At 45.4% G+C, this 144,179-nt stretch overlaps 1 protein-coding gene across 1 annotated transcript; it reads left to right on the top strand.

Moving 5' to 3' along the window:
* Positions 1 to 737: 737 nt before the first annotated feature.
* Positions 738 to 103,120, top strand: AIRIM (AFG2 interacting ribosome maturation factor). Its single transcript, XM_069622649.1, has 5 exons — positions 738 to 960; positions 49,802 to 50,083; positions 51,893 to 52,072; positions 65,233 to 65,348; positions 102,942 to 103,120. The coding sequence occupies exons 2-5, from the start codon at positions 49,812 to 49,814 to the stop codon at positions 102,980 to 102,982; spliced, it is 609 nt and encodes a 202-aa protein (XP_069478750.1). The 5' UTR covers positions 738 to 960; positions 49,802 to 49,811; the 3' UTR covers positions 102,983 to 103,120.
* The last annotated feature ends 41,059 nt before the right edge of the window (positions 103,121 to 144,179 follow it).

The following is a 144,179-nucleotide window of genomic DNA, read 5'->3' on the forward strand; positions in this document are numbered from 1 at the left end:
TACTTCAGGCACAAATAGTGTTCAAATTCTTGTAATGTATCTTATGTCTCAGGAGAAGGCGGTGACTGCACATGTCGGAGTGCAGAGCAACGTGTGTAAACACTGAGCTCATTTACCACCGCCAACGTGCCCTCTGTTCCTGCATCCACGTCGCCACTTGTAGGAGACGAAAGAATGGCCATAGATGCGTTAGGTTTAAAAAGGAGCAGAGGGGGCAGAGGCGGCAGGCGGCTGAACGGAGCCTCTCCAGTCAACAACTGTCATCAATAGAATATTTTGTGGCTTGCACTGGTCACGCGGGCAAGACCAGCGAGAGCCAGAGATGTGACAAGTGTGCCCCACAGTTTGAATACCTCTGCTCTACAGTGTGATTGGAGGAGGTAGGAAACTGAGTATGCTAAATATGATTTGAAATGAAGTCTGAGAAGTGTGTACATTCATCAAAATGTAGTTGCATGGCTCTATGACTATTCAGTATTCTAATGCAAGCAGGAACTCTGGGGGATAGAACACTGATGATGTCGCTGTTGCAGCTCTGTGATGTCATGAGGCTTAGTGGACATGAACACATCAGAGTGTGCACAGGGGAGGCCTAGCCTGTAGCAGAGGGAAAATGAGCATTCATAAGGCAGGATCTTATTAAGCAGACAACCTTCTGATCGAGTTCAGTGAGAGCATGGTTATGTTATGTAGATTTGTAAGGGGTAGATCCACTTCTAATTTTGCTCTTCTCCCCTTTTAGCCATAAGAAGCATGGTATCTTCTTCACTATTGTGGTGTCATGATGATGTGATAAGTTCTCCATTGTGACAAGTCACTGAGAAGCAGGTCATCAGGAAGCTACAGCATTGGAGGCAGGGTTTTGGATTATGAAGATCACTGTTGGAGCAATGGGAACTAAGTGACCAGACCAGAACCAATGAACTGAATAGGGCAAGGAGTAGGCTGCAAGCAAAGAAGGTATGTAAATAAACCAATCTGAAAAATGAACTGAACTGAATACCAACTTGAATCCTCCACTTTGACCCCTAACTCTGACAGTTCACCAACCCAAACAGTTATCAAAATCATCTATCTTTCTAATCCAACTTTCATGCTTCAAATTCTTACGCTTGAACCGTTTTTAAACTCTCCCGAATGTGTCTTTTTCCATCCTCACTCCAAGCCTATCCAAATCATACTCCAATCCTGCCTCATCTCCACTTCATCAACCCCAAAACCCATCAATCCTCTTATTCCCACCCCTCCCTCCTCTGATCCATCACCCTCTATTTCCTGCGAATCTGTCTTAATCCATCCAAGCTCTTGCTCCAGCTCATCACCAACCCGCCAAACTCTTCCCACACCCACCTGCCCACCACACTCTCGCCAACTATCCACTCTGCCTCATCCACTATCTATACTACCCAGCTTTATCTCACACCCAACTTCCACTTCTTCACCACACAATGCCTTTTTGTATCCACTACTCACACCTATAACATTCGTCCTAGCCCAAAATGACCCTCTATCCACTAACCTCCCTCTAGCATCAGTTCTTCTCTATCCCACCACTCTTTACCCACATACTCTGACTCCCTTTCCCACACACCCTTACTCTACATCATAAACTCTTCAGTCCTTCCCTTACTTCCCACCCTCCTTCCCAAATTCAACACATTTGCCCCCACCAATCTCTTTTCTCTCCTACCTACCCAAGTAGCAACATGGCTGTCTGAGCTCTCGTCCCCTCTCATTGCCCTCTTCACCTTATTGTACTCCCTCCTCTTCCTGTCTTCCCACTTGTAACCACTCCTCATCCCCCCACCATTCATCTCTTCCCCATCTTTGCAGCTCTCTTCCTCTCTTCCTACCCTGCCCTTCCGTCTCTCCTTCTTTGTCTCCTCACAGCCTTCATATCATTCCGCTTTTCCCTATTTACTCCCTGAAATAAACTTCCCTGACTCGACAGCTAGCCCCTTCCACACCTTCCCCTCTCCATCTTCCTTTCTCCCGCCACTCTCCTAAAGCTTTCCAGCACTCCCTTCCTCACTGCTTGTCTATGCTCTCTATCCTCTCCCTAACTGCCCCTTCCTCCTAATTCCCTCTCTACCCCCTCTCCTCAAGTTTCCCTTCCACCTTACTTGCTCCACTCTCCTGTCCCTATCCTCCCTTCTCCTTCATTTCCCCGTCTCCCCATGCCCCCTTCACAATTCTCCACTCACTACCTCGCTACGTGCCTCCTGCTCTTCTCCTGGCCCTTTTCCCCCTACTTCCCTGCCTGCCTCTTCCTCCCTTCTCCCCCTCTTTGCACTCTGGTCACCCAGCCCTCTAAACTGGTTCCCTCTCTCACCCTTTCCCTCTCTGCCTTGCTCTGTCTCCCCCTTTGTCTTCTCTACTCCCTATGCCTCTTCCATTACCTCTCACCCCTATCTACCTATCTCTCAACTTTGCCTCTATGGCTACATCTCCAGTTTACCCCTACCCTTCCCCCCTCATCCCCTGCCTCCCCAAACACCTTCGCTCAAACCCCTTTCCTCCCTCTTAACACTGCTCACCCTCATTCTCCTCTCATACCCAGCCATCTCATCCCTCACTCCCCTTCCCTTGACACTTTCCCTTTTTTCCCCTTTCCGATCCACCTTCCCCTATTCCACTCCCCTCTACTTCTGAACACTTCTCACCCCCCTCCCTCAATACCCCCCAACTCCTTTGCCTCGTCATACTCACCTACCTTACCTCACACCTGGCTAATTTCCCTCTTTTCTTTCTCACCCCTCTCACCCATACCATTCTCTTGCCTGCCTTACAGTCTCTCCATTTCACTCAATCTACCACTTTCTCACCCCTGCACCTGTTTAGCGCACTATATCCTGGCCTCTCGCCCCTTCTCCTCTACCCCTTTTGGTCCTTCCCCCCTTCCCCTGGTTCCCTTCAACATTCAACCTCAACCCTCTGTTTCCTCAACCCATCATTTGTGCCCCTTTTCCCATCTCCCCTCTTTTTTACCCCTTCTTCTTCCTCCTTTGCCTCCTACCTTCTATCTCCCCATCTCCTCCTTTCCTTCTCTCATCCCTCAAGCTTATCACTTTTTTCCTTTTTCATTTCCTCATCCCCCAGCACTCTCATCCTTTCCTCTGCTCCACCCTCTCTTACTCCTGCCCCCTTTCCACTCTTCCCCTTCCACCTTACCCCCTTTAACTTTACCCTCTCTCCTTGTGTTCCTCCCATGCCCTTCCCCCCCATGTTGCATCCCCTTCTCTTCACATCTATCCCTCTCCATCCTACCCCTACTTCCTTCTTCTCTCCACCCTCCTCTGCTTCCCTCTTTCATATTCCAATAGTTTGAACTCTCGGGGTGTCACGATCTTTCAACACCTACAAGCTAAAACTAATCCATGACAACTACAAAGTTGTGCTATATTCTCTTACCCATCTAAATCCACTGTGGATCCCTGGCCAATTGTGCTGTGCAATTGCACATTATGCAACACTTGCTTTTGTGTAAAGTCTTCGTAAATTTGTGTGGTTCTTTTTTTACATTTTAGAAGATTTTTAATGCCCTAATGCAGAATAGCATCTTGGAAGCCCTTTGGGGTAAGAATAGGGAATTGGGATGAGAGGAAGGGAAAGTCTGACAGTTAAATAAGAAGGGCAAGTTCTATAATGGTTTCATGTAGCCAATTACATTGCACATTACTTACCATGTATTAGTATAGTACAAGGCAGGGACGTGGCTTCGACCTCCCGGCCTATGAGGAGGCTTAGAATTTCCCCCACCGGATACCAGGTAAGTGAGCGCTCTGCAACCTCTGCGACACCCTCTCTCTCTCTTTCCATTCTGCACTCTGGCCCGAAACACTCTGCCCGACATACTTTAGATGTTCTCATCACCACAGACATCCCTCACCTTAACCGCTCTTGGACTGACCACTTTCTACGGTCTTCTCATCTGAAGCTCTTTATCCTTCAGGCAAGGACCCCCCTCCCCACCGCAGCCCTGTCACCTTCCTTCTCGGTCATTCGGCCCATGAAGCGTGTGTCAATAGATGCCTTTGCCTCTACTTTCTCCGCTCCTCCTACTCCTGCGGCTGACTCACACACTGATACAGCCCTTTCTAATCTGCATCTTTCTATTTCCAACACCCTGGACATCCTTGCCCCTGTCATGAGAATCTGGCTGAAGCCTACCTTCAAGTGCGACTCTTGGTATGATTCTGACCTTGCCGCCCTGAAATGCAAGTGCAGGGTGACTGAGAGGGAGTGGAGGGCTTTGGGTGCATCCTCTGACAAATTGGCCTGCTTCCTGCTCCAAAGGCAACACAGTCTCTCTGTCTTGTCCAAGAAAAGAGTACACATTCAAGCCTGCGTCTCTGCGGCCTCTAACAAAAGGGCCAAACTCTTTAAAATCTGCAAGGAACTGGCCAATTCTGTTGCAGTCTCTACCTCTCCTGTTCCCTCCCAGACCTTCTGTACGGCTCTGGTCTCTCACTTCTCTGCTAAAACTCAGGACATCCTGTCCGCTATCTCTGCTTCCTCTCCCTCTTCCTCTCTCTGACCCCCTTTGGCTATCTCTCCCTCGCCTCCTCCTTTCTCCTCTTTCTCTCTGACAACACCTGACAAGGTTTCTAGACAAGTCCCATCTATGAAAGTGTCGTTCAAACAGGTGCTCCCCTGCTCTTCCAGAACCATCAAGGACCACATTGACACCCTCGCTCCAGCCTTGGCCGATTTCTGTAATCACTCTTTCACCACTGGAACTTTTCCTTCTGCCTTTAAGCACTCCCTTGTGCACCCCCTCCTCAAGAAGCAGTCTACTGATCCGACCTTCCCAGCAAACTATCGCCCAATCTCCATCACCCCTTTCATGTGCAAACTCTTGGAAAAGCTGCCCCTCTCCCAACTTACTCTCCACAGATGCACAGCAACTGCTCTCCTGAACACCCGTGAAGATCTGCTCTCAAACCTTGATTCCAGCATTTCTTCTGTCCTCATCCTCCTTAATCTTTCTTCTGCTTTCGACACGGTCAACTAAGGCATGCTGATCAATCTACTCCATGTAATCTGGGCATCACGGATCAGGCGCTGGAGTGGCTGACCTTCTTCCACTTGGACCTCCCAGGTCCAACTAGATCCCTTTTATTTATTTCAATTTTTATAACGCGTGGCATGCCCGTGGGCCTCAGAGCGCACAAAGAAACAAGAACAGGCAATAAACCAGTATGGATCTCGCGGGGTCAGCTCGGGGGAGCCAAGAGGATACAGACACTAAGTTCATTCAGGGTTCTGGTTGAAAAGGAGTGATTTTATTTATTTTTAAAAAGAGTCAGGCTTTCAGATAGGTGTGTATGTCCTGGAAGAGGATTCCATTGCAAAGGTGCTTGAACATTGAAGGTGGTAACACCAAAGTGTACCAATTCATTCTTGGGCTGGACAAGTGTAGGACAAGCGGAGGAGCGAAGCTTCCTACCTTCTAACTTGGTTTCTATTCTGTCAATAAGATAGATAGGACACACTTTTTTTGGCTTTTAAAGGACAAGGTCAAAATCTTATGGGTAATCCTATGGCTAACAGGTAACCAATGAAGGGACCTTCTGGCCTCTGAGATGTGGGCACATTTGGGTAGTCCCTGTATAGCTCGGACCGCATTGTTTTGTGTGACCTGCAGGGCTTGAATATTGGCTTGCAACGTGCCTGCTAGGAAACTATTACAGTAGTCTAACCTGGAGTTGACTAATGCGGTGGCGAGCAAGGCACAATTGTTGGTTGCAAGATGGGGGGGGGAATATAATTCTCTTTGTGATCAGGCTGCAGGATGATAGGATAAAGGTGACATGGGTTCGCATAGATAGCTCATCATCTAGGATGACTCCCAACGTCTTTACTTTCTTCAATACAGGGATAATGTTTGAAGCTATAATGTGTGAAAGTGGCATAGGGAAGGTCAAGTATGCTCACGTGAACTTTTGATGCCACAATTAAAAGAAGTTTTTTTGCAATTAAGGGCAAGCAAATTGGCGGCCATCCAGGCTTGGATGGCTTTATAGATGGCATTAATGGCAGCCGAGTCCTGTTCATATTTCCCACTCAACTGGATGACGACCTGGGTATCATAGGTGTTGTTGGTATACCGAGCCCCCAGTGCATCCAGCATGTCAAGAAGTGGGTGAATATAAATGTTAAACAATGTTGGGGCCAGAACAGACCCCTGTGGGACACTGCAAGTTTGAGAGCAGGGGTCTGAACTTTCTTCCCCCACAGCCACTCGGACAGTACGGGGACCAAGAGATGATGAGATCCAGTGAGAGACGAGTGGGGAGCTGCTGGTGACCTCCCTCAAGTGTGTTACCAGGAGCGAGTGATGTCAGTTGTGTACCATCCACTGCCCTCACTTGCTCAGGAACTACTTTTCTAACTATAGGCACGCCCAGTTTCTTTGCTAAGGTAAGATCCATAGAATTCCCAGTTGCTCCCGAATCAATCACACATGGACCTCCACATCTAAGCTTACCTTCCCAAATCAAGGATACATTGAGAGTGATATGTGGCACCGCAGGCTGAATGGTATTTGCCACCATCTGTCCTCTTCCTGCAAATGGTGGAAATCTCTTAGTTGTGTGCGTACACCTTCCCACGAAGTGAGTTCCATCCCTGCAGTACAAACTCAATTTTTCTTTACGCCTCCTGTCTTGCTCTTCTTTGGGCAAGGGTCCCCTGACCTGACTTTTGCTCATAGGGCCCCTTACTTCCTTCACAATCTGATCTACTTCGGGACGTTCACTCCTACTCCATACTCTGCCTTCATAAAAATGTCTTCTCTTTTCTGTCCTCCTTTCAGTTAATCTAACTGGATAACTGAAGAGATTAAATCTTCTCTAGCGGTTGGTCTCTCTACTACTGTTGCCAAGACGTCCTTCAAATCATCTCGTAAACCTCAGTAAAATAGGGATGCTCTCTTCTCCTCAGGCCATCCACTCTCCTGCACTAAGGCCCGGAACTGTGTTATATAAGCTACCAGCTCCCTATTCCCTTGACATAATTCCAATAACTCCCCGTCTACACTCTGTGATGATGTTCTCCTGTCAAACATTTTACTAAACTCACACTTAAACTCTGTCCAACTGTGTAACTCAGTTGCTCCCCTTTCCACCAAAAGAACCGACCAAGCAGCCGCCTCTCCTGTAAGATATGAAATCAGGAGTGCTACTTTGGAGGTTCTTGTGGATAAAGACTCTGGCCTGCACAAAAAGTGTAATTCACACTGCATTAGAAAAGATTGAAATTTCCTAAACTCCTGTCAGGTCTTGTCCAATATCCAATGCAGGAGCTGCTGAAACCCACAGACCCACCAAAGTGTAGCGTCATCAACTAACTATTTAACCAGTTGAGTTTGTGACACCCCAGAAGGAAGGGGGTAGTGGAGAAAATAACAAACTCAGACACTGGAACTGCTACTTCCTTCTGACAGTGGTACCTGCATAGGTGAGAGATTCACAGAATTTTAGTTCATACATAACATTTCTATTGACTACTAAATTATCAGTAATATAACAGAAAATACCTGAGAGTTCTTCTGCATAAGCTTAGAGGAAAGGTCTTTTGATTAAATAAGAGTTTTGTAATCAATTGTTGCTTGCCTTTGAATTAAAATGTGCACCCTTTAATTCAAAAGGAGTATAAGTTCTGGGCAAAGAATTCAAGAGTTTATTCTCAGTCTTGACTAATCTCTTCTACTTGAGTTCCTTGATCCAAGACTCAGTTTTTCAGATTATTGAGTTCACTATTGAGTGATAACCTCTTTAGTATTGACTTTCAGAACATGTCTTTTCACACATTGACTCCCTTATTGCTGCTTAAGGATGTAGTAAGCATTTCAAAACAATTTCTTTACTCTCTTAAGGGTTGATATTCATGCTCTCTTTCCAAAACTTGCATAAGAAAATATTTGTTTATCTCTTTAGGGTTCTTAGGCAAGTTTCAATGCTTGTGTCAGTCACTGCGAACTCTGCGCAACAAAACAAATGAAAAAAAAACCTACGTGTGCTGAATTAAACTTTAAATTAAGTCTTTCGCTCCGGAACTAGAGTACTATAGCACAACGTAAGAAATAACAATATCGCGCGTACCGCTTACCTTCTTTTCCTGAAGAAACAGCCCGTAAGGAAAAAGCTCCTCTCTCACCTCGAATCACTGTTGGCGCCGAAAATCTCTGCGATCCACACCAACTTCTTCACAGGATTCACACAAACGCGACGCCACAGCTGCTGTCAGACGGAAACGACAAAAGGATCAAACAAGGCTCCTGAAGAGGTAAGCGGAATACGTGAGAGAAAGGCAGAACACGATTCCCTCACAAGTCAAAACATTAACTCTTCCCCAACCGGATCCTTTTACAGTTTTCAAAGTCTCTGGTTTATTATTCCTACTATAGGGGAAACAATATTTACAAGCAAGAGAACCTTCATTAGAAGAGATTGAAATGTACTTAGCTCAGATTTGAATATTAAAGCTTGAAATGAATCTTTTAACTTCCATCAGATGAGTCTTCTTTCTTGAAAGTTTCTTATTGACCAAAATCAGATTTCTTCAGAAAACAAATCTCTTCACAAGATTTCCTAGGCCCAAAGTCTCAGGAGAAAACAAATAACATGACTTGCTCACAGGATTAACTCAAATGAAAGGCAGTTTAGAATGTTCTAAGCAATCCTTTGTTCAGCCTTCACCCAATCACGGTTCCTTCTCCTTTCCTCCATTTTGGCTTGGGCTCTCACCAGCGTTCTGAGAACAAAGGTTAAGGCCTAACCAACTCCTAAAGGAAATTCATTTAAATAATAAATAATAAATATAATGAAGCTCTAAATGAATAAATAAAATACGGCACAGCCAGAGGATAAATAAAAAATAAAAACATATTAGTAACTAAACCAGAAATCAGAGTTTTATTTTTTCAGGGACCTAACAACTTCCCACCATATCTTTCTGGAGGTGCCAATGGGGTGGGAACTAAAGATATTCCGGGAGATACATTTATTCTTTTAGTTTCCTCAGATGCTCCCCTCTGCCACTCAACTCCTCCCTCCGGATACAGAACGGGTGGGTCACTATCCAACTCTTTACTCATCTTTCTAGAACCTGGGACCTCGGATTTATGCACAAATTGCGTAATTCCTCCATCTTAACTCCCAATGATACAGTCTCCTTCCTGGCTGCCTTTAAATCATTTATCTCCATCAACATCTTCCCTAATTCACTCAAACTTAACTCTGACTCTGGGTCCATCTTTACTCAGGCAGGATTAGATACGTGGGCCTTTCATTCTGTCGGGTCCAGTCTGAGATTTCCTGCAGGAGTGATGCTGGCCCACCAGACCCCCCAAGTCTGCCTGCCCAAAAGTCTCTGTACAGATATAACTACCAAGCTGGCAAACCCAAGGGGAAAGGGGAAGTGGAAATGAAAATAAAAAATGCTGATCTTCTCTTGCACCCTCTGCCACCTTCTAGGACTGGACTGGATGGTTCTGCGAAGATCTAAAAGGTAATGACAACAAGTTATTATCTGTTCTGCCTCTTGTTCCAAAAGAATTTCAATAGACCGGCCACCCACTTCCCTGAAATACCTGCTGCCTATGCTATTTAGCTGATACGCTCTTAATTAAAGCTGCTGCTGAATTCTTGAAAGTCTCTTGTTTTTTCCCTTGTTTAAATTGAATTCTATTTACTTTAATGTCCTTACTTGGGTCTTGAGGATTGGCTCGTGATACCCTCTGCCTCACTTTGATAGCTTCTGTATATTTCATGTAGAAGGCTGCGCGCGTAACCTTGGCTCTGTTATGACGTCAATTCGAATGCGCGAGTCTCTACACACTTGTGCACCTGCATGCACTGAAACTTACCAGCTGTAAATGTTCTATCTGCTCAGATGCGAGTCTGTGAAGCGGCGCAGACAATATAAACCTTCACGGTTTGACTTCTTCACTGCAGCGTAGTTTTTATACTAAACTGGGCAACCTTCATTTCTTCTGCCGGCTCGCCGCGACTCTAGAACAGCTGTTGGTCTCTGATTTGAATATTTTTCCTCAGAATGATACGCTCGTAGGTCCTTTCCTCGAACGCGAACCGACGGGGTCCGCTTCTCTTTCTGAATGAAAGGCGAACAAAAGATTACTGATAGTTAGTAATTACGTTGTTATTCACTTGGATTAGTGTCACACTACCGTCTATGACCGCGCGCCTTGTTAGTGCATTACTCGCGGTATGAAGCACAACTTGGTACTCATTCACACGCGCGCAGTCCGCCAGCAGTCAGTACTTTCTCAACATTAAACATTTCCGTATTTACAAATATAACGTGTTCTCATGCACGCACGTTTGAAAGAGTTCAGTAAAACTTTTTCTTAAAACATTGAAACTTATATTAACTTTAAAAAATAACTCGAGTTGTTTGAACTGTTTGAATTTAGCTTTCTTCATCTGTTTTCTGCTTCCCGCAGTGGCACTTGCTTCTCTAAAGGTTTCTGTAGTTCTTCCACTGAGGAGGTTTATTTACTTATTTAATGAACTATGGCAACTGCAACCTGCCCCTTAGGAAAGTAGAAAGAAAGGCAGTTTAGAATTATTGAAAGAATTCCAAACTACCTCACCTCCTGCTCCAGCCAATCAATTCTGCTGAACTATGCCTCCTTCTTGCCCTGGGGAAACAAAGGCTTTCTGACAGCAACATTAAGGAAGAATATCTGAATATCACATACCCAAAAACTAACCCCCAGAACAAGACTCATTCCAGCCGCCCTCCTTACTCTAACACAGATCACAACTCCAACACCTCCAACCTAAATGTTTCATTCATGAACTGTAATATGAGTGTTTCAGTTGTGAACTGTAATATGGAAACCTGACAGTGTAAAGTGGGAGCCTGATAGTCCTGACACAGAAGCATAAGCAGAGCGGGATGACCATTATCGACCATGCTTGCCAAGGTGGACTTGAGGTCCAGCTTGGCGGTGTCCGTCCCATGCTGAGCACTGAACCCCGGTTGGTGTGTGCCGAGCATCCCATGGTCTTCAATATGTTTTTGCAGCTGAAGCTATGCCAGTTTATCCATAGTGTTAAGGATAAAAGGCACATTCGTGATGGGCCGATAGTTATCTGGAACCTGTGGATCAAGACTAGGTTTTTTCAGCAACAGCGTGATCCATGCCTCCTTAAGGGAGGAGGGGACCACACCTTTGTCAAAAGAGAGGTTCATGAGTCTGGCCAACCAGGGTAGAAGAACCTCAATGGAGTCTTTAAAGACAACCACATGGCAAATATCCACTGGACAGGTGGTGGGTTTTAGGTCCTGAATAATTTTAGTAACTTGCTCTTCAGTGTAATGCGAGAAACGGAAGCATGGTATATTGCTAATGTCAGTGGGTGGGGCCTCAAAGCTAGTGGAGTCCTGCGTGGTAACAATGTTTTAATGGTTTACCTATGTGTAGAAATTTTTGCCAGGAAGCCGTCATGGATTGTATGACACCATGCAGCATCCTTGGTAACAACATTAGAAGGGGGTGGATCGTGAACGTCCTTCCATACTTTGAAGAGCCCACTGACATTAGATCGAGCATTGTTAATCCGGTTATTATAATAGGATGACTTAGAGGAAATAATTTCAGTCTTGTATTTCTTTACAGCCAGTTTATACTGCAGTAGCGAATCAGGGTTAGGGTTTTTTCGCCAGGGCTTTCGGATGCCCTTTTAGCTTGTCTAGCAGAGATGATATTGTCAGAAACCAGGTGTTGTGATGCACCTCATGCTTGATATTTTTTTTGTTTCAACGGGGCCAGATCAGAAATGGCTTGTTTTAAGGAAGAGTTACGGTGGTCTACAAGCATGGGGGGCTGGGAGAAACTGGTCAGAGGTTTAAGATTCGAGACCAGATGTGTCGAAAGACTGTCGGGTGTAAGGGTTTTGAAGTTACGAACAAGCTCGGTGATCCGAGGTAAAGCTTTCTTTTTGGCTATAAGTTAAGTGAGGCTTGGATCAACAAATGGTCAGACCATACACAGGGTAATACCTGCAGATGAGGGATCGAGAGATTTTGGGAGACCAACCAATCCAGGGTGTACCCACCTAGATGGGTTGCAACATCCACCCACTGTTCTAATGAGGAAAACGAGTCAGAGGGCAAGGCCCTGTTTTTCCAAGATGTCATTGGCCCAGTAGTTAAAATCACCCAGAATGATTAACGGGTTTCTAGATTTGGTAATGTGGGTGGTTAGCTCCATAATGTGTTCCTCAAAGTGTTGCCTGATTTTAGTGGGTCTGTATAAAACAAGCACATTTAACGAGGAGTTCTCTGAAGTTTTAAGTTTCACCCATAGAGATTCACATCCCTCAGGACTGTCATGTGGGATGACATGAACGTCAAGGGTCGCCTTACATATAAGTGCCACCCCTCCCCCTTTACTGCCTTCATAGTCAGCACAAAAAATGGTGTAGTTAGAGGGAGAGGATGGGGTAGCGTTGTTAGGGATAGTGTGATTGAGCCACGTTTCAGTGAGGGCAAACAAATCGGGCTCTTTCCAGCAGGTGGCCGGCTACCTCAATACCATGCTTAAGGAGCAACTTTGTATTGAGGAGGCTGAGTGTTGGACAAAAGGTGAGTGCATTGTTTTTCTTGTGTGGAGCACAAGTCTTGTGGTTATTTAGATACGCAGTAGTCTGTAGGATGTTAGGAATACAAGGACCATTGGACGCACCAGAGGGGCTAAGAGACACATATTGCAGGGAACGCCGTGGGCAAATGCCTACCTCATTTAGCTAGTCACACCAACATACCCAACAACCGGCAGACTTACTGAGAAGGCAACAAGGTTCCAGATGGCGATGGGGCGATGACCGGTGAAGACCGGCACGACGCATAAGCGCCGGCGCTGAAGCGCCTGAATGTCAAATAAATACCCAAGGGAGCTTGGGAAATGTAGGTTCCAGGCACGGACTTCACGCATTCACAAGAGTGCTTTTTCTCTGCCACGCAGTCCTGCACACACAATGTTGCAACAAGTCACAGCAATCACACGTGTACCAGAGGAGAAATACACTGGGTATGCTATATATACTTAAAGATGCACACAGCACTGCCTCTTGCTAATGATGGTATATAGCAGGAAATGTGAAACCAGAAAGCCGTGGATCGGCAAGTTAGCAGTATAAATGCATAGTGAGTGCGAGGCGCACAGCAGATCTCAGCCACATACCTAAAAAGGAAGGATGAGGTGCTGGAAGGAGGCAATCAATATAAAAGCTTTGCGGCGATGTGGGGCTAGGACCAGTGAAGACCGGCATGACGCAGAAGTGCCGGCGCTGAAGCTCCTGAATGTCAAATACCCAAGGGAGCTTGGGAAATTTAGTTTCCAGGCGCGGACTGCACACAGATTCACAAGAGTGCTTTTCTCTCCGCCACGCAGTCCTGCACACACAATGTTCCAACAAGTCACAGCAATTTCACGTGTACCAGAGGAGAAATACACTGGGAAATACACTGGGAATGCTATATATACTTAAAGATGCACAAAGCACTGCCCCTTGCTTTCTTTCTGCTACCTCTCTCCCTCTACCTGGGGCATTCCTCAGAGCTCTATCCTCTCCCCCTGGTTTTTCAACCTCTACTTGGCTCCTTTGACCCACCTGATCTCTACCTTTGTCTCTAACTTTCAGTGTTATCCGGATGACACTCAGCTTTCCTTCAGGCTCCCCTCAGCCTCATTCCTCTCTCGCTCATTCCTGAATGACTTTCTGTGGTTCAGGATTGGTGCGCCTCCAACAATCTCTCCCTTACTGCCAGCAAGACGGAGAGCCTTCTCATTGGGACCTCTGCCCCTGCTTTCCCTCTATCACTCTGGCTGCCTGCCTTGGGCCCTCTTCTTTCATCTTCCTGCGTGGCAAAAAACCTTGGTGTCATCTTCGACTCCACTCTCTCTTTCTCTCATCACATCTCGGACGCCACCAAGAAGTACCACTACCAGCTGGACCTCTTCAACGGGACTCATCCCTTTCTCACTTTCCCCCTTAGAAGATCACTGTCTCCAGAGCACTGGTTCTCTCTAGGTTGCAATACTGCAACAGTAGTTTGCAGCAGAATCTGCCTTCCACTACTTTCTGGCCTCTGCGACTAATCCAGAACAGGACTGCAAGACTTATACTTGGCCTCAAGCCCAGGAACTGTATCTCTCCAGCCACTGGCTCCCGGTGGCTGCAAGGATCAAGTTCAAGACCCTTTGCATTGTCCACAAGGCTTTCTGGAGCCGGGGCCTGCACTACATCCAACGCTCTCTTCCAAAATATCTTCCTTCTCGTGCCCTTCACACGGCAGCTACCTCCAACTCTCTAAGGGTTAGACGCTTCTCCAGGCAGAGAGTAGCGGGTAGATCTCTCTCTTAAGCAGGTGCCTCTCTCTGGAATGGCCTCCCTACCCTTTTCAAACTTGAGCCGGACTACCTGAAGGACCAGAAGCTTTCCTCTTCCCTTCTGCTTTCTCTCTCTTCCTCCCCTGTTGACCTACCTGACCTACGTGGCTGCTGTACCGGCTGGTTGCTTGGCTACCCTCAGAGTCTCACTGGGTACCAGGCCCTTTCTTGATCAGTCACCCTTGCACTGCATCCGGGCCTACCATGCACTTAGGGGCTGTAACTTTAACCCTATAGTCCCTTGTTCTCCTTGCACTACCCAGTGCCGCGCTGCCCTGGCTGCACTTACTCCGGGCATTGCTGCCCTGTTTTCCCCTCCCCTCTCCATTGCACGTCCGCCCCTCCCTTTCCCCTCACACTTCTCGTTCACGCATTTGCACCATCTGAATGACGCAAGGCCTAGTAAGATAGTTTGTCTTGTCCTCCCACTGTCTTCCCCCCCTTGTCTTGTCCCGCCTAGAAACACTTGTGTACAGGTGCATTATAAATGACTTATCATATCCCTTGCATCCCCTTCCCTTTTCTCCCACCTCCAACCCCCTTTTTGGTCTCATTCCCTCCACACCCTACCCCACTTACCTGGCGCTGCTTTGTCCCTCACCAGCACCGGGAACACCAGTGCTCACGGTGCGTCACCGATCTGACAATGGCTGCCATAGAAAGGGAGAAGGGACTACGAGTCGTTTCGCAAGAAAGTACAATGTGTCTGGGTACTAATAGCAATCTAAACCTCCCAGGTAATGGCCCGGGCTATCGTTAAAGCCCTCGCTTCGCTCCAGCTTCTAACTAACCCGGGGCATTACCTGGCCCGCTAATGCACCCCCTGCTTTGGTTATATTGCTTAAGTAACGTACTTTAATGTTTCCTGAATAGTTCCGTCTTCAGCTCTTTCCAGTACTTGGGGTGATTTCTTCCTTTTCGGGTATGATTGGTGCAAATCGAGGGCCTGAGTGGCGTCTCTGAGTTCTTGTGTTCTCCTGCAGATCTCATGTTCCATTGTGGTCAGTATTTATTAATCTCATGTGGAATTTGTATGGGTCTCTATTCCACAAAATTTGGTGAACGATACATAAAGCTTTGAAAGGATACTGCGCTTCACCAGATTCCGGTGACTAGCTCTGTTGTGATCTCATGCCTTAAGACCTATTATTAGACTGGTTGCTTTGTTCTGATTCAGTTGATGAGTATAGTTTTTGGTCAAGCCTAAATACTTTACATCAGTCGGTAGTAAAGGTGCTGATACAGTGCTGTCCTGGGAGGCGTACCTACCAGCTGCGGGAATAATGGGAACAGGTGGAGGAATCCCACACACGGGACAGGATTTAATTGATGGCTGTAATAAGGGTACCTACGGCACACATGCAGCTTGAGAAGCCAGGGGTCCAGAGTGGGCGAGGTGCCCAAGGGGGGACATGAGGAGCTCTGGGTTGTGTGGGGGTGGCATTACACGTGCGATGTTGCTGAGCGTTAGTGTTGGGTAAAAACCCAGGTAAGTAGATCACATGTGGGTAACACAGACCTGTCCTACTTGGTGAGCCACAGGGGAAAAATTGCGCGGACGGTCTAAGGCAATGGTGTGCTGGGAGATCGATTCAAGCAGGCCGCTCTCAGGAGACAGCAGTTATGGCGAACGGAACCAGCTGATATATACGGTGGCTTGCTGAGACCATGGGACATTCAATTCACAAGAATATGTTCAGGGAGGCACACTCTCAGCACGATCATCGGTTTCAAATTGCCCTTTGGCTGGTGGGCCTGGGAAGAAGGATGTGGGGTAAAGGGACGATCCATAAAGAGCCAATCAGAAGGGGCGTTTTGGTGTTCCCGAAAGGCAACAAGTATATTGTGTCCTCGATGAGGCTTACGCGGCCACTCATTGGTCGGATGCCATGTGAATGTCTCCTTTCCAACCAGCTTAGGATGTCTCATGTTTTTCCTATGTGTGCTGACCAATGGCAGACAAATAAAGTTCAGGCGGTCAGCACAATAACGTATTGCACATTAAAATTAACTCATGGGTGGATTGGGAAGGAATGTGGCACCCCATGGGAGGTGATGAACAAGGGGAGAGTTTTACTCCAATCATTTTTAACTAACATATGTCCAGCTATATGGGACTGAGGTGGTCCCGCCAATCAGCTTAGTAGGATGTACAATAACTTGAAACATTAATGGCAATTGTTTCTCACTATGCAAATAATGTTCTAACTGTATAAAAGATTCGACTGCAGTGGGCAGTTTTGTCAGCTCTCATCACTCCGTTCATTGTGCTGTTTAGTTTGTGCTTTCCCAGTTGTAATAAACAGCGTTACCTCTTGCCTGGTGTATGCTCCTTTTTGGATTACTTTTGGTACAACAATGTCTACGAGCTTGTGGAGGACCCCTCATAGATTTTTGGAGGCCCCAGCGAGATCCCCAGTTCCCTGAGCCAACAGAGTGTATTTCGGCCTCCCTCCTGGCTGGTGTGGGTCTGGCGATTGCAGACCAGTCCAACGCGCACCACCGAGGAGGCCCTGCAGATGCAGAGTTCACGAAGTTCTGTCTGGTCCCCAGGGCCACCCAAGCTCAGGAGGAGGAGTGAGCCAACTAAGGAAGGCTTGGTGCTGAGAGGGCTCGAGGATCTCCAGGACACATCAGTGTACGCGCGTGCATGAATGCGCTGTATCATGGTTGCATTCCCACGCGGGTCGAATTATTTTCTTTTACAGTGTCTAGGACACATCCTCAAGGTGGGAGGGTGATCAGCCGTAGTAGTCGTATATTTCAGTTCCATCCACCCGTGTGGCGGGAAAACCTGCGTTAAAGCAGGGAGGTGCATAGTAAGAGGCAAACCCCGTTAGACCCGAGATGCGCATACTGCAGGCGATTGTATAGTTGCGTCATTTGGGGAAAGGGTGTTATTTTTCATTCATTTGTTGAAGCGGTGTTCGTTAGTTGGTGTGGCGAAGGAAGAGCGCTTTAGACTAGTACAAGTCAGAAAGTCTGTGGTTATTCATGTTGTCAAGTAATGTTTGTTCGTATTGTTGCCCAGGCCGAGGTGGAAGGGTTTATGCCAAAGGTACCAGGTGTATATTACTGCACTTAGCATAGTAATAGTGGACATCAGCCTGGAGGAAGGGCATGGCCTGGCATCTGTTCACACTAATATAGGTGAAGGTGGGCCTGTGGAGAGGGCCGGTGATATACTAACACAAAGTGAGTGTACGGCCCTGTGGAGAGGGCCTGCGTGCATGGTGGGTATGCGTGGGTAGGCCTGTGGAGATGGCCAGTGAGAGTGTGAATATGGTGTAAATAGGAAGAGAGGTAAGTATGTGTGTTTGAGAGGTGAATGAGTGCAAAGGTCTGACAATAAACAAGAGTGTAAAAGGGGATGGGAGAGAAAAGAGAAAGGTGGGATCAGTAGGACACAACAGGGGAGAGAAAAGATATGGTTGGACAATGGCTTTTCTGGATATGTCCCTCAACCACATGTGTGAAAAATTGCCCCAATATCGGTATAAAATAATAAAATATAGTTTTCAATGCGCTCGGGACACTGCGGGACAGTGTTTCCACGCATGGCCAGGGGAAGGAACGCTTGATAGCAAGATAATACAGCATATATTCTCGTATCTACTAACCAAGTAAAAAGGCTCTAAATTAGAGTAGACAAAATATATTGGGCCTCTGGAAACTGAAGACCCAATCTTCAGTTTCCAGAGGAAATATGAAGAGAAAAAGGATGAGCCCGCGGAGCCAGACATTAAAACAGATGATACTATGGAACAACCAAGTGCCCCGCCTCCACCGTACGGAGCATATCCAGCATTAAGACCTACAGCAGGGTATACAAACTCACAACGGTTGTCCCCAGAGCGCGAGGAGGGGGGAAAGGGGAAGAAGAAAAGCAGGGAGAACCTAAGAGGGGAGACCCATGACAGGGGAGAGAAGAAGTACTTAGCAGACATAGAAAAAAGAAAACGTCAACAAGTGGACACACTGTTCAATGAAGCAGAGAGAGTTGTAGAGAATGAGGAAAGCCAAGTGAGAGTAGAGGGTTCCATGTAATAATGTCCCCACAAGAATATCGCCATGCAAAAATCTCCCAGAAAAATGGACGTTTTTTGTGGGGACATTATTGCATGGAACATGCGGGGGACACCCCCGCAACCCCCTGGCTGCCCCTATCCCCATATATATGGTCACCCATATAATATCGCCACAACCTTTTCCCGGCGATATTATGTACGGCAACCACATATATGGGGATAATATTACCTGATACCAAGTAGAGACACAGAGGACAGACAATGGTGGACATCAGGGAAGATTAAATTGAAACTGGACAATGAGGAGTATGACATGGGGAGGAGGGGACAGAAATATGTGACAAGGACAGTATTATGCCAGGTGAAAACGAAGAGGAAGAGATAAGTGAAGGGAAGGATTAACAGTGGACGCCGGACAAAGAGAGGAGAAGGGGACAACAGCAAAGGCAGAGGGGAGACCAGGGGGAGCTAAGTAGAAACTGGTCAACTATTCTCCGCAACCGGGGGGAGAAAGTTAAGATAGGACTGGCACAGGCGACAGGGGGCGGACCAGAGACAGGGCCCTGGGCAAAGCAGATGGCGCCGCTACAGAAGCGGAGAGGAGATGGACACTACGCCATGGCAGACAATGGACAAAGATGATCTAATTAGTAGTTTGCCTTCCTCTATTCCAGGGGCTAGCAAATGGATATACGCACTAAAAAAATAAACAGCAGAAGTGACCTTAGCAATAGGGGACATGACACATTTTTGCGTCAATAATAGGGGAGCGAGGGGATAGGATATGGGAACAAGCAGGATACAAGGGGGGTGAAATTAAGTACCAACGCACATGATGGAGCCCCGTTTAACAACTGGCGAGCCCACATGTGGAAAGTGTTAAGGAGCTCCCGCTAGCTCAGATTTAGGGACTGTCATGGCCCGAAAGATGAAACCAGACGAGGATCCAGCAGAATATATACAACAGGTCCAGGAGCTCTGGACCCTGGAAAGGTGAACACTGTGGGACAAATACATATTTTTATTTGACCATATATTGGTTAAAGGACTCCCTTTAGATGACCAGGCTTCCTTAGATAAAATAGTAGGAACGGAAGCAAAAGGATGGCCAGAAATACAGACCACAATAGTACACTATTGTAAGAGGAAGCAGGCGAGTGAGAGATAGCCAGCAGAAAACACTGCAAAGGCGGAGAACAAGCTGGTACTGAAAAAGCTTGCAAAATTTGCAATGGAAGGGACCATGCTCCTACCTGATGCCACTACAGTGGGCCCCTGCCCAAAAGGGAGGATTTCACAGTAGGGAACGTGCCCCCACACGGGGGATAAGCGCCATTGCAGTATATACAACAGTGGGGGATGCAACCACAGGGTGGTTATCCGCGAGGGGGGGATGTACCCACTCAGGGGATCAAGGGAGAGGAGACACACAGCGGGGGAGAAGGGGGAGATATAGAGGTATGGGGTACTGGTTCCCCAGATCATTTCATATGTGGGAACCAAGAGGGATTTTGCACTTACCTGTCCCTTTGGGCAGCAAGAACAGGCATATCAAATAGCGCAACAGCAGGGCTCATTCATACATGAAGTACAGGCACAGCCCCCACAAACACAAACAAAACAGGAGTCACCACAGCCCCCACATGCACAGCCACAAACACCAGCAGGGCAGTTTGGGGGCCAGGGAACACCCCCCGGTATGCAGTCAGCATCCATGCCGGCGCAAGAAGACACAGTGGTGCTCGGACAGAATGTAGTACCCCACGGGTTCAGTGTTGTGGGGGAAATCCCTTCCTGCTGGACAAGCTACCGCAATAGGAAAGCCCACAGGGAGTGCATGTGTGTCCAATCCTAGCAGTAACTAAGTCCGAAATTCACTGCTACCTTGGGTTCCTCTTCTGGGTCTTCAGAGAGTGCTCTTTCCTGATAGAGATGGGGGCCACCAAGTCATGTAAAAAGGAGGGTGAATTTCCACTGTCAAGAAAAGGGATGGACGCGCAAGGCTATCTGAGCCAATTGTCACGGTTCCAATAGCAAAAGAGTTACTTTTAACGATAGGGTCACAACATGTTGTAGCACCCCTATTGTACTCAAAAGACACCCCCATAAACACACTAGGGAGGGACTTATTGAGGAAGCTGAACACAACAATATCTTTCACGGAAAAAGTCATGGTGTTGTATTAAAGGTGCTGATTGAGTCCCAGATAGCGGGCTCGCCTACTACCTTCGAAAGTAAGCCAGGGCGACAGGGTATATTCTATAGGGGGGAGAAACATAACCAAATTGCAGTTACACCCTGAACAAAGACTCTGCGAGGAAACAGATGGGTAGGAATGCATTATGTGTACTATTGGCCCACAGGACCTTTTCTATCATTAGCACTAGGTAGGAAAAAATAATCCCGGCAAACACATTCAACAGGGATGCCCCATGGAGGGGCCCTGCCTGGGGAGCCCTGCTCTGGACACATGATCGCCACTGCACGGGCCAGGGAGGAGGAAGGCAGAGCCCAAGCTGCACGTCATGGGCAGACGGAAGCAGCCAAGACAACACTGGGTGATGTAACAGCAAGGCAGCAAGCCAATCCTGCAGGTACTTGGGGGTAGAGGGGAAGTGGACATAAGCCAGTGAACTGTTCACATGGCCACGAGTACCTATCGCCAGGTGGTTATGGGAATGGGAAGCTGAACAAAGTGGCGTTCCATGAAGGACCAATTAAATGGTAAGTTTATCTGTCCCTGGGAGGTGGCCAGCCTTCAGAGTATCCACTACAGGGTTTGTGAAGGCAGATATCTAGCATGTACCATCTGAATGTCTCATGTTCTTTTCTCAATGGTGCTGACCAATGTCAGTATATTAAAGTTCCAGCGGTCAGCACAAATGTTATTTTACCAATTGCAAAGTGTTCCTGGGAGGCGATGAGTTGGGATACTGTTGATCTCTTAGCTCCAATCATGTTCTACTAACATACGCTATCTAAGGATATGACGTAGCATAGCCAGTGCATTTCTTGGGAGCGGTAGAAAAAACAAACCTTCAAGCTGTAACTGTGTCTAATGCCTTGACCATTGTATTCAGAGTATAAAACTAAGTTTGTTTGTATGATCAGATGTCAGCGCTCATTAATCAGTTCCAGTCCACTGTTCTGTTTGGTTTGTGCTCGTCCATTTGTAATAAACAGTGGACCCCTGAGTACATTTTTGGAGGCCCCAGCGAGATCATCAGTCCTCCTGGTTAGCTGGGGGTATCCAAGCCGCCCTCCCTGGAGGTGCAGGTCTGGCGACCGTAGACCTGACCAACGCGCATCACTGAGGAGGCCCTGCAGATGCCGAGTTCACAAAGGTCTGCCTGGTCCCGGGCTCAGCCCGTGCTCAGTGGGAGGAGTGAGCTTGTGCTGGAGGCTCGGTGCAGAGAGGACTCAAGGGTCTCTAGGACTTGAGTATAAACGTGCAAGAATGCGATGCATAGTGGTTGCATGCCCACGGCGGGGGAGGGATATATTTTATGGTGTTTAGGACTCATCCTCAAGGAGGGAGGATGATCGGCCGTAGTAGTATTAGAAATGAGTGTGGGCCACCCAATAGGGAGTGGACACAAGAGTGGGCACGCCTGCATTGGAGCAGGAGAGTTGCGTAGTGTGTGGCAAACCCCGTCAGATAGGAGTTGCGCATAGTACTGGCGATTGTATGGTTAGTTGCATCATTGGGGTAAGAGTTGTGTTATTGAGTTTTTCTTGTTCTGGGGGTATAGAGAGGGACACGCGTGTGGTAGTTGGTATTGTTTTATGGTGTGGGCTCGTGGTGGAAGAGTCAACACCAGGAGGTACCTCATGTAAAGTACTTCACTTTGCATTATAGCGGCGGGTGTGGGCAGACGGTGCAGCAGCGGCGCGGCGCATACTCGCCCTAACATGGGGTACGGTGAGCCTGTGGAGAGGGTCAGTATATACTAATACTAAGTGCCTGGTCGGGCCTGTGGAGAGAGTAGAGTGAACACTGAGATCGGAGTGATTGGGATTGAGCACAGGTGACGGGAGAAGGGGTACCCAGAGTAGCTGGGATCAAAAAGAACAGGCGAGGTAGGAGAATAATGGCTTATCTAGACAGCCCCCTGGACCATGTGTGCTGAAAATTGCCCCAGTGCTGTGATAAACTAATAGAATACAATGTTCAATGGGCCCAGGAGACTGCAGGTCAGTGCTATCAAGCATGCCCCGGGGAAGGTACTTTTGACAGCAAAATAATAGAAAATACGTTCTCATATCTGTTAACAAAATACAAGGGCTCCAAGCTGAAAAGCAGGCAGAACATATTTGGGCTCTGGAAGCTATACAATGAAACAAAAGTGGGGAAAAGTGAATAGGCAGGAAGAGGAGACTGCGGGAGGGGGCGGACCGAGCTCTCCACCAACACCCTATGGGTAATATCCAAAATTACGACCCGCAGTGGGGTACACCAACCCCAGCGAGAAACGTGGGAGGGGACCACGAAAAACGACATGGGAAAAAGACCGAGACGCACAAAGGGAAGACATACACACAAGGGGCGAGAGGAAATACCTAGCAGACGTAGAAAAGAATACTCGCCAACAGATAGATGCATTATTCAGTGAGGCCGAGCGAGTGATAGAGGAGCAGGTGTGGAGGAAGAGTAGGGGAGACAAGGGGGAAAGGCTATCGGCGAGAATAAAATTCAAATTAGATGAAGAGGAGGAAGAGGGGAAGAAAAAAGAAGCGGAAGGAAGGGACCCGGACGATGCAGCCTCAGACGAAGGACTGATAGGAGATGACTGGAGTGATGGGGACAGTGACGAATGGACACCATATAAAACAAGGAGGGTGGGGAAAGAGCGAAAGCAACAGGAGAGTGACAGAAGTAACATGGACTGGTCAACCTCCCTCTGCATCCGGGTAGGGAAGGTGAAAATAGGATTGACTCAGACCACTAGAGGCAGTGGGATAGGTCCAAAGACACGAGTAATGCCATTACTACAGAAGGGGAGAGAGGGCGCACACTATGTGCAATGCCAAACAATGGACAGAGACAATCTAAATGCAGTCTGCCCTCCCTCGTGGCAGGGGCCAGTAAATGGATACAGACACTCGAGAAGAAGATAGCAGGTGTGACAACAGTAGGGGACATGAAAAGTTTGTTCACAGCCATCATAGGTGAACAGGTAGACAAATAGGGAACCAGACATGGTACAAAGGGGTGAAACTAAGCCCAAATGGGCTTGAGGGAGCCCCCTTTAACAATTTCTGGGCACACATTTGGGAAGTTCTGAGAAGTATGTATCCTGACAGTTACAACCTAGGGACGGTAATGTCTCATAAAATGAAAAGCACCGATGATCCAGCAGATTATATAAAACAAGTACAGGACCTATGGATGCAAGAGACTGGCGATGGGGGTCCTGGGATGAATGCATACCCTTTTTATATCATATACTGATAAAAGGACTTCAGTCAGAAGTGCAGACATCATTAGAAAAGATGGTGGGCATCGAAGCTAAAGGGTGGCCAGAAATAGAGGCAACGATAGTTCATTTTTGCAAACGAAAACAAGAAAACGAGAGACAGGCAGCATAAAATGTTGCCAAGACATAAAAACTTGTGCAAAAGAAACTGGCAAAGTACACAATGGAAGGGCCAATGCTCGTGCCAGATGCCGTAGAAGTGGCACCCGCACCACAGGGAGGGTTTCCTGCGGGGAACATGCCACCACAAGGGGGTTACGTCTAGCCGCAGAACACGCCACAATGGGAAACCCCACCACAAGGGAATTACATTCACTGGGGATTTCCTCCTCTGGGAGAGGTTAGGCACAGCAAGGAAGAGGGGGGATATAGAGGGTCAGGTTACAGGGTCTTCGGGCCGTTTTATATATGCCAGAACATGGGTCACCTAGCCCGCACTTGCCCTTTTGTGCAGCAGCACAGACGATCCAAGTGTTGCAGCAACAGGGGTACAGCACATTACCGCCGCAGTGGCAGCAGATGGAACTGCTTCCGGCAAAACCACAACAAACACAGATGCCTGTTCAGCAGGGTGGGACGCAGATACATGGAGGGACAGCAGATGGTGGGATAACAGCACCAGCGGCGACACAACCATCAGCAGAGGCTGCAGGGACAGCAGTGGTGCTAGGCCAAAACGTGGGACCCCATAATTCCAAACTTGGAGTTGTCCCTTTTCCACCAAGTAACACGTAACAATCCGGGGGCCCACAGAGAGCCTGAGTGAGTTCAGTCCAGCAGTAACTGACGACCCCGATGAGAAACCCAAGGTAGCAGTGAAAATAGGACCAAGAGAATGTTCCTTTCTTATAGACACAGGAGCAACCAAATCCTGCATTAGGGAGGGGGAATTCCCATTTATCAAACAAAGTAATGGATATGCAGGGCTTCTCTGGGGCGGTGGTCACAGTTCCAGTTACAAGAGATTTACCACTAACCATAGGGGCGCAACACATTGTAGCATGACTACTATACTCCAAAGACACTCCTATTAAAATACTACGGAGAGATTTGCTCAGTAAGTTAAATGCAACAATATCATTCACAGAGAAAGGGACGGTGTGCACGAAGGCAGGTATTTATTACACACGTGTGGCCGCACGCCTCATGGCGGCACATGCACAGAGATTCTGTTAGGATGGGTCCCATTGATACAAGGGAAGGTGTTCAGATTGGCCGCAGAATTTCTGTTCAGATCACAATGCCAGAAAGATGACACGAAGAGAACAACAGTTGCATTACAAATAGAGGGAGTAGTGATACGCAAAGACATGGTGATCTTGTATGGGACTGATGACAACATGAAGTAGAGTACGTTGCTATGCATCGACCGTACACTGACAATCACAGGAGTATCGTACGCACAATTCTTCTTTAATGAAGAAGAAGAGGCAGAGATGGTGTTTCAGATCACTTGCCCAGTTCAAGTAATGGAAAAGCTGGTACCAATATTAACACAGCTAGTGAAACAAGGGAACAAACGCACAGAAGAGGATCTCAGAAAAGTGCCAAAGCAGTTATGGACCAAGGGGCCCCATGATGTAAGGGTACTAAAAGGAGTGGGGCAGTTAAGATAAAGCTGAAGCAAGAAGTGCTACTGCCCCGTGCAAAAGAATATCCATTGTCCAGAGAAGCAGATGAGTGAATTCACTCGACCCTAGACACACTATGGCAGCAGGGCATCCTCCAGCCATCCACATCACCCTGCAACACAGCGATATACCTGATAATTAAATCAAAGGGTGGGTCATGGCATCTTATTCAGGATTTATGCCCTCTAAACGATGTGGTTAAAGCTGACTTTCTCTTGGTCCCAAACCTTGCCACAATATTATGCAACATCTCAACAAAGGCAAAGTACTTCACAGTCATTGACTAGAAGAACGCTTTCTTCTCTGTTACCTTGTACCCAGACTGAAGATACTTGACTTTGTTCACGTATTGCAGAATCAGATTCAAGCACACTCGTTTGCCTCAGGGGTATTGTGAATCGCCTAGCTTTTATAACAGGGTGATCCAGATGGACATGTGCAATGTACAAATGCCAAGCATGATGATCCAGTATGTTGACGATCTGTTCATATGCAGTGAGATGGAGGAAGAGTGTAGAGCAGACTCAGTGAACCTCTTGGCATTGCTAACAGAAAAAGGATAGAAGGTGGACAAAGCGAAATTACAATATTTTCATGAAGAGGGTGTGTATTTGGGTTAAATAATCTCAATTTAAGGGTGCAGGATAACACCAGAGAGGATACAGGCAGTCCACTCCACAGCTCGCCCACGTACAGTAAAGGAAATGCTGACGTTCTTGGGACTATGCAATTATTGCAGGGCCTGGGTGGTTCATTATTCTACATCCACAAAACCCCATTTTCAGGGCCTTAAAGAGGTGCAAAAAAAGAAGAGGGAAATAAAATGGACATCAGAAATGAATGAGAGCTTCAGAGTTAAAAGAAGCACTGGCCCATGCGCCAGTATTTGCCACCCCAAACAACAGAGAAATATTCTATTTGTTCTCACATTTAGATGGCTCCGTGATGACGGTGGCCCTCACACAAAAGAAACCCCAGGCATACAAGCCTGTGTCATACTACAGAAGAATTCTAGACCCAGTGATTTATTTGAATTGTAGTTTATTGTCCATTTATAACACGCTTAATACCAGCAAATGGTTTCTAAGCGCGGGATCTGGATTCAAACCTGTGTTGTGCTACTTTGCTTTGCTTCCAAGACAAACTCATTACCCCAGAGCTATCCTTCCTCCCAGTCAGTGATACAGGGACACTTCCCCTGTGAACAAGCGCTTGTGGCTGCAGCGCTTGCAATAGAAAAGGCAGCAACGATCACTATGGGGTGTCCCCTAGTACTGTACATGGAACAATCGCTATTTGCCATCCTCGCAAAATCCATAAAGTACATTAACAACAAAGAGGGCAACAGATTACGAGGTAATCCTGACAAACCCAGCTATTGAGGTGGTGATGTATTATGCGGTCAATCAAGCTACCTGCATAGCAGAACCTGTAGAGACAGGGGACTACGTTACATGATTGTGCAGGACACATAGACTGAATGGAATAGAACATACAGATAAAGGACGAAGAAATAGCAGGGGCAGACATGGTTTATATTGACGGGTCATCAAGTATAGACCCGGAGACAGGAAGGAGACACACTGGCGTGGCAGTGATGTGCAGCATAAATGGGGAAAATGTAATGGCATCCCAACGACGACTACCCTCCCATTATTCGGCACAGGCCGCAGAACTAGTAGCAATGATCAATGCATTAAACATGATGGATGGACATGCAGCAAACCTTTTTTCCGATTCTGTTACATAAACGATACATCCAGGATTAACACAATGGAAAAGAAGAGGGTTCCCAAGGAGTGACGGGTCCCTGGTACAACATGCAGAACTGCTCAAACAGTGAGACCCTAAAAGTACCAGTAGAAGTGGCAATAATAAAATGCGCCATCCACACAGATAAAGAAGATAAAATAAGACAGAATATCAATAGCAAATGAAATGGCTGACAGAGCAGCGAAAGAAGCAGCCTATCTTCCTGAAGGCAGTATAAGACGGTACCCAGGAGCAAAAGAAACACCCCCACTCTTGGCTGCAGAAAGGATGGTGGGTGGGGATGAAGGGAGAGTGGAAAGCTTCAACATAATACCCATTGTCCGAATTATAGCGTTGCAAGGAGAAGCACCGAAAGAAGAAAAAGAATCATGGATTTCTCAATGGGTGCTCACTCTCGCCGAATGACTTAATTTGGCAACAGAATAGCACAGAGAAGCCTGTAATGCCCAAGAAATTGCTAAGTGTAGCTCTAGAACAGCTGCACTTCCCCACCCATGCATCCAAAGAAAGTATAGCCCTTCCCCCCTTCCTCTTCAGTGGAGCAGGAGCTCCCGGGACCCTGCAGGAGCAGTGGTCTACCAAAGGGAAGGCACCCCGAATTTTATAACCTTTTCCGGTAAGCGCACCCCCAAATTGTACAAAACGGATTCTCCGCATCACAATATCCCAGCTACGATGCCCAGATGCCCTTGCTGTCCCTGCAACTGAAATCTGCTTTGGCGCTCTGTTTCCGGCCGAAATTGCGACCGTGTGCATGCTTCCACCATTGCTCACCATGTGGAGCCCAGCACACTCAAAGATGGCCGCCCGCCACCCATTTGAGGCATCCACTGCCTAATCCACCCAGCAGACGCTGCTGAGTCCCGATTGGCTGGTGACCCTTCTTCAGCTACCTATCGGGAGCCGGCAGGCGAAGCCAGCCCACTCTCACCAAGGCCCAGTGAAACAAGGCTGACTCCTGTCCTAGCCTGTCCCAGCCTTACTCGCCGTTCGCCTGGAGACTATGCCCTTTTTCACCTCGCACTAATCCCTGCATATAGTTACACAGCTGACTCTCCTCCTCGTGAACCTATGGACTAGCGCTCTTCTCATCCTGAAAGTAAGACTGGTAACGTTATCAACTATTCCAGCACTTCCAAATGCTATGCTCATTCCCACAAGCTTGATACCTAGTATAGCTATATAAGCTGTCCACTCTGTGCCTACTGCCCTACAAGCTTTTATCTTGCCTGTTGAACTTGCTGACATACTATCTATCCTGATGTTGGTAATGCCTTTACTATGCTAATATAATCACATACGCCACTTGACAAGCTGTAGCAATGTAGCAACCTGCTCCATGCACACCTCTGTACTAAGTCTGCACATCTATTACGAGCGTCCTGACTTTAATCAACTGAGCCGACTACATATTTGAGCCCTAGTCGCTACCTATTCGCGGTTGCTTACCACCAAGTGATCGCACCATTTCAGCGCCTTATTTGCTTGCATTGCCTATGTCTGTTCTCATTGCCGCCCAGCCCATACCTTCCCATTGCATGACCACGGCACCGCTTTCATTTGCGGCTCTGTTCGCCTGTGCTGGCCTTGAAACTACTATGCTGTCAACCCCATGCTCGCTTTTGAAATAATTGAGCTCTTGCTCAGAACCGCAACTTGGACCCACTTGTTAGCTCCATGATAAATGCTACTCTGCCTGCCTGATACGCTCATTGTGTATTCCCAATTTTGCTGCGCCACACTTTGATCTATGCCTGCATATGTTGCACCGTTCCGCGTAAGACATGTCCACATGATCTAAGCTAATTCCAGGGTACCTGCCTTACTCTGCCGTGCCTTTCAACTTGACATTTACCTGATCTGCCAATACTTGCTGCCAACACTAGAATGTCTTCTCTGCCTGAATTGTTGCACCGTTACAATTAGATCACGCCTCTTGCATTCTGCATTGTTCCCTGCCTAACATGCTAATGTATATGCAAGCTTTGGTATTTGCTTTGCCTGTGTACCCTGATCTGATGCACCCCCATTGTTTGACCATGAATAAGTAGACTTAACCTGTCTTAAACTCATTAGCCTGCATTGCTCGTACAGAGCACGCACTGCCTAGCCAAATAGTGCCTGTAACGCTTACCTATAACTGCCTCACAGACCCAGCAGCCCTTCCTCTCTAACCTCGGTAACATGCTACCACGCTGGTCCTCCCTAAGGTCACTGCTCTCCTCATTACAAGTACTACTCTCAGTGTGGTCCATTACCAGGTCATCACACCTACCACCTCCCGATTTAGCTGCACCTAGCTCCTTGCACACCTCATCCATGGCCACCTCTCACAGATCTCCTGATACCTACCAAAGTACTGCACCTCAATACCACAACATCTACCTCAATGATCCGGCCCTATGGCTCGACCATTTCGCCAAAAAACCCTCACCTAACCAACCATGTCCTATCACTCTTAGAAACCTAAGATTAGGATCTAGACTTATGGGTAAGAAGGGACACCGCATGTACCTGAGTTCATACCTCAAAACTCATACGCACAGCCCGCCTCCACAAACGGCCACCTCACCCATGCCCCATCACACTCAAACCATCACAGCTTCATCAAGCAACGTTGGTTTAATTAAAGCTGCCCTGATTAACGCAAGATCCCTAGCTGCGCACGCTCTGGACATTGCTGATCTTATCAAAACTCAGGAACTCGACTTCATCGCCATCACCGAGACCTGGCTGCACGCGGCTTCCGGCCCGGCACTCTCATTGGCCATCCCCACTAATTACTCCATCATCAAATGTGATCGCACCTCGAGAGGTGGAGGAATTGCTTTCATCGCTAGAAACTCATTAGGACTTAGAACCACCCCAAGCACTAAGGTGGAAACTGCAGAATTACTCTCTGTCAAGCTTGGACTCTCAGCTAACCAAACGGCTACCATCCACCTAATATACAGACCCCCTGGTCCACCCACATCCTTTGTGGATGATATCTCTACGTTAGTACTCAACAATGCTAAATCCAACTCCCAAACCATCATTCTTGGCGACCTCAATCTAGGACGCCCTCGACATAGCTAATACCTTAACAGATTTAGGTTTAGGTTTCACTCACTACATACAGGAACCCACCCACATTAAAGGGCGATCCCTTGACTGGCTTAGTGACACCAATTGCAATATTAGCGTAATCTCCAACGCCCCTTGCTTGTGGTCTGACCTCCATGTCATCACTTTCAGCATTGAAGCAGCCCCACCACCCAGGCCTTTGGTCGCCCCAGCCACCCTCACTAGAAATAAAAAGAACATTACGACAGAAAAATACTCCCCCTTATCCTTCCCACACTAAATAACGCTCCTGACACTTGCTCAGACCCCACCAACCTAGCCGACATGTATAACCAGTCACTGCTTGCAGCCATCAACTCTATCGCCGCGCTCAAACTGAGGAAACCCAAACAACGAGCACACCTTAACTCATGGTTTACTCCCCAGCTTAGAGTGTTACGCAAAGAGAAATGCTCAGCAGAGTCACGCTGGAGAAGTCACCACTCTGACGCCCACAAGGACAGTCTTCTGATAGCCACCCTTAACTATAAAGAAGCTGTACTCCAGGCAAAAAAAGATTCTTATAATAACCGCATTATGTCAGCCCAGTCCAATACTAAGGAACTCTTTAATATCCTTAAGGAACTCGAGACACCTGCATCCCCCCCTGACTCTTGCTCCAAAGACAACACTTGGTGCACCAATATTCAGTCAGCACTCCTGGGTAAAATTGCTACCCTCCAATCTAAAATCAGGGACAAACAGAAATCCCTACAGCTTGACCAACCACCGACCACACCTACACTTAATACACATTTAACCTATCCGCATAAACCTTTCTCCTTCTCCCCACTCACTACTCTCGAAGTAGAAAACATCATAAACAATTTAAAACCTTCCAATTGCCAAGGCGACCCCTGCCCAGCACCTATTATCAAAGAAGCATCTCATGAGCTAGCCCCGTTCATTACAGCATTCATAAATGCCTCTTTCAAGACGGGTATTGTCCCCGACAACCTAAAGGATGCCTGGGTTATCCCACTCCTCAAAAAACCCTCCCTTGACCCTAATATCCCAACTAACTTCAGACCTATCACTACGGTCCCATTCCTGCTCAAGATCCTGGACCGCGCAGCCTACCTGCAGATTCAGGATTACCTCGAACTAAACAATCTCCTGGGCTTAAGACAATCAGGGTTCCGCCCTAAACATGGCACGGAGTCAGCTCTGATCGACTTGAAAACTCAGATGGAGTCACTGAAAGACAATGGGAAGCTAGCTCTTCTCCTTCTCCTTGATCTCTCTGCGGCTTTTGATCTGGTCAACCACCAAATACTCTGCCAGCATCTCAAATCCGCAGTTCACTTCTCCGACTCTGCCAATGCCTGGATCCACTCATTCCTGAGCAATAGATCCATGAGGGTCTTCTCACCGCTGGCAACAGCGGATCCCCCCCCCATTCACTGTGGCGTTCTTCAAGGCTCGTGTGTATCCCCTACGTTGTAGAACGTATTCACCAAGCCCCTCTTCGATGTGCTTGACTATCTGGGTGTCTCCTACACTAACTACGCGGACGACACCCAGATACTCATCCCTATCACAGGAGACTACACAGCTGACACCAAAGCCCTTAACAATGTTTACTCGGTCATCCAGGCCTGGATGGCACAGCACGAACTCTGCCTTAACGATGATAAGACTGAGCTCTTACTTTTAGGATCAAATCATCGGCTCAACAAACTAGACCAAACCTACAAATCCTTCATTATTGACGGCAATGACATTAAAGTCTCCAAAGATACTAAGACGCTAGGGGTCTATCTTGACTCCTCGCTTTCTCTGAACAGACAAATAAATGCAGTTTGGTTAGCTTCGGCCTATACCTGCAAACTTATCACTGCCTGTAGACCCTTCCTAAACTCCACCAACTGTATCACACTACTCTTGTTATGGCCAAAATCGACTACTGTAGTGCTCTCTACCTAGGGACCAGTCAGTCTAACCTTAATAAATTGCAAACTGTACAAAATAATGCCTTAAGGGCAGCCTTAAACATCCCGAGACGCTCTCATATCTCCTCCGTCAGATTGGACTTACGCTGGCTCCCGGTAAAACAGAGAATTGCCCTGAAAACCCTAGCTTTGACTCACAAATGTCTGAACAACAACGCCCCACCTTACCTGTCCACTCGCTTCTCACGCCACACCTCCACTCGACCTACCAGAGCAGCCCAAACTCACAGCCTCATCGTGCCTAGATGCAAACTCCAAAAAGCTGGTGGGGTGAGCTTCCCCGTCCTGGCCTCCAAACTCTGGAACACCTTGCCCACACCTATCAGAATTGAACCATCATTCCACTCCTTCAAGAACAATGCTAAAACATGGTTGCTTTCCCAAGTCTCATGAGACCTTGACACAGTCCAGACTCCATGTGGGGTACAGAACTGAATATACATTTTCTCTCTGTTCTGTCCCTGTATTATACACTGTTAATGGTACCCTTCGGTACATGTATATATGCTGTATATTTTTGTAACTCACTGTAACTACTGCTTTTTGTAACATGTTTAAGAGTATGCGCCCGGTTGCCCCAGGGCCTGGTTTTTTGTGCTTTATAAATAAAATAAAATCAAATCAAATCAAATAGCAGCAGAAAATACTGAAGGATGGTATGTGCCAAACTAGCATGAGGGAGTGGCAGAGTTCATGGGGAAGGAACTGTGTGACGTGTCAACAGATTTTGTCTGGTCGTACATTAATGACAATCCGAGGAAAAATCCCACGTCCGGAAGGGCCCTTCCGGCACTTGAATATTGACTTTGTTTACATGAAAGAAAGATGTGTCTCCTATAGGTACATGTTAGTTGTTGTTTGTCCGTTCTCACATTGGCTTGAGGTGGGATCCTATGCAAAAAAACTATGTAAAAGGGTGGCTAAGTTCTTGGTGAGGGAGGTGTTCCCAAGATGGGGAGTGTGTGAGAAGAGGTTGGATAATTGCCAGCACTTCGTCAACAATCTTTTTGATGTGTTTACGTGTCAATTGGGGTAAAACATAATCTTTGCACATTGTGATGGCCACAGGCCAAAGGGCTTGTTGAACACCTCAATGGCTTACTAAAAGAACGCTTGGCAAAGCTAACCTCTGCTCTTCTTGCCTCCCCCTTGCCCTCTTTGTTCTGCGTAACTTACCCAGTGCGGATCATCACTTGTCTCCGCATGAAATTGTAACGGGCAGGAGGATGCATGCGCCTGTCCCTCCTACACGCTCAATTTCGGACGTTAACCCTAGCTCAGAAATACTGGGAGATGAAATGAAAGCATATCTGGCTGAGATGACAAATGTTCTCTGCTACATCTCCCGCCAAGTTCAGCCAGGTTGTACATGCCGGCCGACTAGCATTGAAAAGCACACAAGTGCCCTTCAGGAGGAGGACTTTCCACAAGCACAGCCTTTTCATCCGGGCAACCAAATTCTCATCCGCAATGTGGTCAGAAGGTGGAAGGAGCCGAGGTTTTGCGGTCCTTTCAAAGTTGTCTGTGCAACCCCAGCAGCGGTGAAAATGAAGGAAAGAAGAGCGTGAATTCATATGTCCGACGTTCGCAAAGACAACAGCAGCGCAACTAAAGGAGAAAGATTGACCTAATGGGGAGTATGAATCAATTAACATTGACTTTGTGTACTGCAATAGGATTGTACCGCAGGCCCACAGATGAAAGAGAATGGGCAAGAGTATACTAGGGGAAATGTGAAAGAACAAAAGTTGATGCAAATATAATAGGGATTGGATTGTTCTGTGTTTGTCTTCTCCTCCTCTTCTGGTTCCGACTGCATAGAGGTAGTATGAGCAAGCCAGCCGATGGTGAAAGGGAGACGCGTGCTAAGAGGAGTATATCTAGTGTTGAAGGATTTTACAATGTTATTGGGGAGGGAGGGGACATCCCCTCTGAAAATGTGTGGTACAGAGAGATGAAGAGGGTGGGGCGAGGGAGCACTAATGGCTTCTGCTCTGTGAGCTCACTCATCACACACCTCGCAAGGACACTGAAACAATTCCTGCCACAAGAAGAATTGGTAGAGGATGGGGCATGTCTAATATATGATATGAATTTTCATTTATAACGCGCCTATGCACAAATATTTCTAGGTGCGATAATGCAAGGGAGGGAAGACAAGACAATCAATCTTACTAGGCCATGTGTCATTCAGATTGTGCAAGTGTGATGATGTAAAGTGCAGGGGAAAGGGAGGAGGGGGAAGTGCCAGGGAGAGGGAAGGGTTAAGTGCAGCCAGGGCAGCGTGGCTCTGGGTAAGTACAAGGAGGCAGGGAACTGTGGGATTACAGATACAGCCCCTAGGTGCGCGGTAGGCCTGGAGGCAGTGCAGGGGATACACATAATGAAGGAGTCTGGTACCCAGTAAGACTCTGAGGGTAGTCGAGCAGCCAGGAATCTTTTTCTTTTTAATTTTCCATCTGGGAGATTGGATGGGCTAGCAGCGCAGAACCCCCATGAAAAACTGTGAAAGCCATTTGCACCCTGAACGAACCCTTCGGTGCAAATGGCTTTCATACCCTGCCAGGAGGGCGGACATGGCCTTTAATCACCCACAGCCCAAGCTGAGACCCGAGCCTGCCTTGGCACGGGCTAGCGGGCTATTGAAGACCATGTCCGCCCTCCTGGCAGGCATGAAAGCCATCATTTTGTATTACTGCAATATGGTGGTTACGGATATTTTGTCATTACGTTTCTCAAGGCTGCAGGCAATCTGAAGGTTTTCTGAATAGAGTTCAATGTGGTCGTGGAAGACCCAATAGGCGAGTCCAGAGAGTTCATGTATGCATTAAACAACCACTGTGATCGATTTGATTAATTAAGGCATTCTATAGTGTGGTACAATCCATATAGGGGTATTTGATCGCCGGTCATAAAGTTGAGTAGTGAAACAGGAGAGCTTTCAGACATGCTCTGAAGGGAAGCAAGAAAGACAAATGTTTAAGCTTAAGGGCAATTTATTGCAGATGTTCACTGCTGGACCACAACTCAGACTCCCCTTCGAAATGTATTTTTAAATGACAGAGAAGAACAAAAAAAGTCAAACGTCTGAGGACACGAGATGGTGTACATGGGACTGTTTTACTTAGGTATCCTAGTACAATAAGATTTAAGCACTTACAGTCTAGACATGCTAGTTTAAAGTGAACTGTCTTCCACTGCAAGCCCATGCTGTGATTTGTGAACATCAGCAGCATGAATATATTTTTGAAGACTGAATACCAATTGAAATTAGTCTTTCTGCATGCTTTGCATTCTTCCAATTATAATCATGTGAAGACCAGGATATAACGCGTAAGCGTAGTATAGCCTTGTATTGACAGTGGCAACTTTTTTGAGGGTCGGATGGTCTGCAAGTATTCTTCCTGAGTATTTTGAATTGATAGTGGCAGCTGCTGAGTACAGCTTTGTAAAAAAGCCACGGCTGCTGCCGGAGTCGTTTTATTTACGGCGCCCGGCAATGGTAAATTACCGGTGCATTACAGCCCTGGCGGTCCCGGTAATTTCCCATTGCAGGGCGCCGGAAAAAATGACTTCCCATTCCAGTATCATTGCAGTCAATGGGAATGGGGAGGACGTTAGCAGCGGCACCATTCTGAATGGTGCCGGTGCTACCGTCAAAGTCTGCGGGTGGGTGCCGTTCCGCTCGCCAGGTCAGACTTGGAGGGCCGGAGGGCGCCCGCCCGCAGAACTCGGAGTATGCCTGTCCGGTAACAACGGTGCTGGTAGCTTACCGCCACCGTTTTTACCCGACTGACATACTCCTAATGAGGCCCAATGTCAAGGTTATCAAATATGACCACTGCTTTTTAACTACTGGGCTAAGAGGAAGGGACATAACAATGCAGTGAGAATTGAAGCTAGATTATGGCAGATCTTTCTTAAAAACAGAAAAGGTTTATCCGGTCCTGCATGGTCTCCAGACAAAGCTGTACTCTTCCCGAGATTCAGATACCGTAATGTAAACCAGAGTATTGTTGGCATAAAATAGAATTTTCACCGAAGAAGCTTACTTAACAGCTGAAACAAAGGAACCAGGTAGAGGTTGATCAGTCCTGGGAGACGGTTGAGCCCTATGGCCTGCCACGCTGCACTAGACAGATAGAGGAACTTAAGGTGCCTACCCAAAAAGACTGTTATATGGAAGAACACAAAAGGACTCCAGTCTCATGAATGGGAAGAGGGTATGTACTGGGCTACTCAGACTTGCATGAAATGGTCTGTCACAAGAGATAAGTTACGATAACCGGGCCAAATCAGATAAAGTGATATATATATATATATACTACAGCTGTTAATATTTTGGAAAATATCACAGGATGGGCAAAGCAACAGATTGAAGACTGTAAGCTAAATAAGTAGTCTTTTGACTTGGGAAAGCACAATGGAAAACACACACATATATTAGGAATTGTTACACAAGTGGTTCAACTATAAAAAATAGAACCTAGCAACAGGAATATCATTTCCATGAGTTTCAAACGACCAAAACATTCTCTGGGTGTGACAAGTTGACATCTGCACTGCAGGAGTACTGGGGTGAGTAGTATTAAGACCACTTACTCACACTTCTACAAACCAACAGTGATCCCAATAATAAAGGTAAAACCGGCACAGCTACGTTATATGCCTTGTTCCATCTGCGATAATGACTAAATAGAAAAACACTACACAAAAGATAGAAAGATGCAGCACTCTGGGTAGTGAAACAGTTGGAAGGCAGTGTCAAAAACCAAAATGTTCTTAAAAAGGGATTAAAGGCGGCCTAACCGGTCCCTAGGGCCCAAAGATGGACCACAGGGGCAGTTATCTGTCGGAAATACCTTTTGCTATTCTTGGTGGTCGGCCCAGGCTTCTCTGTACTCTTTGTGCAGTTCGAATCGGAACTTATGCAGCAGTTGTGTTGTTCTAGATGAGGAGCAGGTGTGGTTCGTGGTTCGATGGTGCGACCAGGCTCAGTTCGACTGTCGATTAAGATCGGCAAAGAAGGTGCTGGCGTTTTGAAAAGCGGTTTGAACGTGGTGCTTAGAGTTCGAGCTGAAGCAACAATGCACTCAGCTAGCACGGTTCTGCAGGGAACTGACTCGAGAGTACAGTACGGCAGCTCGAAAATCTGTTGAGTTCCAATGGCAGCTCCGGAGGGTTCTGTTAGTTTGACAGAGTCAGGGACTCATCTGATTAGTCCTCGTTATCGGGCTTCCAACACAGGGAGGCTGGCACAGACCTGCAGGTGTCCTTCAGTGCAGTGAGGCCTTGGGCACCAGTGGGACTGGCAGACAAGCAGGTTTAACTCCAGCAGTAGGTCACTGCCAATGTGTTCTGGGGTTGGTTAGGGAGCAGAGTTTGCCTAGCTTCGTACACTCATGCCAGATTCCGCGTTCCGTGTAAAAACAGAAACGTGTTGTTCCAAGCAGCATATTCTAATATAGAATTTGGGGTACTGACATGAAGCCTCCACTTTTGCATGTGCCTGATTCACGGCCTGAAAATGTTCTGACAAAAGGTCTGTTGACTATCAGGAATGCAAGTCGGGCATTGCGATGGCATTCGCCTTGCTAAGCCCTCCTTTTGCATGTCAAAGCAAGGAGTTAAAATACACCACCTGTGAGGTGTCATTAACATCTACTGCACAGAATGTCCCTTCGTAATTGAGGCACTTCCTAGTCGGCAGCACTTGTTTCTAATGTACTGAAAGGTAAAGGGTACTTTGGAAAATTAGAAAAGTGGCAGTCTTTTAAGAAATGCTTGCAGTGATACTGCTGCACACGCTGGCCCCGCAACGATAGATTTCAGCAGCTTTGCTGCTGGAACGTGTGAGAAATCTGCGGGCCTTCTCACATTTAGCCCGTTTAAGAACCCACTCCTGTAATCATAAGAAGGGTAGGACTGTCAGATTCTGACCCTGGGAGTGAGGCTGTGAAGGGGAATGCCAAAAGATGAGATCTGACATCCCCCTTGTCCTATTCCCGATCTATCCTAGCTCCTTTCTACTTTCATAGGATATCATCACGCATGTCCTACCCTACACCCAGACCTTCCGTCGAACACTCACACTGAGAGAAAAGCAAGAAAATGTAAAACCCCTTTTTCTAACTATAACCCTGACTTATACTCCTGTCCCTCTAATATCTTAAACTACTGTGAGAGCCCATCTTTTCCTTCCCTGTTAACCTCATTTACTGAGGGTACCAGAGTGAAAGCACCAATACCAATTTCCTATCCTAAGAACACCCCTAGACCAGAGACATGGTTTCCCCCTTCCTTGACAGTGACCTACCAAACCCCCCCAGCCTTCATAGAATGTATGAAGACACACAGTCTTCTTTTTTCCCTAGTATCACTCAAGTACCGTGACGAAGAAGAGGAAGTCAAGAAGAGTACAGGTTTTCTGTGAGAAACACACTATGGTACTGGGACGTAGAAGATGCAGATAGAGGCACATAAGCATCTTCATAGGCCAGGCACGGTCAGGCAATTGAAATCAACCATGCCCACCTGCAGCATATCAAGTCTTAAGGAGAGTATAAAAGGAACACTAGCAATCCACAAAGAGAGCGAGTAGCAGAGGAGCCGTGGCTGCCCAGGACCAGCTGGAAGAAACCGGGACGCTGAGGGTCTGCGTGAGGAAGCATCCTTGAGAAGCGTGGGTAACAACCTCTAGTTCCAGCAAAGAAGAGAAGTCCAAAGAAGGGGGCCGGGAAGCGTGCGGATCCCATGTTCCATTGGTAAAAAGAAATACAAAGATTTAACCAAGAATGAAGAAAACACCACTGGTGAGTGAAGCACAGTGAGAGCCCGGTGTGTATTGAAGTAAGCGAGCAAGATACCCCCGCTCTTTACAACCTGTTTTCAAAACCGCTCTTCGACAAACTGGACACCTTCGGCATATCATATACAAATTATGCCGATGATACTCAGGTGCTCCTACCTCTCTCGGGCTCCTATGACCAAGATGCCATAGCCCTCCACAAGATATACACCACCATTCAAGCATGGATGGCGGCAAATGGCCTATCTCTCAATGGAGATCAAATTGAGATCCTCCTAATCGGCCCTAAAGAAACCCTAACCAAACTCGGGAAACAATATTGCGACTTCACCATTGACAGCTTCATCATCCCTGTATCCTCTTCAGTAAAGACACTAGGGGTATATTTCGACTCCACTCTGTCCATGACATGTCAGGTCAGCTCGATTGCCTCTGCCTCTGCTCACGCTGTCAAACTAAAAAATGCAGTAAAACCGTACCTGTCCAAACAGAATTGTCTATCAGCTAGAGCCACCATTGCTAGATTATTGTAATGTCCTCCTAGCTGGTACCTCGGCCAAAAATCTAAATTGACTCCAAGTCATCCAAAACAATGCCCTCAGAGCAGCACATTCCTAGAAACAGTCCTAGAAGAGACCACATCTCACAGGCCAGGCGTGCAGCTCACTGGCTCCCGGTTAAGGAACGGATTACCTTCAAAACGCTTACCTTAATGCACAAATGCCTAGCACTCACAGCCCCACCTTAACTATCAGAGAAAATCATTCGAGCCACTTCCTCGCGCCCCATTAGAACCTGCCATGCCAACCAACTGCGTATCCCACCTATCAAGAGGGCCAAAGCAGGAGGTATCGGTTTCCCCCCATAGCTTGCAAATTATGGAATGCTCTACCCAACCCACTCAGAGCAGAGACCAAACTCTTCAACTAACACTGCCTCTATCTCTACCCTCTACACCTCTCATTGTTTTTGTTTCCTGCCCTCCTCCTCCCCTTCCTACTGTACTAATTATGTAACCAAGTATGCTGTCTTGTAACAGCACCACGATGCCTTCGGGCTGTTGCACGCTTTATAAATGTTAAGAAATCAATAAAATAATAAATACAAAGTTGCAGCCCGAAAGTGTAAGACTGGAGTCGTTTCTGGTGAAATTGACAAATGGAATTACAAGGATACATAGTGTCCGCATGTATGATTACACATTCTCGAATGACTGTGAAAAGAAAGGAAGTGTCTGCAAAGATGGAAGCTGTGCATGGACACGAAAAGTGAGCAAAATAGAGCCTAAAAAGGGGAAGCTGTGCGAGGAATCAAGTGGGAGCTAAATCCCCAAAACTGATAGAAAAGTGTGGACAACAAAGTGTGTTTTTGAAAAGCATTGGGCCGGCCACCAGGCGAGAGATTGATCCAGGCTGGCTGCAGAGATACCAGAATAAGCATTGGGATGGCCACCAGGTGGGAGATTGATCCGGTCTGGCTGCAGGGACCCCAGAATAGGCAAAGAGTGTTGAAAAAGCATTGGGGTGGCCAGGCGGGAGATTGTTCCAGGTTGGCCGCAGAGACCCCAGTATAAGCATTCGGATGGCCACCAGGTGGGAGATTGATCCAGGCTCGCTGCAGAGACCCCAGAATAAGCAAAGAGTGTTGGAAAAGATTTGGGGTTGCCAGGCAGGAGATTGTTCCAGGTTGGCCGTAGAGAACGTATAAGGAAAAGAGAACTCTATTAAGGATAAGGCACCTGGTTGCGTGACCTGTAATAGGTGCACCATGTGGTCTGACAACTGAGCCACGACAAGGGGAGCCCAATTGAAAGCAAGGAGCTGCATGATAGTGTGAACTAGAGGGCTTCTGGGTTCACGGAAAGGAGACCCAGGAGAAGCCTAAAGACCTTACCAGGAAAAGGTACTGAGAACTCTTTGCAAAGTGGACATTGTGCCAAGTGAACATTTCTTTGCCAAGTGGAGAGACGTGATACCAGACCTCACAAAGGATCAACCGAGAGGTCCAGTCATCAAGTCTCCTTCCCTGCTACTGACAGGGCCATGCTGTCTGACCAGAATAAAAACAATTCTTCCACAAATGGTGCCCACTCACAATGCTGACAGATATGATATCCATCTGATGTTGCTTCTCCTAGTTATGTGAAATACTATCCACCATACCATAACCTCAGGTATGGCTTTATGTTTTAAGATTCAACAGGATCGTAATTCCTCCTGACTAGGTGGATTTTGGAACAGAGGCTCAGACCTAAAATGCAGCCTCTGTGCTGAAGTGACTTGGCTGTCACAGCAGCTGTCAAATGGGCACATGCAACCCCTGGACCAGCTCTATGCCACTGGAGAGCAGGTGCTGGAGATGGATACTCATCCAAAAGGGCACAGGTGAGCACTTCTTTGGCATAGAGCTTATGAAAGAGAGATCTGGTTAGCAGATCATCCTTTCTGATATGGACCTACCCACAGCATTTTATTAATTAATACAAATCCAAAAAGCTAGGCCTTCTACACCGTTGCCAGATGGCAATTTCTCCCACTGGGATTCCAATGAGCAGTCCAGTGGTCTCTTACCTGGTGTGTTTGCTCTCTGTTCAGACATTTGCAATCCTGGGGGTTAAGTGTCTTCACATTTCTCTACTGGTTATTCTTTATGTCTCAAATCAAATGGAGACACACTTTCCTAAGTCTCGTAGCCAAACGTGAATCTGCACACTCGGCGTGGGGAAACCAACCAAACCAGGCCTGGGTGCTAATGGGATGAACCCCAAAACATCCACTATGGGCATTGCCTGCTAGACGTCTTTGAAGGTATGGTTAAGTTGCCTTCTTTCGTTCCCTGTCTCAGGATCCTAGCTGCAATCGCTAGTACCCTGTGTCCTAACGGCCTTCTTGACAAGTCACAACTGTCTTGTATCCAACAGGCTCTCTGCTGTACCTTCTGTCTTCTGTTCTCACTTTCTCTCTCCTTTAATTTCTCATGCCTCGATACTTGCTTGTACCTCCACCCCTCCATAGCTCTATTCTTTCAGGCTTGTAGTATGCCTATACTGTTTACCTTAACTCCTTCAACCGCCTCCTGCACTTTCTTCTTTCTTTCTCCTTCCAATCCTTTCATCTGGTTTTATCTTCACCCCCCTTTGAATTCCTTCCTCAATACTCCATCCTCTGGTGTTTTCTTTAACCATTCCCCTCTGCCGTCTTCTGAAAGCACCCACACCCTTCTCTCCCAGCTGGTGGTTTATATAGGGACTTGGCTTTGTCCCTGGGAAGAACTATGTCTAATCATGCTCAGGTGCAAATCATAATTGTATTCTCAATCTGAGTGGTTGGATTGCTTTGGCTTATGCTGCTCCAATTGCCACACCCCTCGATCCCCTGAAACGCGGTCCAAGACATGATAAAGGCCAGTCGCCATCTTGGATCCGCATTTGTTGCGTTTCAGGAGCGGGACTCTTTATTCAAAGGTCCACAGTTTGTGTGCGCACAGCAGCACTCCATGGTAAGTGATGTTAATGGAAATTAAAGTTGTTTTGGTGCGTGGTGAGCCACACATTCATTCTATAGCATTGCAGGAAGCATACTGCCAAACATATAGAACATGTGTTTCTTTGATTCCAGCATTTCGGTGGCTGTATTTGTTTTTTCTGTAATCCGAAAACATTGTACCCTCTTCGTTTAGCATCTCTGTAAATATACTATCAAAAAGGTTGAGGTGGGTGAGAGAGACAGGTTGTCCAACCTGTTGAATAAATATCGTCACTCAAGACTATTACACCTGTGGAAATTCTTATATTTAGACAACACCTATCGATTAGTGAATGATTTACTGTTTAACTTGAGTGCTTCTCTCTCACCCACTTCAACCTTTTTGATTGCCAATTTTCTCCAGCTTTGGTGGATGAGCTGGAGTGTGAAGTTGAGTCGCTGCCAGTTCTGACATAGCCTATTGCGCCAATTCTTCACTTTGCATACCTAATAGAAGAGTGGTCAAGAGCGCACAACGCATATATCGAATCCACAACACTTTAATCTGTAAATATACTGTGGTGTGCAAAATCCTACCATGATGTCTTACTGGAGGTGGGGGTCCGGTAACAGCATTCCGAGCAAGCACTGAGGCAATAGGGCCAACGGTTGCTGGTAGACTGGTGAGCTTACGTATGGTTCGGGTCTCTTTGAGAGGTGTAGAGGAATATGACACATGCAACACACCCATGCCAAAAGGCTCGGCCATGCTGAAGTGGGCCTGGGGACCATACTTCAGTGGATGCAACATTGTGTGGAGGCCAGTTGTAGTGGGGCTCAGCAGAATACTTTGTCACAATATCCATCTACTAAACCTGCACCTTGTGCCTAATCTTGAATTATGCATTGTCTTAAAACATAGGCCTGCCAGTACAAACTTAATCTTCACTCTGTGCAGTGCTCCAGATAATATTTTGAGGTGGGAGTATGTTACGCTCTATTTTTAAACTTTGAGAGTAAAAATTACTTTTCTCCTTTGCAAGAGAGTAGAATGTATGTGATATCCAGCCAACGAGTGTAAAAACTGTAATCATTACCATGCGGCAGATTTTTTCATTGTGATAGAATGCACCTTGCATTATTTCTCCAAGGTCTGGCCATTTGATCTCTCCTGTATATATTTAAATGTTGAAAACCCCAAAACCTAGCCAATTACATAGTAATGCAAGCATGATTTGTATTGTGTATTTTGAGGTTCGATAGCAGAATTGTCTTTTGATGTTTAATGAAAGTCCTCATTTTCTTGGAGCCATTACTACCTAATGGTATGCCAATGTTATGATACAACAGTGCAGAGAGGCAAGGACTTCATGCTAAATTCTATACCTTATCTCATGGTCAAAGCTCTGTACATAGAACCTATTTCTCACAATTATCACTTAATCAAAGTTGGAACTCCTTTATCGACCTTGGAAGAATGAAAGGCTCAGTTAGCCTTGCCGGGTTTCGAACCTGCAACCTACAGATCATGCACAGATTGCAGCAACGAGTGCTCAACTGGCCAAGCTATCTTTTTGGCTCCCATCCTTCAGAGGTCAGTAAACTGAGTAGTGACTGATGTATTATAATCACAGTGCCTAGATGTTGGACGAACCATGGTTGAAGCACTGCATAAAGTTAAATACCTATCTGGATTATCACAGAGGCAGGTTTTGCTGAGGTTCTATTTCAATTACAAATGTAACTTTCATTTTTTTTTTTTAACAGCACTTGCACTTTCTGGAGAGTCAGGTTTTGGATGTTTTAATTGTAGTCTTGGGGATTTGAGAGGCTCTAACACATGCGATTAGTGTAATGACAATCACTCACCTTTGAGCAAAGACTCTGCTGCCACTGACAATTTATAGTAATGTACCTCATAACTGCAAACTAGACCGTGCATACTCACCATTTTACACACTGTTTTTATAATTATAGTGTAAATTAAATGTAAAAACGATCTGCCTCTGCATGATTATGCACCCAGCACAGGGCATCTGAAAAATACTATTGTGCAATACTGGTTTGCTTTCACTGGAAAAAGCATAATTTGTTACAAAAGATTAATTCTCAATTGCAACTTAGTTTTCCATCTTATTATTTCTACAATTTTGAAATGCTAGGAAAATAAATATGAACAATGCTTCTGTTTGCGCAATGAACATCTACACACAACACTGTGGACACTGAATGGAAAGAAGCCATTCCTTTTATCACAGCGAAAGCCTTCAGAGAACTACATTATGTTTCAGAGGCTTTTCTCCATGGCTTGCATTGCAATTACATCCATGCAGATAAAAATCAAAAGAAGCGTTCTTTTTTTCTGTCGAGTAACCTGACCTTTGCACTGCCCTCTGCTCTAAACTTGTGTGTAAATGTACACAGGAAAATAATAAAGCTGTCTTATTAACAAGATTTTCATGTATAAAAAGGTCTGGTACGAACCTTATCTGGAGGCCTGACTCTGTGTCACCTTATGGAAAATAATGGAAGGTAGTTATGCCCCTTTTTAAAAGCTATAAAGACCTTTCCATTATGACTTTAGAAATAATTGCAAAAATAGGGTGACACTCTGTGTCCCACTGTTAAACATTTGCTCGACCCTTTGTTTAGGATTCAGGAAGTGTAAGCGACACCTCGGTTTCAGTGCTTCTCTGCATCTTGTTGAATCGGAGCAGTCAAGTTTATACTTAAAGTCGGAAGAGAGTGGTAAAAAGGTACAGGACAATGTTCAAAAACACACGCAAAGTGAATGTCTTGTGATGAATCCTGCATAGTCACCACTGAATCTCCAGTGGTGAGCTCCTCCCACATGGCCAGGGGACGCAGCCGCTATCTGACCCTCCTTCATAGTACCCACCTCCAAGGTCAGGATCATGTGGAGTGAGCTGACTGCCGGAGGAAGATGACTCCTCCTTTAGGAAAGGCACAATATTTCCCTCCCCCTTTTGAAGACAGCACTATATTCCCTAAAGCGCTGATGTCATATTGCCATTTTGAACCAATAACCATTCATACCTTACAAATATCCAAAACACAACTAACATCTCCCATTCATGATGATATCATAATAGGAAAGCATCCCAAACAGAATCTCCTTAAAATCTCTGTTAATTCTGAGCACTCCAAATCCTATAGGTACTGAGACGAAGAAGAGGGACAAGGAGTTAATGTGGATTGAGAGAAGCCCTAAACACAACGTTTGTTGATGTACAAGGAACCAGCTGCGTGGGTCATTTAAAGATGGCTTCCACCAACTGCTTGGGAACAGGCAGGTGCTTCTGGGCTGCCATTAATCAGTCTGTGATACTGGTGTAGCGAGAGACACAGAGGAGCGGGGGAGGTTCCAAGGAGAAGCTGTGAGGAAACCAGCAGCAGCGGAGAAGCTTTACTGGGCGCGGTGAAGACAAGAAGCAGCCACGTTACCCGCAATGAAACGCAAGAGCAAGAAGAATGCTGGAAACGAGTCTGACAAGTAGGAGACACCATTGTAGCCTTGAAACAAGTGCATGGACAGTTAAAGGTGCCATTTGGAATACCGACCAAGTAAATTTGAAAGACTGTATTTGCACTATTCCTCATGACTGAAATGTCAATATGGGAAAGGCTAGAGCAAATGTGACTATAAGCGAATTAATGTTAACAAAGAAGCTGAAAGGCAAGATTTGCACATGTCTCCATGCATGAATGCTTGTGGTCTCATACAGAAGGGATGTGGCCTAACAGTTCGGGCTGGACTGCCCCTTTTGGGGTGGGGCCAAGCCTGATTTGCATATGGTCTTTCCCCTTCTGTAATGGCTTGGCAGGCGAAAAATGGTGGTCTGGAGGGTTGCCCAGAGCATTGCCAGTGGTTAAGATTCATTCAAAACCTTCCAGCCATCACCTCTTTGTTTTTGCTTTTTCCATGCATGAAGAAGTCATTTGGGTAAAGTTGAAGCAAGCATTGCCCTAAGCAAATACGTGTTGTAAAAGAAGTTGAGAAGTGGAACATGAACAAGTTTTCTTATGTGAGGGGTCCATATGGTGGAGCTTGGGACAGGTAAAACAAGAAGTGGAACTTGAACAAGTCTTCATATGTGAGAGTTACATAAGGGGGAAGAAAGCTTGAGGCAAGTAAAATCCATAGTCAAGGAAGTATAGACAGTATAAAAGTGTTACTGTGCTATACTGGAAGATAAAGAAAGGGAAGATTGTGGAAAGACCTGGTAAACAAAATACCTAAGGCAAACAAACCGTTTTGGAGCAATATGCGTGGCAGGGGAGCACACCAGGGGATCTACAAGGAACATAAGTGGGGGGGGGGGGGGTTCCTGGCAAGGGAGTATAGCAGGTAATCTATAAAGCCTATGAAAAAGAGAGATAAAGTGAAGTATTCCTGGCAGGGGAGTACACCAGGAAACCATTCTTGGAACTGTGAGAAAACAGAAGTTGTCTCACCCACTAGTCCCCATGAATCTGTCATCCAGGCGGCCAGGATACGGCCATCGCTTTTGGGTCCAGTTCCTGTGGGTGGACCAGTGTGGGAGGATCACCTGGGAGAGGGGTCTTCGGGGAGTGGGACACCAGATGGTGAGACGAGGTATCCCCTTCCCTGGAACACCTTTCCCCATCCTACCAAGTAGGATACGTAGCAACTTTATCCCCCCCCCTTTACAACATGACACTTTCTCATGGACAGCCCACTGTTAGAGAAAAGGGACTAACACCTGAACCGTAATATCTGACATGTCCCCATACAATGGTCAGGCAAGGTCAGGCAATTACTGATCATCACACACACACCTGACTTCCATTACACTTCCCCACACGGGAGCGAGGCAGAACACATGAGGAAACAGCAGTTACAAGATGTCAGTTTAACATGAGAGGAAATACGGCAAGACCAAAGGGGATCGCAAGGATAGAAATTCCCTTGACCTTTTTCAACAAGGTACCTTACTTTCCAGAGGCCTTGAAGATAGAAAGCGTAAGACCAGGAAACCAGGTTGAAGAATCCTGCATTTTGTGTCAGAGATACCCGGGGCCCTCCGGTGTCAGTAATCAAGCTGAGGAGAATCACAAGCCTTCGAGGTATCGTCTTTGGCTCCAAGTTTAAAGCAGCAAATCAACACACCCGGTTAGTTGGGGAGACTGATACATGACCGGTCTGTGTTGAAGCCAAGGTTGCAAGCAGCAATGTGGTATGGCGAGCGCTGGAAAGAACATTGTTAAAACATGTGTGATGGGAAATGCAAGTGAAGTTAAACTGCTGATGAGTGATTGAACTTTGAAACCAAGATAGAATACCTTTGACAGAGTGGTTCAGCACTGCATGGGTGCTCAATCGAAAGTCTCTGTAAGGTATCCAGCTAAGAATTGGCTAAGTGCAAATAAGAAAGAGAGCAAATCAAGAAAGGATCGAGTGATTGTGAATCGAAGTGGCCTGCGGCGGGTTGAGCAAAATCAAGCACACAATCAAAAGTCTTTGATTTCTGAAGTAAAGAAAGAAAAAGTAGATCAAGTTGGTCCGAGCCTGGCGGAGCGAGATCAATTGAAAGATTGCTGTTAAAGTGGATCTGAACCCGGCAGAGTGGCACCCAGGGTGGACAGTGAATCACTCGAGACCATTTTGTGCATTAAAGGGGTCTGAGCCTGGCGGCGTGGGGCCCGGGGTGAAACGAAAATCACCCAAGAAGTTATACATGAGAATCCTGAAGAGAAAGGAACTTTGGAATGTTTGATTGTCGCATCAGGCCCTCTGAAGTAAGAGACATTGAATGGCAAAGAGACAGACCTAGAAGGCCCTGATACTGACATTTGAACTGCATCCTCGTGCTAGAGAAGCCATAGACTGTGCTAAGCTCGAGTGTGCCGCCTTGTCCCATGCTCAAAATGTGGGCAAAGGAGGCCAATGGCTTGAATATCCTGACATATCATTTCTTGAACACTTTTCTTTTGCGTAACATTGTTTCCCACACTATTTGTATTTAGAAGTAAGGATTGGCAATAGGTTTATTAGTGTAGGCCCTTTTATTTTGACAAGACACCACTTGGACTGCGTTATTATTATTTGATGGTCGTACCTTGCTCCCATCTTATATTTAGGATTAGATAGTCGTTTTTCAAACCCAATTGAAGTTCAGTTCAATAAACACCCTTGAACTGTAGTCACTTGTGTCTGTCTTACTGTTTGATACCATACCTTCATTACAGAACAGTAATGAGATAAATAGACATTTTAACATCCTTTAAAGCTGAAGAGACTTATTCTTCCACCTTCCAAACAGTATCAAGGGAAAAGGCATTTCTACTATTTCAGAGTAATCATTGTTTGGGAAAAGACACTTTAAGCCATTTCTTAAGAGACTGCTTTTGTGAAAGAAATATTTCAGCCATTCTTTAGACTCGTACCTTAAGAAAGACACTGTGGTTGACTTAAATAAAATAATCCAGGGTAAGGGAACCCCTCCTGGATTTGCTGATTATTTGTTGAACTTTTACCTTGGTTTGTACAACCTTTTCATTAAGTAAAATTAAGAACATTTACTTTGCACAAGGGGCCTCATCACGTGTCCGGCGGTAACCCATAATGATTTACTGCCGCCTGACTTCCCGGTGCCACTGGGCTATTACAAGTCTGACGGGCAGGAAGTCAGGCGACAGTACATGTGTTAATCCCCATTCCCATAGAGTCCTATGGGACTCGGTGCCAGTGCTCCCGTGACAAGTCTGTCTACCGTGGCGGCTGCGTCCGAGAGGGTCAGACCTGTCGGGCACATCGGCTCCAGCAGGCAGACTTGTAGGTTCCGGACCAGCAATATTGTAATGAGGCCCAAGGACTTTTTATTAGTTTAGACGACGAGACATAGACTGATCTTTAGTTTTTGTTTCCTAGATAGTTAAACTCTGGTCAGGATAGGGACGGAGACCCCTTTATCCAACCCCTTTTCATTAATAAAAAATGTCTCATGTTGAAAATATGACCTCTTTGTATCTGCCGCTCATTTCTGACCCCTTACATAGCCTAAAAGAGAACATTGCCGCTTGTCTAGTAGAGGGTGGGGTTGGGGAGCTTTTTCTTTTGTTTTTTTTAATCACAGTTTTGCTTCTTCTTCTCAAGAGAGAATAGGATGTCTGAGAAAGCAGCTTTGGTGGCGATTCACCAGTCCTTGAGAAAGTCCTTCCAGGTCGTAGAGCAGCAGCAGGAGACTTGGACGAACACTCTCCCTGGATGCAGCCCTCTTCTGGACTCCCTCAGCAATGTGGCGGAGCAGCTTCAGGCATGTGAGAAAGTCATGTTGGAAAACACGCCGCTTGCACAGTATCCAGACCTCCAACCGAGGCTGCGGCATAAACTTGTCTCAGCAATGGAGCTCATCCTTGAGAAACTCACAGAAAAAATGTATGTGCCCCAGCTACTAATGCCACTGATTTTATTTTGTGTTTCATTTGCCTTTCTAAAATGTACATTTAAGCATGCATTATTAAAAGCATAATCATGCATGCGCCGTTTCAGAAGAACGTAGAAATGTACTCAGGGGCCCAGATAAGATTTTGAAGTGGGACTATTTTACTCCCTATTTTTGTTAATTTGGGATTAAAATATATTTTTTTTTAGGGAGTAAAAAGGTAAGTCCCATTCCCTGCAAGATTATTTCTAATCAAGTAAAATAATGTAGAATTGTTTTGTAAGAAATATTTCTTTGCAACAAGTTATTCGTGCACATTAAAAGGTAAATGTGTACCTCTTCAGATCAGGCAGTAATAATAGTAGAACTTCTTCCTTTGGCCCTTCGTTTACTACTGGTCCAAACATATCCATGGAGAAGTGTGGATAAAAGCAGGAGGACATGCTTCGATAGGTCAGTTTCCCATTTTTGTTGGGAGAATTTTTACTCCCTATTTATATTTCTGGGGAGTAAGTGTCTGATACACCCGTAATCTGCAGGGCTGGATGTACATGGATAAAAAGGGTTTGTTGTGATAAGGTTGCCGTAAAGAAGTCACCAGGTAGGCGACTTCTATTTCTCTGACCCCTAAAATTCTTTCCCCAAATATTCTAGGAGGGATATAATTATATAATATTACCTCCAATCCTAGAATATTTTGGGGGAAGCGTTTGATTGTCTGGAGAGTGCATTTATTTGTGAAGTGTCGCCACCTGGCAGCCATTTTACCGGCGACACTATCACTGGATATGATAAAGTGTGTAGTTAACAAAGCTTTGAAGGAGAAAGATTGCTTGCTGACACATAAATACCATAATTGTTGTAGTTACACTAGGGATGCCCTCTTGCCAGCACGAACCTTCACAATGCTGTGTGCAATCACATTGCTTGCAGACATTGGGCCTCATTACACGTTACGCGGCTGCAGAATGAACGGTGCCGGTAAGGGACCGGCACCGTTCATTCTGGGCCGCCCTATTACGAGGTCTGCAGCAGGTCCCGCTATGGAACGCCTGGTCAGACCAGGCGTCCTTAGCGGGACCCGCTAGCAGTCCAGGATGCTAACAACGGGCCCGTCATTAACGGGCCTTTTATTAGCATCCTCCCCATTTCCATTGAGCCCTATGGGGGCTCAAATGGGAATGGGGATGTACCGGGTCCGGGTCTCGAGAATGGGAATTACCGGGTCCGCCAAAGTCGGCATGGCCCGGTAATTCCCTATTCCTGATATGATATGATATGATATGGCATTTGTAACGCGCCTATACACAAGTGAACCCGGTACCCGGTATGGGGGGAGCCATGCCGCTAAAAGCGGCATGGCTACCTCCATACTCGTAACGAGTCCCATAGAGTAGAAAGTAAGACACGGTAGACACGTAAGCACATGTGATTGAATTTCATAGATGCATCTGTCAGACAGACCCTAGGTCAAGGGTGCTAATGCTGCAAGGCTGCATTCGAAAGTATGTTACTTTGGAGTTTACAGAATCTTTCTATTCAGGATAGAACAGTGAGAGAGTGTGCAAGCGACTCATTACAGGTAACTTGAGAATGGACTCCTTGGTGTGTGTTTAAGTCCAGCAAAGCTAGCCCTTTAGCACAGTTATTTTTTTTATTGATATGATATGATGGGTTATTTATAACGCGCTTATAGTGTGGACCAGGGGACCGAACCTGTGGTGCTCCATGTTGTCTTGCTTCCAAGAGCTACCCTCCCTTGACAAACCTATTAACAAACATTATTCTATTTTGTGCCACAGGAGTGACCTACAGAAGGTTCGTGACTCGGTTAGCCATCAGGTGTGGGCAGTGTTTCAGGTTTACGAGCAGCAGGCAGGAGCTCTGGGTGTACAAGCCTGCCTGGAGGGCACTGCCGTTCATCCGTCCATTGCTGACATGCTGGAGTGGCTTCAAGACATTGAAAATCACTACAGATGCGAGTATCCTTCAACTCTTGCCAGCAAGTCTCATTGGTGGAGCCAGTGAAGCTTTTTGAGATAAGACACTCTTTGACTGTGCATTATTTTACAATGAGACTATTCCAGTTCTCGTGGCAATATTTGTTTGTCTTGTGCAGTGTTTTGCTCCAGCTGACTTGTATAGCTTTCACACTATCAAAGAAAATGAGAGATCATGTTAGTCCACAATGTAAAATTACAATTCAGCACACACTGTACGGTCTGCTTTTTAAGTTCCTTCGCATGTTATACGGATTAAAAACGTAGCTAAAAAAGCAGTGCCCTGGATGTGCTGATTGCACAAAAGGGCTCATTTTCATGGTGGCTGAGGGAGCAGGGACACATTGTAATTTACTGAAGGTGGCTTGGTCTTTACCAGTAAATTATGAGCCGTGTGATTTACATTGATTAGATTTTGCAACACAGAGCTGGGGGACACACCCTAACACCTGCTCTTTTCTCCCGCCACTCTGTGCAAGAAATCCACAAACACGTCTGTCCACATTGAATTTTCATGCAGGTGAACAGGATGGAATCCCTATGGTCCCAAGTAGTGCCAAATCTAGACGGAATCCATAGGAATTCATTTTAATGCCATCCATAAAGCCTTTACTGTTTTATGTTCTTAGGTTTAAAACAGCACAGCATACCATCAACATTGCACAGAGAGGACTGCTTACACTTCAGTGTAAACATAAGTGGTCCTCTCTGTAATATGTGGGCACAATCAAAATTAGCCGTGGGTTAAAAAATAATTCAGCAAAACCGTAATGAGAGCACAATACAGAAATTTGTACTGGATTTGTGTTAGGGAGATCTATCCGTTTTATGCTTAATGCCCTCTCCTAGTGAGACCCCCAGCACTTTTTGCTGGACTTCTATGTGCATTGTTGCTGGGAACCCTTTGGGTTCTCCTTTTTATATTCTCTAATTTTCCCTACGAACTACTGTTGTTAAGGAAAGAGGGGTACTTTGTATCCTTCCAAAAACTTTACTTATGAGACATTTGCATACACCACCTTAGTGGAATGCTAGGGGGATACCTAGTATCTTTCTTCTCTCTGATCCTATGATTTTATAGTCACAATATCCTCACTCCTACTCCCCCTGGATCCTCTTCTCATGGCCAGGGAAAGGCCATCGCTTTTGGATCCTGACCCTCGGGGTCGAGAAGTGAGGGAGGATCACCTGGGTGGAGGGTCCTTGGGGATTGGGAGTGGGGTACCCCTCTTTCCCCTCCCTCTGCCTTTCTAGGCTATGGTAAAATCTCTCCCCTCCTTTCCCCACATTTTACCTCTGGTAGTACTGGGACGAGGAAGAGGAGACTAGGAGTGATGACCACTAGAACCTCATTCACCACTATAATACTGGAACGAAGACGATGCCTGTAGTTTGCTTTCGAAGGTCAGGCATGTCCCTTTAATTATAGTCAGGCAAGTCCAATTGGGAGTCCACACCTGGAATCTGCCCAGTGGTTGCAGGTGTATAAAGAGAGACCAAAGAAGCAGCAAAGAGAGCAACAGGGAGGCTTGTGTCGGAGACACCAGCAGGGTACCCTTCTCATGAAGAGGCAGCCATGGTGGGACCTGAGATGAAGCCAGGACGCTAGTCGAAGTCCCAGAGGACCTGTGGAGCCCTGGGCGAGTTGAGCAGTTAAGCTGCCACAGGTGTGGGATCCTCTGTGTTGGAGAGAGAGTAGCCGGAGCTGCGAGCGAGGAAGAAAGGATGCTGTCCTCGTCCGTGTCGAGGTAGCGGGCTGCCGCATGTGGAGGACAGCATCCGAAGTGCGAATGGACTGGCAGAGGCCAGCCCGTTAACCTGAGAGGAAGAAGCAAAGCCACCAGAGAGTAAGGCTAGTAACAAGCAATTAAATACTGTATAAGCTAATTGAATACTAAACTGAGTGAAACTTTGAAACACAGCTGAATTGCGTGCATTGAATACCGAATTCAATGAAACTTTGAAATACAGCTGAATTGCGTATATTGAATACCGAATTGAATTGAACTTTGAAACAAAGCTGAATTACGTATATTGAATACCGAACTGAATGTAAACTTGAAAATAAGTTAAAGTAAGCTTATTGAATATTGAACTGAATAAAACTTTATGGGCAAAGCTAATAGCGGATGAAAGCAAAAGGGGAAAGTGCCCATTTTGGAAGCAACATATGGATAAGACCTCAAGTGTGAAAGAATGCAACAGAAAGGTGGGACATGAAAAAGACCACCACAAAGTACATTTTATGAATGGATACAGTGCGGCAAGCCCAGAGACTGGCAAGAAGTGTGTGACACGTTATGGCAAAGCCAAGAGGCTAACCAGGAGAAGCCACCAGAGTGTGAAGCCCTGAGGTGCAAAGGGCTGTGGACATCACTGTTTGGCTGTGGCAAGTGCACTGACCTACCTGGAGGAGAAATAGGAGATTTTGGAGAACTGGTGACCTGGAGATGCGTGTGCCTGTACCTTTTAACATTCATTCCTGGTCACCTGATCTGGTCACCGGGTACATAAGGCCGCCTCCACCGCCCTTGCGGCGCTAAGCCCTGAAGTGCAAAGGGCTGTGGACATCACTGTTTGGCTGTGGCGAGTGCACTGACCTACCTGGAGGAGAAATAGCAGATTTTGGAGAACTGGTGAACTGGAGATGCATGTGCCTGTACCTTTAACATTAATTCCTGGTCACCTGGTACATAAGGCCGCCTCCACCGCCCTTGCGGCGCTAAGCCCTGAGGTGCAAAGGGCTGTGGACATCACTGTTTGGCTGTGGCGAGTGCACTGACCTACCTGGAGGAGAAATAACAGATTTTGGAGAACTGGTGAACTGGAGATGTGTGTGCCTATACCTTTAACATTCATTTCTGGTCACCTGGTCACCTGGTACATAAGGCTGCCTCCACCGCCCTTGCGGCGCTAAGCCCTGAGGTACAAAGGGCTGTGGACATCACTGTTTGGCCGTTTGGCGAGTGGGCGACGTGGATTGTCTGCCCTGTTGTGACAATCCTATTGTGAGCCGTGATAATGGATCCTGCATTGCCAGCATCAAGGACAAGAGCCCAAATAAAATGCATGGGTAAGCAAGAGGAGCTACCAGTAAAACGCGACAGGCATAACCAGGTGAGCCAGTATTTTTCATCCAACTCTTTAACGGAGTTAACTGTGGAGCCTGGTGCCTGTTTGCCTCAAGGTGACTCTGAGGCTATACGAAATGCAGATGATGCCGTGGCCCCAATTAACACTGGACTCCCAATAACACACGACTTAGAACCCACATCTGTGCATTTGCAGGCGAACATTGTCACTGTGACTGTGGATCTCCCCACAATTTCTATGGGTACGAAAGAAGCCCGAAATACTAGCATTGAAGATGGACTTACTGTCGGGGTTGGAGTGGGAGTGTGCCTCCCGACGGGTGTGGTGGAGACTCCAGTTCAGTCGCCGCAGTGCGGGATGGGTATGGTGGACCCGCTTTCCCAGATGTTGATGTTGCCGAGGAGTGCAGAGGCGGAGTTTGTGGCTTGCTCGGCACCGCATGATGACGCAGCGGGGGGGAGTTTGGAGGTAGACGCTTTGTGCACTGCCGACGAGGGATGCGTCATGCAGGATTCGGCGGTGGCGTGCCGTGACAGTCGATCGGGGACGGCTGCCAACCCCCAGGGGCTGCCTTTGGCCCCTTGCTCTGTGTCTGACATTGATTCAGCTAGAGGCGAACGCGCTAGGAGGCAAGAGCGCGAATGTCAGGTAAGCACCAACAGTTACCCCGCAACAATGGCGGACCCGGTTCTCCACGAGAATAGTTGTGAGCAACATCATGATGAAGAAGTGTTCACTGCAGCGGCCTCGTTGGGTGCCTGTACAGAGCCAAACTTGACAAGCCCAGATTGTATCCCAGCAGTGTCTTGTGATGCTGTAGGACTGCAATGCGGACCCCGGTTGCAGAAGGAACTAGGGGGTGTGCTTACCGCTGAGCGAAGGAACTCATTAGAGGTGGTTTCAACAGTACTGCAAAACTTGATTGAGCTGAATAAATCACGTGCTGGGAAACAGACGCCAGTGTCCATTCCGGGGCAGAATGTGGCGCGTAAATTACCTCAGAAAAGACAGTGTCATTATTTGACAGACGCTAATCGTGACATTTGGGGTTCTGGATTCTACAAACGTGCTAGGACTTTAGAAGCTGAGTCAACTGGCGAGTCCTCCCAGTCATCTGTGGAAAAGGTGGCAGAATCCCAGAAAAGGCTGACATCCTACCCCAATGCAATCCATGGTGTGAGGCCGTGTCGACTAAGCCAACGGCTGCATAAAGTTCGAAGAGAGTGATTTGCCCCAAGGCATGCGGCACATGAGACGAGGAGAAAGGTTAAAGATGGCGGTTCGGCGCCTTGTGTGCATGTGCCCACAAACGATTTACTATCATCTTGGACTTCTGCAATGGCAATCTCGCTGGCGCCGTTTACCAAACTCTATGAAGCAATAAACGATAACGTGAAAGATCTAACAACGTTAATTGCTCCAATGAATTCAAAACTATTGCATCTAGAAGCTTTGCACAGTGGACATAGAAACACGCAAGAAAATGTGAACCAGAAACTTCTGGCAGCCCTCGCCTCAGCGAATGAGGGGAAACATAACGACATGATTGACAAAAAACTATTTGCAGAAGTGGCAAGGGAAGCACTGGCTCTCTTTCGCAAATCCCATATGGAAGCAAAAGGCGGTGAACAATCAGGAGCTTGCGCGGTCTTGTAGATGCCACGGAAGGAGCAGCCAACGGCACTCTCTCTATTGCATAATAGTGTTTCAGCACCAGAGATAGAAGCAGCTCAAAGGCAACTAAGCCATCAAGAAATTAATCTTGGTCCAATGAACATGAGCCCAAAAAGTATACTAGTGCCGTCTAATGGTCCTCCTGTGTCAGCACCCACAGTGCTACCCCGGCAAGCGGCAAGCGAGGTAGTAGGGCACGCGGTAATTGGTGATCTACACAGTGAAAGTAGTGGACCCGACACCACACTGGAAACCTCCTTCCACTCAGCATTTATACAAGCTAGAAGCGCTGCAAATCTGGGACAACTTGATAGTCAAATTGCGTTGGGTTCAACTCTTCATACAACAGTGCCGGAAGTGTGCACAGGGAATACAGCTGTAGATGTTGACGAGTTAAAGTCAGCAAGCTTGTTTCCCATTTTTGGGGGCGCAGATGCTGTCCAACAAAAAAAGATGGAAAGTAAGAAATCCAAACCTCTGCAATCCAAGAAGCAAAAAAAATCTCTGCCAGGACATAAGTTGAATCATCAAAGAGGTGCTCTCAAATTTCTGCGTAACATTAATGTGCTACAGATTGTGGACAAAGCCAGCACCACACGGCTGAAATCCGGTGTAGTCAAAGAGGAAGGTATTAAAATAATAGCAGAGTCACTGCCAAGTGCTCCGCAAGCAAGTAACTGTCAGATGATTGAAGCTGTGAATGTAGACCAAGAGGAGTTGATGAACTTGTCGGTTTATGAAGACGGTGAAGACGCAGAAGGTCTTCCAGCGACTAGAGGGATCATCGTGCCTAGTAGACAGAGAGAGGCGACTACTGGAATGAATGCTGAGGTTGCCATGATAAACCCCACTTCGAGCGAACCGCTGGAGATTCCGGACCATTGAAACAAACCAGTCGCGGTGAAGGGGGGAAGAAGCTGCGCCATAATGCCGACTGAAGTTTTGGGTATAAACAGGCACTCACTCGGCATGTCTGAGTCCTGTGTTTTCTACATTACAAGAAAAAAGAGACCAGCTAACCTTTAATTTACCAATGAAGCAGCTTGAGTCTGGCAGAGTGAGTCAACTACCGATGAATGTCTTAGCCGTGGAAAGAGAAAGATCTGAGTCCACTCTGACCCCGTGGTCTGCTGCTAGTTTGGACCTAAGAAAAGATGACCTGGATCAGCCTAAAGTGTTGGACAAAAGTTTGAACTGCAATAAAGGGCTGGAATCAGCACACCCCATGGCCCATGCCCTGACGATTAAACTGATGTTGGAGAGGTTGGAGCCTCGAGACAAATTAATCCTGAATCGAGCAAATGTACTAAGATAGCTCCACCACGCTCCTCGCCTACGTTCAGTGGGCTCCAAGGACATAAAAATTGTGGAATTTCCTGAAGAAACATGCAATGATAAGGTGATTTGCATGTTGACTCCAACATAATTGCTAATGCAATCTTGGAAGCAGGCGAAGACCTTTTGTTCTTGGGATTTGATATCTTCAAAATAATGGAGAAGGTGCATGGCAAAAATTGGGAGAGAGACGTTGCCACAGGGGCTGCGATAATCCCACAAGAGTCTAATTCATACCCAACCGCGATGAAACAGCAGCCAGAGAGGATGGCACCGATGCCGATTGCCCAGAACATTAGAACTGAACCGGTACCCAAGGGAGGGCTACCTCCGGGTGACTCCAAAAGGGTGACGGTTATTGACCAGGAGGTAGTTTCAAGAACCAGTCCAATGGATAAAATTTCTATTACTATTAATAGTGGCAGATCCTTGGACGTGAGTGCAACAAGTTTAGGAGGAAGCCCGTCCTGTAAAGAAAACACACAAGATTGGAAATGGCTGGCCAAAGCGTTGAATGAGAAAGTCCGAAACTAACGCCTGAAGGACGGAATAACGCAAGCCTGTACGTTTGCTTTGTGGAACACTCGTGGCTTTCTCCATTTGCTAACTAACGACTGGCTTCAAGATTCACAATTGGTTTGTCTCCAGGAAACATGGATGGGTGATATGCCAGTCATCTCAGAGTTTGAATGTGCATTGAATTCAGCAATTAAGGCAGCGAAGTGGCGACCGATGGCTGGCCTTTTAACCATGATCAAATGGTCTTCAGGTTATCGCTTGTTAAAATCCACGAATTATACATCATACATTCAAGTATCTGAGATAGGCAAGAGGAATCACGTATTGAAGGACGTAGATGTGATTCAGGTGATCAGTCTGTACTGGAACCATCGTTGTACGGGGACATACCCTTTTATTGACCAAGTAACGACGATCATCGATAACTTGCTTGGTTCAAACAAGGGGGTCGGAATCATTGTCTGCAGTGATTTAAATATCGATTTCTTCAAGTCCCATCACCCGGAGAAAGAACAACTTGCGAAGGATTGGTTGGAGGAATAAAACGCAAGAGGCTTCACAATGTTAAATGGCTTTACGCAAGGGGACATCCCGGCGAAGTCGACATGGCACCGGGATGGCCATTCGTCAACTATAGACTACATCTTCACAACAGACGCTCTTCATGCTAGGGTAAAATCACTGAAAATTCTCCCCATGAAAAACAGCGATCATGAACTGTTGCAGTTAAAATTCCAAGAATCTGAAACTGTCCAAGGTAAAAAAATGGACGACTAAGGTTGAGGTTGAATCTAATCGCCTAAGATTGAGACTGGAGGAACAAGAGGTGTCGAAGCTTTACAATCAATTTAAGTCAATGCCGGAGGAGGTAGAATATGCCTCGTTACTGCAACAATTTAAGGTTAAAAACATTGGGCTAAAACAATGGTCGTTTCGGAAGACACACTGCTTCAATCTAACAGTGATGCAGCGTAAGAGATTGCTGCGCGCCAAGATTCGAAGAAACAACCAAGGCCCAGCGAGTGAAAGAGGTTGAAAAAACAGAGTTATCAAACAAGCCTACAAGAACTGGTTAAAGAGCCACAAATACCAGCTACAACAACAAGATGCAGAGGCTATGTTGAAGACCCTCACAAATAAGAACAGCGGGGAGTTTTGGCGAATCATTAATCGTATGGAAACGTCGCAAGGAGCCTTACAAAGATGTTTGGTTTCAGAGGTAGAGTGCGTAAAACACTTTACGACACTATACAACAAAAATCCGGCTAGCAATTCCTCAAAGGTGTACGAGACAATACCATGGGAGTTATACGTCTCGAGAGAGAGGAAATTCGAGAAGTTATTAAGAAAGCAAAAAACTCTAGGGCACCTGGACCTGATGGGTTGACGAATTTCACGATTAAGCAACTCCCTGACCTCTGGGCAGATTTGTGCTTTGACTTATTTGTGAAAATTAATTTGCACCAACAAACTCCTGCCTCATGGAAAAGGGGGATAATTGTCCCAATCTTTAAGAAAGGCGATAGAACGTCTCCTAAAAACTACCGTCCTGTGGCCTTGTTAGATGTTTTAGGCAAGATCTCTGCTGCATTGCTCCAAAGAAAACTAATTACTTGTGCTCACTCAGCAAATAGAATTGACGAAAGACAAGCAGGCTTTGTAAAATATGTGGGATGTTCCCTGAACCTACTTATTTTGAACCTGCTAAAGATGGAAGCACTACGTGCGAACACCTCAGTATATCTCGCCTTTGTGGATTTTTCATGTGCTTTTGACATGATTGATAGAGAGCTACTTTGGCAAAAGCTAAGGTTGTGGGGTTGCCCTGCTGGTTTGCTAGAGGCCATTAAAGAATTGCACACGGACACGTCAATTTCTATCCACTTGGATCAAACGGGTACCCTGTCATCGCAGATCAAGACGCATAAGGGGGTGAAACAGGGCTGCCCGCTGGCTGCAGCAATTTTCACTTTGTTCATTTCAGACATTGGCGATACAATAAATTTGGCGCGGTCCTTTCCACCTAAGCTCCATTTATCCAAGATAAGCTGGATTTTGTACGCTGATGACTTAGTCATTCTGGATGTAACCCCAATTTGGTTACAAAGAAAACTCGCGGCAGTCCCGAAGTACGTGACCATGAACAATCTGAAAATTAATGCAGCTAAGAGTGAAATCCTGGTGCTGCACAACTTAAGCAATAAACAAAATGCAAAGGGAACAAAGTTTGCATGGAAGTTAGGTCAGGCGCCGCTTCGCATATCAAAAAGCGTAAAGTACCTGGGCATGTCTCTAAATTCAAGCATTTGTGATGCTCCATGGTTACTCGAATCAAAAAGGAAATGCGGACAACTGGCATGTCAGGCTCTACTTCTGCATAGAAAGTTTGGAAAATTCCTAATGTGACCCTTGAGAGACTTCTATGAACAGAAAGTATCACCAATACTAACATTTGGAGCTGAGAATGCCTTCGGATGCTCGTTTAATCATTGGGCTTCATTAGCGCATGTGTTCTGGACTAAAGCCTTAAGTCTACCAACAGGCATTTCGACTGCGTGTATAAGATATGAACTTGCTTTGATCTCCTTGCACGCACGTATTAGCTGGAACCTACTGGCATTATATCGGAAATCCAGAGCTGACGAGAGAATCCCACAAATCCGAATACTTCACAATGTGCCATCGGATGGAAGAGACATTGTCTCCGTGTGGGAAAAACGCTGCGAAGATCTTCTGCTTGAATACGACATCAGCGTGGAAACTCTTCATGCAAATCCCTCAGCAGCAAAAGTAAAGATATGGCGAACAGATTGGGAAGCTACATGCAACGAGAGATCTGCCGCTAGAGCTATGGAAAATTCACCTGCTGAGACAAGAGGGTTTAATGTGCTACAAAAATACCAGCAGCTATTCCCAAATCCCAGGGCGCGAAGACTCTTTATGCTGTTTCGATTAAAAGCTCTACAAACCAAAGAACAGTCCAGCCATTGGGCCTGCAATACAGGCTCAAATCTTTTGTGCAGATTCTGTAAGATCGAAAGTGAATCGCTTAAACATCTGGTATTGTTTTGCCCGAAATTGAAAGATGAGCGCTCAATTCACTTGGCACGTTGGAGTGAGGATCATCCGACGTTATGTGCTGAAGAATGGTGGAGGCGAATGTGGAATGGCATCGATATGAAACTAATAATGCCTCTGACATCTTTTCTAGCACTGATTGACGCAAGGTTAAATACATGGGAGCAGTCGTAGAACGAGAGACTGATGTGAAAGCAAGATGGACACTTTCTTATGATTAAATTTGACAATGAAGGGACGGGTGGATGGGAAGGAGTTTGTGTTGTGTTGGATTGCGTGTGTGTTTGTTTACTGTGTAATATTTTAAAGGTTTGAATTTAAACCAATAAAATAAAAAATAAATAAAAAAAAGAAACTGCACACAGAGCCAAGTGTCGACAAAGAGAAGCTAAGTGAATCTGAATCTGTACACAGGGACCATTACAGACAAACCTGTGGGTGTTGGAGATCCTAGGTTTCCTGGTTGCGCGACCTTTGATGGGTGGACCGTGTGGTCTGATATCTGCACCTAGACCAGTGAGCCCTATATTGTGAAAGTTAAAGACATTATGAAATACACCAAGAAGAAGCACTATGAGTGAACTGGTAAGGCGAACCAGAATGGAGGGTCAAGTGGACCTAGATTTGTGTTGAACTTTGAAAGACTGAAACAAATATCAGTTACTACGTTGAAATCTTGGGAACCTGCAAATGCTGTCTTGAGGATGGAGCCTCAAGATCCTTTTTCTTTTGAACTTTGTTGCCTGGAACTTGGGGAAGGGAACCCCGAGGATTGCATGGAATTGTTTTGCCTTGAACTTTGAGAAGGGAACCTCAAGGATATCTGCAACTGTTTTGAACTTGGGAAAAGTAATGTTTGTGGAACTTTCTTGAACTTGGGCAAGGGGAGCTGAAAAGGAAGCTCAGAACTTTGTGTTGATCACCATTTCTTTTATTATCGGCATCCATGCAAATTATTTTGCATTAGTTGTGAGGGCAGCGATAGGCTTTGGACACAGACAGACTTTTAAGTTGAACTCTTTGAGTAAGGCTTTCCTTAGTTTCATTCAGGTAAGGAAATCCCACCTTGGCATAGGGCAAGTTAGGTCTTCTACCATCCTGACATTTGATTCAATAAACCATTTTGTTTAGAACTTTGAACCTGTTGTCTGTGTCTTGCTTCATGATGCCTTTATGCAACCCTAAAGTTATGGCTGGTGGCAGTGGATGTGTTCTACCAACGCCTGTGCTATTTTCTACCGCCGACTATATTCACAGTCTCGGTTATGCACAAAAGGGTCACCTATGGTCTAACATGGTGGCTCATTTCTTTTTTCGTCATTTCTTGAATGGTTGTCCTTTGTTAGCCCTTCTTGCACCATTCTGGGAAGGGGAGGTCTGAATATGTGTTTTGCCTTTGGCAGGAAGCCTACGGTGTTCCCACCTAAGCTTCAGTGTGTCTGTTAAGGCAGGACGTGGGGGAGGAGTTTTGCACTCCCCTATCCATTGTCTGCCAGAGTGTCTGAATGGAACCAGTTCCCACTGGTGGGTTGGCTGTCCTGATTTGACCGTCACCCACCCCTTTCTGTTAAATGCTGGGAAAGTTTGCAGAGGACTAAATGGTCAATCTGAATAAAAGGTGAGGTTCCTGAGGCAGAAGGCAATTCGACCACTGGAACAGAAGATCCGAAGCTGAAGATGACCGGAGATGCCTGCAGACCCTTCCAGTAACCATAAAGCAACCACTGCTGTCCGGACCCCATTTCCGTATTGACAGACAAGCTCTGGAGAGAATGACTCCTTCCCTTTCGAGCCATCCCTGAGGTGTTGTGACCTTCGATGGCTGCAAACCGCGAATACCAGGAGACCTCTGACCCATTTGCAGTGCAACGTCTTTGCGAGGAGGAATCTGCCCAGAACTTTGTTGAGCTCCAGTTGGACCTCCAGAGGCACTATCCCACTCATCTAAGTCCCCTCACCAGAGTGCAGGACTACAGGATCGATGAAGATCGACTGTCCGATAACCGTCCTTTGTTGAAACTGATAAAAAGGCGCCAAAACCGCAGACCGACGTGGAAGACCGAAGAAATCCTTGCTGGGGGTCCTTTCTCGCAACTGCTGAAGTGACATCCCATCTAGAGTCCTTCCTTTCATCACCACACTGAGGAATCGGGAAACCAGGTGTGTCGCTAGTGCACAGGAGAGAATCCAGCTACGTTTGCTTCTTTTAACATAAGATACTGTGGGGCTGAAGGTAGACCTTACCGTAAGCCTAGAGTCACTCCAGTGTGACTGGAGTGTGTTACAAGGTGTTTGGGTGTCCACCCATACTTCTGGTCCAGTCCTAACAGCTTTTGTCCTAGTAGGCGAGTCTTTTGCAGAGTCCCTATGACTAGTGTTATCTTACTAAGCATTTTTACTTAAGTGACAAAAGTAGCACTTTTGTTTTCCAGCTGCTACATAAGGCTTTTTGTCCCACTCCTACACCGACATTTGGATAGTTGTGTATTGGACTACTAAAGCGCTAGATACCCTTGAAAAGTGTTACTAAAGTGAATTGTTGCTAATGTGTGAATAACCCTCCTCCCTTCCTACAGACTTTGTCTGATGCGACTTTATTACCTAAATGTAATTACTGTTTCTCTGTAATCAATTAGAGTGCCCGGCACTACTAGTAATACGGTAGAACGGTCATTGGGGTCATTCTCTGTAGCATTTGTAACCGTGAGCAACTACAATTGAAGCAATCAGCTTTGAAAAATATTGTGAATAATTGCTATCTGTATTGGTTAGTCTAGAAGAGTATTTACTTACCTGCCTTGTGGATATAAAATCAATATATTTTAATATAACTTTCAGTGGGTAAGAGCTTCTTTTGGACTATTGTATTGACTGAGTTCAATGTACTTACCTACAGCTCACATCCTCCTCGTAATATAAGCCTGGCTGCTCTGCCATTCTACCAGATCCTTTGGTTAGTACAAACTTATACTAAGAGTTGGGGACTTGTATGCCAAGGGATAGTTTTATAGAGTCTTACCTCAAGTGGACTTTAGGAAAACTCCCCTAACAATTTGTCACTCCATTTCATGTAAGATGTTGTCCATGTGCTCTGAATCATGATGGCTATGTTTGTGCTGCATGCTTGTCTCCTGTTTTATGCCCAAATTGTGTCATTTTTATTTTTGGTTAACAATCAATTTGCAGCTTGTAGCAATCAGCACAGATGTTCAGTGAACAAAGTCTTTGGGTGATAACATAAAGTTAGTTACTCCTCATATTCAATTTTTTTACTGTCCATCTATTTTTTTCGATGTGATAATAGGACTTTTTGGTTTGGAACAGCACAGTATGTCAAGTGTAGACTGCCAGACATTATTGTGTTTCCTTTGCTTTTTTGATAATTTTGCAAGCAACCATGTTTTTTTGTAAATGTAATATGCAAGTTCTTAACTGCCATTCAGATATTTGAGAAGAAAGCTGTTGCTTCAGGTCAGAGAGGATAACTTGTCAGCGATACGAGAGTTGCCGCAGTCTTGGCAGGCATTGACAGATCGCTCCCAGCCCGACTTGGTACCAGGTGAGGATGTTTTGCTATACTTCTGTATTGTGTGAGGGGTCAGTAATGCGAGGCAGATAACTGTTTGAAGTGTTATCAACAATGCCATTTTATTCTTAAAATAAATATTATCAAAATGCCTCACTATCCCTACTCTGCTGAGGATTTCCTTGCCTAACCAAAGCTAAGGGGAAACACTCTAACACTGGATAACTGGCCCTCACACTAAGCAACAAATACACAAAGTAAATATATGGCAATACAACAAAACATGAACAGCATTCACAGACTCTGAATAACCTTCTAAATTCCTGGGTGATTTCCCTTCCCCAGGATTCAAGGTCAATTATGTTAGTGTTCAACTAAAGAAAGAAATGTCTCAAATCAGTTCTTGATGTTTCAAAGTAAATGTAAAGGTTTGTTAACCAAAGTTCCAATGATTACACATCTCTTTTCCTTGGTGAAATATCCACTTTCCTCTTCCACCAAATAGCACCAATGGCAATCCCAGCCATGATAGCTTGCCACCTCTTTTTAAGAAGATTTGCCACAGTTTAAAAGAAATGCAATATCCAGAACTGTCAGTAATATACAGTTCTTGGTGAACAGTTAGTATTCTTTTGGTTACCAGTTAGTATTCTTGTAGTTACAGATTTAGAATTCACATTGGTATATTTGACAGGATGACCTTTCAGTGCTGCTGCTTCCACTTCACCAACTTCTACTTTTCACTATGAGAGCAGTCACCTTTGTCCCACAGTACTCCACTGGGTATGGACTAGTACACTATTACATCTAATGACAACCAGATATACCACCACAGCTTCAGTGATTGGTTCTTCTAGACAGGCTTCGACAAGATAAACTTCAAAGTACTTTAACAACTTCAAGTAGGCAGGCACTCTTCCTCTAAATAACCTTCTTCAAAAGGGGCAGCTTCTTTGCCTCTCTTGTCTGTCTGCCACAATAACAATCTGGGTTTGCCTTTAAGACTCCCTTCCCTCTGTCTTCCACATTCTCTGGCACTACCGATTGTGTCAACTTCAAATAGTCTTTACAAGCAGCCGGTTTCCTTTCCCCAATTTCACCTGCACATTTCTGACAGTTATCAGGCCAGGTAATTACGCTGAAGCCTTGGTGCCACTCTCTTAGCTTCAGGTAATGCTTGCACACTCGTATCGTAGGCCATTTAATTGTTATTAACTTCACAAAACAGTTAGATTGCCTTTTAGAAAGGCTGCTTTCACCATTAATAAATATGGGGAGACACTTGGCTTGGGCAATGCTTGTTCCCTTCTTCAGTAAGAGATGTATTCTTTAATTTCTAATATATGAAAAGTATGCCGCGTTAAAGTAAAGAATAGCATTTAGTCTTTATTTATAAATCACAATTAGGCACACGCAACCACTTCTTGATGTAGTTTTCAAGGTTTAAAGATTAGTACTGAATTATATTCCCATGTGAAAGTGAAGGATAGAGTTCAGTCCTGTTTTGGTAATCACAATTAGGCACACGCGACCACTCCTTGATGTAGTTTTCACAAGTTAAAGATTTCAACAATGGTATTGTCAAGGTTAGGTATTCAGTAATGGTCTTTGCAGCGTTCATTCTTCTTAATTAGTGCCATGCGACTACTCCTTTAGACAGTAACAGTCTTTTAAAGATTGAACAATGTATTTAAGTAGCGCTAGCTATCGACGTGAGTAAAATGGACTTTCAGATTACACACGAGTGCTACATTTCCATTGTTCCAGTATTTGAACTTCAACAAACAACTTCTACTCGCTTTAAACCATACGGAAGTGAATATGGAACTGGATACTGTTGCTTGCAATGCTTGTGCAAGGTATTTTAACGCCTGTGCTTACTGCTTCTGGCTTCTTAGGGACCCACACCCTTCCTCTGTGAAGGTGTCTCCGGACCGGCCACTTGTTTATGGAATCCCTTTCGATCCTGAGACCCACGGCTTGATAACTGCTCCTCGACTTGCACGGCAACCACAGCACTCAGGCTCACATGGGGAAAGACATTTCTCCTGCACGCTTTCCGCTGTGCAGCCTCTGCATTTGAGAGTTTGGGGAACAGGACCCTCTCCCAACAAGCAGGTGACATCTGCTGTCTTCACATTCCGGCATCCCTCTTGTTCTCCAACTTCTGCTTGGTTTGCAAGCATCATGCCTTCTTGCTTCTGCTACTACTGTTACAACTCGCATTCCAGTCACAGTTCCAGGTCTTTTCAATTGCTCGCACCTGAGGGGGCCTTTTATGCCTCCCAGGTTCTTTCAGGTGTGGGCTGTTAGGCTTAATTGCCTGACTACTGCTACAACCTACCTCTTCAGCCCTCTTCCTCGTCCCAGTACTTCTGGGATTATGGGACCTGTAGTCACCTTCAACAAAGGTGTTTCTTTCAACAATTGAGTTAATTTTCAGGGCAGATCTACTTTCCTTAAACTCATGAAAAGGTGGACTGTTAGAATTAGTTGCTATGGAGGAAGACATTTGATGTTAGGCATTTTCTCCAGATCATTTTACATTATACCTTTGGGAGTAAGGAGGGTGTTTATCCGGAGATAGCTTGAAAGATCTTTCTGTTGAAAAGGCTTGTTCAAATTGAACAGAATTTGTAAACCGGGTCACAGATCGTATACGTGGATCAGGGACATTATAATGGCAATATGCCATTACCTGTTTTAGCAATCCAGAAAGGTACTTTCTGTCAGAGGACAATACTGTGTCTCATCCCACACAATCTCCTCACCACCTTGCGCCCTGTCTCCTCCCAGGAGATCCTCCCGCAGTACACCACCCCCCAGGACAGGATCCGGAAGCGTCTGCCTTTCCCTGGCCACCTAGGAGGAGACTTTAGGCAGGGTTTCAGTGAGGGATCTGTATGATTCTTCACAATTGCTTACTGGCTAGTAGTTTGACCAGCAGTGTTTTCCTACTCATTTCAATATTGCATTGAAGATCTGTTGGGGCTATCTCTCTGCATCATTAAAACTCCAATCTTTTTTCTTGTTCATTGTGGTCATTCGCCCTCTCAATTTAGTTACTGAGTTGTATACGAGACAAAGAGTTCACATAATCATTTTATAAAGTAGCAAAGACAGAGACTGCTTTATTGTCTTACAAGACCACCAGACCTGCATGTTTGATTTTCAGGAACAGTCCCTTATCCTTCCCCAAAGACCACACCTATATCTACTTTCATTGATAAATCTCTCATGATCGAACCAAAACCACAGAGATATTCTAACCAAAACCATATTCCAGATATTTCCAGAAACAAAACACAATCAGTGGTTCCAGTGTGGAGGCTTTTCCTTTGTCAAGTTCATGCTGGGGCACGGTTTAGTCCCTCATTGACACAGATGTCTTCTTCTTGCTCATATGTTCTAGTTCATTCTAGAAGGCTATTGTCTAAAAGCCAATGTCACCATCTCCCATCTTACTTGCAATAGTGTTTTTCAATCAGTTCTTGTACGAGTTCCCAGTCTACACTAGTCCACATCACGCAATACTGATAGTTCTCCTGCAAACAAGGGCTGAGTCAACAGTTTTCATCTTCTGATCAAACAATGTACTTCGCCCTGGAGAGAAAGTTCAAAACAAAGAAATGCATTGTACGCTAATAAATCAAGCATTATAGGAAGTTAGTATACATTCGCTGAAAAAGAAAAGAGATTATGTGCGCTGTTAAAGACAAGTAGTTATATGTACACTATTTAAATACATGACTCTCATGATACAAGATTAGGACCAAATGAAAAGAAATACAGCCATAAAATTTCAGTTGAGTCTCTTGTCACACTGTGATGACCTTCATTGTCCCGGGAGGATAGTTTAGCGACAACATGCTCGCCTTGGAAACAAGACGACACGAAGCAACACAGGTTTGATCCCCAGGTCCGCGATTAGAAACCACTGGGTATTAAGCGCGTTATAAATACGCAACTAAGTCATATTCCTGTAACAGCGCCTCAATGCCCCTGGGCTGTGTGAGCGCTTTAAAAATGCAAATAAATAAATAAAAATAAATAAATAAATAAATTGTTGATTGAAGCCTAGTCTTAAAGCCCAAGGGCTAGCCAAGCTCGTCAAAGAGTTTCCATGATCTGTCCAGCAGATCTTTACAATGTTTATAATCATTTTTATAACGAGGAATTATTCACAATAAACATGCTACACAACAAATGCATTCCCCATACCATGCTATTATATCAATATGTATTCACTGTAACTGACTTGTGGGATTATTCTCGCCGAGTGGTGCTGATCAAGTGCTAGAGATCACTTGAAAGAGTTTAGAGCATGGACATTTTGCTGTCTTCTGGACCTGTGTGCTTATACCATCCTTTTTGCTTGCTGGTAAGCATTGTTTAGAGAAGGGTTATGCTATAAAAAAAAAGGGGCGGCCAGTCGGCAAAGGAGATGGCCCATAATCACCTTCTGCTGAACAGTCGAAAGGGATGATTTCTGCTGGGGTAAAGAAAATATAAATAGATACCTTCTTTAGAAGAGTGTCCACTGACAGTGGATCACTGGGCATTTCTAAAGGCCAAGGCTAATTTCTCAGAGCAGTGTGTCCTGAAATGTAATGTTCCCAGGGAGGGATAATAGCCAAGGCTCACAAATGGTTTCAGTGAGCGCCTGTTCCATGAACATCTACTTTGTCTTGAATCCACATGATCTAGCATGATATTCTCAGTCCAGCCTAGAAAGTATGGAAGAGAAAGGCTAAAGCTAAGTGGTAAAGAAGCTAGGTTGGCAAAAGGGGGAAAAGACGAGGTTCAGCGCAAGGGCCTGTTAAATTTGGGTGTGGTGAAAGATGCTGCAGGTGGATGCATGGGGCGGGATTTGCCAAATCTACCGCCAGGTAAGTAGAAAAATTGTGAGTTTTGCAAGCACACTGCGCAACGACACTAATTAAGACCAAAATGGTATAATGATTTTTAATGAAAGCTGAAGTAGCCTGACACGTGTTTCGGGCACTTGCCCTTCCACTGAGGCTGAAGTCAGGTTTGATTCAATTGAGAACCAGATTATGGTAAGTGATTAGTTAACGATTTCTCACGGGCTCCGCTGTCACTTGCAGTTGCAACAAAATATAAAGTAGCGTTTCCGCGTTACAGCAGCGTCTCCAGTGATGTACAGAACAGTCTATATACTCTCATGCCTTTGAATGTGTTGCAGGTCAGACTTTGACTAATTGAGTGGTTCTGGCTATTAAGGGTGTCATGACGGATCGGAATGCCCTACAGAGCTTGTTGAGGAGCAGCATAAGTAACTTATCGAAATAGGTTCATTCTTGGATAGCCCTCCCGCCCCCCTTATGCACTGGAGTGCCCTGCTGCCTGCCTCTAATCTCTGCTGATTGATCCCTCTCCTCCTCTTCTGGGCCAATGGGGAATCGACAGGCGAATAGCTGGCCCCCAACACCAAGGCCCATGAACTAAGGCCCTGTCTGAGCTTGTCTGTGCCTGGAGGGCGCTGAGAGCCCCCCTGTTATTTCTTCACTGCATCAGCACACCACAACAAAGTCATCTGGACTCTGAAGGCAGAACCTGGCCCCCAGGAACCTCTTGCACTCCTACAGCTTTACTGTGAGTTGTGTAAGGAAGGCATGATATCAACAGTAAGACAGACACAAGTGACCACAGTTCAGGGGTGTTTATTGAACTTGAAAAAGGGTTTGAAAAACTCCTATCTAATCCTAAATCTACAGACGGGAGCAAGCTACAACCATCAAATAATAATAATGCAGTACTAGTAGTGTCTTGTCATAATAGAAGGGCCTATACTAATAAACCTATTGCCAATCCTTACCTCTAAATACAAATAGTGTGAGAAACAATGTTCCGAAAAAGAAAGAAGTCTTCACAAAGTGATATGTCAGGATGTTCAGGCCGTTGGCCTCCCTTCCCACGTTTTCAGTATTGGACAAGGCGCTACACTCGAGCTTAGCACAGTCTCTGACTTCTCTAGCACAAGGATACAGTTCAATCATTAGCATCAGGGCCTTCCATGCCCAAGTCTCTTTGCCTTTCTAAGTCTCTTCATTTAGAGGGTTTAATGCAATAAATAAACAAGAAGTTCTTTCCTCTTTCAGATTTTCACAAGTACTCAAATTCTTAGGCGATTCACTATTCACCTCGGGTCCCCCTCAGTCGAGCTCAGATCCTCTCAACACAATGTTCGTGAAATATTTATACATCTAATTTCTTGTAGGATATTCTTTGTTGGGTGACTCACGGTTCACCCCGGATCCCCCACGTCGGGCTCAGATCTAGGAGTCCCCTTAGTGGGGGTCAGATCTCGCTTTAACACAATGTTTAATTAGTATCCCTCGGGCGGGCTCGGACTAATTCCAATTTCCAATATAACTTTACACAAACTTGCTATAACCAAAAGCTATTAGCTGATCTCCCTCCGCCAGGCTCGGGCCAATGTCATATACGTTTTCATCAACCTTCGAAGACTTTCGATGTGCACAGGATTTTGGCTTGACCTGTTGCAGGACCACTTCAATTTCACAATTCTTTATCGCTCTTTATATTTGCCACCTTTCAACTGGATACCTAACGGAGACTTTCAAATGAGCACCCACGTAGTGCGGGACCACTCTGTCTAGGGTATCGTAATTCTTGCCTTCAAAGTTCAATCAGTCATCTGATGTTTAATTGTGTTCAGGGCGCTTGCCACATACGCTTTGTACAATGTTCTCTTTACGTTTTCACTATAGAATGGTGCTGCATGCAACCTTAGCTTCAACACAGACTGCTCTGGTATCAGTCTCCCCAACTCACCGGCTGTGCTGACTTTACTGGCCCTGCTTTGTTGTAGGAGCCAAGGACAGTACCACAGCGACAAACGATTCTCCCGACCTTCACTATCGGCACAGGAGAGCCCTGGGTCCTCCGACACACAATGCAGGATTCTTCAGCCTTGATTCCTGGTCTTAACGTTTCCTATTCTCGAAGGTTTATGAAAGTAACTGTCTTTCGTTGTGAAGGTCAAAGGCTCTTCCCTCCTTGCAATCCTCTTTGGTTTTGCCGTCTTTCTCCTGGTATTAAACTGCCATCTTGGAAATGCTGTTTTCGTGTGCTTTGCCTTGCTCAGAGTGTGCTTACGTGCTCCACCTTTTATCCGTGTGGGGAAGTGTAATGGAAGTCAGGTGTGTGTAATGGTCAGCAGTAATTGCCTGACCGTGTCTGAACGTTGGGACATGTCAGGTATATGGCTCGGGTGTTAGTCCGATTTCTCTTGTAGTGAACTGCTGTGAGGAAATGTTTGTGTCGGGAAAGGGGGGGGTGAGTTCCTAAGTATCCTACTTGGTAGGATGGGGTAAAGGTGTTACAGGGAAGGGGATACCGCATCTCACCATCCGGTGTCTCACTTCCACTCCTCGAAGACCCCTCACCCAGGTGATCCTCCCGCACTGGTCCAACCCTAGGAACTGGATCTAAAAGCAATGGCCGTGTCCTGGCCACCTGGATGACAGGTCCCTGGGGACCAGCGGGTGAGACACCTTCAGGTTTCTCACAGTTGGCAGCTCACCTAATTCGATTTATTTGACTATTCTCCTTTTTTTTGTGCTCCCAGTGCACCTCTGCTTAAAAATCGAATTTGGGTGTCCTTTACATCTGTTGCCACTTTGTTTTTTGTGCTCCCAGTGAGTGTGCATCTTCCTGTCCCCCTCACCTTCCCTCCTGTCCATTAGGGCTCAAGCACTTAACCCTATCAGAGCTGCTGTTTTATACGAAGATAGTCTCATTGTTCTGTTTGACTTACCCTACCCAAACCCCTACCCCCCTCCCTTCTTTTTGTAAAGCTCTTGCATTGTTGAAATGACCGTCAGGCAGGTACAATAATTATCTTCATATGTTGTAATCTGTCTGTATTTTGTTCGATGTTGTACCTCTAACACATAGTGTTCACTTGTGTTCAGGCCCGTTATAAATGCCACATCATATCATAGCACTTGCCCATTTTGAATGTTCCAATGCCTTTTATAAATGTCATTTACTTTCCTCCACGCATTGGAGTGCTTTGAAATGCTTGTTTAAGTTTATAGGAGCTATATAAATGACCAATAAATAAATAAAATTATTCACTCTTAACAAAAGGATTTTCTTATGTTTACAGAGTTGGGATGCTTCCAAGAATCCACAAACCTTCTTTTACCACCTCACATAATGACTTTTAGGTATTTGATATGGCTCTGTTGTAGATCCAAGGAATATTGCAGCACTTGAACATTTGGAAGATGATGTGGTGTACATAGGACATTGTTTTGTGTGTGTGTGTGTGTGGGGGGGGGTAGGAGTTTTGTTTACGAGTGCATTACAGAAACCAGAATGTGCTGTAGAGAGTGGGTTAGTGAGAGGCCAAGGTCAAACGGCATCACTAGATAGCGTAATGGGCCGTTTTTCCAAATGATTTCAGTACACACATTTAAAGTTTGAGGCACTGGGGTAGAAACTGATTTGTCTGGAGTCGATAATTATTTTTTCCTTTGACACAAGGATTGACATCCATTTCCAGATGTCTGCAACCTAGCTAGTAGACCACATCTGGCAGACTGCAGATCTTCCAAATGGACACCGCTCTTCTCCCTGATTGAGTTCATGATCTGATCTAGACTTTCCATACATAACACTGCTTAATACCGCTGATAATTGCCTATAACAGGTTTTAGACTTTGGGACAAATCTAGAGACTTTGTCCCTTCTTCCTTAGGGGGAGCCACCCCCTTTGAGTTTAGGGAGGAGAGCCCGCTCAGCAAAACCCTCCCTAGATGTTTAGGAAAGTGGGACCTCACTGGAGTGATTCCCCTTCAGAGGACAAGGACTCCCATTCCCATGGGGAACTCCCTATGATAATGATAAGATATGATTGTTTATTTATATTGCACCTATACACAATGTGTTTCAAAGCGCTTCAAGGCAAGGGAGGGAACAAGGTAAAATACAACCACATTCTTACAGGCCATGAACAGTAAGGATGTGAAATAACTAGGGGGAGAGTGGGAAGAAAATGGAAACAGACAGGCGACTACCGTACTAGGCCTGACGACATTTCTGGTAGAGCCGGAGAAAAACAAAAGGTGAGGGAGAGGGGTGCAGAAAGGGAGGGGAGGAACAAAAGAAGCGACTATCATACTACACCTGACGACATTTCAGATAGTGCTGGAGGAGTGGTGGGGAGGAAAAATATACAGTAATGGGAGGGTGGAGGAAACAGACGAGGTTGCTATCATATTAGGTTCAGGGACAATTCTGATAGAGTAAGTGCATAGAAGAAAGTAAGGGGAGTAAGTGCATAGAAGAAAGTAAGGGGAGGACATAGGAAAAGGGAGAAGGGAAAGGAGGAGAGAAAAGAGAGTAAGCAGTCAAAAAGAATGGAGAAGCAAGAGTGGAGAGCGAATACAATTGCAGAAGTCAGTAGTAACACAATGTTGCAATGCAATGATGGTAAAAACAAATATCATACATATAGTATTGTCTGCCCACATGAGAGTTCGAAAGACTGACATCACATCTATGACTCAAGGTAACACTGACATTAACTCTATGTGTTGGGCTCAAGTTAATACTGAACATCCCACAAGCTTGACAGTCTGGGTTGAACAATCCGCCTGCTAGGGAGTTTTACAAACGTCCACCTTAGGTAAGACTTTAGAAGACTCTCACATAGGACACAGAGCTCCAACTCTTACTATACGCCTGAAACACAAACGTACGTTGGTAGCAATGGCTGTGCAGTCAGGCTTATTTGAGGATGTAGAACAGGGCTGTAGGTGGTACAAAGAACGTACAGTATACACATAAGCCAAAGAAACACTTACACACTAAAAGTTATACAAAAATAATGGTTTATTTTATATATACACAAAGGTAAAGTGAAAAGGTAAGTACAATAACACTCAATAAGTAACTTTAGAACAACCAATGCATTATTCACAGTAAGTAAACCACTTTGTAATACTTTTTAGAATGTCAGTATGCAATTCTAAAGCAAGTAAAATACTTTTGTAATTACTGTTTCAGGCATGATGAATGAAACAAAACAATCATAAGGTAAGTAAATACTTAGTAATAATTATACAGCGGCCTGACACTTTAGATGTCCATCTCTAACTAGTTATGAGTGTCTCAGACTCAGTTTGGAGGGCAAAACAGGTAAGGCACAGCTGTAGAAAGTTCCAGAGGAAGTCTTCAGTAGCAAGTAAGTAGAGCCTTTGTTGGAAAAACAGTCCAGGAGCTTCAGAGAAGTCTCTCTGCAGGCTCACATGGGCGAACTCCCAAACACACAAATCATTACGCCATGCAAACAGGAGCAGGAATTTCAGCTCTAGGTAAGTTCTACAAAGAGTCTCACAGTATCTTAGGGGTTAGAGGAAGTTGCAGCACGTTGCCTCCATGATGCAACAGACCCGGTCACCGGATTCCTGGTCAGGTAGAGGAAAGTAGGGACACTGGAGTGGATCTAGCAGCAGCAGTTGATGGAAGAGGCTTCCAGCAATGGATTCTTAATTTCTTCTCGCGGGTCCATGATTTTAGCATCCTTTTCAGGATACCAGATGAACAATTGTTGCCCGGTCGATTCTGGAGGATTCAATCTTCAGAAGACGATGCACTGCACAATGGACATAGGTTCCAGGGTATTGGCGGTCTGCAGCCCAGGAAGGTCGCAGTTCGTTATGGGATGGATCGAAATGCAGCTTGTCGCAAGGCTGATGGGTCCCACCAGTGTAAAGGGAAGAGTCGTCCTCTTCGGAGTTCTCGTGTGTGTGTGTGTGTGCGTGTGTGTGTGCGTGTGTGTGTGTGTATATATATATATAACGCTATAGAGTGTATGTTTCTATGGACCAAATATATCCTACAGGTTCTTTGTACCTTCCTTCAGCACTCTCTTTCTCCTAATCTCCTAAAATAAGCATGACTGCTCTGCCATTGCTACACTTGCCTTGAGTGGTACAGGCCTATGCTAGAAGTTGGTGCTCTGTATTGCCAAGTTGAAAGTTTTATAAAGTCCTAAAGGGTGAACTTTAGAAAAATTACCCTAACACTGGTTGAGAGACAGATTGAGGCCGAAACCCCCTCTGGGGTGCTTGTGTTTCTGTATAGATAGGACCTGGCCTAGCAGTTCGGGCTCGTCTGCTCCCATTGGTGCCAGTACCTGACTGATTTGCATATCGCTGGAGCCCTTTTACAATGGCGCAGATGGGCTAAAAACAGTGGCGTGGTGGTTGCCCAGAGCAGTGCCAGAGGTTCAGATTAATTCAAAACCTTCCACCCATCACCTTTTTAGTTATTGCGAGCGATTTCTGCTCTGATATGCTGTGACAGCATATGAAGACCAGGAACCCAGGGTTTGGACTGCAAGTACCAATATCCATAGCCAGCATAGTCCATGGTGAGAGATCATGGGAGTGATAGTCCAAAACATTGGCGAGCTAAAGTTACAGTCGCCTGAGTTAGAGCATATTGCTCGCAAAAGAATACGGGGTGGTCTGATTTCCCTTCATATTTCAGAGATTGGACAATATTGGGCAATACCTAGTCCAAAGGATCTCCAAACCCACTACATCCAGGCCAACCAGAGCGGCATACTCCAACAGGATCACCGTACCCAAAACCCGCAGTGTTCGAGCAGGTGGCACCAGCTTCCCAACTATGGGCGCCATCTCTTGGAACGCCCTCCCATCTCACATCAGGTCCATTGACTCCCATACAGCCTTCAGGAAAGCCATCAAAACTAGGCTCTTTGTATGACAATGTACATGTACCACCTGTTTGTTTCTCTGACAGTGCACAGTTACTACCTGTATGTATCTCTGTTTTATGTAACCAAGCAACCTGTATGAAGCAATCTTGTTGGGCCGCATTCTTGTAACCCCAAATTAAGCCTTATTATGCTCCTATGATAGCGCCTCGATGTCCGTGGGCTGTAGTGCGCTCTACAAATCCAAATAAATAAATAAATAAAATTGCTGAATGGCCACCAACGCTGCATTTGTTCTGATAGAGTGCACATCAAAATTGGAGCACTTGACTCATAATAGAATGAGTGGTACCATAGATAATCCACATGGCTGCTTTCTTTCCTGAAGCAAGGGCACCTTGAGTGAGAAATGTATGATATGTAGTCTTCAAAGGTTTAGCTGTCGAGTGAAAGTTTCGACACCAGTGAAGCACACTGATTTTGTCATTGTTGGATATTCATGATGGCTTGAACTGTACAAAGTACCATGTTGTTTCTGTGAAACATAATGGGTCTTGTTGGAGGAAAGAATGTGAAGTGTATTGAATTTTTGGGGTAATATTACAGCCAGTAGAAAAAATGACTTTCACGTTAGTATGTCCAGATCACTGGATGCAATATGCAGAAACTTTGTGCGTTAGCAAAGCTAGCACTAAATTCAGGCCTCATTGGAGAGTAGACAGGATAAATAGGAAGGCAGTTAAGGTGGCATTTAATTGCCTCAGTTTTCAAAGAAAAAAAACTCTCTTGAAAGTTAGGCCTGTAGCAAAAACCAAAAGATAATGTTTTAGTCCATTTGGATCCAGTACTGGCTAAATGAGCCATTGAAAACCTACCATTATCCAACATAGCAAGAGCAGAATTCATCGATTTGTCCACAGCCCAGTAACAGAAGCAAAGCCCTTTGTTCTTGTATTATTTTTCGGGGGACTCTTTCCTTGCTGCAACCATGATGCCTAGAGTCGCATCTGAAATCCTTTAGTGGGCACTGTCACAGAGGCATCGGGAGCAACACAACAGAAAGTATCTTCTCGAAGAGTGAATCTGGTTGTATTGCAACAAGGAAATTACCAAATCCAAGTAACACATAAAATTGACAATTAGGATAGCGACTCCTTGAAGGATTCGGGTAAGGAAGTGAAATTCAAAGGAAGCAGTAAAGCCTCCCTCTTCTCACACCCTAAATGCTCCTTCCTTGAACAAAGATTTGCAAGTTAGTAGATAGTGCCACCATTTTTCTGGCTCCAGCCCAGTGATACCAACCCGAAATGTCATGACAGGATAACTTCCCTCTGTTTGGAACACAAGTCTTTGTCTGTGTAAGTACCTCCTTCGGGCCCTCCCGAGAAAGTGTGGTCACATATAGGTCCAGGACATGACATTGGTGCCCTCTTGCTTCTTTCTTGGATTTCATTGTTTGTAGGATTTGGTCCTTCACATCTTCTCCTTTCCTCTGGGAGACACTGCTCCACGAGCGTCCACTGCCTGGGGCTCTGCTTTGCAGAATTCTGATTGGTTATTTTTAACTAGGTTGTGACCCTTCTTTTGTATTCGTGGACCTGCCGCTCTCATATGTGGATCCACTGTGCGAGCCTTTAAGTGTGCCTGTCACCATTTTGAGTCAGACTCTCATGCATTTGTGGATAAGATCGGATTAGCGGGAGCCATGCACTATGTGGATTCTGGCTGACTCCCCGGCCTGCAAAACCAGGCTAGCAAAGGAAAGAATCCCTGAGCAAGCCAGTTTGCACAGACAACATCCCATGACAGAGCCATACGTACCCTGAAAGTGCAGTGTCCAAGACAGCCCCCTGAGGGTACTTCGCATCATGTTAGAGACCTCTTGGGGTTTTCACATTTTATTAGTATGTTTATCTGTCAGTTCCCTCACCAATAGGGGATTTGGTGTGCCACCAGGGTACATTTATAATATTGTGTTCCTGAAATGGGAGGGCAACCCATTATAGTGCCATGGTGGGAGCCCATGCCTCTCAACGTAGATATGGCCGAGCTACCCTGGGGATACTCCCCACTCACCCAGCCTCCTTGGCTACCCCACCATTTACCCCTCAGAGTCAGAGACTGGGGACTTAGTCACAGCATATAATAACTTGTCAGGGATCAAGCTTTCAGGTTAGTGATGCTAAGAAGGAGTGGAGAATGTGCTTCCTTCGGTGAAGTAAGGAAATCCAACATCTAAGAGAAATTTGGTGAAGCGCTTGTCAGATGGGGACTGCAAAAATCTGAGAGAGATTGACTCAAGAATTGAGCTACCAAAGACAATAGAATTGGAAGAGTTGGTGGAAATGCATTCAGGGTCTCCTACGGAATGTTCTGCGTTGTTTCATCTAAGTGAATTTCCTTGTGGTAATTCACTTCAATGCATTTACTTCTCATTTATTCCTTTTTTTTAATAGTCACACCTGTAAGGAAGGCATATCAAGATAAGACAGACCCAAGTGACCACAGTTCAACGGTGTTTATTAAACTGTACAAATGGGTGAGATAAACGTCTAATTTAAACCTAAATGTAAGATGGGAGCAAGCTACGACCATCAAAAAATATTAAGACCGTCCTAGTGGGGTCTAGTCAAATGAAAAGGGCCTATACTAAAAAAAACGATTGCCAATCCTTACCGCTATGCTACATAATAGTATGCGTTAATGGTCACATTAAAAGAAACAAGTGTTCACAAAATGATAAGTCAGGATATTATGGCCGGTGTGTCCCTTCCCCACCTTTTAACCATGAAACCAGGCAGGACTCTGGAGCACACCACACTTCTGGGCTGCTCCTGCACAAGTTTACAGTTCCTTTTAATTATATCACGACCTTCTGTGGCCAAGTCTCTTTTGCCCAAAGTCTCTTGCCTCAGAGGCCCTGATGCACCATAAACAACAAACAAAAGTTCTGTCATTAAATCTTCACGTTGGGCGATTACTCCTCACCTTTGGATCTCCCTCAGCCGGGCTTCCATCGCTCTCCCAGTGTTAGCCTCCCTCAGTCGGGTTCACTGCTGCCTTTCATTCAAAGTATAACATTCAAGAGTCTCAATGTCTTTTTAAACAATCATTCACTGTGGCCATCCCTCAGCCGGGTTCACACTTGTCGTCACAATGTTCGCAATCTCATCAGAAAGAAGGGGTTCCCTTCCCGTAGCTTTCTCTTGGCATCCCTCTGTAGGGTTCACATAGCCACAGTCTCAAGACAGTCTCTTTAGACCTCTTAGGTTCTTCCCTTTAACTAAGTCTGGGTCTCAGCCGCTAGTCAGGCTTTCCTTAAAGCCCCCAGCCAGGCTACACACAGTTCTATTAACATAATTCACTTTGCTTTCCTCCACATGTTAAAGACTTTCGAGTGTACCAAGGGTTTGCTTAACCATTGTATGCCCACCTTGACACTTCACACCGGCCTCCCCAAAGGCCTCTTGGTTCTCGTAGTTTCAACAAATAAAAAGGCTCCAGTCAGAGTCCTTCGAATGAGTGCTGATGCGACTCCGGACCACTCTGCATCTGGCCCTTTACTGGGATTTCTTTAAAGTTCAAACACACAAGTTTGTGTTCAAACAATGTTGCCGCCTGCAATCTTGGGCCCAGCACAGTTCGGGTTACTATCAGTTTTCTTCGACTCATCGGCTGTGCTGAACTTGTTGTAGTTTCTTGTCTCAGCAGTCAAGGACGGCACTACGGCTGCAAGCACTTCTTCCCGCCTTGGCTATCAGTGTGGGAGGGCCCTGTGTACCATTGACACCTGTCACACTGCACACGAGCTGTACTTCCCGGTCTTGTGATTCACTTTTTTGGAGGCTTGACGGGTCTGAGTTGAAAAGGGCAAGCGCAATTCCCTCTTTGTTGTCCTTTCAGGTCTTACCACCTTTCGCCTCTGTTTGAACTTCCAGTCCAGAATAGCTGCTTCCTCGTGCGTTCGCCCTTGCTCGTAGTGTGCTCTCGTGCTCTGCCTTTTATCCCTGTGGCAAAGGGAAAGGGCAGTCAGGTGTGTATAATTATCAGCAATTGCCTGACTCTACCTGATCCTTGTGTTGGGACATGTCAGCTAAACGGCCTTGGTGTTAGTCCATTGTTTGTCACAGTGTAAAAGTGTTTAGGTTGGAAACAGTGGGCAGGGGTAGAGCTTCTAAGTATCCTGCAGAGTAGGATGGGGAAAAGGTATAAGAAAGGGGGTACTGCGTCTCACCCTTCGGTGTCCCACTTCCACTACCCGAATACCCCTCATCCAGATGATCCTCCCCCACTGGTCCACTGCCAGGAACTGGATCTAATAGCAATGGGCATGTCCTTGCAACCTGGGCGACAGATCTCCGGGGTCTAGCGAGTGAGACACCTTCGGGTTTCTTACATACCCATCTAACCCTTCTGACCCCACCCACATAACCAAATATACATATTACTTCCCCTGTGAAGTAATGCATCGAAGTGAATTACCTCAAAGTAATTCACTATGATGAAACAACTGTACACTCTAGGGAATTGTATCCAAGACCCAAACGGAACGTGCATTGGTGGCAATGAGCGATCTGGTACTTGGTAAAAAAAAAATCTATTTTCCATTCTACACACTGGTTACTATATTGAATGTCCCCCCGTGGGGCGCTTGGTGTACCTGCCGAAAGAATCTGCTGGGAAATTGCTTTTTTCCTCCAAATTCACTGATACAACTGCCAAGTGATGCTGAAGTGCCCAACTGTCTCAAACCTCTGTTGCTAATCTGAAGAGAGGAAGGGAATGAGTATGCCTTTGTTTGATCAGATAAAAGATTGTGGCCATGCTTTCCAGGTGACCTTTTTCTATATCTGCGGGAGGAAGGACTTCGGTGTCCGAAAAATTGCTTTACCCTTCAGGACGTTTATCAAGTAGCACTTGTCTTGGGTTCCCAAACACCATACAGTTTTAGGCCCTGAGATTGGGGTCAGTAGCAGATTTCTGGAGAATTCATTACGACTGTAATTTGATTAGTTGAATGCTGGAAGGAGGCTAATTTCAATGAACAGTACTTCCCATATCATCACTAATGCATTGAACTAAGAAGTTTTTGAATAGAGACCAAAATAGAGGAGGTTGTAAGGCCCATATAACTCAATTCATCGCACTGTGGGCTATGTTAAGGATTTCAATCGGGCGACGCACACCTTAGTCTCGGCCTAGTAGGCAGCGTGCAATTGAAATGCTTATGTTTTTATGTTAGATTCAATATTGAGATGGTACACCACTCATATCACACCCCCTTTTCAAATACCCCGGGTCACAATGGACCATGAACTAGGCTGGTTGGTAAAATATAATATTTATTTATTTATTTGAACATTAAAAGAAATCATACAATTCTTTATATGGGGCAGAAATCACCAATGGCGTGATAAGAACAATAGGAATGTAAACAATGCTCTTGGTTAACCTTCTATTGACACATCTACAAAACACCAGGGAATAGGAGAACTTTTTGATTTTAGGTAAGATACCACTCAAGTTAGGAATTCCCCTGCAATGTTCCCTCAACCCACAAATAATCAATTTTGCGTGGATAAACAGAAGCAGCAGGTAATCAGGAATGACAAATGGAAAACAGAAGTGAAATCGGACCTTCCCTCCCAAACAAGAGAGAAAAACGGATTTCAAACCCTAGCAATGCTAAAAATGACACTCGGAAAAGGATGAATGAATTAATGAATGTGAGCAAAAACCTTGAAACAAATATTATTCCTTACTACAGCAACAATGCAAATATACTAACAATCCGTAAGAATGGATAACCAAGAGCATAGTTCGAAAATGGAGTGGCAGGTTTAACACAGAATGCAGCAAATGACAAGTTGGAAACTTTGCAACTTTGCAATTCTGGCCTGAAATTATCAAAACGGATTTTAATAAAAACAGGTGAAATCTTGCTAATCGCAATGCGGTGTTGCAGTGTAGCTATAGATCATAGGTACAATATGGAAGTGAAATTAGGTCTCTAGCTGGTAAATTGAGTGAGTTATGCAAGATAGAGTGAGGAGCGTTTTGAGTAAAATGAAGCAGTGAAAAAGCAAAGTAAATCAGTTTTGGACAAGAGCAGTTTTACTCTACACTAGAGCATTCAGTCTAGACACAGTAAGCTCCAGGGTTGATTCGCAATTTCAACCCTAGATCCCCAGCGCCCGCCCTGGCGGAACCAGTCCGATCACTCGAATTAGGATTCATAGTTTAGGATTTCACAAGATAAAATTACTAAGAAAGAAAACTGGCGCTGTCACTAGAAATCAATGGCAGGGTGGCAAGAATGATTGTGACAGCTTGATCAAGGTATCAAGATAAGGATAGGGTGGTTTAGAGCGTGGGATGAGGACAAAGACAAGATAGGCTATGAGTTTAGGTGGGGTGGCAATTTATACTCACAGTCCACTTTTTAGTTTTTGGATTCTGGACAGTCAGCGTTCTGGTCACCACATGGATCTGGTATAACAAAGGACAGCTGGACAAAATCAGCGGGACATGAGCAGCTGGGCAGGGACTGGTTACCGGGTAGGAGTTCTGGACTGGACATTCTGGTCACTGGATAATATAGGTCAATGGATAATATAGGTCATCAGGGTAGCAGGATGGCAGCAGAATGCAGTGAGCAGCAGCAAGCCAGCTGGTTCAGGATGCCAAAGGTTCCACAGTTTTCCCCTTGTTAATGGGAATTTTAGTGGTTTTCAGATGTGAGGCCTGGCTGGAGCAGGATCAGCAATGCTTGGGTTTTGCAGTGGACCCTGGGGTAGGATCAGCAATGCTTGGCCTTGTAGTTGGGGTCTGGATCTGGTAGATGACGGGTACAGGAACGCAGTGCAGGAAATCAAGAAGAGTGTGTGTCCTAGAGTCAGGGACCCTTATTTATCATGCCTAGTGACATCATTCAAGTATATGACTGGGGCAGGCTTCACTAAACACACCACTAACACAGGGATTGGACAAGGGTGCTAGTCTCCGCCTCACTCTTGGTTGGATTTCCAAGGGAATGATGTCAGATTTATGAGGTGAGGTTTACAATGTCCAAAAACTCCCACATTTACTTTACTCAAAATCCGATTTTGGCAAAAATATACATTTATACACTTGCAATCTCTTGGCAAATTATACACACAGGTTACAGCACAGATCAGTGCAATCCTCAAGTCTGTGAGACCTTGTTTCGCCATTCTGATACATTTTGATAATTTTAAACATGAAAGATTTGGCCTAAAATTCTGTAACGTTATACACAGGTGCACATTATCCCCAGGGATGTTTGTACAACATTTTATGCTGGCAACAGTAATACTTTCCTTGTAATCTGTCAAATTTTGTAACTTCTGTTCCCCATGCGGCAATGAGTTCTACCAAGTTTTAAAAGAAACCCATAAAATTATGTTTGAAACTGCAATCTTTTTACATTCTTTGCTAATTTTTGCTGCAGAGATAAACAGTCTTTAAAGTTTCTTTATAAAATATTCTTCTGCACCAAAAGGCAGTTCCTTTGTTTTCTTCGGTCATTCCACTGCTGCCAACTATCATTTCCTTTAGAGCAGGGTGGGGCTTCTCCGTTGACTGGAGTTATATTGTCCTCTTCACACCTCTGGCTTCCTTCCCTGGGAGCTTCATTGTTTGGGTCCCAGCAGAGACAAACGTCTGTTCGACCCCATAATTATCAGGGGGTTGTCAGTATCTGCTGAGAGTTTTTATTTTAGTCCCCTTCTCTTTGAGGGAAGTTTCATAGCTGGCAACTGGAATGACTGGTTTTTCTGAGAGCTTGCATATCCAGCCCATGTGTTTTAAACTCTTTAATGTCTTATTTTGGGTCCTGAATTAAAACAAGCCTCTGAAGGAAGATAGCCTATGTGTGTATTATCACCACTAAAATAATCCCTTTACATTGCAAAGTAAGCAGGCTTTCATTCACAATTTATTTTTAAACCGGCCAATTTTTTCTTCAGTCAGCAAAACAGATTTTTCCACATGTGTTAAAACTGCTAGCATTTCTTTTTTTAAATTCGGTTTGGTAGCTCCCCAGATGACCACACTGTCTTTGCAGCTGTGGTCATTTGCTGGAATGCAGGAGTTTTATCTAAAGCATAGATACATTTGACATTGACCTGGCTCTTTGAACTGCTGAGGCTGGATACGTTTGGAAATAAATAAATGCGTGTTCCCGTGCAAATTAAAGTGAAGTTGCTTATTGATTTCTCTCAGAGTTGGTTTGAGTGGGCCTGTCACTCAGGAATTATGCCTGGTTACGGTAAAGCACAGTGAAATATCCTGGTCATGACAGGGCCTTTTTAATCACAGTGGTTTCAGAATGAACAGATGGAATTAGCACCAAAGGAGCATTTTTAAAGGGTGAAAAAGTTTCATTTTGAAAGGGATTTTTGGCTTTTGCAGCAATGGCAGGCTTTCCTTTTCACTTGATTCCATTTATAGGTTTCAGAACATACTAGCATACATTTTCAGTGTGTCCCCTTGTTCCATTTTGCCTGAAGTGTGCTAGGCAGGATGGTGCAGCCATATTTGTGTTGCTTCCAAAACACAGTTTTGAGGTCCTGGTGCGCACAGGAGCCAGCGCAGCCAGGTTGCGTTTCTTGCGCCAATGCAGCTTAGTGATGCTGTTGAGTGGGTCAATATATCCCACAGCTAGTGTGTGTTTAAAAGTGCACAAGCACTTTCTGGATGGTACTCACTGAGCGTTAGTTTGTGTGGCAAATCACGCAGGCTTTGTGCAGGTCTGCAACAGATAAATGTCTTCTGTTAGCAATGCATCGCTTGAAGCCGCTTGTATACAGCATGCACTTAAGAGATGGAAGACACTGGGCCTCATTACAAGTTTGGAGGTAGCCATGCCCTTAAGAAGGCAATGGCTGCCCCCAAACTCGGGTCCGGCTGGTTAATGTACGCTTAGGCTGTTCATTATGGAGTAATCACACACATGTATAATTCAAAATTCCAACATGGCGGATTTGCTGAATTGGGAACCATAGATTTCCCTCTAGTTAACAATTCACGTTGTACACAATACGCGCGTTGCACAGCTGGGCGCAGCCAATCACTTGTCTTGCGAGGTTACAAACACACGAGAAAATGACCGCTTGGAATATCTACAAGCCCGAGGAAGCTCGCGAGTCGAGCGGAACGCATGGCTTTTTCCACCTGCTGTGGGTGAGTGCTGCATGACACCTGGTCTGCCCAGGAATTGTAAATGTATGCTTTTTATGAATTTGCACCTTTTTGATAAAATAAAATGAATTTAAGAACACAGTTCTGGTCTTGAGTGCTTGGGCAATTTTTTGGTTGGTGTTTAGAGTTGGTTTCACTACCCCACTTGCACCTTTACCTACTTTTTTGCATATATTGAGCATAGTCTGCTCTAGCCCAGCAGCACCAGCTCAGTAATGAGGCAGAGCGCAATTAACTGGCTATATATATATATATATATATATATATATATATATAGCATGGCCACGGTAGTGGCCGTGTAGTTATGGTTAAATTGCTGTTTCCATAGGAAGAGCACTTTTTGGGCAGCTTATAACTTCGCACCCCTGGACGAATCCTCACCAAACTTTGCAAAAAAAGTATATGGCCCACTTGCAAAGTTTGGTGATGTTTGGTCCAGGGGGCGCAAAGTTATAGGGGTGGTCCCAAAACATTTTTTTTCCCCCATAGACTGAATGGGGGAAAACTTTGCGCACGGATACAGGCGAAACCACTGGACGGATTTGCACCAAATTTGAGGCAGTGGCAGGGGCTTGGGTGTGAAAGTGTGCTTTTGCAAATTTTGTGCCAATCCATCCAGTACTTCCCTTAAAAACGATCAAAAAGTATGTCTCTAAAAATTAGTGATATCTATGTCCGCTACGCGGTCACACTTCCCTGTTCGCTCCGTGGAGAACATTGCAATTGGCTATTCCGTGGCGTGCTGCCCGCGACCATGTTGTCGTAATCTTTCAATACATCCGCCATGTTTACTTTGTTTTCTGTTCAATGCGAACATCAGCGTTAACATACGTAAACGAAGAAGGCACCAATGCACTTATAACACTTATGGAACACTGTTTCGAAAGGTGAGCGTTAATGAGACGTGGTAGTAGAAAGTCAAACATTGAAGTATTCTTATTAGCACTGGCATACGGTACAGTGGGACGTGCTACTGATTGTACAACATGAGCTTACTTCGTCCCTTTTACAATCCATAAACAACATTACTGCGGTCAGAGTGGCGGGAATCTGAGGCAGCCACCTGCTCTATTTCGTACACACAGCCCTTCTGCACGTGTGCGCCAGTAGCGGTTCTCATAAATAGACGCTGATATGTTGTTGCAAAATGAGAATGTATTTGTATTCGGAGTGATGGCCACTGCATTTTCTCTTTTCAACACGAGCTCAGTACGGCCGCATATTTGTCGACACCCATAAGGGTCCCTTGTTTTTTAACCTTGAAGTACTGGGAAAGAGTAAAAAGAATGTAGGGAGTAACAGTTTGAAAAACATATCGTTTGATAATGTTATGCTTCAAAAACATTTGCACCGACCATGAGAAATTAGTTCCCGAACAGGCAGTCTTCCAGATACACTAGTGTCTCACTACAGCTAACGCAATGGAGGCGCTCCAAATCATGTAAGTGTATTTTTGCCGCCTAAATTCCGAATTGACGTTATGTTTTAGTTTGTAAAAAAATTAATATTTTCCCTAATTTTTTGCAAGTGTTATGTGCCGTTGCAATTTTTTCCCTATTATGGACATTGCACATTGTCGCCGTTTGTACGGTGCCACTACATTTCCCAAAATTAAAATAATATTTAATAAGAAAGGTATGTGTTACACTTGTGCAGAGGTTGTGCAGTGATACACGTTTTATTTCCCCTTCCACTGCGCAGCTACTTCCAAAGAAAAATTGCATTATTAATAACGACGTTCCAGCTTTCTGTGCCGTTCGATTTATTTTTCCAATTATGGACATTGCACATTGTCGCCGTCCCTAGGGTCCCACTACATTTCCTCCTATTGAATACATTTTTTACTGAAAATGTTATGTCGTACAACTGTGGTTTATCCAAAGGTTGTGTATTCATACATCTTTTAATTCCCATTTCCTCTTCAGATACTTTCTTCCCTATTGTGATTGTCACGGATTACAGATGCCAAGTGACGGGTTTTTTAACCGTCAAATGCAACTGTTTATAACCGGCTGTCTCAGCATCATCATTCACTGGGATGATCGTGTGGGCCCTTTGTGTCCTTACACAGCTGTCGCAATAAGAAGTAACATTCCATCTTTTCTGGTGCTGTACATCACAGCGGTTGACGTCGTCTTGCACATCAATGTGGGAGGAAAACGACTATTGTGGCGGCAACGCTTACTTTCTGTGTGTGGAAAAAAACAACGTGACCTTTAACATTGTCAATGTCGACCAAAGAGACAAACTTAATACTTCTATGGAAAAGCGAATAGTGCTATATTTTCACACAGTTCATTGTGAAAGAAAACTACTTTAGTTCTTGCAAAGGGAGATGATTTACCTCACTTTATTGTGAAATAAAACTACTGGGCACATTTTTAAATGTTAGTCTTTTCTTTACAAATGTACTCTCTGTTTGCACAATGTGGCATGCTACGTTGCAGGTAGTAATGTGTTCTTTTGTAGGTGCTACATCACGGCATGTGCGTCCATATGGATGCATTTGTTTAAGCTGCCAAGGAACGTTATGGAGAAAGGTACTCTATACCTCTTGCATTGGCTACGGGAGGGTCTGGCCCATCTCATATGCATTAGTGCCGTCAGGCCAATTTCTGTCACCGTCAGCCCAATTTCTGACACCCAGATGCCCTATGCACAGAAATGTTTGTACAATAAAATTTGTTTTTTTTAAAATATTTTGTGTGCATTACTACAAATATGTATTGAGTGATGCATTATTAACAACTGAGTACATGTTTCAGAGACCAGAAAAGTCTGGTACAGAAGCATTCATCATTGTATAGTACAACTTTGGAAAGTAGAAATATAGCACCTCTGTGGTGTATGCTGCAGCCAATACCTACATTTTTGTATGAGTAGGTTTGTGTACTAGAAAGAACACTGCAATGGAATTTTCTTTAGAACACTACATTGTGTGCTGAAGTATGATGTTTATTAGACATGTCCCGATAATCCCTGATACTTTTTTACCAAACTTACATTCTCAACCCTTTGTCTGAAAATTAAATGCACATGTGATGTCATCCGTGATGTCATTAATGACATTTGTGATGTCATCTTTCTTGTCCTGGGTGTTAGTGTTAGCAGTGCACAGTGATGCGGGCAGTTATGGTTGCTTAGCTTACCATAATGGGGGAATGTGCAGTGTTTTTTGGTTTCACTGTGAAGTATAACATCCCTTTAACAAAGTTTTTTTTACTGAATGTACATCAATATATATATATGGCAGGCAACGAAAACAAATAGGCTAAACATGTGATGTCGTCAGTGATGTCATCAGTGACATTTCAGAGAACAGCTTTCATGTTCTGGGTGTTAGTGTTAACAGTGCACAGTGGCGATGACAAGTAAGGGGGCTCAGTCTTCCATAACTGGCGAATTTCAGGGGTTTTTAGTTTTTAATTTGAACCACAATGGGGAGGACGAACATTTTTCTTTAGTGAAGTGCACAGGTTTTTTGTAGGGCAACTTAACCATAACGTCCCCTCAACACATTTTTTTTTTAGTGTATATATATATATATATTTCATTTAAACAAAAGGAGAAAGGCAATACCATAATTTTTTGTGGAAATACTTTTTAAGTTTTTAAGGTTGAACGTATGGCCAGTGTTTTTAGTGATTAAATGATCAGGTAATTTTAAGAGTCATACATTGGTCATCTATAGGGACCTGTTTACTCTTGGGTTCACTAATGATCAACTAATTAAATAATGTTAACGACAGTACATTCGTAGCCTATGGGAATGTGTTCAATTACATATATCCATAAATATATCCATTGTACCAACAGCCATTAATCTAATGTAGCTCAGAACCTACAGACAGCAGCTTACTAAGTATGTTTTTTAGAATATAAGCAAACTAATTTCGTGTAATGCTGGGATGATAGCTTGGATCACTCATTTCTTTACTTGATGTTTATTTATTTTTAGTTGTTGTTTTCAGACCACTTTTTAGGGCCTGAGGAAGCATGCACCATAGGTAGAATACAATTAACCAAAACAGTATGAAACACGTGTTGGCCAAGAATTAATTTGATTTTTGGGAGGGGGGATTGCAACCAGGGTATTTAAATTTTCCCTTGGACAAGGAATCATCAAATTAAGATTTATGTTCACATTTTCGGTGATCTATTTAGGCATGTTATGAACTGGTAAGCTGATGTAAGATCATAAATTGTCAATTTGCTTATTCAGCACAGTTTGCCATGTCACCGTTAATCTTCAGTAATCAGGAGGTTGTCATGCCAAAGATTTATAGAATCAATAGCAAATATGGGAGGAGTGGGTGAGAGTTTCATGTAAAGGGACAGCATGTGTATTGGAAGCTGGTAACAGAACCACAGAAAAGAGTGAGTGGCAGTGTCCCAGAAGAGATCAAAAGATGAGCAAGCAATATGCAGGCTTTGATTTAACAGCTACTTGCCATTATGGAGTTGTTTGATTTGGCATTTAGACATCCTTTTTGCATCACACATGTTGTGAAAGGTAAACACTTCAATATGAATACCTTTTAAGGCACTATCCAAGTGCAGTTCCAGTTCGAAACAGGTTTCATATTGCAGTGGCCATAAGATCATATTTATTTATTTATTTTTCCATTTTTATAGCGCACAGACAGCCCTTAGGCATTGAGGCGCTTTTACTTGTGAGGTACTTAGTTACAGGCCATGCCGTTTTTTCTTTGGTTTATAGTCTTTGGAGAAAGTGTATGTGCCATTGATCAATTTGGACATAGTGCAGAGGCCCTTAAAGGCATGATCCGGTAAAAAATTTTATTGAGCCTACGGGTCGGCCATGTTTTTTTAAGCCTAAGTGGCTTGATTTTAGAAAAATTTCATATGGACCTTACCCGAGTTTTCGTCCATTAAACGCACGCGAAAACAGGCACCTGGGCGCTGTCATTTTGTGATAATCCTATCATTTCCCCCATCGCCCTGGCTGACCTGCTTTTGCGGCACTAAATCAAATCCCCCGCCCCTGAGCCTGTCATCAGCAGACGCGTACCGCCCATTTCCCAACGCCAAAGCACGTCTCGTGTCAACAATCGTTGCGCCTCAGCTAATGATGTGTCGCCATGGAAATGGCAGGACGACTCTTTCCTCAATAAGTATAAACAGACCGTTTCGCAACACACAGCAGCAGATTTTCGATTCCATTCCTCTTTCTGTGTTACTTTGAGTATTCTGTGACCCGTTTCTGTGCTCTGGTCAGCTACCTTCGCCGCTTGTAGCCCGTGTGAACACCTGTACCATCTCTATAAATTATTGTACTTTGTTTACCACACAATGGCTACAATAATGCCCTACATGTACGAGCCCGAGTATACCGAGGAGGAACTACTGGAAAGGGAAGCACGCGAAAACGATGGGGATTCGGACAACAGTTGGGAGGACGATTCAACAGATGAAGCGCCTGGGCCTAGTCGCATGGACGGCATCTCCACCTGGTGCACATGCAATCGGTGCGAGCTAATGCCAACCGAGGACGAGAACTGCTGCTGCCGAGAAAACTCGGGATGCTTGGCCTACATTTCGGAATGCGAACCACGACCGCAATGCATCACCGAGCTGCCAGACTTCAGGGCAGCCTGCCTCACACGGGCCGTTTTGAGAATAATGATGGTGCTTATGCACGAACTTCGCGCAACTGTTCGTCCTCGTAATCCGTGTAACGAGTAAGTATACTCTGCTTGTCATGCCACTCCTATTTCATGGTCTTCTACTATATCCAAAATTATATATTCATCTCATAGTAACGCATGAAAGTCGTTCAATAGTGTGCATTGTCTAGATAGCATTTGTCCGTGCTGAATGCCATTAGTTACAAGAATTGTCATTGACAACAAACGCTTATTAACCTTTTAAGTGCCAAGGACGAGCTATCTCGTCCTTGGGATTACCTCCACAGTGCCAAGGACGCGATAGCTCGTCCTTGGCACTGAAGGGGTTAATTAAGGAGAAAATGTTAGAAAGTATTGAGTGTTGCAATACCGAAATCACCAAAAAGGGCTTGGCACTGGGGGGGAAAAAGTTATCTTGGTCATTTAAAAACAGTTTGTTTCATTCCTTTTCACAGGTGGTACAGGCTGGTGGCCTATCGTTCCTTTACATGGTGGCTCCACGGGAGGCTTGGACACTGCGTTAGAAGAGTGATACCCGCCTGTGCCGTTCGTGCCATAAGAGAACCGTTCCCGAGTGACAGCGGTCAGTACAGGGGATTTTCTCTCGCTGTGCTGCAACCTGACCTGTATAATTTTTATAGTCTTGTATTTTTGTGTCATGAAAATAAGTTACAAAATAAAACACCACATATATTTTAACAACGGTTGTTTCGATTTTTTAAATGAATCAAGTGTGTCTCCATTCAAGGATGGACGTCAGACATCTGTGCGCCAAAATTGGTGAAGGTTATGGTCGCTGTGAAGCATGATGGTCACTATCTATCTAAGCTAAAATAAAATATTCTCGATAATGCATGCACTAAATAACACTTGTTCAAAGTCTTTCAGTAGGTTATGTCTCTATAAAAGCCACACATATATCTATAATATCAATTAACATTGGATTATACAGGCCTTAGGTCAAGGGTCTTGACCACTATAATACACTGGTTGAAGTGTGGGTCTGTGCTCACAAGAATCTCTGGTATGTGGCATTTGTTATTGATAGGCAACGATATACTGCAGTAGAGGGCAAGGGGTCTCCATTCATCAGTCTTCCTGTGCCTTATCTGTACGCCCCAGGTCCCTCCATCGCACCCACCCTCTATCAAAGGAGGTGCGCGCCAGTGGATGCGCGCTGTCAGGGGCGCGAAAGGCAAAGGTGCTAAACTACATGTACACTTGAAAAGGTATCCCACGCCAAGGGGCCATCGGTCACATGGCCTCCTCAGGCACCGTGTCTCCATGCAGGCCTCCCCTTGATGCAGGCCGCCCTGCTGCAATCCACATAAGTGTGTCACCATTCGGCAGTCTTCCTGTGCCTTATCTGCACGCCCCAGGCCCCTCCATCCCACCCACCCTCTATCAAAGGAGGTGCGCGCCAGTGGATGCGCGCTGTCAGGGGCGCGAAAGGCAAAGGTGCTAAACTACATGTACACTTGAAAAGGTATCCCACGCCAAGGGGCCATCGGTCACATGGCCTCCTCAGACACCGTGTATCCATGCAGGCCTCCCCTTCAAGCAGGCCGCCCCCCTAATACCATGACATACATACGTCATTCATTCACAAACACACCCCAGTTTCTAATACTTTAAAAAACACTCAATATGTCTCATGAGAACATCTTTGTGCTTTGCAAGTCAACTCCTGAACGTGCTACCTGGGAACCACTGAGATCTATGCTAATCTGCTCGTCGTCGTGCTATCCGTGAACTTCTGTGACCGCTTCAAGCATACCCATCAGTGCACTACCTGTGGCCATCCACCTATTCTCCTGCAACATACTGCTCTGCTTGCTGAATCCAACTGTTTCTTGGTCAAGGTAAGGCCATGTATCCTGGTCATATTTCGCAGATTTTTAAATTTCTATCTATTTGCGAGTAGAGTACCCAATAGTGCTATGTTCATTGGTCTCATTGATATTGACTTGAATTTCCATTGCTATGCTATCAATAGATCTATTTATTTTCATCTGTGTTAATTGTCATCGAATTGCATCCTTCGGGGGTCCAGTCTATAATGTAAGCATGTTTCCTTCTCGTGCAAGACAGAACATCCAAGGGACGAGTCACATGTTCAGAGTTTAGTATATAGTTTTGCATCAAATCTTTATTCATGAATATTGTATAATAATGTTGATATTTACTTTTCAGATTTGTCAACAATGCCTGCCTGTTCGATTAGCGGTTGCCCTTCAAAGACCCATGCGAAATCTGAAGGCACTACAATGCATGTGTTCCCGAAAACTGTTGATCGAATCAGAGAATGGGTCAGACATTGCGGATATCCACTGGATGAGCTTGAAAGTAGAGTTCAACAAGTCTTACAGGACAAGAGGGGTGATCGATACCGCATCTGCAGCCTGCACTTTTCCTCGGACATGTACGCCACATCTTGGGTAACAAAGAAGAATAAACAGCGAACGACACGGAAATTGCTCGCAAACGCTATTCCCACTCTATTCGTCCACATTCCACCTCTGGTGAGTCAAGTGTCCGGATTTATCTTTAGGCCTTGCGGCAGTGTGTAGGTAGCCTAATGGATTAATTGATATTTTAGGTGTTGTATCCCTTGTAATACTTTCGATATTGATATGAGTGTATAGCTTTTTGAATAATGACATTTCGAGGGGATTGGGTCCTCCGACGTATTCCATATCTATGACATGTAATCACCACAGCTGTGCTGCTTCGGAAACTTTTTCGGCGTCTGCGTCCTGCGTCGATGACGTCGATGCGCCGTCATCGAGGACCTCCTCCGACGTCCGACGTCATCCGATGTGATAAGTAGGACGCACGACGCCTGTAGCCTCAGTTCCGTTTTTTCCGCGAACGTGTTGCTTCGTGTTTCTCGGTTCTAGCCTCGACTCTTTGGAGTTCTGTTCTTTCTGGTTCTTCGAACCTGTTCGTTTGTGAATTTTCTTCGACGATGTCTTCCACTTCGTCTTCAACCCCGCGTCCGGGCTTCAAGAAGTGCGGGGAGTGTGGGTCCAAGATGTCGGTGACTGACTCGCACGACGACTCTCTCTGGTGCCTCGGGGAGGCCCACGACACGGATGACTGTATCGACTGCCAGTCGCTCACGTCCAAAGCCTTACGCGAACGTAAGAAGAAGTTGTCGGTAGGTCGGGTGTCCAAGCCCCGGAAGTCGAAGTCGGCGGGGCTTTCGACGGATGATTCGAGGGGTGACTCTCCGCGTCATCGTCGGAAGTCTCGTCGGTCTTCTTCTAGGAGTCGGTCTCGCCACTCCTCAGCCTCTTCGAGGCATTCTCGGAAGCGCAGACACCGGTCGCCTTCCAGGTCCTCTTCCGAGGATTCTGCCCGGCACGTCGGTTACCCCACCAGCCGTGCGACCCCGGAGGAATGGGCTTCCTTCGGGAAGAAGATGTTGGCGATTCTTGAGTCGCAGGGTACTCTGCCGTCTGCGCCCCCGAGTGGGATCGGCCGTGAGAGGTCGAGAGACACCGCTCGCAAGAGTGGTCGGCACGAGTCACGGGAGAGGTCCCGTTCGGACAAGGAGGCTCGTTCTCGACGTACCCGGTCCAGTCCCGGTCCTCGACGCGCTCGAGACCGTGTGGACCTGTGAAGTCTTCGAGGAAGACATCGACGTCTGAGGCGTCGAGGGCGTCGACAGGCTTTCTCGAGGCTCCGGCTCCGAGGAAGTCGTCGAAGCCGTCGACGATCAGGTCGTCGAGTGACACGCTCGGGGCTTTGGCTTCGAGGGCTATGTCGACGCCGCCGATACTGGAGGCGCTGCATCTGACGTCGACGCCGATTTCGTCGACGCCGATCCTCTCGGCGCCGTTGCCGGTTTTCTCGACGACGGCGCCGATTCGCTCGACGCCATCGACGCCTTTCGTGTCGGAGGTACCCCGTGTCACGGGTGAACCCCCTAGGAAGGCTCTGGTTAAGAGCAAGCACTCTCGGGTGCCTTCTTTTCGCCACCTGGATTATATTTCAGAGGCGGATGAGGATTCTGATGGCCTGGTTCCTAGTCAGGTGCCAGATGAAATTGTCTCGGGCCACAGTCAGTTTGACGATTTGAGGCAGTCACTGCATGATGCCAGTGGACTGGACACCTCTCCGGAGGTGGAGTTTTGTAGGCCTGAGCCTGGCTCCCATGCCGATTCCTCCTACCGGCGCCTTATGGCTAGGGTTTCTGAGTATCTGGGATGGTCTGCTCCCCCAGGGGAGTTTGTGCAGGATGATCTGACGGACATCCTTGATGTTGGTCCCCCAACTGACCCGGTACTGCCGTTCCATATGGCTTTACAGAGAAGGGTGGCGGCGGCTTGGACTGCTCCGGAGAGTCTCCCGGCGGTGGGCAGATCCTTGTCGCGAAAATACCGTCCAGCCAGTAGCGACCCCTGCTACTTGACCAGGCACCCCACTCCGGAGAGTTTGGTGGTGCAGGCGGCCACGGCCCCGGCAAAGCAGGCGTCGTACCCTACCATCCCTCCTGATAGGGACGACAAACGTTTTGATGGCTGGGCGAAGAAAGTGTTTTCTTCTGGTGGTATGGCGCTTCAGGCGGCCAACTCCATTTGTGCCTTGTCGCGTTTCACGCACACTCTGTGGAACTGTGTTGCGTTGGCGGCTGAACATATTCCCGAAGGGGACGAACGGGATGGTTTCCTTGCTATGGTCCAGGATGGTAAGGATGCCATGTGTGAGTCCGTTCAGTCGGGTCTGGACTTAGCTGAATGCGTCAGTAGGTCCATGGCGGCGAGCACCGTGATACGCAGGTTTGCGTGGTTGCGGAAGTCGGGGTTTGCTCCTGATGTGCAGTCCCGGCTCCTCAACATGCCCTTTGATGGTGAGCACCTTTTTGGCAGCAAGGCTGACGAGAGCCTGGAGAGGTTGCAGACCTCCAAAGCTGCAGCGAAGTCGTTGGGCGCTGCAGTTCGCCAACCTCCGCCTTTTCGTCCTAGGGGACAGCAGTGGAGGGGTGGTTCCTTTCGCTTTTACTCGTCCTTCAGTAAAGCGAGAGGAGCTGGCAGTCAAAGAGGCCAACGCAGGGGTACCAGAGGTGGACGACAGGGTACCCGTGGTGCCAAGGCCGCTCGGGCAGTTGCCTCTTTGCCCTCAGGTAACGCCGCAGCCGCTCCTACTCAGTCATGAGGCCATGTCCCATGGTTCGCCGGTTGGGGGAAGGCTGGCGCAGCATCTTGTAGAGTGGCAAGCCATTACTTCAGATGTGTGGGTTCTGGAGATCGTAACCCACGGCTACTGTCTTCCCTTTCGGCACAGGCCTCGCGACAATCCACCGGGGAACCTCTCTTTGCAGAGTCCGGATCCGCTCCTTGCGCAGGAAATTCAAGCCCTGCTGGAGAAAGGCGCCATAGAACTGGTGCCTGTAGCGGAGAGGAACAAGGGATGGTACTCCCCTTATTTTTTGATTTCCAAGAAAGACGGAGGATTGAGACCCATCATGGACTTGCGCGGTTTGAACAAACTCCTCAGGAAGGACAAGTTCAAGATGGTTACTCTCTCTCAAGTCCTCCAGGCCCTTCAGCTTCAGGACTGGTTGGTGTCACTCGACCTCAAGGATGCTTACTTCCATGTGCCGATCCATCCCAAGCACAAGAAGTACCTGAGGTTCGCGGTTGGCGACTCGCACTTTCAGTTTCGGGTCCTGCCGTTCGGATTGACCTCCGCCCCGAGGGTTTTCACCAAGCTCATGGTGGTGGTGGCAGCGCATCTCAGGCAAGGGGGGATTCACGTCTACCCCTACCTGGACGATTGGTTGATCAGGGGGAGCTCTCCCGAGCAAGTCCTGGATCATCTATCCGTCACCTGCCACTCCCTTCACAGGCTGGGCTTCTCCCTCAATTTAAAGAAGTCCCATTTGACGCCAACACAGCGGCTCCAGTACATCGGAGCAGTGCTCGACACTTCCCTGGGGCAGTGTTTTCCTCCCCAGGTGAGGGCTCTTCACATTCGGCAGATGGTGCACAAGTTTCAGCATGCCCAGACGCTCCCAGCGTTCGAGTTCTTGAGGTTGCTCGGCCTCATGGCATCCTGCATTCTTCTGGTGCCAGAGGCTCGCCTGCGGATGAGATCTTTGCAGTGGGCACTCAAGACGCAATGGTCGCAGTCCTCCGGCAGGATGTCGGACCCGGTTCAGGTGCCGCCCTCGGTCGCCCGGGACCTTCTGTGGTGGGCCGTCGAAGGCAACTTGATGAAGGGGGCTCCATTTTGGCTACCCTGGCCGGAGGTGACGATCGTGACGGATGCATCCCTCACGGGATGGGGAGCTCATGCCAACGGGCTGACAGTCAGCGGTCGTTGGTCTCCGTCGGAGTCCAGACTCCATATCAATCTGTTGGAGCTGAGGGCCGTCAGGCTAGCCCTGAAGGCTTTTCTGCCGACTGTGCGAGGAAAGAATGTCCTGATCCTGATGGACAACACAGTGGCCATGCACTACCTCAACAAAAAGGGGGGGGCAGGGTCACTTCCTCTGTGCAGGGAGGCGATGCAGCTCGAGTTCTGGGCCATCCAGCAGGAAGTTTCGATCTCGGCAGTTCATCTGGCCGGAGACGAAAACGTGACGGTGGACGCTCTGAGCAGGCAGAGCGCGATCTCTCACGAGTGGGAGTTGGCTCAGGAGATTCTCCTGGAGATCTTCGCCCTTTGGGGGACCCCTCAAGTGGATCTCTTTGCCTCCAGTGTCAACCGGAAGTGCGAAAGGTTTTGCTCGCGGGAATTTCCTCCAAAAGGAGCCTTAGGAGACGCGTTCCTGGTGGAGTGGTCATTCCCGCTGCTGTATGCGTTTCCTCCAGTCCCCGTCATCCCGCAAGTGCTGCGGAGGTTACGGAAGTTCGGTTCCCGGATGATCCTCATTGCTCCGGCGTGGGCTCGGAGGACGTGGTACCCGGACCTTCTCGACTTGTCCATCTGCCCTCCACGTCGTCTTCCCTACCGAGACGATCTGCTCTCACGGGAGGGGGGGTCTGGTTCTCCATCCAGAGGTCAGATCCCTCAACCTTCACGCTTGGCTTCTGAAAGGTTGAGGTATAAGGATTGGGACCTCCCTGAAGACGTGATGGAGGTGTTGCTTTCGGCCCGTAGACCAGCAACAAAGTCTCTGTACCGTTGCCGTTGGCGTAAGTTCTGCGACTGGTGCAGAGTTCAGAATGTGGATCCTTTTGCATGTGACATCCCCATGGTTCTGTCCTTTTTGCTTTCTTTGGCCCACAGGGGCTTGCAAGTGGGTACCATTAAAGGTTACCTGGCGGCGCTGTCCATCTTTAAGCGCTCATCTGAAGAATGTTCTTACTTTAAAATCCCTTTAATTTCACAGTTTCTGAAAGGGCTCACTAATGTGTTCCCTCCGTCACCTTTCCTGGTGCCCGGTTGGGATTTAAACCTTGTTCTTAGGTTTCTTATGGGTGCTCCGTTTGAGCCTTTACATTCTTGCCCTTTGAGGCTGTTAACTCTGAAAACTGTGTTTTTAGTTGCGGTTACTTCCGCTCGCAGAGTGAGTGAGTTACAGGCACTTTCAGTTAAGCCACCCTTCACTGTATTTCACAAGGACAGGGTTGTCACAAACCATCTTTGGTGGAGCTCAAAAACTTGTGAAGGGTCAGTGGAAATACTACTTGAAAAATGGCGGTCACTGATGCACCACTGTACCAACGTTCACCGCTGGTCAGAAAACCAAAATTTCAACCAATGTGAACATGGGCCATTGTCCCCAGAGGAGGCAAGTAAGAAGAAGTGGTTGATTCCATCTTCACCGACACACAAAGCCATTGAGAAGATTGTTTTCGAAAAAACTCTATCAAAAGATTTGAGAGGACTGACAGAATTCTGTCACACAGGAGGTTTGGAGGTGTTCCACAATATGTGCCTGAAGTACAGACCAAAGCGCTTGCATTTTAGCTATCGGGGCATGAAACATCGCACTCTACTAGCGGTCTTGACCCATAAGAGCAATGTCGGACGTGAACAATCTAGGACTAAGGGTAAAGTAAGGATGCCTTGCTACAATAAGCGCTTTTCAAAACGAACGAAGCAATGGGTGATCCAGCCAGTCTATGATGAAATGCAATTCGACTTTGTGAAAGGCCTTATTGTTGCTGTGTTGGAGAAGCACAGATATGGAATTTTGGACGTTTCTGTGCAGAGCAGTGATGCGTTGCCACCGAACATTGCAACTGTGCCATGTCCACCCAAAGGGGAGCTGGTTGTGAGGTACAAATCCCGGTTTAAATAATTGCAACTCGATTGTCTTTTTGTAAATAAATGTTACTGTACAGTGTACCTGGAACCCTAACCCCTACCTTCACCATCATGGGTGGCGAAATTGCTGGGTGTCATCTTTGAATTCTCTCTCTATTCACCTCATATATGTGTATGTATATATTTTTCTTATGTCTCATCTCATGTAAATGTAAATGCTACGCACTGTTGCGCACTGTTATTGGAGGGGAGGCTTGCATATTGCAAACAATAAAACAAACAAACAATAAATCTCACTTTTAACTGAACTCCTCTGGTACTTTATACTTTCCCTGACCTTCATCCAAAAATTAAATGTCTCCATAGTTATGATTCTTTGGGGCTGCAAAGCTCGCAGACAACGGGGACAAAATTGGGGGCTTTAGAACGCGCCAAGCGGGCCGTGGCATTTGGGAGAGAGCCAGTTTGCATTTTTACATTGAGGCGCACTACATAGATGGATTTGAAACTTCAAGTTCTCACAGATGCCTTTACTACGGGATGTTGCAAATAAAGAATGCGAAGGACAGCGGCTTTGATTTTCAGCTCGCGGCCACAAGTCGCACTGGAAGTATAAGGTTGTATTGTTTTTTGACCTTGAGACAGGGACCATGCCGAAAGAACTTCATTTGAAGTGGGTGTGCAATAACGTAAGAGACGATAAGGCAGAAAATTCTGAAACTAGACCGAGTTTCATGTTAGTTCAGTATACGAAAAATCGTTGTCAAGAGCACGGTCCGTTTTACAGACTGCATTACGCAGAGACACAATGGAAATTTCAAATATAATGTGAGTAAATCTTTAGACGCTTTTATACCGGAATGAAGAATTAATGAATGAATGCATGAATAAATGAATGAATGAAGAGCTAGGAAAAGAAAGGGAAACGTGTTCGTAGTGGGCACATGGGCATGCAGGTCCACAGGTCTCAACTATCTTGTTCCTTGGCCCAGCCACGCTTCCCTGCACTGCCTACCAGCACTACGGGACTGTCTCTGTATCCTTCAGCCCCTTCTCCCGGCACTTACCTTGCACTTGCCACCAGCTGGCCCTATTATTTATCTTGTATTCTACTAACCATGTACAGCACTTTTGCCCCCCTCTCCCCTTCCCCTTGCGCGATCTGAATGACACCTGGTCTAGTAGTATTGTTGTATGTCTCCCCTTGTTCCCCCCCTGCCTCATCGCGCCTTGAAACACTTGTGTATAGTCGCGTTACACATCCCATATCATATATCATATCATTACACAGGCATGTAGACAAACAGTCGTTTCTCATTGTGTGTTGGCCTCGATTTATCTCGTTACCTTTCGCATTGATTTTAGAGACGAACATACTCCATTGAACTATCCTTGCAAGCAAATTGTTTCTGATCGGCCGTAATAAATAAAATGAGTAATATTAATGAAGTTCGGCTAGCGAGACTAATTATTATTTTTTTGTTTTCATAATAGGTATTTGATCCCATTCTGCCACTGCCATCTGTTTGAGACACCGGCGGATGGATTCTTCAGCAGACACCTGCAGCTTCTTGTCAACAACAGGAGCACGATCACCATATTATGGGACGATCGCCAAGGGCCCACATGCCCTTACGCTGTACTAGTGGCTAGAAGCAACATATCAACCTTTAACGCTGGACTAGTGCCTAGTTGATGGAACAGCCTTGCGGTTCACCGTGCTTCCAAAGTGATTCTTTTTAAGAAAATGAACACCCTGTGTACCATAAAGGAACAGCGCGTGACTCAAGATGAAACGGAACAGTTATTGCGGATACAGATAAAAGAAAATAAATGGCTTTCGGAGTTCATATGGCAATTGCTGAATATTCTCTAAACATTTAATGTCAAATAAATGTACTTTACCAAATGTACCGTGTTGCTGATTCATTTTAAAGTACAGTTTCATATTCCGAATTGTGGCGCGCTGGGTTGTGCGTTGATCTGTGTTGGTTTCTGGGTTCTGTGTGGAGTCGCGCAGAAGATGACTGGGCGCGTTTGCCTACGCAGCACAGGAACGTCACGAAGAGAGGCAAGGAATATGAATGTTTTGATAATGTCAGGCTCAGGGGCGGGGGATTTGATTTAGTGCCGCAAAAAAGCAGGTCAGCCAGGGCGATGGGGGAAATGATAGGATTATCACAAAATGGCAGCGCCCAGGTGCCTGTTTTCGCGTGCGTTTAATGGACGAAAACTCGGGTAAGGTCCATAGGAAATTTTTCTAAAGTCGAGCCACTTAGGCTTAAAAAAACATGGCCGACCCGTAGGGACAATAACATTTTTTACCGGATCATGCCTTTAATATAGGAGCTAAGGTAACATATCCCAAGCAAGAGGAGACCTGGTGCATAGTTGTTCTTGATTGTGTTGTTCACATGGGCATATGAAGAGAATAACTTTGTGCTGCATAGGCATGTATACAATACTGTCAATCTGCAATCAAATCTACAGTTTCTCAAGCGAAATTGATGTTTTAGGGTGCCCTTGAAGCTTGTGATAGTTCAGGGAACAAAACAATACTCAATTATGTAAGCTATTGCACTCAGGAATGTTTTACTGTGATGAATAATGCAGTGCTAGTTTCCACATTAGTATCCATTGGGGTTAATGGTTAATTGAGTTGACTTTGTTGCAATGACAAGAAGGTGTTGGCTCTGTAGTTTCTGGTAACAGTCATTTTACTGCCGGTGATGGGTGGCAAAAGAGAATTGTGTTTATGTTTTGAAATAACATGTTAATTTCCTCCTTTTTTAGACACACTCTTGAAGGTATCCTTCTTCCGGGAAGCAGAGTGAATGCTCACACCATTGAAGGGAAATCGAAGACCTCTGTGAATCATTCTGTCTTTGGGATACTACTGTTGAAATGTGAAGATTATGGGATCGCCTTTTCAGTACACACACCATACTCAGTACTCGGAGTACACACAGTATGCACATTTGTATAGAAAGAAGTTGAGCCACATTATCTCTAATGCACCTTGGTTGTGTTGACGGAACAAAATTCCAACAGAGAGTGAACATTAACATTCTACCATTCAATGTAATGTTATGTTATGTTTTATGATTTATATAGTGCTTATATAGTGCTCTTAATCTCCAAAAAGGCATTATACCACTGTACAATATGAGATGAACTGTAAGTCTGCTGAATGAGCAGACACAGCACCCATTTGCCAGATTTAAACAACCAGGTTTTTTCCCCCCTGAAACATGGTACATTCACTTCCTGCTTTAAAGGAGGTCCCTGTAGCAAGAAACGAGAATGCCGGTCCACCCATTCTAACTTTATAGATTTTTGGAATCCCAAGCCTAACATGGAATCTAGGTTGTAAACTGTCTCTTCAGTTGATATAGAAGAAAGCAATGAGATGGATGTTTTGTTTGGCTCCATAAATTGCCTTGTGCACGGAACTCATGGCCTTAAAGAGTACTCTTTACAGAACGGGCAGCCAAAGCATGGATGTCAAGCCAGGAGAATTAAGTTCAAATGTTCTCATTTTCAGCAACCGACTGCCAAGCTCATTTTGAACCAGTTTTTATCTTGAGAGAAGCTTCTCTGGCAGACCAAGATTAACACTATTACTAAACTCCAAATGAGATGAAACAGAGGTGCTTACAACCACCACCTCATAATCAGAAGAAAGCAAAAGAAGCACATATTTCTGTCTTATTTGGAAAAACACAGATTTGACCGTTTGAGCCATTTGTGATTCCATACATAATTGTTTGTCCATATGTATGCATAGCTTCTACACTTCTGCAAAGTGGTTTGGGCAGGTCCCAAATGAAGGCCAAAATGGAGAGTGCCACTGATGCATACGGGCATTAACCACCTGCACGTTTGTTTTTATCAGGGTTGATTTTCAGGAAATTAGCATCCATCAGGTATTGATGGGAAGACCGGCTTTCCTTAAAAGTATCTGAGGTGCTTGCTGTATTTCCTAAGAATGTAACCATAGGTTTGAGTAGCCAATAATATATGTGGGTGCTTCTGCACAATATATCCCAAAATATTAAACTGCAACTTCATTCTTTTTGTCATAAATTAATCCTTACATTTTCATTCCTCAGTCATCTGAACCATATTCCTCAATTCTAAATCCTCAACACGTGTTTTGCTACTTTTGTCATTCATCAGGTGGATAGATATGTATCTTAAATTCGGTTCTAAAAAGTAGGTGCAGTACATTAGAAATTGTATCAACTCGTTGTAGGTTACAGATTTGCATGCCAAATTAAGGGGCAAAGACATTTTATTTTAGTGTCATATTGGTAATTCTGCAAAAGAAATATTACCTTTGATTGGGTGTCTAATAGGATATTTAATGCATGTCTCTGTTGATCATATATAATCTTTGTTTCTGTTTCCTACAAGGTATTTTATAGTTTTCTTTATTTAATTTTTCACATATTTCTGATAAGTTCCATTACAGAATAGCTGTAATTAAAATGATAATGGTAGCAAGCAGGAAGGTTTTTATGAAGGTAATATATGTTGACTGAAAATTGTGAATAGTTGGATATACGACGATAGAAACTTAACATTAGCCAATAGGTTTTAACCTTATAGAGCTTTATAGTTCAGCGGATCAGAGTATCTCACTGTCCCTGTCCTCACGCATGCTTAATTCGTGCTCATGAGAATGCCAGAAGAACTGATAGCATGATGTTGACTGAAATATTGTTTAGAATAAAGACTTCAACACGTAGGGGCAAATAAGGCAAAATCCTGTTTAATATTACCACTAGATTTGTGATACAAAATAGTGTTTGATGTAATTAAAAACTACATATGATTACCAATAGATAGAAAATAAATTAACAAATAACCAAGTACAAACAGAAACACGTAGCAATCAACAAAAAGGGGTAAAAGGTGAACCGTCATCCTTGCAAACTTATGCAGTTACAGTTATACCTCATTATGCAAGCTAATTATGTGTAGGCAATTAAGAACCGATTAGGTGGATACTAGAAACCAGATAATCTGTTAACATATTCAAATTAGAGCTATGTTACTGTAATACATATAATTCATGGTCCCTTTTTAGTGCAATGTTGCATGTGTCAATTTCGTGTATCCACATAGCTTCTAGTTTAAATTGTTTTAAATCTTTTTTACCACCACATAGTGATACTTTAATTTCTACAATCCAAGTACATTTGATTTGTGATATGCGTAAATTCTTGTATCTAATGATTGCTACTGGATAAATTGTGTCCTGAAGTTTGATCATTCTGACATGTTCTTGAATTTGCAGTTTGAGTTTGCGAAGTGTGCTGCAAATGTACCATTTATTGCATACGTATGAAAGGACATTAATAAAATTTTGCATTGCAGTGAATTAAACTATTGATGTGATACACTCAGTGCTCCAGATAAGATTTTGAGGTGGGAGTATTTTACTCTCTATTTTTAAACTTTGAGAGTAAATGTGATTTTAAGAGAGTAAAAATGACTTTTCTCCTTCGCATTGAGTAAAATGTGTGCGACATCCAGCCGACGTGTGAAAAAACTGTATGGAAATCATTACTATGCGGCAGCTTTCTGCATTGTGACAGAATACACCTTTCATTATTTCTGGCCATTTGAGCTCTGCTATGTATATTTAAATGTTGAAATCACTAAAACCTAACCAATTATATATTAAAGCATACATGAATTTATATTGTGTGTTTTGAGATTCGATAGCAGAATTGTCTTTTGATGTTTAATGAAAGTCCCAATTTCCTAGAGCTATTACTACCTAATGGGATGCCAATGTTATGATACAACAGTGCAGAGAGGCAAGGACTCCATGCTAAATTCTATATCTAATCTAGTGGTCAAATGGTTATTTATATAGCTCTTTTGGCAAAGCACTGCACATAGAACATATTTATCACAATTACCACCAAACCAAAGTCGGTGCTCCTTTATTGACCTCAAAAGGATGAAAGGCTGAATTGGACTTGGCATGGTTCGAACCCGCAAACCACAGATCACGCAGAGATTGCAGCAACGAGTGCTCAACCAGCTGAGCTATCTTATTGGCTAACATCCTTCAGAGGTTGGTTAACCGAGTATCGACTGAGGTATAATGATCACAGTACCTAGATGTATGACGAACCATTTATGAAGCGCTACATAAAGTTAAATACCTATCTGGATTATCACAGGGACAGGTTTTGCTGAGTCTCTATTTCAATTACCAATGTAACTTTCATTTGTTTGTTTTTTAACAGGTTTTTGATGTTTTTTTGTGTAGTCTTGAAGATTTGAGGGGCTAGAACACCCGTGATCAGTGTAATGACAATTACTCACCCTTGAGCAAAGACTCTGCTGCCACTGACCATTTATAGTAATGTACCCCATTGACTGCAAGGTTGAATGGATGTAAACTAGACTGTGCATAGTCATCATTTTACACACTGTTTTTATAATTAGACTGTAAATTAAATTAGAAGTGTAAAAATGATCTGCCTCTGCATGATTAAGCACACAGCACCGGAACTCTGAAAAAACAATTGTGCAATACTGGTTTGCTTTCACTGGAAAAAAGCATAACTTGTTAAAAAAAAAAAAAAAATCTCAATTGCAACTTAGTTTTCCATCTTATTAATTATACAATCCTAAAATTCTAGGAAAACATGCACAGTGCTTTTGAAGCTGAATGGAAAGAAACCATTCCTTTTATCAGTGTGCCGTTTATTTTTTTGAAAGGCTTCAGAGAAATACATTTTGTTTCAGAGGTGGCTTTCAATCTTTCAATTACATCCATGTAGATAAAAATCACAAGAAGCCTTCTGGTTTCTGTCAAGTAACCTGACCTTTGCACTGCCCTCTGCTCTAAACCTGTGTGTAAATGTACCCAGGAAAATACTAAAGCTTGCGTATTTACAAGATGTTCATGCGTAAAAAGGCCTAGTACTCACCTTATCTGGAGCCCTGGATACACTTGTTTACTTGGTAAACTGATGTCTTTTTGGCCATCATATGTTTACATATTATGAAGTTGCCATATTTATGATTTACAATAGCTTTCTTATTGAGCCGACTGGTTGGCATCAGATTTGTTTTAAGAGAACTTGGACTGATTTTGTTTCTATGTTGGTGCTTTGCGATATGGGATTTGAGCTTTTCATGTCAGTAATTGTTGTAACCAGATCTTGGTCAAAAAGGAGAATATTCCAAAGTTTTCTCAAAATCTTCTCCAAAATCATATTCAGCGAGGTTGGTATTGTAATAAATCTGACGTTGTTTTTACATCTGAAATCTTGTTTACTGATCTGTTGAAAAGGTTCTTGTCTTAGTTTCACTGTGGATTTCTTTTTACATGTCTTATTGTTTGCTTTCATATTCTCAAACATGAAATTTGTCAGTAGTTGCTATTAGATGTTTTTCAAATTCCTTTTCATCACTACAGTTACTCTTTATTAAAGTCTCCATATGGAATATTATTACTTATATCTTTGGGATGACAGATGTCTACATGCAAAATAGCATTGCCGGAAGTAGATTTTACAAACAATGTTGTGTTTATTGCATTATCTTTGACATATAGTTGCAAATCAAGGAAAACAATGTTCATTGTATTTTCATTCATGTCTAATTTAATGTTGTAGTCATTGTTGTTCACATATTTTACATCATCATCTAAGAAGTGGAGTCTCCATTCCAGATCATCAGAATATCATCTTATCTGCCCAATAGATAATGTTATGTTCAGTGGTGAAGGCAGGGTGCAGCCAAGTGAATTCAGTGTCAAGATGGTCATTTCAGTTTCGCACCTTAAAACACTTGTGTATAGGTATCACATCATAAAAGGGTTTGCATAAAATGGGGCATATTTTAATTCTATAACTGTTTTTTTTGTTTTTTGTGCTTGTTTGAAGGTTAGGCCATTGAGTTGAAAATAATGTGATTTAAAGTGAAATTCAGTATTTCAATCAACATTTGATAATTTTCAAAAAATGAGCTAGATCTTCATTTAAGAAAATGTTTGAGTAAAAACCTTTGTTTTGCTAGATGCATGTGTATAACAAATTGACATCCAAATGTGTAGTTTGATTAGTTTCTGGCAGTCTTTTCCAATTGTTGAATAACATCTTTGATATCTTTTAACTGTGATGCCATGATTTGGACAAGTGGGTTTAAATATACAGCTATATTTTCTGAGGTGGGTTGAGTAATAAGTATATGTTTTATGTACATTAGGAATAAAATAGATAATGGCCATGAGGGGATGGATATCTTTCAGTCAGAAGTTGTATACATCATCATCTAATTGGCTTAAATCCTTAAATGTCTTCAGTTGCTCTAGCCAGGTTACCAGCTCCTTCTTGCATAGGATTAGCGTGAAGTTGTTGATGACAGAGAATATTTCAAAGTTGTCACATTCCTTCCTTGACATAGTCTTTACGGTTCATGATCATGACTATTTTTCCTCCTCTGTCAGCCGGTTTGATTACAACGTTTTTGGGGATTTCTTTCAGGGTTTCTTGTATGGTTAAATTATGAAAATCTCCTATTTTACTTATAACCATTGCATTGAGCGTGTCTTAGATCTTTTGATAGAAGTTTGTTGAAAGTACCTGTTACACTGCCCTAGGGGAAGCAGGAGAAAAAGTCAGAGTTTACTGCTTGTCATGGCGTCTCTAGATATGGTAACATCTTCAGTATATCTTTCTATAGTATACTTATCTTCCTGTGATCTGTGAAATATTTGGTGTCTTTAATTTATGCTTTTAATATTTAGGTTGCATTTTAAAGATTTTATTTCATTTTTGGTTTCTGTAGCATTTGTATAGATTCATTTCTATTTACATGTAATTATTGAAGTTGTTTGATGCTAACTGATAGTCTTTTTGTTAAAGCTGACCCCAATTCAGTTGAAATTAATATTTTAATGGGTTCCTTCCTCCCACAGAAGCCTCATCTATGACATCCATCTCCAATGCAGCTGTTCTTCTGAATCTTTTTTCAGCCGCCAGGGAGCACAGTGCAGCTTTGTGTCAGCTTCTCACGATGCCTCTATGTACACTAGAAGAAGTAATTGCTTTAGACATTTCACTCCATGCCAAATCCATCAAAAGGCCTTCAAATTTAAATGCTGCATCAACTGTGAGCATCAAATGTCCATTTCTGACCCGCACAGGAACTGTTTTTAGCACCACAAGCAAGACTGCGGGACAAGACAAGTCGATGCACTCCAAGGCGCTTTTAGAGTGGGTGGTGCAACTGTTTACCTTTTTCCACAAGGTAAAAGATGACAGACGGGTGAGTATGAGGTCATCCGGTGCAGAGCGCCGGTTTGAAGAGTTGTCCTCAGTCCGCAAGGAAAAAAACAAGCACTACAGGGGGTTTATCTCACCCAGCAGTTCCTACAAACATCATTCTTCTTCCTCCTCAAATAGAAGACGTCATCGCTCTAGGGACTCCTACGAGGAATAGTCGCCACAGGTATGCTTTCCCACCCAATCCTCCACAGCAGAGGAATGAGAGGCCTTTCTGTTGAAGATGTTTGAACTTGCCAAGGCCCGAGCACCTACAGCTTCAATCTCAGTGCCGACTGTGCCGTCAAAGTAAAATGTGCTCAGATGATCTGGCAGAGACTCTGCAAAAGCATGCAATCCTATGCCCTTCTGCTCAGCCACAGCACAATACCAACAGGTGAGGACCCGTCTCTACAATGCTCCGCTTCCTCCACTAAAGTCGGTCTTCCGACTTAAGTGCCTCACTCCTAGCTACGACCAGCACCGTTGATGCCAAGTTTTCTCTGGAGTACGCCCTGCTTCCTTGGGGTGGATTATGACTGAAATGGAAGACCTTAATGATGAAAAGGGGATCCCATTCCATTTGGGTTTGAAGCCTTCTCCCTTCGGGAGATCGGGATCAGGGACCTCTGAGAGGAATTTTACAGTGAGGAAGGAGACTTGCTGTAACTTGCAGCTCCCATGAAAGTGGTCTGGACACTTCTCCAGAGTTTGATTTTCTTCCTGCACCTACTCCAGGGAAGTCTCAGGCTTCGTTGAAGTGCCTGATGAAACCTTGGGGTTGCTAGCCCCTTCAATACCTAAGGTGCAATTTTAGCTAATGTTCGTTCTTCATGAAGGTCTACAGACGGAGACCATCCTGTCCTTTAATGCCAGAGGAGACCCGGTCCTCAAATCGTGGTCAAAATCAGCCCTGATCTCGATTGTGGACTGAGACGTGGAAAAGAAACACAGGGCAGTGCCTTCTGATACAACTTTGCTGTCTTTGCACACCTGCCCAGAGAGCTGTGTGGTCCAGCAGCCACTTCACGCCTAAATACAATGTCTTTCCCTTCCTTAACTCTGGGCAGGGAGAGTAAGATGCCAGGGGAAGGAAGGTTTTTGGCTCGGGCATCCTGAGCCTGAGGGCCATTAAAGCCTCCTGTGCCTAGGACAAATTCTCTTTTGGCCTTTGGTCTACAGGCCCACGGGCTGCAAAGCACTTCACTGTGGGAGAGATGAGAGAGGGATTTAAAGGCCTGGTCAAGGATGGCAGGGAGGCTTCTCTTCAAATTCTTCAGTCGGGCATGGATACGGCTGACGGTGTGGCTCGGACAGTGCCCACGGGAACAGTGTTGAGGAGGTATTCATGGTTGAGGACCTCTGGTTTCATCCTGGATGTCCAGGTTAAACTCCTGGACATGCCATTTGATGGCTATAGTTAGTTCAGAGCTAAAGCTGATGTGTCCCTCCTGAAATTTCAGTCTCTGAAGTTGACTGCCTGGGCCACACGGTTCAGCAGCAACAGCCTGTGGCCTCCTCAGGCAGGTGCGGGGGGACAGAAACGAAAGCTGGACACAAAGTTGTCATGTGTTTGGTTAAATGCCTCTCTGACCCTATTGTAGAGAGCAGTTTCCCTACCCAAAAAACAAAAACTAATTATCTGCCTGCGTCAGGATGTTAGAAACTGAAAAGCCGTCCTTGTGTCAAAAATGTCCTAACATGACCCTCACACTACAAACTAAACAATAAGAAAGGAAATGTCTTCTACCTGATATTCGCATAAAGTGTTCGACAAAAATGTTCTCCAAGGTGAAAAAAGTCCTTGAATCCAGAGGGTGGTTCCTTCCCCTGGATTCTTAAATGGTAAAGCAACGTCTCTTCATTAACAGTTCCTTTTTGTCTCGAATTCACAATACTCCTGTTAGGCAACGAGTTCTGAAACAGTCTTACTTTGACACAAGTTTCTTATTTGTCTAACAAACACTCCTTCTTTAACATTTCTTGTAGCTTTGCAAATCGCCTGGTATACTCCCCTGCCAGGACGTCTCTCGTAGTTTCAACTGCCTGGTATACTCCCCTACCAGGACTTCTTTTATAATTTCAATTGCCTGGTAAACTCGCCTGCCAGACTTTTCTTGTGTTTCAATTGCCTGGTATCCTTCCCTTGCCAAGACTTCACTTGTGTTTCAATTGCCTTATATCCTTTCCTTGCCAGGACTTCTTTTGTGTTTTCACAGTTCCTCTGCAACACCAAAACTGCATATATCATTCTTGGCTTGGTATATCTTCCTGCTTTTTATGTTTGCTCAAACTTTGCCCCCCACCTGCATCTCATGCATTTGTATCTTACTGGGATTAGAATCTGTACTTTCTTTTCTGCTTTCAAACAATCTTGTTGTGGTCTCTGTATTGGCCATCTCATGGCATTCAAATTTGTTTTTGTTGTGAACGCCGGAACAGCCTGTCATCCCCACTTGCTTTGGGCTGACTCACCGGTTCTCTCCAGTGTCTCTGGTACTGTTTGCACTTCTGCAGCGTGGCTCTGCCACTCGCTTACCACTCTGGATTGTGCAAACGTCATTCTGGCTTCCTTTGTGGCTCAGCTGTCACACGTCAGCTTCCTTTCGGATCCCGGTAAGGAGAACGCTGCGGGGGCATGGCCAACTGCCCATGTAGCAGGACGTGCCTGAGGGAGCTGCTCCGTGGATCCGATGATGATCCGTGTGCACATGCACTAATAATAAACAAGTAACTGCAGCACCGGACACACGGCTGTGTGAATGGGCCCTCTGACATAACTGAGGAAACTGGAAGAATCGTGCCGTCAATAAAAGAGACATTGACTTGCAGACATTCGGCGGCTCCACGGCACAGAAACCAAGATGGCGGACAACAAAGGAAGCTGGACCAGGGCGGTAGAAACAATGTTGCAGACCCGCACGCATTGCAGATGAAGAGAGACTGTCCCGTGGACGCCGAGTGGATTTACACGCCTGCTACGGCTAGTGAGAAATATTAGCGGAGCCGTGAAGCCGCCGGGTGGAGTTGGGCGAGACGGGCGAGCTTGGGACGCGAGCGCTGAGGCTGCGTGAGAAGAGAGGTGGGGACTGGAGACTGGAGCCCGCGTGGCCACTCGGCTGTGCGGGACGGTCAGATTCACGGCTCCCTGCCGCCTGCGGACGGGTGCCTCTACGTGGAAAGGCCCGTGAGAGGAGCGTGAAAGACACAGGAAGAGAGCAGCTAGCCGGATGGAGAGGTCCGCGACTGCACATCCAGTGCATTAGGAACGTCTGAACACACAAGTGAGTGCGGGCATAGAGGCTTGCTGCCACAGATAAGTGACTGCAGTGAACAGATTAGTGTAGACGATCGGCGTGGCATGCAGGCACTTCCCCTTCGTGAAAGGCTGAGGCTTAACTAGTAGCGACCGAACCGAAGCGCTGCCATTGCACAAGCGGACCCGAACAGACACGGGCCCCGTGCCCTGTGCATAGAATGAATCCCATGAGTTGGATTGTGACGAAAGGCGCTCAAAGCGGATAACGTTTGGGCACAGGGCTGCTCCTGGGGAGAACTCTGACACAACGGGAGCACCCGGGTCCGTGACTACATCCACCTGCAGAGCGTTGCAAGGCGGAGTGCAGCTAGCAGAACAATAAGACAACAAATTGGGCGATGTGGGTCTGGAAAGAGCAGCACAAAGGGGGTTCCATCTGATGGGAATCCCGAATACCACGAGCTGCACGCCTGCACAAAACGAGAGTTGAAGCACAATAATACTACGCAGTTCAGGAATGTAAGAACAATGTATAGCACAAAAACATGGGAGCGGCTCACCGACTTACCTTTACCCATGGGCACATATGAGACCTGGAACCTGTGGCTGAGCATGGACTGTGGGGGCTGCTAGCCGGTGAAGGTGCCAACCGAACACCTCTTACAACTAGCACTATATCATAGCATTGACTGAACAAAGTGCTAGAGGCCAAAGGGTAGATAGGGCCTTCTCGCTCAGGGCGATTGATAAGCCTTGGGGGCTCCACCACTACACCAATTCTGGGGAGACGTGCCACAGGAGGCGATAAGATCGGAGGAGAACGTGGGAGGATACAATCCACCTGAAGCCATAGCTCTGTGCACTCCAGCCCACGTTGAGCACCCCGAGCTCACAGCCCTAGTCTGGAATGACCCATTGACATTATAGAGGGAAGGTGTGGCGGTCCATGGATAGGGCGGTGGTGGGGGGGACATGGAAGGGGTTCTGTGGATGCCAAGGCAAGACAGACCGATCAGAATGTACTGCAGCTATATCACGTCCACCATAGGGGACGCCTGGGACAAAGCTGTTAAAAGGGCACATATCACTACATTCCCTTCCCCGTACACGCCCATACACGGCAATCCGCAATTTACCCCAGCGGTCGCAGGAGACCCTTCATTTGACACTTGGTTTCAGGGGGGTTGCCGCATGATCCGGGATATGTTGGTGGAGTGGGGGGGGGGGGAGTGAAACAATTTGAGCAGTGCAAAAAAGACTTTGGTGTGGGGGGAGTTGCAGAGGTTCTCGTATTTCCAGATTAGGCACTGGGTCTCTCATCCATCGATCATTCAGGCGGGCACAAGACCCCTCACTCAGTTTGAAAAGTATCTTGAAACTGACACGGGTGATAAAGGCGTGGTGTCATCCATATACAAACTCATAAAGCGAGATGAGCCCCTGAAGACCAGGTTGTACATGCTCAAATGGGTGCGAGATGTAGGGGGGAACCTAGAGGAACAGGAGTGGGTTCTGTTATGGTTGCAGATTCCAAAGCTTACAAGATCTCTGTAGCTTCAGGAGATCTGGCTGAAACTGATGTTAAGGTAGCACCTGACCCAACTAAGACTGACTAAAATGTCCCCTGAGGTATCTGAGCTATGCTGGAGGGAATGCGGGGCAACGGGCTCCTGGGCTCACATGTGGTGGGAGTGCCCCAAGATTGATCCCTTTTGGTCTCTAGTTCAGCGGGCTGTCACCCAGGTGCTGGACCTAGAGCTGGGGGCTAATAGAGGGAGGGACTTATTGGATCTCAACGGCATGCTCTCTTCTCTATCTACGAGGGCGGACCGCAATCTTTATGTGTTAATGATGTTGGCGTCTGCTTTGGTCCTTGCCCGGAAGTGGAAATCGAAAGACCCACCACAGGAACACGAATGGGTGGCGAAGCTGTGGTCGTTGCTGGCTTTGGAATGGCTCACTTACACGATTCAGGGGATCCATATGAAGTTTCTGTCAGACTGGTCGAACTTGCTGACATATCTAAAGGCAGGAGCCCGCCGGGCCTAATGTCCCAAGGCTATGGAACTAAGGTTGGGGGAAAGTGGGGTTTTGCGTTCCCTTTTGTGTGTGTTATATTTGAAACTCTTAATAAAAATGTATTGAAAAAAATAATAATAATAATTACTTGGAATGTTAGGGGACTCAATAGTTACTTAAAAAGGAACATGGTCATAGTGTACTTGCGAAGACAAAAAATAGATATTGCAATGCTGCAGGAGACTCACCTGACGAAAGAAAAGATGGAGATGGTGGCTAAGAAATGGAAAAGGGTTTTGGCAGGCTCGTCATATTCTGCTTATGCTAGGGGAGTGCTTATCTGGGTGGCACTGCATGTCCCGTTTCAGCTGTTGCAAGAAAGGATAGAGATGGATGGGAGGTTGGTCATACTAAGAGGGTGTAACGCTCACCTGATTCGCGTAGAGGCGCCGGTCTTGACTGGGCGTATACCGTATCTTCAAAGGTGATGTGTAACACACGGCTGGCTCTTTGGGCTGGACCCCTGTGCACTGTATGTCTGACTTGAAGGGTAAGGTGTCTGCAGATAGAAAATATGGGATTAATGAACTGGGTTATTGAATGTCTCTCTCTTCTTCCCTTTCTCTTCTCCTGTAGAACCCCAAAGGTTAACGCGCTCACCTTAGGTAAGTGAGCGCCGTGCTCTCCATCTGCTTAGGGGCAGGGTGCTGTAACCAGTTTATTCGCTGGATAAGGGGAGCAGGCCTCTTGACTTCAGAGGACTGCTGTCCGTCGTTTACTACACGAACGGTAAGTTTCGAGTAATTCTAATGTCTTTAAAGTCTTTAGTAATGATGTCTCTTGTTTTGCAGGGTTCCGACGATGGCGGATGACGGGCTGAAGTGAGTTGAAGATGGAGCCCGTGTGATGAATAGAAGCGCCTGGAAGCACGTAAGTAAGCGCTTGTTGCCTGCTTCACGATGCGCTCTAACTGTCTTTTTCTTTTGCAGGTACAAGTTCGGAGCGGCTGCAGGGTGCCGGAATACCCACTGGGTTAGATGTGGAAAGGAGTAATGGCACGTGAGTATTAAAGTTCCCCAATGTCTTTAAACGCACCTTGTTTTGTCTTTCAGATGCGGGATGCAGCGCCGAAGGCCTCCGGAGCGTGCGAAGAGTTGGTAAGCTTTTGTCTTTCAGATGCCGGAATGCAGTGCGAAGACCTCCAGAGCGCACGAAGAGTAGGTAAGCCTTTGTCTTTCAGATGCCGGAATGCAGCGCGAGGCGTTGGTGACAGCCGATGGATCAGGTAAGTGAAGCGCTGTCACTGAAGACCGTAATGCTAACCTGTTCTTTCTTGTCTTTATAGGTGTTGCTGAAGACTGGATTCAGGATGGTAAGCCTTTTTCCTTAGGCCCAGGATCAGATGCAGAAGACACGATGAGCGTTCTGCTGCAGAGGATGCAGAATAACGCAAAGCAAGATTCATCCATCGGGTGTGGTTTAGATAGCCTCCTGTAGTGCTTAGGTCTCTCCTTCCACAGCCACGCCTAGGTAAGAAAAGAGTTCCTGCTTTCCAGAAGAGTTCCAGTGTTCTGAACCTAGGGAGTGGCTCCTGCCCCACCCAACAGGAAAAGTAGTTCCAAACAGAAGAGGATCAGAGGCTCAACTGGCAGGCAAGTAAGCAGCATGGTCTGCTGCAGGTAAGTCCACCCAAGCATTATGAGCCCGGCGCTTCCAGCGCTGGGACTGGGCATATTTATGAGCCTGGTGCCACTGGCGCCAGGACTGGGTCCAAAAGGTCCCAATTGGGACTGGTTGGCACTCAGAACCAGGGTTATGGATCTGCTTCCAAGGGAGTTGGGAAAACCCTGACCTTTTGGAAGCAGAGATCATGACAGAGGGCTAGTAGAGAACAGGGACATAAGCTTTGTAAATACATATGCCCCCAATCATAATACGGCTGCATATTTCAGAACTTTGTGTGCTTACCTGAGAATGTGTATGGAAGTGTGGTGATTTGGGGGGGGGGGACTTTAACTGTGTATTGAACCCTAGGGTGGACAGGTCAGATGGGAAGGTCGATAGGTCTGCCCCAGCTGCTAAAGCATTACAAACTGTGTTAGATAACTTTGGGCTGGAAGATGTGTGGAGGATGAGACACCCCCAAGAAAGGCAATATTCGTATTACTCTGCCCCGCAGCAGTTGCATACAAGGCTGGACTATGTCTTCGTTACATCGGAGGTGGCCGCAGAGAGCACACAGGTGGAATATAAAGTGAGGGTCCTTTCGGACCACTCGCCCCTGATCCTTGGATGGCAGTACTGCCCTCTGAGAGCAAGGATTCCGACCTGGCGCCTTCGGGCGGAAGCACTCAAGGATCCCCTTTTTAGAGAAGATATGAGAGAGGAGATCATAGCCTATTTTGAGACAAATACTGGTAGTGTGGACTCGGCGGGTACATTGTGGGAGGCCTACAAGGTTGTTATGAGAGGTATAGCCATCGCTAAATCTAAAGGCCTACCAGGTGGGATTCTGGCTGACCGACAAGAAACAGAAAAGGAATTAGAAAAGGCATTAGAAGGAGGAAGCAACACAGTGAGAGATGTGGAGCTAATACTTAAACTACAGCAAAAGTGTGCGGAGTACTGGGATAGACTATGTAACCTCAACTACAAAAAATATAGAGAGAGACAGCATGCGGAAGGAGATAAGATAGGAAGGCTTCTGGCATGGTTATACGAAAGCGAAACCCCCAGACCCACGATCAGAACAATAACGAGAGATGACAGTAGTGTAGTGGATACCCAGGAGGAAGTCAATCAGGAGTTTGCAGATTATTATAGATGACTATATGGAGATGAGAGAGGGAATAGCCATAAGACGATAGTAGAAACACTAGAGGATATGGTGTTGCCAAAGATAAGCGCTGAAGAAAGAGAGGAGTTAGATGCACCGATTACTTTGGAGGAGCTAGCAGAGGTGGTGAGGAAACTGCCGACTAGTAAGACCCCGGGAGCTGATGGGCTCTCGAGTGAGTTTTATAAAGTATGTAAAGAAGAAGTGCTCCCCCCAATGTTATAAATGCTAAACGAAGCGTTTGAGGCGGGACAGCTGCCAGAGTCACTCAGGGAAGCGATTATAATACTGCTCCCTAAACCTAACAAGCCGGGGCATAGCTGTGGCTCCTACAGGCCTCTATCGATGTTGAACCAGGACAGCAAGATACTGACGGCTGTCTTGGCAATTAGACTGCGCAGAGTCATCAGCAAACTAATTCATCCCGACCAGACAGGCTATGTCCCGAATAGGAATATAACTCATAACCACAGGCGGATCCAAAGGGTGATTGAACTGGGAAGTGACAATGAGGGTGAAATGGCAATTGTGTCCTTGGATGCAGTTAAAGCCTTTGATTCGGTTAAGTGGCCGTGGCTGCTGGCAGAATATGGAATGGGGCCTGGATATATACAGTGGGCAAGGATGTTATATAGTGAACCGTTAGCCAGAGTCAGAACGGGAGCAGTGATATCTGAAAGATGGCAACTCCAGAGAGGCACCAGACAGGGATGCCCATGGTCCCCAATGCTCTATATATTAGCCTTGGAACCCCTAGCAATATACCTTAGACAACAATATGACACTGTAGGCATCTCAGTGGGTTGGGAACGACACTTTATTTCCCTATATGCAGACAATTTACTGCTGTACTTGAAATACCCTGAGGAAAACCTCCAATACATTTTGGAGGTGATGGAAAGATATGCGGGGTTGTCGGGTATAGCGGTGAATCCTCAAAAATCTAGCATTTTCCTACTGGGTAGCTATAGGGGCATTCCCTTGAGACAGTTACCGGTGCTGCAAATACCATGGGCGATCAGCACCTTCCGTTATCTTGGGATAGACGTGTACCATAAAGTGGAGGATGAGCACAAGCACAACACGGAGATAGCTATTAAGAAAATTGAAAATTGTATGAAATTTTCGGTGAAGCTGCCCCTAGCTATGATGGGACGCGGAGCAATGTTGAAGATGGTGGTCTTTCCCAGGCACCTACACTATTTTGGAAATATACTGTACTGGATACCCAAGAAATGTATCACTAAACTGAACAGTATGTGTAGGGATTTCCTGTGGTATGGCATGCGAAATAGAGTGGCATTATGGAAGTTGCAGAATTTTTATGAAAAAGGAGGGATAAAACTGCCTAATTATGAGGTCTATTATGTGGCAAGCCAACTGCAGTATGTTGCCAAATGGCTTTCAGACGAAGAGACCACTGAATCGAGGTTGTTTGGACATGACTGCACCCCATTTTACTTGAAAGAGATGATCTGGCTGCCCAAGACAGAAATGGAAGGGCCCTCCAAGATGATGATGCTTGGGTGGAGGATGTGGCGCTGGGCGTGCCAGATGATGGAGAACCCAGTCCCGTGCTCCCCGGAGCTACCACTAATTGCACTCACAGGGGAAGATAAGCAACTGAGGATGATAATCAGGAACCACTGGGAATCGGCTGGGTTAGTTATTATGGTGGATATCTGCCGGGAGGGGGCCTTTGCAGAGTTTGGAACACTAAAGGAAGAATCAGGGTTACACATGGGTCAATATATTACGTATCACAGGATGGTGCAGAGAATTAAAAAGACATGGCCTGAAACGGTACTGGGGGAGGAGCCGGATGCTACCATAGATATAAAATATGATATAGCGGAGGGGGGGCCATGAGATCTCCAGATTGTACGAGATGATGATGTCTAAGGTTGGGAAGGACCATACGCAATTAAGGTTAGACTGGGAGGAGGAAGTAGGGGCCCCGATAGAGGATGGGATGTGGGAGCGAGCCCTGGGATACCACAAGAAAGTGTCAAGAAATTAAAACAGATACAGCTATATATTACGCACAGGGCGTATATGACACCCCAGAGGATAGCAAGGTTTGCAAATGCAGGACGACAGGCATGTCCCAAATGCGACAAAGAAAAGGCTGGCATGGTGCATATGTTCTGGTCATGTCCGGTTATTGAACGATTCTGGGGTGAGGTAGCACAGATGCTAGCGGAGAAAGGGGTCAAGATTACCATAGATAGAGTCTGGGCCTGCTTGCTGGGGGGGTTCCCCAGGTCGCAGAAACTAAAGCATGTTAATAAATTGAAAGACCTAGCATATGTGCTTGCAAAAAGAAGGATTGCCATGGGATGGAAACAAACCACGGGTGGAGGTTTGGTGGAAAGAACTGCAGAAATGGGTGGAAACAGAAACCATGGTATGGCAAGAGGCGAATAATGTAGGGCGAGAGGATGAGACGGGAACCCTAATGGCCTGGAAATTATTAGTAGCGGAATTGTTTGGATCAATACAAGAATCGATAGAATTTACACAAAGGGAGACCCTGCCATCTGATGCAGGAATAGAGTGTAGGAATGAATAGGCTCGAGATGGTGGATGGGATAAGGGAAGCAGTGACTAAAATTAAGAAATGTTCAAAGGCGCTGTTGATATATGTACTGCATGTTTGGTTTGTATTGTTTTAGTTTGAATAAATCAATAAAATTCATTAAAAAAAAATAAAAAAAAGGAAAATGCTGCCTCCTCGAGCTCCCGAAGCGCTCCATGGCACATCCTGCTCGCGCACTGCATCTCACTTTCTGTCTCGGTGAACTCCACTGCTGCGCTACATCAGTTTGTGTCCTCAGTGCTCGTAAGCCCCTGGCGAGGAACCAATGTCTTCTCCTGCACTGCCACACACCGTAGTGTGGTTGCAATCTTTAAAGGACCTGTGCACGGGTGGGTTCATAGAACAACCAGTTTGCACATTGAGCTTTGGGCTTCTGTTACCTCGTACCAACTCCTTCCTCCTTCTGGTCTCAGTACTTAGGTTGTTATGGGAGTTGGAGTCCATGGTTGTCATTGGACATACAGTATTTAGGTAGTCTTCCTCAGTGGTTTTACATGAGAGAACAGTTTCATATAAAGGTGCAACAGAAGCAGAAAAGGTGTTATTGGAGCTTTTATTCTTTAGGTTACAAGTGGCAGTTTGACCTAAAGAATATTGGAAAGAGGTTTATTTACTTCCTATTTTAGGGAAGGCATGGTATCACAAGTATTGACACTGACACAATGGTTACAATTTGTAAAACCTTCCTTGAAAATGTTGGGGTTGGAGAAACTCCTATTTTGCCCTATAACTAAGATGTGAGTAGTCTCAGCCATCATGCGTTAAACAAAACAGTCCTAGTGGAGTTTGTCAAATCAAAATGGCCTATGCTCACAACACCTAATTCCTGCCCTATCGTTTGTACAAAAGGTTTAAAAAGGAGAAATGTATGCAAAAGGAAAAATCAGAGTTCAAATGATAATGTGGCTGAACCAACTCTCCTCCCCACATTAGGCCTCAAGAAGTAAGGCGTTCCTTGTAGGCAGGATTGTGCACTCTGGCTCTGTTTCCAACACAATACACAGTTCAAAACCGTGGATTGAGGCCCGCCTAGGCTTCCACAGTAAAGTCTCTTATCTGACTTCCACAATAATGTTTCAACGAAAATGTTCACAAAGGTCTCCCTCGGCCGGGCACAGACTTCATCACACAGTTCTCGTAGGCCTGCCTCTGTCACGCTCAGACCTCTCAGGATAAAGTTCAACACAAAAGTTGCAAGGGGGGCTCCCTTGTACAAGCTTATTATACTTTGAGTCTCCCTCAGTTGGGCTCAGACCACTTTCGGATGTCGAAGTCTTTCGAATGTGCGTGGCTTTCTTTACAGACCACTGCAGGACAACTTTGACTCAACGTTCTCTATTTCACTTTCATTCTTGCTGTTTGTTCACCTTCTAGCTTGAATGTACCTTTCACAGAGACTTTCGAATGGGCTACTTCCTTTCACCGGACCACTCTGTTACTTAGTATCTCTGATCTCGCAGCTGCATTTTACTTCATTCACGGGTCTGCCTTTCTTTGCATTTCATCCACACGCGTCCAGCCTTTACTTGTAATATGATGTTGCAACTTCATTCACTTTAACACACACTTGTCTCACAGGTCGCTTGCCAACTCACTGGCTGTGTGCTTTTCTTACTCTCCCCCTCCCTTACTTATCTATGTCTTAGCTCTTGCACTATCTGAAATGTCGTCAGGCCGAGTACGATAGTTAATTTCACATCCTTACTGTTCATGACCTATAAGAATGTCATTGTATTTTCCTTGCTCCCTCCCTTGCCTTGAAGCGCTTTGAAACACATTGTGTAAAGGCACTATAGAAATAAACTATCATATCATACCATCATGTTAACACCCACCAGTCTCTCAGGTTGCTTGCAAATTCAAGAGCGGTGTGCGCTTCATTCTTGTTTTTCGTTTTCCAATTTTCGTGTCAAGTTTAGTACCCCAGGCTTGGCCATGCCTCCCCAACTCTGCCATTCACCCAGGAGGGTCACTGGCGTCCTTGAAACACAATGCAATCTTCACTTGTGGGATCTGGCCTACCCCACATGTCTTTCACTGTCTGTCGGAGGCAACAACCCCCAGCAGGGATGCCTTGGGGTTTTTGGCCCGCTGCTCTCGTCCCTTAGTCCATTGCTCTGCTCCAGTAGGTGTGCCTTTGTCCCAGAAGTTCTGCTCGTACTCGTGTTCCGCCTTACTCAGAGTGTGTCTTGAGGTGTTGCCTTTTATTCGTGTGAGGAGAGCTAAATGTTATCAGGTGTATGCACTTAGGGTAAAGTACCTGACTTTGCCTGACCTGATTAATAGGACATGTCCAGTACGATGTGAGAGAGTTAGTCTGGTTACTCTTAGTCACCCTCTTCCTCTGCCCAGTGTTTGTGTAAAAATGGGTGGTGGGGAGTTGGGGCATCGGAAAATCCTAAAAAATAGATGGGGTAGATGAACAAAAAAGGAGTGAATTCCGCTTCTCACCATTGGCTATCTCATCGCCACTCCCCGAAGACCCCACACCGAGGTGATCCTCCCGCACTGGGTTACCCCTAGGAACTGGATCCAAAAGCGATGGCAGTGTCCTGGCCACCTGGATGACAAGTCCCCGAGGACTAGCGGGTGAGACACCCTTTGGTTTCTCTCAATATACAAGGGGGAACAAACACACAGCAATAGGCCATTAAGGTCTTGGGCATTAGAGGATCTCCCTCTTGGGAAAGGGAGGGATACCTTGTCTCGTCCAATGAAGTTATGACATCTCCCTGGTAGTTGTCTCCTCCCATGTGATCCTCCCTCATATAGCTGCCCCCAGAGTCAGGATCAGGAGCGGCTGCCGTCCCCTGACTACATGGGAGGTCACCATCGGGAAATCTGTGATGACTCCATTGGATTGATCACACAGGGGTAGGAGTTTTGACCATTCAACCCCTGTGCTCACCTGGGCAAGATGCCTCGGGCATACAGATGCAGCGCCATACACCAAGGGGTTGGGGCAAACGCGCTCCAAGGGGGGCTTGCCAGTCTCAACCACTCAACCGTGCCCACAAGTGTGAATCCCCTGTGAAAGGGACTTCCACCTCACATCCCCTGTGGGAGGCAGAATTTCACCACCTCTAACACCGGGGCCTTACCCCTTTGTCCAATGCCCGACAAACCATATACCATCCAATTAATGCTTGCCTCAGATCCTCTTCTGTTGGAGGAGATTAGTTGGCTTCTGATGAAGGGCACCATAGACCCTGGCCCCACTCGGAACAAGGCAAGGACTGGTACTCAACTTGTTTTCTGGTACGGAAGAAGGATGGGATTTTACGCCCCATACTAGATCTGCGGCTCTTGTACCTGTACTTGTGCTAGGACAAGTTCAATATGGTTACTTTAGCTACGATCCATCAAGCCCCCGATCTGCAGGACTGGCTAATCTTGCTGGATCTCTAGGATGCCTACTTCAGTGTGCCTATCCACAGCAAGTACATGAGGTTTGGTTTGCAGTAGGGCTGCCATTCAGTCTATCTTCAGCACCCTGGGTCTTCACCAAGCAGCTGGCAGTGGTAGCAGCTCGCCTCAGAAGAGAAGGCATTTATGACTGTCCCTCCAGTGATCAGTGGCTTGTCTGATCTTGCTCCCCAGACCAAGGGTCGACACATGTGTTCTGCAGGTGTAGGCTGTTGTACAGCTTTGACTTCTTCCTGAACTTCAAAAAGTGTCAGGTTTCACCGGCTCTGTCCCGATTAATCAGGGCGGTCTTCGACACTTACTTGGGGCTGGGCATTCCCATCTGAGGACCAAGTAGGGAACTTCCCCAAGATGGTTCATGTCCACCAATCCCAGAAACGAGTTCGAGCCTCTGCCTTTCCGACCTTACTGGGCTTTATGACATCCTGCATTCTTGTGGTACTGGATGTCAGTCTGCGCATGAGGTTGCTCCAGTGGCTTGTGACCTATTATGCCTGTCCCAGGGAGACAACATGTTGAAAGAGGCATTGTTTCAACAACTGTGGCCCCAAATCAGGCTAGTCACGGATGCGTCCTCAAAAAAAAGTCTAGAGCGCTCACTTACAAGACATGATGGTGAGTGACCTATGGTCTCCGTCAGAATGTTGAAAATACATCATTTTGCTAGAATCGAGAGTGGTCAGGCTGGCCCTGGTGGCCTTCCTTTCTTCGGCACAGGGCAAGGCTCTACTGGTCCTGACAGACAACACATTGGCAATGCACTACAGCAACAAACAAGATAATGTGGGATCCTTGCCTCTGTGCAAAGAAGCAATGCGATTGTGGCTCTGGGCACTGAAGAATGACATGTCTCTGATGGCAGCTCATCTGGCTCGGATGGAGAGAATAATTGTGGATGCCTTGAGCAGCTAGAAGTCAGCCTCCCACAAGTGGGACCTCTGTCATGTTCTGAAGGCGAATTTCTCCCTGTGGACGACTCCTCAAGTGAGATGAACTTCTTTGCATTTAGTGTGACTAAGAAGTGCTCATTGTTCTGCTCCAGGGAATTACCTCAAAAGGGAGAAGAGCTCTGGTGGAAGCATTGATTTTCGAGTGGAATTTCAATCTACTCTATGCTTTCGGCCAATGACTTTCAATTAGCTGATTCTTGGGAAACTGTGCCTGTTGGGGTTCACTATGATTTTGAATGCGACTGACTGGGCCCTGAAGAACGTGGCCCATCTGCCGTCCCTGGCATCATACACGGAGAGGGGATCAGCTCTCCGAATCGGAAAGATGAGTACTCCATCTGAACCTCAACAGCCTTCACCTTTATGTCTGGTAGAGATTACGGTATAAGGAGAGGGGTTTGTCGCAGGACATCCTGATCCTACTCCTATCTGTTAGGAGTTATGCCAACAAATCCATTTATGCCTGTTGGTGGAATACCTTTTCGAATTTAGTGTTACGTTTACGTTCATCATATCATATTGTTGTTTATCATGGGCGTTTATCATGTGTGTTCTGTTTGTGGCCCTGCCATCTTGCTCTTGAAAATGACTCACCCTTAATGTGATTTTCCTGGTCACCATCACTGAGCATTATCTGCTAAACTTCCATATTTGTTTTATTCCAAAAAGTAGGTGATGTTGAGAGTGAGGCCATTCTTCCCAAAAGTGGTCTTGGAATTCCATCTCTCTTAAAAGATCCATGTTCCAGGGCCTCATTACGAGTATGGAGGCAGCCAAGGGCATGGCTGCCTCCATACCGGATCCCAGTACCAGGTTCCTTCAATGAGGAATAACCGGGTCATTCCGACTTTGTCGGACCCGGTAATTCCTCCTTGAAGGAACCCATCCCGATTCCCATTTGAGCCCCCATAGGGCTCAATGGGAATGGGGAGGGATCTAATAACGGGCCCGTTATTAGTTCCCTGTTCCCCTCGCGGGACTCGCTAAGGCTTACCGGGTCCCGCAAAGGGAACCTCGTAATAGGTGCCGGTCCCGTACCGGCACCATTAATTACGGGAGCGCCTATGTTATAATGAGGCCCCCTGTCTTTTTTCTTTCTTCCTCTGACGCATCCTTCCATTGCTGGTCCCAGTGCGGGCCCTCAGCTACTACATCTCTCTTATGAGGCAGACCAGGAAAGATGGCCTGCTTTTTGTATGTTATGCCTGCGCCAGTGCTGGCGTGGCTACTGAGAGGCAAACATGCAATGGATCTTGTCGGATGACATCCTTGATGTACTCCTATCAGCTCAGAGACCCGCCACAAAGTCCACTTATGCCTGCAGATGGCTTACATTTTTTGGCTTGTTGCTGGGAGAGGGATCTGGACCCTCTATCCTGTCAGTTATCCCCTGTTTGAGATTGTCTGCTGTTTTTGGCCCAAGCGGGCCTGCAGTTTGGCACTGGTAAGAGTTACCTTGCCGCTTTTTTGGTTATCAAGACATCCTTGGAACACGCTTCTTTCTTCGCAATCCCCACTGTCATGAACTTCTTGCAGGGTTTGTTAACCCGTTTCTACCACGCCAGTTTGTCCGGGCCTGAGATTTAAATCTGGTTTTGACATTCCTGATTGGAGCTCTGTTTGAGCCCCTTCATTCCTGCTCTATTAGATTGCTCACCCATCGGGTGATTTTCCTGATCGCCATCACGTCTTCTTGGCAGTTGAGTGAGCTCCAGGTATTATCTGAGAAACTTGTTTTTTTCCAAAAAGTATGTGATGTTGAGCGTGAGGCCAAACATTCTCCCGAAAATGGTCTTGGATTTCCATCTCCCTCAAAAGATCCGACTGCTTGTCTTTTTTTTCCTCTGCCTCATCCTGCCAAGGCAAAGGAACAATTCCTTTGCTGGTCCTTCAGCTACTATGGCTCTCTTACAAGAGCGACCAGGAAAGATGACTGGCCTTTGTAGGTTGTGCTGGTGCAAGTGCTGTCAAGGCTGTGACCAAACAGAGCTTGTCATGGTGGATAATCCTCTGCCTTTCGGATTGGGAAGGATGTACCCGAGGGGTTTCAGGGCTCATGCAACCAGAGGGCTGGCTGCCACCTCTGCTCTGCATCACAGAGTCCCTGTTCTGGACATTTCCCAGGTGGCAACGTGGATTTCACCGCACACTTTGCAAAACGTAACTTCTTGGATTCCCGGTCGGGACAGGATGCTCATTTTGTAAGAGGGGCCCTTAGGTGGTGTTCTTGCACGCCGTCCTTCTCCAGATCAAAATATGTCTATGAGGAATCAGTGGGAGGAAGGAATCCATTATAAAAACAAATGACTTACATGTCAGGAATGTTCTTTCTGATGGAAGATCTCGCCACGTATTCCCATTGCCCTCCCAACTTGTCCCATTGGTGGATATCTAGTGCACATTTGCTTCTACGTCCTTCAGGGTAGAACTATATACATATAGTAAATATATACTGGCCCAACATCATTTCCGGAACGGAGAGTCATTGGGCGGAGCCGTTCTGCGGCCCCCTTGCAGCAGAATACGTTTCAGAAGAGCAGCTACGGTGGAAGATGGATATCATAGATAAGGAACCCTTGGGAGGAGCATTCATCAGAAGGAAAATTACCGAAAGTTAAGTCATTTGTTAATCTGATAAAATGAGAATTACCTTTTCTTGTTGTATGTATGTTTAGTTTAGATCTTGTGTGACGATACCTGAACCTTTTGATTTCTGATTTTCTTTTTTTGCTTCTCCTTTGACTTTTTTTATTTGGGGAAGGAATGTATCTATTTTTTCTGCGCTTGAAAATCCTTCTTGTCTTGTTACCTGATTGTATTGTTCGAAACTGCTCCTCTACCTTCTCAGTTCTTCTAAAATAGGAGATTGTGTAAGATTAAAGTTGCGGAATATACAAGTCGTCTGAATGGCGTTGGCGTTTGTTATTTACATTTTGCAAAATATTGGGTAGAAGCATCCACATATGTTATTCTCTATTTTAGTTTTCAGAAATCCGAGCACTTATTATTGAGTGGATTGCATGCAGAATACATCCTCAGGCGTATTTGATTAGGTAATTTGAGTACCGGGCGCATAGTGCCTAAATTGCAATCCCGACTGCACATCCATTAGGATAAAGGTCATACATTAAAATTAAATATTAGATAGGACAATGATGACTGTTGACGTACCCTACATTTTAGTATTCTAGGATGCGACCCAAAAAGGCTGATCCGAACAGACTGAAATCTGTCAGACAAGATGACATCCAAGCAGGACCCTTCCACTAGACTGTAATTTAGTAATTTATGGAAGGTGGTCTTTGAAATGACCATTTTTTTGTAGACTTTTTCCAAGATCATTAATGATCCTGTGGCATAAAATAAGTTGTATATGTGTCGGTAAACATACACAGGGAAAGGGGGCTTCAGTCTTTCTGAATGTGGCGGTCCATTCTTGATGTCATGTGTACAGTATCTTCTCTTTTGGTGGCTCCATTTTCGGACAACGTGTTCCACTAAGGGGTTAACAATGATTAGTATATGTGTCCATATATCTGTATCCAGTCTGTATTCAAAGCAGTGCTAAAGTGCACATGTTCACGGTTTGTATGTCCTGTGTCCTTATTTTGAGACCCTTCATATCATATCCACAAGCCACAGCACCATGTATTTCAAAACTATTCTAGTATGCACTCATTTGCTCCTTGGCATTGCTCTGTTAATGGTTACAAGATAAACGACTGTGGTTTAGTAAAATACCCTGATTCTCACTTATTTGTGATATTACATGAATTTTGTGTTCCACTATCCCGCATGCTCCTTGTACTGCTTCTCAAGACATCCTGTCATCCGTTCACAAAAAAGCTTTTTTTAACTGTAAAATAAACATTGAAGTCCTAAAGCTCCCAACATTAGAGACCGCTGGTCAGAATGTCTTGTACCCACTCCTCTTGTCCACTGAAGTCTTGCCAGTAGATAACGGAGAGTTATTATTGAGAAAAGTGGGTGTCTGATTTTTGACTGTGAAACAAACATACAAATTCACATTTTGTTGTGCACAATTGATTATTCAAAGGTAAAAAAATATATTTTTATATCATTTGTGTTAATCTAATTTTATTGTTTGTTTATTCATATCTGTCTGCATCTTTTGAATTTGTAAAAGAAAAATGGAGTTCCTTCTTGGCTCTTTTCTTTTTTTTAATCTATCGCTTTGTCTTTTATTGTTGTACTTGACCTAATGGCACAATCAGCACTTGTTTGTCTGATGGCAATAGCTGGCAAACACTGCAAGAGCACAGCACATGAATACAGTGAGAGAGACCTGCTGTTTGGCCTCCAGGACATTGTAGGTTAGCCAGTGATGAGTCAGGGCCAAGGTATTCTAGGGGAAATGGACATCATTTCTTCCTGAGAGGAGTGGAAGTATTTCAGCTGATTAAATCTAAGATCCAGATGTTTGTCTGAAAATCCTGGCTTTCCGGTCCTCCTTGAAAGTGTAGAAATTCTGTTGTGCTCACAGAACGGTGTAACATACATTTCAGTGTCAGAAAACGTGTATGTTGGTGTCTTGTGTCTGGCTTGGGCAGTTTGAATTTGATTTGGAGCCTATAGTAGGAGTTGCCAGATCTAGTCTCCTTCATTGGGGTGTAATGGTCTATCAAATACTGAAGATAGCCAACTGTGGTATCACCGTAGGCTTTGTGTTTGAGAATGAGATGCTGCATAGTCGTGGGAGACATTAACGTGACTGCAAGGACTGCGTGTTGTGCCGGTGGTTCTGCAACTCTTGGCAAACTGATTCTCTGTGCCTCTGTTTAATGGGTTTGCCTCTATGCACAGGATTACGTCTGTGCTCCCCTGTCTCACCAGTGATCTCCACTATGTGGAACTGGAGCTTCTTTGTGGACATGCTCATTTGAAGGCAGACCCCCTCGCAATGATATTGTAACTGTGTGCTGAATGTGAGTTCCGTATCTAATAAGATCCCTGGATTCCTGTTTGGACCAGCCTGGTTGTGTCTCCTTGAGTGATTGGTCAGGTAAAGTTCTGGTTGTTTCTGCACATGCCTTTACTACCAGCGGCAAGCTTCATCGAATATCCTTTTAAGCAGAAAAGTCTTTCTTTATTGAACATATTATATGTGGTCATGACCTGCCCAAGTGTTTCCTCTGATGCTTTGTAGTCCAGGTGGAGCTGGATATTGTCCATGTACATTTGAAAAATGCAAATGGGGCTCCTGATCAGTCACCTTGACCAATGGAAGAACATACATGTTGATTAAAAATGTTCCTGAAGGATGCGATTCGGGCAAATGTGATGTTGCTGGAGTAGTGGTTTGTGCCTGTGCAGTGGTGATGAATGTTTATAGTGACTTTTCCCACAGTCACTATTTAGAAATACCAAAATGTGAACCAAAAATGACGGATTTTTTTTTTCGAATGCCTTTTTTTTTACTGTTTTTTTTTAGGGGGATCCCCCAAGCCCCTCTTTTAAAAAAAAGAAAATATCTTTTTTTTCTAACTAAACAAAACTAAACCCTATAAAATAATAAACAATACATTCTATAAAAAAATGTTTTGCCACTTTTGGTTCGACATTTTGGTATGTTGAAAAAAATGTTTTGACATATTGACTCGATACCAGTGATGAAGGAGTTAGAGCCATTCCGTCCTTGCCCAACCACTCATCTGGTTCAGAAGGATCGCGTGGTGCACCACATCATAAAGAGTAGACGGAGAGAACCTTAAGGATCAGTTCTGTGAAACGGATATGTTTGGGTACATAAGCAGATTATCTCTGGTATTTGCAAATGCATTCTAGTAACCCTACTGAGCCTGAATACCCGTTGTCATGGTGGAGACATTTGCACTTCCGCATCATTGGACAGTTGCTTGGTAACTTCACCTTACACACTATTGCTGGAATACAGTAGTTTGGATTTAGGCTGATGGTTTAGGTCTACTTGGTCGAAAATATTTGACCTTTTCACATTTTTCCGAATTATTTTGGTCGTTTTTTGGTTGAAAATGCAGGGGGAGACCGCCCGCAAACCCTCCCCCCCCCATTCCCTTGCCCCACCCCATATATATATATTTCATTACATTTGACTGAAATTTCATTACAAAAACGATAAAAAAATTCGGTCAAAAGTAAAAGGTCAAATGTTTTTCGAACAAGTAGGCTAATACCAGGCTGATAGCTGCTCCCTCACTGTGTGCAGGTGATTTCTTCAGTAATGGGGCGAGCATCATGACCAAATTCCAATGCTGTTCAATTACATTTTTAAAAGATTTGTGAGCCGTTCTTTGACCCCCCCCCCCCTATACTGCTCGAACATCTCACTTGTCACAAAAAAGAAAGGAATTCACGTTTTAGTGGGGAAACCAGCAAAACAAGCCTTTTATCAACTTCTACTGCATTCCATTGCATTCCATCCTAACAAGGCCCAACCAAAAACAATGTCCTCTCTACCACAGGGATCCTGCCTCCCTGATCTACCACAGGGATCCTGCCTCCCTGTTCTACCACAGGGATCCTGCTTCCCTGTTCTACCACAGGGATCCTGCCTCCCTGTTCTACCACAGGGATCCTGCCTCCCTGATCTACCACAGGGATCCTGCCTCCCTGTTCTACCACAGGGATCCTGCCTCCCTACGCTGGTCTACTAAAACTTTCCACTGCAACAAGGTGGAAAGGATTAAAGGCTTTGGGACTGCTGCATTACTGTACCCACTCACACATCCACCAACTCTCTCTTTGTTGCACATTATTGACAAGTGTTTCGAATGGTGCTTCAGGGTGATGTGCAGTTGTCCACCTTAACAATGTTACAGCGTAGCTCTCAAGAGCGATCAATGGCATGCACACTTGGAAGTTCCTGGAAATGTAATGTGATCCTCTAAAGTGTAATTCAGTATATATGGCTCAGGTATAAGTGTTTCGGGCTTAGGGCAGCCAACATGTTGTCGTAAAACAGTAAAGCTAGTCTTCTGTGTGCTTGACAATCATCCTTCCCTTATCAACCAATACACGTGCCTCCTAAAGCATTACATGTATGTATTGCAAACCTAAGCAATTGTGCATATTTTGCATAGAGTGCCAAAAACCCAAGAGAAATCAAAAGAAAACCAATTACTGCCAAATATGTCTAGTGTTTGACATCATTCTCAATATTTCCTAGAACATATTGCTGTGGCTGCACTAGTATGTATATTGTATCACCCTATAGCTATGTGACAAAGTCTCTTTCCTAGCTCTGGGGACAGTCAGGTGGTGACTCAGCTGGCCGGGTGCATCCCTGAGTGAGTGGATGATGGGCCTGGGAAAGAATGGGGAGAATGTCCTACCTGCTTTCCTTTTCCCCTGCCACTTGGTAGGGGACAGTAACACTAATTGCACCAATTCGTTCCAAGGCATCTCTGAGTCCTAGTAACAGTAACATATATCCAGAAGTACAGCCGGTCACACGCCAACACGAAAGAGACCAAATTCATAAAGCTTCAATTCACTGAGGTGAATGATTGCATCTCCTAGACAAACTATTTCAAGTTCTCAGTCTCCCGTTCTTTCCAAAATCAATGTGCACTTTGAGACTTTGCTGTTTCCTAGTGTGTGAGACCTGTGCTGGGTATACCACCTAAGCATTCCACCATAGAGCATCACGGGCAAAGACCTCCCGTTCTAGAGTTATGAAATTCCCAGAGCCAATACTACACTATTACGCATGATGAGTCAGAGGCGATCATCCCAAAGACCCTGACCTGGAACCCCTCTCATGTGTGAATGCAGAGGACGCACAGCAGGAAGCGGTATTGAGGCTGGCTATCTCGCGGGAGAGAGATGCTCTTTACGTCCTGTATCCCACACCCGTGGAAAATTGTCACCAGTGAGCGAACAGAGCTGCGAGAGCTCCTTTGACAGCCAGCACAGGCCTCAGGAGACTGCCCATAGCTGTTAAAGGCTGAGGAACACCCGACAAGTGCAGACGCTGCAAATCAGAAGGAGACGCCAGGATATACTAGTGAGTTGGGCTGATACAGGTGACCCCGGGGCACTCCAAAGTAGTCCACTGTGTAAGAGTGCATCCTTTGAATACTGAACATTTGAATTTAAGCAAACTCAGCGCAATTCTCTTATTAGGAGATGTTGAATGGGAGAATATTATAACCTGCATTGCCAAAGCCAAAAAGTGTCAATACCAAAACAGAATGAATACAACTTGCTTAAAGGGTGATATTTAATAAGCAGACACTATAACCTGCATTGCGCAAGCCAAAGAAAGCTGAGAGTAACAGCAAGGCAAATTGAATATAACAACCACAGAACAAAATAGGTTGGGTAAAAAGTAAAGTCTGCAGAAGAAAAGCCCTCCTTGTAAAAAGGATCTCAGGGGAGAGAACTGTAATATGCATTGCCGATGGCAACCCAATCAATGTAAGAATCATTGTCATTTTATAAATTATATTTGTGTAAAATCAAAAGACTAACCCAAGAAGCAGTTGTTGATGTATTGAGGATTTAAGTATGGAAAGTTGGAAGCAAGCCTTACCACAAAGTACAAGTTGTAGTAGTAGGTGTTTTATCCTGGTAGGCGAGTAAACCAGGAGAGGAACAAGTAGTAGTTAGTCCTGGCAGGTGAGTGGACTAGGAAGAAGATACTTTGAAGTACTGTGAATGTGGTATAACGTTGTGGTGTAAAAGTGGCAATGCTGTTACCATGTTTGCTGAACTGTTGCATAACCATCCTGTCTAAAATATATTCTTTTGAATGAACCATCCTGACAAAAGTATTGTTTAGGAAGAAGAAAATAAGATGTTATGAAAAATGATTGGTCTTCGGGGAAGAGAAAAATTACATTGACTTCTGACTTGGTGTATGAAGAGACAGTCTTGTTGGTTTGTCAAGTAGAAGGTTGTGGAAACCTTTTTCTTTAAGTGTGGAAAACCCTTTGGAACTAAGACTGTCACTTGCCAAGTACCAGACATATTGAAGGAAAATAACTTTGTATTATATCTGGAGTGGACCTTTGATAGTTAAAAGAACTTACTGTACATTGAACTTTGGTTTGAAACTTCCTGAATTGATCTAGGGGAAGGGGACCCAACCTTGGCCACAAGGCCTTTTGTTTATAACTTTTATGTTTGAAATCATAGGTTATTCTGTGAAGTCAAGTAGCCAGATCATTTCTATATGATTTTTGTTGTATGTATTGGGGTGTAAGGGACTGATACTTTTTGACATTAGGTCACCTTCCTTTAGCGTTAGTTTGTCAGGTAGGGAAATCTTTGTTAGGTTAGGGAAAGACAGTAGTTTATCTCGCCTGTTTTCATTTAATAAAATGGCTACTTGTGAGAAAACTCTAGCTATGTTTTCGTCTCGCATCTCTGACTCCTCAGATAACTCACCAAGACCTTCACTATTGACAGTCTCACTTTGGGCCAGCACTTCAGCTGGGGATTGTTCCCCAGCCTCCAGCGAAATCCAAGCAGCCACTAGCTTCAGAGCAAGTGAAAGAAATTCCAAAATGGCGGCTGGACCTCATCATTTTGGCCTAACCTCACAGGTTTGACCAAAAGCTAAAGCCAATCATTCCCCTCATTTAGTTCCCTCACACAGGTACTGACCCTCAGGAAGAAAGCCCGCCCATAGTGGAGGTATGGGGATATAAATGCCATCAGCCCCAGTTGCTGGGTGTGGGTTGTTGGAGAAAGTTGTTGATGGAAATTGAAAAAAGTTGGAACAATATACAAAGGCTGTGGAGGTTGTTAAGGCGAAAGGGGAAGACATCCCTAGGAGAAGATGGTGACGATCTAGACAAGGTGGTGGTAGGAAGTGGTGAAGACTTGGACAAGGGGGTAGGAGGAGGGCTTGAAGACCTGGAGGAGGTGTTAGGTGAAAAAGGCAGTAAGGATCAAGCGCAGAGGGCAACAACTGGAGTAGATGGTGTGGAAGTTATTACAAACAGGAAGGAACAAGGAGCCACGTTGCCCCAAGACAGGTCAAGAAGACAGGAGTATGGCATGACTCTAGACACTTCCGTCTTATCAAATCTGGGCTGCAGGCTGCGCCAGCCTACCAATCGGAGGGATCTGCACCATGAATACAGCCAGCTGCCTCACATCTGCCCAGCTAGACATCTTGGTTGAAATGTGAAAGGAGACTATCCAGTTCCAATCCCATTTTCAACCAGCTCCAGGTACACCAGAAACACAAGGCTGGATCCTAGGAAAGTGTATTACCTTATTTGGGAATGTCCAACCTGTGAGGGGAGGAACAGGACCATAAAGCAAGATGGCACAGAAGACAGGACTTTTACCACGAGGCACAGGCATTTAGAGCATACAGTCCTGAAAATGGCATTATCCCTGGTGAAGGTGGCTTGTGTTACAAAGTAAAAACACAGGAAAATGTGATTCCATATGAGCTGACACTGGCCCCACATATACCTATAATAGTTCAAGCACCTCTGTTATACGCTCCACCCCATTTGGGAAAATGGGATATGAACACAATAACAAACTAGGCACTCCACTGCTCTTGAGTAATCTGCAGAGCAGAAAGAAGAAAAAGAGACATTCGTTCTCTAGCTTGCCTTCAAACACTATGCCCCTCATCTGTCCTTCTAGCCTCATCCCCCATACCTGAAATGTCTTTGCAAACTGCCTTGGGATCTAGAATGAAACCTCTAGAGGAATTGTAATGATCTGATATTCTGGAATGTGAGACAGGCATGGTATTAAGAGATGACACAGACCGGTATATAGATTTTCAACAACCTTTATTTCATTATAATAATAATAATTTGGCATTTATATAGCGCTATTTATATATAGGTATCTGAGCACTGCTTATTATTACCCACGTGTGGTGCTCATTTATCGACCTCGGAAGGATGAAAGGCTGAGTTTGGCCCCGCTGGGATTCGAACCTGTGTTAGCAAGCTCTGCACAGGTGTCAAAGCAAGCGCTCTACTCGCTGTGCCACTTGACCAGCTGTCAGGATGGTATAATACCTAACTTGCCCTAACTCTAAGGTGGGAATGTTCCCTAACAAAAGGTAGACTAAGGGAAGTATAAGTCTGTCAGTCAAAAGTAAAACTCAGTCTGCTTCCAAACCTATACTTGCCCTCACTTTTACAGAATAACAGCGTGTATGGGATTTGGCCAACTCGATAGTGTTCAAATTAAAGTCAGGGTAACAGTGGAACTCTTCCGAAGCTCACTTCCCCATGTTCAAGGCACTCAAGTAATGTTCAACCTTAATGTTAGTGTAACAATGGAGTTCTTCTACAGCTCCCTTCCCCAAGTTTAAGGCACACAGGTCCCGAAAGTTCCACATGATATCTTTAATTCCATTGGCAACTCATTAAACTTGATATAAAGTTCACAATACATTCTTTGGTTGAGGTTCTCCTCTGCAACTTGTCCTTCGGGCTTCCCTTGCCCAGAGCTAGACCCTCTGGACTGTTTAGAAATACTCAATTGTTTCAGACTTGCTTCTAGACAAACACAAATGTTCAGTTCACACTGTCTTGTTAGCACAGTTTGACTCTTCCTCTTGGTTCCTGGTGGGACTCCCTTCCTTACTCTGAACCAAGCCCTTTTGGGGTTTTGCCACCTTTGTAATTTAGTTTTCTTTCACACCTAAGACTCCCCTGGGCATGGAGCAGTTGTCAGACCGCGCGGTCCACCCACAACACGTCGCGCAACCAGGTGCCTTACTTTGTTAGCGTTACTTCTGTTCTCTTGGTGGGGTTTCTGCAGCCCTCCTGGTTCTGTCTCCTGTCTGAAGGGCCACCCCAGTGCTTCTCAATACTCTTATATTTATGGAAAGTCTCTTTTTCCTCTTCTGTTTGGGAGTTTGCTCTCATTTCGGTTTTCGCACCGCTCCCCTTTTTTGGATCTCTATATTTTGCTTTTCATCACTGCGCACTGCTCTCCTTTTCTCACAGGAGATTCCAATTTAATTACAGAGTCTTTCGATAATGTACACTGCTGCATGCAACCACTCTGTTACTTTGTTTCCCTCTTCCATTGTCCAACTCTTCATTCATTTGCTTCACTGGAACTAAGAGCTTTTCCATTAGCATGCCGCCTACATGCGTTTGCCTGGATACATTGTAATGTTAGCAACATTTACTTGTGTACCAGGTTTCTCTTATTCAATGAAACTCTCACATCCAACGGTTGCTTTGGCACATCTGCTTCTACGGCTGAGGTCAGGGTCTTGCCCCCTGCCCCTCAGACACTCTCTTGCTGCCCTGGGGAACAAGCAACCTTGTGGGTATTGTAGGAATCACCCTGCCTCCCACTCTTGGCCTTTGGCTCCTTGGAGACACAGCTCTTTCGCCACGCTACTTCCTCCCTCCCTTGCCCTGCAGGGGCAAGCGTCTTGGCATCCTGTTCTCTGCCTTCTGGTCCTGGGATGTTCCAGCTCCACTGTGACTTACGTCCGACCCCCTACTGGTCCCAACCATTGAGTGCCTCAGTGCTTCTTATACTGTCTTGACAAGCTTACAGGCTTAAGGTCTGCATGATGAGTCGATTGCCTGACTTTGCCTGGCCTTGTTAATGGGACATAGAAATGGAGAAGTTAATGTGCCTTGATCTGCATCTTCTTCTTCTCAGTACTATCATGGTATTTCTCATAGGAAATCTGTACTCCTGTTGATCTCCTCTTCTTCGACCCATTACTTGAGTGATGTTTCGGGGGGAGAGCAGAATGTGCCTGAATAAATCCTATGTATTTGTATTTATTATAGACTGAGAGGGGGGTGGGTATGTCCTTATGGAGACAGGGGAAGTACCATTTCCTGCTCTTTAGGGGTGTTCTTATGATAGGGTAGAGGTATTGTTGTTAACTTTCTCTCTCCTTTTTCACTGTTCATTTATGAGGTTTCAGGTTTTCTCCTCCTTATCTTATCAGGCTAATAACAAAAAATCGGCGGCTTCGGTTCTTTCACCTTGGCATCCTCAATGGATGGGGTTAATAGGGAAGGGTCTCACCGTAGGGTTTACTATTATAGGGACGGGAGGGTATGTTTATTTATTTATTTTTAAATTTATTAAGCACACATGCAGCCCGGGGGCATCGAGATGTTGTTAAAGAAAGTGGCGGCTTAGTTGCAAGGAACATACAGAGCATTGTTACAGATTAATACAGGACAAACTTTGTGGTTCAGACAAACAACCAGGTTTTGAGTGCTTTATAAAAGGCATTGATTGAGGGTTCTGGTCTGAGGGTAAGTGGCAGAGAGTTCCATTGCCTAGCAGCAATGAATGGGGATCTCTCCCTGCCTACCCTGGCTTGTTTGGCTCTGGGGACTACAAGTCGGTTGGAGGAGGGTGTACTGATAGGTCTGGAAGCTCAGGTCCTACTCACTCTTTGAGGGAGGTAGGGTGGGGCTGCGTGGATGATGCATCTGTGGGCGATAGAAAGTGTTTTGAACAGGATGTGTTCTTTAATGGGGAGCCAATGTGCCTGCTTCCTTGCAAAGGAAATGTGTTCCCTTTTAGGGATGCTTATGGCTGTTGGGAGAGCATTATTCTGAATGGTTTGGAGTTTCTTTAGGTTTGTTTCCAATGTCCCGGAAAAGACGACGTTAGTGTTGTAGTTAGCAGAAGGGATTTGTTGTCCTAGGTTTTTACATTCCCCTATTTTCCTGCAGAGGTTAATATTTGTCGGGAGGTATTGGTGTAGGGCAAGACATGCATGACAATATCCTATGACAGTAGAGGGAGGGTAGGATAGTTCAGGACTAGAAAAGTGGGAGTACCATGTCTCGCCATTGGTCCCTCCTTTCCCAATCGCAGAGGACCCTCTACCCAGGTGATCCTCCCTCGCTTGGCCACCCCCAGGGTTGGGGAGAATAAGCGATGGCCCGCCCCTGGCCACCTGCGTAGAAGATCCCCGGGGAGGAGGTAGGGAAAGACCCTTGGGTTTTTCACAAATCTTAGGAATGGTTTGTCCTATAGCAAGGTGTCTTTGTCCTCAGTACATAGTCTAAAGAATAACTATCTTTCCCTGTCTAACTATACACAGCAAGGAGACTCACAGTACTGACACCTCTTTGCCTTTGTATCTTTGACCCTAGGCAGACATGCATCCCTTTCTCAGTTGTGAGTTCACCTGGCCAGTCTGACACAGGGAGGGATTCTGCTTAGCAATGACATGCAAGTTCACCAGAGGTGGTTGAGGACCAGTTTTTTTTATGGCACTCAACCCCGGTTTCTGTTACAGTTGACACACTATGAAGGAGCAGCAATTATAGTGAAGCTGCAGCCGCCATTTTAGATGAGCTTCAAGGAAGCAAGTGAGGCTTAGTTGCAACTGCACCCCAGCATTGAGAGAGTCTGCTTTTATCAATGCCTGTTTAGGGGTCGGGATGGCTGGTGGGAGGCAAAGTCAATTTCATTACTCCTCACTATTCGACTCAGTCCTCCTGCATCCAGTTTGTGTGTGTGTTGCCAGGAGCCTTTTTATTCCACAACAGCCCCCGATTCTCCCTATCTCCTTTTAATCTGCCAGTAGTGGAGCTTGTCTTTTCAACCAGATGGACGTTTTACAAGGTTGTTTCTCTTTGTGCGGTGTGACTCCGTCCTTTTTAGGGTTGTCGGACAAGACAGGCCGCCAAACTCGCTCCCTGTGGAGCGTATAGGGCTGGTTCTTCAAGTCCTACACTGTGATTAGCTTGCTGGAGGCCCTTTGGGGTCCAGGGAAAGCTGGGAAGTACACCAGTGAATGGAAGCACCACTAGGATACAAGGGGTTCCTATTGCTAGGATAAACCCTTGCACCTGTGCTCCTGGAGATTGAATGTGCATCAGGCCGTATTGCAGAACTCTCATAAGTTGTTTGCATGCCTAAGACGCATCAGTGTGGTTAACCCTGTAAATTCTGTCACGGTCGGGGGGCATAAGTTTCCGAATCCTGTCAACTTGCTCATAGGGAGTGCTCCCAAAGTGCCTGTGGGGTCTAGTCATCAGTTAGTTATACTCATGAGCTGTTCACATGCCCGGATACTAATGCACAAGCCTCCAGTACACATTGGGAAATATGCTTCCTTCAGGATTCTGTTCTGAGAGCCAGACTGATGTATTGTGATCTTTGCAAAGACTTGTAAGATCTAAATGTGCAAGGGATGTGCTTGAATCTTGTTTTTATTTAAATGTATTAATTGCCTTCGCCAAGGCGCTGTAAAAGGCAGAATGCGGTACACAATGATGACAATCGGCCTGAGAGAGAATTTTAGGAGGATGAGGGAGAAGAGAGGAGATGAGCCTTAAGGCATGAACGAAATATGTAAAGGGAGGGGGAAGCGTAGATCTCAGGTGGCAGAGCATTCCAGTATTTGGGGGCTAGAAGGGAGAAAGAATGGAACCTTGAATGAGCGTATAGAGGTTTCGGAAATGAAGACGTTGATACCAAAGAGAAGGGGACTAGAGAGAGACGAGAGAAGCAAGTTGGGGGTGACAGACATTGATAGCATTTGAAAACAATGCAGAGAAAATGAAAGAGAAGGAGAGAGTCGTAAGGCAGAAAAGAGATAGAGAGAAGAGAAGGCATAATAGAAGAGCAGGAACATTTGATTTAGGATTTGCAATGCGCATATCCTTCCGGAAACCAGCAGAAACCTGGCTCTAGGCGCAGTTGCCCACTTCAGACATTACCACAGGGACCAAGAATCATTGGAACAAGTACGTTGTCAGATTGTTCCGTAAAAGAGTGAGAGAAGGTGTGTTCCGTAATTCAACTAGAAGTGCATTCCAAAGGTAGGAGTCCCGATGGAGAAACATCGATCACCACGGAAAACTCAATGAGAAGGAGGAACAAACAACAGATTTTTGCCAATTGAGCTTTTCAATACTTTTCTGAATGGGTAGCCAGTGCAGTTTCCTCTGATACATGGAGATGGAAACCTTTTTTTTTGGCAGATTGTATACCAGTCTGAAAGCGGAATTCTGGGCTACCTGGAGCCGTTGTAATTGGCTTTCTGGTGCTCCCAGAAGAAGAGTGCCACAATAGTCAAGTCTGGAATTTACCATTGTCCCCCCAACCACAGCACAGTCTGGTTTGCAAATAAATGGACTTTAGGAGCTTGAGTTGATGGAAGAGAAGTGAAAAAAAGACAAATTGCGAAATTGAAAACTAAGTGTAGAGGTGTGAGGTGGGAGAAAGGAAATAGTAAGAAACAGGGCAGAGCAACAGTCAAGTAGACAAAGGATAGAAGAAGTACTTAGAGGTTTAGCGGCATGAAAGGATAGATAAGGATGTATTTTGTGGACATTGAAAAGAAGAAAGTGGCATTTTGGGTAGTCAAAGATATATGAGAGGAAAGCTTAAAGATGGATCAAAGATAACTCCAAGGTTGAGGGCAGAAGTGGAGAATGGGAGGACAGAAGTGGCAAAGAGGAGACCCAAGGGAGGCAAGAGGGAAGTGGGAGAAACAGGTGGAAAGTAGAGAATTTCTGTTTTTGAGAAATTGAGGTGAAGGAAGTGGTAGTGCATTCAGCCGTGGACAGCAGAGAGGCAGGATGAAACAGAGGCATGACAATTTAGACAAAAAGAAGAGATTTGTGAATCGCTGCATAGAAATGAGAAGAAAGGTTGAACTTTCAATGATAGAGAATACGGGTATACTGTATTAAAGAGATTGGGGAGGAGACGTATGAGGGTACGGAGAAAGAGTGATTGGAGAGATAAGAGCACAAAGTGATCTTCAATCTATACATGGAGCGCTGGGAGCCCTACTAGCCACCAACAACATCCAACAATACGCCGACGACACACATACTTCATGATCAATTCTGTCAAGGACATCCACAGGCTCAAAACCTACCTCTCGCTGATCCATTCTTGGATGTACAGTCCATACTTGAAGCTCAACCCCTACAAGACGAAATTCCTCCTCCTCAACAATAACACAGAAAACCCAGACATACAGACATGGCTATCAACAATGAATCCTGAGGGCTTGGGTTCCACATTGACAAACACCTCTCCTTCAAGACACACATGGCTAAGAAAACTCAGACAGCTTGGTGTGAGCTCTGCCTCCTGTGGAAAGTCAATCCCTTCCTCCCCCAGACCGCTTTAGATCCACCTTTCAAGCACTGGTCCTGTCCCACCTGGATGGGGTAATGCCGCCTTCGAAGGTCTCCCATTGTCCTCCTTTGTGCCCCTGCAAAGTGTCTGCACAACTCATCAAGGTTCTACCAGATACATCTACATCACCACAGCCTTCATCGACCTTCACAGGCTCCAACTACATGCACAAATCACCTTCATGTCTTGCTTCATCATCTATAAGGTGGTCGTCTCAAGTCACCCACCTACTTTGTGGAGAAACTTTGCATCTCCGGCAGACAGCGCACCACCATAAACCAGAACACGTGCACATTTGAAATCCACCTCTGTAAGAAGGAAAGGACCAGAAAACAAGTCTTCTCTGCCTACGCCCCAGGACTATGGAACCTCCTCCCCATCAGCATCAGACCCCAATGCTCCTACGCTTAATACCCGGTGGTTTCTAAGCGTGGATCCGGGGATCAAACCTGTGTTGCTCTGTGTTGTCTTGCTTCCAAGGCGAGCACATTGCGCCTGAGCTATCCTTCCAAGACAATTCAGAAAGGAACTCAAGACCCCCACTTCAAGGAGTCTCTCTTCCTCAACACCTAGGCCATCACGTCGCCAGGTGTAACACCTCACTCGCAAGACACAGTCCGCCCTTCTGCTCCACACCACCCAGTACAGCTGTACCCCTCCTTTGTATCCAACCCCCAGCTGTATATCTGTTATGTTGGTGCCTCTGTAAAGCGCTCTGTTATGCATCTGTACTGTTGTATACCTCTGTAATGTGCTCCATTGCTTCTCAAAGGTAGGTCCACACGCAATAAATATAATAATAACAACGGAAGTGGAAAGCCGAAGTGTAGAAAGCGATGAGAGCAGAGTACGACGGTCCACCGTGTCAAAGGCTGCAGATTGATCAATGACGATGACTATTGAAGATTCATTGGGACAAGTAGTGAGGAGAGAGTTGGTAACTTGAAGGAAAGCGGATTCTGTGGCGTTAGCAGGGCGGAATCGAGATTGGGTCAGGGAAATGGTGATGGTTGAAATGGGAAGAGATCTGAGAGTAAACAACCCGTTCAAGAAGTTTCTAAAGAAAATGTAGAAGGGAAATAGGATGATAGGTGGTCTTTTTAAAGATGGGAATGATTAAAGATAGTGTCATTCTCTCACGCTCCTGCACTGTACAGGACTCCTGTTACTTCTCACAATGCTTCCATAGTGAAGTACAGAACCAAACTCCAGTCCATAATCCATTTCAGTCTTTGCAGCCTTGCCTCAAACCATGCAAAGAGCACTGTCAAGAGTTGGAGCTGTAAGAGCCTGTATCTGGGTAAACGTACAAATTGCTGGCACCTGTGACCAGCATGCCTGTAAATGCCCTCTAATTCTTCAGTTAAGTGTTCCAGCAACTGACGTTCCTCTGGACCTGGGTTGTGCTTAAACAGATCTGGACCCTGTTGGTGTACTTGTCGTTCTTAATTTTCGTAAAATAAGAGCAAGCTAAACTCCTTTCCAGCTGGAAGCACGATTTGCAAACTCCCTGTTTTCCAATCTGCTGTCTGGATTGCAAGCTTCTGTTCCCAGCCCAAGGTTGGACTTCCAAGCTCCTGTTTCCAGCTCGAAGCATAGCTTCCAAGCTCCCTATTCATGCTTGCAGATTGCTTATGTGGGGCAGCCCTTTGTGTTCACCAGTCGTCCATGCTGCACTACTTTAGTTTTCCTAGTTTGTATACTTCTGCTTCCTGTTGATATTAGGATTACCTAAACTCCACTGTCCAGGTATTGTGATAGCATTCTTGTAGGACCAATCGCGAGACTCAGCAACGCTGTGTTCTTGCGAGACTTGATGCGAGAAATGCAGAAGCCGCAGGAAGCGCAAACTGCATTCGAGAAGGCTCCAGAGCTATGGAGCAGAAGCAGCACCCGGTGCTACTCCAGCATTTGGAGCCAGAGACTCACCCAAGCACACATAGACTGCAAGATAGCCCCAAAGACCTGAACAATATAAGGCACTTAAGCCAACTGTGTCTTGTGAATTAATGTATATATGTTGCTGCCAGTTCTTACGATTAAAGGCAAACTTTCAACTCTACAAAAGGTCTGATCTTTATACAACATAATTGGCGATGAGGAGTGACGGAAACCCTGCGACCCACCATGCAAGGTGCAACGCCACTCCTGCCTTTCCTGCAAACTCGTGGTAGGTCCACAATTCCGTGGTCTCAATGGGAATCCCTGTTTACAACATATATTGATGCACAGGGAGGTGAAGAATACATGGCTGTGAGGCGCAGAACAATGCTCCTAAATGCATTGGGAGTAGAGGGACAAAGAGTGTTTGCCAGTCTTACACCGGAAGCAGTGGCGGAGGAGAATGACGATTTGTACAAGGAAGTCATAAGGAGGATTGTAAGAAGCTTTGCCAGCAAGGAAAACACTGTACTACATAGGATTAGGTTTTACGGCCGCAAACACGAAGCTTCAGTACACGTTGATGACTACGTCACAAAGCTACGTAAGTTGGCATGCTTTTGCAATTTTGGGAATAATGCAGAAGGTATAATTTGCGACATGCTGACGGTACACAC

The sequence above is a fragment of the Ambystoma mexicanum genome, chromosome 11 (genome assembly GCF_040938575.1).
Source record: "Ambystoma mexicanum isolate Mex_15411 chromosome 11, UKY_AmexF1_1, whole genome shotgun sequence".
NCBI classification, from domain to species: domain Eukaryota; kingdom Metazoa; phylum Chordata; class Amphibia; order Caudata; family Ambystomatidae; genus Ambystoma; species Ambystoma mexicanum.

Coding starts and splice junctions, on each gene's coding strand:
- AIRIM (XM_069622649.1), top strand. CDS start 49,812: ATGTCTGAGAAAGCAGCTTTGGTGGCGATTCACCAGTCCTTGAGAAAG. Junction 50,084..51,892: donor GAGAAACTCACAGAAAAAAT/GTATGTGCCCCA, acceptor TTTGTGCCACAG/GAGTGACCTACAGAAGGTTC. Junction 52,073..65,232: donor GAAAATCACTACAGATGCGA/GTATCCTTCAAC, acceptor ACTGCCATTCAG/ATATTTGAGAAGAAAGCTGT.